We start from the raw sequence: 144,179 nt of genomic DNA, 5'->3' as shown, positions 1-144,179 counted from the left end.
ATCTCTCTAATACCCATCATGAAGGTAATGAATTATTGTCTGAATGCACATTGTACTGAAGTGCAAGATACAGAAGGTAGAAAGTGTCCTTTTGGATTTACAGTTGCATGGCACTTAGCCACATAACTCCCCGTCTTTCGAGGTAGAGGCCTGGGTTTCGCAATGATTTGTAGTTTACATGCTTGGCTGTTTTAATAATTCATTCTTAAAATTATTATGCTTCATCTGTCGCTCATACCTCTGTTTTCACAGCTTTAATACCTTGCAAAAACTATATGAATATGGACGGCTGCCCGTGCACAACGGATTATCTGTATGCATAGTTTGCCACCAGAGAAATGCGCGTGGATAAGTACGAAGCACATTTGCAAAGGCCGGATCATCCTGACCGAAGCATGAGCCAAACAAGAAATTGCTATGAGATTTGACATCTATGCAGGACTGGTGCCATTTTGCAGCCGCTTCTTATTACGGCATGGAAATATCTTGGGAGTCTTCTCCAACATACTTTGGAAGACTCTGTAATAAGTTCCAGTGTTAATTGTAATATATGGTTCTTGGGCCATCTTACAAGCAATTATAAGCTAGGAAATGGAGCCATTAGCACATGCATCGCTGTGGACTAAGGATGTCAGCAAATTCCAGTGGAAATGAAACTAGAGAGGAAATAGCCAATGTTTGCTTATTTGTACCATGTCTGAACTGGAAATCCACCCAGTGAATATGATCAATAGACATGGTTGCTGTTGTTCTCAGTCTGCAAATATATGTCTTTCCCTGCATTTTCAATGTGTTTCATTTGCATTGAAATCTATGATGTTGAATACCTTACAAGCTTACACATTATATGTCATTTCCTTTGATACCTGAGAGAGGGGTTTTGTTTTATTTTAGGATTCACTCAATTCTTTTTATTTTAAATTATAGAATCATAGAATTGTAAAGTTGGAAGGGACCATGAGGGCTATCTAGTCCAACCCCCTGAAATGCAGGAATCTTTGCCCAACATGTGACTCGAACCAAAACCCTCTGATTAAGAGTCCCATGCTCTACCAACTGAGCTATAGACCCACAATAATGGAATTAGTTACACAACTGATTCTGTAAAAATTCTGCCACAGTGGACATCAAGATGAAAAACATAGGTTTTTGTTTTCATTTTGGGGAAAACTGAACTGCAGCAAAAGCACTGGATGCAATGGACATAGGAATTGGTGCCTTCTTAGATCCATGCTATGGTCACAGGAGAAGGCAAAATATCAAGGGGTGGAATACTTAATTTGCATTTCTGAGTGCAGAAAGTATTGATCTGATGTGTAGAGATCTTTCCTATTCTATTTAATTCAAGAGGGTTCTGGAAGCTTCTCTGTGTGAAAGAAACAAGCAGGAGGTTCATGAAGTTTGGGTTATTCCTTCAGAGAAGCTGAGTACAGCTGGCTTAAGCTGGTTTTCTTATCTCTTTCTGTCAAGGTCATGCTGAGTATAAAAGTGGGACCAGAAGGAGCCTAGTTTTCACTTTCTCTTTCTATCTCTCTTTCTTCCTGGTGTGGTGTTCTGTAGGTTTAGACTTATATATAAGTTATTGTAAGTTTAAGTTAAGTCCGCTACAACTGGATTTCTTATGGACAGTGCCAATCCAGAATGTATTGAATTTGTGACCATTATGCTCATTTGCCTCCAGTAGCGGTGAGTAAAGGTCTGCTGGATGAAATATTAATTGCCTCTGGTCTATTTTTGAGGAATCCTGCAACACATTTAAGTTTTTACTCTGCTAAGTATACGTTGGGATTCTACTCTGGATCAATACTGAGTAAAATTCCATGACATACTTGTAGCAAGGCATTCTGGGACTTGAACCAAAGAAACCCAGGTGAATATTCCACACTCAGAAAGCTCACCGAGTAATGTGGAGTAGTCGTTATCTCCTATTAATTTTTCTGCTGTTGGTGGCATGGAAACTTTTTGTCAGGGAAAGCGGTGGAATGAGAATTGGGCGAATCATGTGCATCATCTTGAGAATCTTGGAGAAAGAGTAGGATACAAATGCAGTACAGTGGTACCTCAGGTTACATACACTTCAGGTTACAGACTCCGCTAACTCAGAAATAGTGCTTCAGGTTAAGAACTTTGTTTCAGGATGAGAACAGAAATTGTGCTCCGGCGGCGCGGCAGCAGCAGGAGGCCCCATTAGCTAAAGTGGTGCTTCAGGTTAAGAACAGTTTCAGGTTAAGTACAGACCTCCGGAATGAATTAAGTACTTAACCTGAGGTACTACTGTATTTGTTGACAGCAAAAAGTGGGAAGGCTTCATGCAAGCTGGCCCATTCCTATTGGAACCCTATGTGAAATATCAAGCAACAAAGTCCAGGAGGAGAGCAACGCTTTGCACCAGAAGATCCCAGGTTTAGACCCTAGCATCTCCAGGTAGGGTTAGGAGAGAACCTTCTTTGAAGCCCTGAAGACTGGTAGCCAATCAGTGGGGACAATACTGAGCTAGCTGGACCAATGGTGTGACTCAGTATAAGGCAGCTTCCTTTGTTCCTATAAAAGTGAGCTCTGCTTCGCAAGGATAGTTCGATACACATGTGGGTCGGGCTTCCTACCACCCGACTCCCAGCACATGTGAAACTGTGGGACCACGTGGGAACCAGACTTCAGTATCTCAAAGATCTAACATTTCAAGAATCTTGTCTATTGTACAGTTTTCTGTGTAATGCAGAAAACCACCACTGCAACCCTGTTTTCTGCTGAAAATGGAATCTTTGCCTGTGTCTCTAAGTACAATAAAGAAAAGAAAAGCGATGAATTATGCAGACATCAGATTTATTATTTAACATAAGCCGTATTCACTCGAGATCATAATAAATTCAGTTTATGGGTTCTATAGTCCAGAAAAATCTTCTCTTTTTCCCAGTCATGTGCTGTTGTAGAGTAGACAATGGCAATTTAGCGATCACTCGAATGCTGATAGGCAAGCTGTGTTCAACAGATATCTGACTCCCTTGAGGATACATCAGCCTGTTGCTTTTCCATGGCCTTATTTTAATGAGGAAAGCCTTCGCAATGGTATTTGAAGTAACAGGTGCTTGCAGTTTACATGACATTATAGGGGCGGGCAGGTTCAAATCATTAAATGTAGTCTCCTTCCTGTAGATAACTGGGATGGAGGAAGGGAATGCATTCCTACAAAATTGCAGCCATTCCAAAAAAAGAAGAAAAGAAAAAAGCTCAGCATGATAATAACCAGCAGATATTACAGCTGTTTTGCAGTTTCCATGGAAAATCCACCGCTCAACTCCATGGAAATAAAGTTCCATGTGTGTTCCAATAATTCACTTCTCAGTGCTATCTATCAGCTCGCCCCAGATGGTATCACACAAGTTTGTTTCCCTGGCAGTTGCAAAGCATAATGGATTTTATAGTCTTCATCAATGCCATTTCCTTCTGATGTGTAATATTGCGCTGCACCTTTAAACTGTGCAACAATCATTTATTCGCCAATGTATCTGGCCTTGGCTTGAAAGAGTTTTGCATGGGATAGATACATAGTTTTAAAGGAAAGAGTGGGCATTTGAGCAAACAGAAAAATTAAAGTTCTCCTTGTCTGGGATGAACATAAAAGAGATTCGCTGAGGACGAGGTGGATATTAGTATGACCTACCCAAATGTCGAGAGCGGAACTTGACTTGAAAGGCAATTTTTTCCCTGAATTCTGATTTTATATTTAACATAAATGTTGGTGCCAGGTCTGTACTAGAGTTATCAGCGAGAACTTATTTGAAGCAGTTGTTCAGTTTCTGAGGATGAAAGTGACTCACAATGATCAGAGTAATGGGATTATTTGAAAAGATGAATCTTTATTCTAAATAGCCGACTCTTGAAGTTTTAAAAACACCAGTTCTGGGCAAGCAGTCCTTGACAGTGAAAGGGCAAGAAAGGAACAACGCTTGTACAATATACTTATTCACAAGCCTCTGACATCTGGATATATAGGTTCAAATCAGGTCACAGATGGACTGAATGAATAGGAAGTATTCAGGGTCTCTTTTCTGCTCTCCTATACTTTCAGGATGGCACTAGTGATCTAAAAGGATTTGCATTTCCGACTCATTCACACCCTTCATTTTAAGGGGTACCTAACAGTTACTAGCTCTCTGTCTGCAGAAAGCGTGGTCACAAGCAAAGCTAAAAATAACTTTGAATTATATATATAAATAGATACATATTTTTTTAAAAAAATTAAAAGCTTAAAAAAATTAAGCTTTTAACAGTGATTAAATTCCCACAGTCACATTTGAAATTATGATTTTGATATAAAAATGGCGTTTTAACACAAATTGCGCTTCTTTTGGTAAATAAGCAGAAGGGGCAGCATGAAACTAACAAATAGGAGAAAGAGAATTACAACTGCAGATTCAACACAATGAAAAAAATGCAAGCGTTAAAAAATGCTTATTTATTCAAAATGTTCATAAATCCCATTGCGTTTCAAAGAGGGCCTTCTCAGCAGTGGCACCCACCCTGTGGAACACCCTCTCATCAGATGTCAAGGAGATAAATAACTATACCACTTTTAGAAGACGTCCGAAGGCAGGTCTGTATTGGGAGGTTTTTAATGATTGATGTTTCGTTATGTTGTGTTTTTTTTAATGATATTTATTAAGGTTTCAAAGAAAAGAATTACATGAATTAAAAAAGAAGAAAAAGAAAAACAAAAGAAAAAATAGAAGAAAAAATACAGAATACAAAAAAGATAAAAAACACTTAAAAAAAAAACATCAGTCTTTCCATACCTTACATTCATTTCCTTGTTTCCCTGACCTCCTCACGCCTCCCTTTTTTGTATTCCAATTCAGTTAGTTAATTCAGCAATTTATTTCCCTCTTTGTTTTTATCTTAGTCCTTTAACATAATATATTATAACTTTAGATTCTCACCTGTTAACAATCCATTTTTACATACACCTTTATAACATTGTTGCTTAAACCACTTAAGTTCATTCTGACATCATTCTAACATTCATTAATTTTGCAATATTTCTGTAAATAGTCTTTAAATTTCTTCCAATCTTCTTCCACCGACTCTTCTCCCTGGTCTCAGATTATGCCAGTGATTTCCGCCAATTCCATATAGTCCATCACCTTCATCTGCCATTCTTCCAGAGTGGGTAGATCTTGTGTCTTCCAATACTTTGCAATAAGTATTCTTGCTGCTGTTGTGGCATACATAAAAAAAGTTCTATCCTTCTTTGGCACCATTTGGCCGACCATGCCCAGGAGAAAGGCCTCTGGTTTCTTCAGAAAGGTATATTTAAATACCCTTTTCATTTCATTATAAATCATCTCCCAGAAAGCCTTAATCCTTGGGCACGTCCACCAAAGGTAAAAGAATGTACCTTCAGTCTCTTTACATTTCCAACATTTATTATCAGGCAAATGATAGATTTTTGCAAGCTTGACTGGTGTCATGTACCACCTGTATATCATTTTCATAATATTCTCTCTTAAAGCATTACATGCCGTGAATTTCATACCTGTGGTCCATAACTGTTCCCAGTCAGCCATCATTATGTTATGTCCAACATCTTGTGCCCATTTAATCATAGCAGATTTCACCGTTTCATCCTGTGTATTCCATTTCAACAGCAAGTTAAACATCTTTGACAAAATCTTAGTTTTGGGTTCTAGCAGTTCTGTTTCTAATTTTAATTTTTCCACCTGGAAGCCAATTTTCTTGTCCAAATTGTATGCCTCCATTATCTGATAATAATGAAGCCAATCTCGCACTTTGTTTTTTAATTTCTCAAAACTCTGCAATTTCAGTCTATCTCCCTCTTGTTCCAAAATTTCCCAATATTTCGGCCATTTGACCTCCATATTGAGCTTTTTCTGAACTTTCGCTTCCATCCGTGACAGCCTTTGTTATGTCTTTTATATGTGTTGGAACCCGCCCAGAGTTGGAACCCAGCCAGAAGTGCAGGGAATAAATAATAAAATCATAATAAAATTATTATAAATTCACAAATGAATGTATAGAATAACTCCTATAACATTACAAAACTGCCTATAGTTCAATACAATTAAGATACCGTATTTTTCGCCCTATAGGACGCACCTAGATTTTTTGGGGGGGGGAATAAAGGGGGGGATTATTTCCTCCTCACCCAGGCGTGACCCCATGGATCAGAGCACGCCAGGCACTCCTGTCTTCCACTGCCTCCCGCAGTTTGGTCAAACTCATGCTGATAGCTTTGAGAACACTGTCCAACCATCTTGTCCTCTGTTGTCCCCCTCTCCTAGTGCCCTCCATCTTTCCCAACATCAGGGTCTTTTCCAGGGATCTTCTCTTCTCATGAGGTGGCCAAAGTATTGGAGCCTCAGATTCAGGACCTGTCCTTCCAGGGAGCACTCAGGGCTGATTTCCTTGAGAATGGATAAGTTTGATCTTCTTGCAGTCCATGGGACTCTCAAGAGTCTCCTCCAGCACTATAATTCAAAAGCATCAATTCTTCGGCGATCAGCCTTCTTTATGGTCCAGCTGTAACTTCCATACATCACTACTGGGGAAACCATAGTAGTTAGGATTGCTCTATTAGGCAGCTGTCATTGGTCCTCCTAGATCAGCATTACATACACAAGGAGTAGGGGACCTTTTCCAGGCAGTAGGCTGGATTCTGTTGGCTTTCATACCCCCATGGGCCACTTGGACACTTTGAATTCAAGCTGGGTTGGTGGTTCCCCATACCTGATCTACACTGATGGGTAGCACTTCTCCAGGGATTCAGTCAAGGATCCTTCTCCCAGGATTTCCCAGCCCTACCTGGAGATGCAAAAAAATTGAATGTGGAGCTTTGTTTATGGAAAACTCTGCTTGCAGACCCTCCCAGTGCCCCTATTTTCCATAGACAGTCCTGGATTTAAAGTACCCATCCCGGTTTCTTACTTGATCCTGAAATGTCCCACTTTTCCTCAGAACGTCCTTATTTTCATCGGAGAAATGTTGGAGGGTATGGAATTATGCGACCCCCCCCCCCCAGCTAAGGAGATAAGTAACTATACAAGTTTTAGAAGACACCCTGAAGACAGCCCTATACAGGGATTTTTAAAAAAATATTTAATGTTTTAGTCTGTTTTTATATATGTTGGAAGCTGCCCAGAGTGGCTGGGGCAACCAAGTCACATGGTCGGGGTATAATTGATATTATTATTATTATTATTATTATTATTATTATTATTATTATTATTTAAATAGAATGTCCCTATTTTCTTCAGATAAATGTTGGAGGGTATGTGTTTGCAGCCATTTCCTAGCACTGAATCTGAGAAGGAACCATTGTCACTGAGTTATATGGATTTCTGCCATATAGATTTCCAATGGATGAGCGTATATCACTGTCCCTATCAAGAAATACTTAAGAAGCATAGCAGATACCATCCATGACGTAAGATGCCACAAATAGGAAATCAGTCTGCAATGATGCAGAAGCATCGTGAAGAGAATGAAGCACAGATAACCCACACACAGAACCACCTTACGGAAGGAAAGAAATCGAAGAAATTATCTGGAGCAAAAGGCTTGGCAAAATCACATTTTTACGCACTCAACAGAAAAAAACATTGCAATACGTTCCAATGCCTGGGTGAGGAAGGGAGCGGGGGTGGGGGGGAGCGACCGGAGGGGTTGAGGGAGAGAAGATAGATAATGTTCTCATGAACGACACTTTCCGTGTTTGTTGTGCAGCTGGACAGCACCTGCCTAACATTTACACCGGATAGCTTTTATTCATTTCATGGGATAGTCATCAAAAACATGGTTGAGAGATGGAGAAAATTCCAAGTATGTGTCATCACTTTCCTGGCTTGTGCAGCTGTTTCCTAAGGCACACAATGATGTTGTGTCATTAAGGAAATACACTGTTACTGTGCTGGACAAATAACACATTTGGTTTTATTGAGCTGCTCGGCAATAATGAAGGGAAATAATAGGCCTAAATATACTGTTTATTCAGTGGCAATGAGCTCTAACTTCAGCATCTCAAAAAGCAAACAACAAAAGGTAATAATCCCAAATCACTTTCCTACTGTTAGTCTCTTCTGTGCAGCCTGTTGGCTAAGGCTGTTCTCAAATATTTGCGGATGATTATTCCAAGATCTGCAGCTGACTCCGGCAGCAGAATTCCACAAAGGTGCCAGTGTCTCTCTTAATAGATTCGGATGTGGGGATGAGGCTGGGCCTGCTGCTAGAACTGTAATCGTTGCATTTAGACTGTGATCCAGACTTGCTGGTTTATGTGGGAATCAGTAGGTCTACTCCAAAGTCCTGTTAATTTCAGTGGGGCTTATTCCCAGATAGGTTCATATAGGATTAAACCCACCTGATTAGCCTGTCATACAACCAGCTCGGCAGTAAGTGCATAGCTGCAAGCTGTGATGTATTGCTTACAATTTTCAGTAACTTTGCAGTAATTTCCTTTATCAAGATATATGTCTGTAATAGTCCAGAATAAGCATGACCACTAAGCATGTGCACCACTGTGCTCTTGAAGACTGCTGCCATCTATAATGTCATCTGACTGCACCCATGAAAGACATCCTGGCTGTAGACTCCAAAATCACAATTCTAGGTACTACAGAACCAATGAAATGGTCACATTCCATTTTCATTGAATGGTCACCATTTTTCCAAGATGGCGGGAGTTGCTAAAGTGGAATTGCTTGGGATTTTTAGCATGTTGTTCAGGAAGTCAAACTGCAAAACAGTGGCACCTCAGGTTAAGTACTTAATTCGCTCCGGAGGTCCATTCTTAACCTGAAACTGTTCTTAACCTGAAGCACCACTTTAGCTAATGGGGCCTCCCGCTGCCACTGCGCCTCCGGAACACGATTTCTGTTCTCATCCTGAAGCAAATAGTACCCGAGGTACTATTTCTGGGTTAGCGGAGTCTGTAACCTGAAGCGTATGTAACCCGAGGTACCACTGTATTGTACTTCAACTTTTTTGGAATTCCTTCTATATCTACTACATTTTGTGGGGTTATTGTTCCTGGACTACAGTGGTGTTGGCTTTGTTTAATTTAATTAAGCACTAGGATGTTTTTTCCTGCTGTCCACTGGACAGTGGTGTGATAGGTACACCAACATTGAAGGCAGTGCTATTTTTCTAGAAAAAGAGGTGCCGGAACTCACCATGAACATCTCGCTTGTTCTCTTTGAATGGCAATGGCTCCCACCTGAGATGTGCCGGAACTGAGTTCAGATTCAAAGATAACCTTGCCTTTTCAAACAGGAGTGTGAGCCATCCTGAAAGCTGGGTTGCTGACTCTTAAAACTAAAACTAAATTAAATTTATGTAGGGACCAATTCTGCTGTAGGTAAGTTACCCAGGAGGAGCTGGCAGCAACTTCTAGCAATTTCTGCTCAGTCTGGAAGTGAAAGGCCCATTCAGACCTGAGTTTTAGCGCCAGCTTTATCTGCAATGTGTTCTTGACACAATAATAGTGGATTAGTGGTGGATTTCTTCTGCTTTATCAGTTGTTCTGCGATGCTTCCCAATGATACTACATTATTGAGTATGGAGGGGCTATCGTGCAACAAAAGAAGGACAAAAAATAAACCAGGTAGCTGCCATTTTGTGCCACACAATGCAGTGCCAGAAGCTGGGGGAAATGGTGTAAGTACCACAAGGGGGAGACATGGCAAGAGATAGTTCATATGGAGAGGGAACATTGAAAACACCATGCCAAGCTCTTGTCCAGGTCTGGAGCCAGCCCTGGACTCTTCTTCTTTGGCAATCACTCATAGCCGAGTAAGATTGTCTTCCATAAACACGGTTTTAACAGTGAGTCCGTACGTGACTGTGGAAGCCAATTCTGGATCCACACGTCCTTCCACAGTGGGGACATTGGTTCCCAGGTGGGAGTTGATCACAGTGTGGATTTGCCAAGCGTGCCTTCCTCTTAGCACGTTTCTCCCTTGCGTCCTGAGTTTGAGTGTCTTCAAAGTCTATGACACCTTTGGTAAAGGCTGTTCTCCAACTGGAGCACTTGCAGGCCAGTGTTTCCCAGTGTTTATACTACATTTTTTTTTAGATTTGCCTTGAGACAGTCTTTAAACCTCTTTTGTTAGGAAAGAAGGAGTTGGCAACAGCAACCAGAACGGAGCCCTGGATTAACACCCAGGTAAGTGAGGAAAGGTGAGGCAACACAGTCAAAAGAGAGGTTTGCTAGCGATACTTCTTGCAGCTAGCTGGGACTGATCCCTCACTCCCACAACTCCTCTGAAATTGTGTTAGCATTCCTGCTTGTTACATTTCTCATTAGGATTCCCCAATAGAAGAGATTGCTTTAAAGGCAAGTACCCTTGTCTCGCTCTCCCTCCCTCCCACACACTCGCTGCCATTCCACAAGACACGTTTTCTTTTTAATATTGAAAATGGTTTGCAATTGTCTGTTCTGAAACAAATCCCTGTTAGAAAAAAGCGGGGGCACCTCAACTTCTGTGGGAAATGGAGTCATATAAAGAAGAGGCTGTGCTCATCACAGACCATAATGGACCTTTGTGGCAAAACGGGGAAGGAAAGCCAGATGTCCATAGTCTTGGATTTCCTGTACATCAACAAACACACTGAGGTTTAAAAATAAGGCGAAAGCTGCCATCTCTGGCTCCTTAGGGGAACAGTGAAGTAGGCTTTAATATATTGGATGCTGTTGTTTATGGACAGAAGAGCTATCCCTGTTGTAAACCTGCCTGTCATACATATTGTACGTGGATCATTTCAGAGAAATGAGGGAAGGAGCAGGGGCACACAACAACAATAAATAAAAATCACTTAAATTCACTTCAGTTTACAGGAGAATTCTGGACACCACAATTACAAGCTGCATACAGTGGTACCTTGGGTTACATACGCTTCAGGTTACATACACTTCAGGTTACAGACTCCACTAACCCAGAAATATTACCTCGGGTTAAGAACTTTGCTTCAGGATGAGAACAGAAATTGTGCTCTGGCGGCACGGCAGCAGCAGGAGGCCCCATTAGCTAAAGTGGTGCTTCAGGTTAAGAACAGTTTCAGGTTAAGTACGGACCTCCAGAACGAATTAAGTACTTAACCTGAGGGACCACTGTAATCCCATATCTATATCTATATCTATATCTATATCTATATCTATATCTATATCTATATCTATATCTATATCTATATCTATATCTATATCTATATCTATATCTATCGTGTGTGTGTGTGTGTGTGTGTGTGTGTGTGTGTCAGGGGGGAGGATTTTGTTATGGAGACTGCAGGGGCATTTGTCCTTCAGAAAACATTCAGGAGTCATATTACTGTCACCATAGGAACTTGGAAGCTGCCTTATACTGGGTCAAGTCATTGATCCATCTAGATCAGTATTGTCTACACTTGCTCTCCATAGGTTCAGGTGGACGTCCTTCTCAGCCCTGCCTGGAGATGACAGAGATTGGTGCATGCTTTTATTAAACAAATCTGAGCACCAAAAGAAGTCATAGGATTGGAAGGGAACACAAAAGACATCTAATCCAGTCTTCTTCAACCTGGCACCCTCCAGTTGTTTTCAACTGGCCATCACCCCTGACCATTGGCCATGTTGGCTGGGTCTGATGGGGCTCGTAGTCCAAAACATCCGGAGGGCAGCAGATTGGGAAAGGCTGATCTTGTCTAACCCTGATTGTTGCTGGCATCTTGAGACACAATGGAGTGCACCTCTGGGGCGCAAGCCGGGGAAGAGCATATGGAGGTCCTGCACAGACAACAGAATCCCCTCTCAGCCTCGCTGATGTGGTCCAAAGAAAAGCAGTGCAATATTCTTGGCACCATCTTGGCAGCAGGGACTCCACTCCAGATTTGTGTAAGGTTTATTCCTTTGCTTTTTGTTTTCCCAAAGATATCCCAGAAAGCAGCAGAAGTTTAGGATCAGAGTTTCCCTTCTTCTAGATGGTCTACCTTCCCAGGATGATGAGTCCCATCTGCCCCTCACTTCTCTCCACAAAGCATGCAGAACAGCCTTCTTGACCACCCACTATTGGTCTCATCGGCTCAATTCTCCAGAGCCTGTCTTCACACGCAGGGGAAGTCCCTAACTCACTGAGGGTTTGAGACCCATCAGCTAACCTCACCTGGTTTAGCCAGCCAGTCAAAGCTATTTCCTGGGGTATATCTCTGTCACTTACTAACAGCTTCTATGAGCCACAGGTGAGAGCTGAGTGCAGGTTGGGGATCAAAGGTGGACAACCTACCCCAGAAGGACCACAACGTGTCCCCCACTAGAAGTACTACCTCTCCCCCAAAATCCCTAACACACCAACCCTGGTGATGCAGGAAATTCACTACTATAGCATCCCCGATCATGGCCATCTAGCCTCTACTTAAAAAAACCCCTGTAACAATGTTTTATTCATTGTACAGGTATAATGCAATCAGATGCTGGTGAATGATAGCATGGCTTCACTCTGATCCTCTGTCTTGATCTATTTTTGCTGAGGGAAATGGAGGGACAGACTTATAGTAAACACTGAAAAGTGGGGCGCATGTTGCAGGATGAGGTTAAATGTAGGTCCTGGTTTGAGATGATGGAAGGCTACTAGTATATGTCATTGACAACAGTAAGGGTTTATCAACAGATGGTTAAGGTATTAGCATTTTTCACACTGCAGGTCAGGACTATGTTTTTACTGTAGTAGCACCAGGACAAAGCTACAATGCTAAAATGGGAGTTTTAGCTGAACTTATTGTTAGCATTACTCTGTGTATAAATCCAGAGAGAGGGGGAAAGAGAGTTACACACATCCACTAAAGTTGTTGATGTTGTTGTTTTGCAAAATATTTAGTTTTCACATTCAGATCATTGAAATGCTATGATTTGGATCAAAATTCTATCTTTCCAAAGTATATATTTTAAAGTATAAATAGTGCAATCCACCTAAAATACCTTGCTGTTTCTAATTTTCTTTGGGGCACAATGTAAGAATAATAATTTGCACACCTAAACAAAAATTTTATTACACCTTTTGAAAAACAGTGCAAGCTTTATTTAATGAGTGAATGTTATGCTGGTTTTACATATTGCATGTCATGCTACTATATTTATGCAAGAATTTGATGTTGTTTTAAACTGAAGATGTACTGTTGCATCGTTTTTGTCATATGCTGATATACAAAAATGTTTTATTTAGAGACAGGAATTTAAAACAACTTAACAATGCCCACAAACCATTCATTTAAAATTATTGGGTTTCTTCTGTGAGGTGTCCTTTTGTCTCTCCTTCTGTTAATTCTGCTAGCGACTTTCTCTTCTTCTTTCTTTTTAAAGAAGAGTGCATTGAAAATTAAAACACAGCTGACACTCCCTTTTGGAACCTCAGATTTAAATTAGCAGGGTCCTGTTTCCTTCCTTTGTAAGGAAAACTTTAGGTCCAGCTGGTTCATGAAGCCAGTGCAGCAGGAGTGTGATCAGAGTGGATAAGATTTGCATAAGCATTGTTGCCCTTGGCTACTGGTCCTCAAGAGTCTTCATTGTTCTGTTGTATAATTATCTAGCTCACAGGCAGCTCCAAGGAACCAGGAGAGAATAGAACACACACCTGGAAAACAGTGGCTTGCCAATATACCCATATGGATGCCATCTTCGCTTTGATCTTGTCCCTACCATAAGCAGGGAACGCAATTCATTCTCAGATGAGATTGTCTGAAAGCATCACAGTGTGGCATGATTTTCGAGACTCAACCCCCGCTCGCTTTCCCGAGATGACAAGCAGAATAAAAATCTCCTCCTGCCACAAAATCAGTCAAGTGTTTGACATGCTGATGTTTCCATTCCTGTAACAGAAAAAAATGCCTTAAATCTGGTATCTCAGAAGGCAGCGATTTTTTATGAGCTTACCAGATTAATATACCTGCGCTCAATTCAATTCAAATGTGTTTGTGTCAAATCTAGCATGCCCTGCTGCCTCTTGCAATATGGCACTGCAAGGACACAGTTGGTTTGCTTTATTTCAAATACTGCTGCCTTTCAGTGAAAAATCCCAGGATGTCAACTCAATAAAATAATAATCCTTGATTATTGTTGTATGTTGCTTTGGAAAATAGCAGACAGATGGAAATGTGCATATAGATATGTAATATGCATAATGGAAATATGCATATCTTTGGTCAAAGATTATGTACTTTTGTTATGCATGTTACATATCAATATACAAATTTCCATTTGTGTGCTATTTTCCAAAGTAACATACAACAATAATCGAGGATTGCTATCCATAAAACAATGAAAAAGGCAGCAATAAAACATGCAAAGACACCAGGAGATACTTAAAAGCCTGCCAAGAAAAAATTCTTTTAAAAAAGCAAAAATCTTCCCTTCCAAAATATTCAAGATATATGAATGAGGCGTCAAATTAAAGTATCGGAAATGTATATTTCCTGAAAACTAGTAGCAATTTACCAAAAAATGTCACAGGGACCGTTGAAAACTGAGACAAATGTGAGGTAAACTCAGCTTGCAGTTGCCTCTCAGCTGCAAACTTGAAAGTCAAGAGGTGGCAGAGAGCAATACCTTCAAGTTTATTGGAATGAGCACCAATCCTCAGCCACTGGCTACCTGCTGTGTTGTCACAGAATGTTCATTAATATTTGAGTTAGCCAGGGATATACTTCCAGCACAACATAGCTAGGCACAGAGGGGGCTTCATTATGTTGATGGAAAAGGATAGGGGCACGATGAGGAAAGATTAATGCAAAACCAGCCAATTAGAATAAACTTTTCAGCAAATTTGTCTTTTTCCAGAGGTCAGTTTGCATCCTTACATTTTGTGCTTCACCCACACACCTTCTCACTTGCTGCTGAAGACGATTGACGACTTCAACAATACAGTGGTACCTCGGGTTAAGAACTTAATTTGTTCTGGAGGTCCGTTCTTAACCTGAAACTCTTCTTAACCTGAGGTACCACTTTAGCTAATGGGGCCTCCCACTGCCGCTGTGCCGCTGGAGCACAATTTCTGTTCTCATCCTGAAGCAAAGTTCTTAACCCGAGGTACTCTTTCTGGGTTAGCGGAGTCTGTAACCTGAAGCGTCTGTAACCTGAGGTACCACTGTACAAATTTTCACTAGAGAATTGGGTGAAAAGCAGCCAACACAACTCTTTCATCACGAGAGAAGCATCAGATAGGAGTTTGAGGCACAATTCTGTGGGGCTTCTAAAGCAGCCTAGAAGATTCATATGTAAGACGACTTGTCTAACTTTTCTCGAGTTAAGGAGTTTAGCTATTTGCATCTAGTTCTGCAGCTGCACCGGGACGGAAGGCAAACCAAACCAACCTAGTTACAACTGGAGTTAACACAGAAATAGGAAACTTCACATCATCTCAAAAGACAATTACAGCTTTTTTTCCAGCCAGAGTTCATCGGTGCTCAGCTCTGGCACCTCTCAGGTGGGCGCCATTGCCGTTCTAAGAGAACAAAGGAGAAGTTCATGGTGAGCCCAGGCACCTCTTTCTCTGGAAAATTGCACTGCATAGGACTTATACCTTAATGTCTGCCAGTGTTGTGTACTTAATTACATGCATTAAATGTGCACCAGCAATTGACATTGGGCAAGTGGGCCTAACCTGAAGGCAAAGACTCAAGGACCAAAGTCAGATATAAATACAGAGGGCACTCAAAAGAAAACGAACCCAAGACACAGTGTTGCAGATTTCAGAGCTACTCTTAAGAAGGCAAAAACCATGTGGGCACATGAAATGCAAAAATATGTGGACAGGAGTTCATCCGGAAATGGAACTATATTAATCTGTTGGGTTTAACAGAGATTATGGTTTCTTTCCACACTATAAAGATGTGGCATAATTTGCACTACAGTGGTACCTCTGGTTACGAACTTAATTCGTTCCAGAGGTCCATTCTTAACCTGAAACTGTTCTTAACCTGAGGTACCACCTTAGCTAATGGGGCCTCCCGACGCCACTGCACCACCGCCGCACAATTTCTTTTCTCATCCTGAGGTAAAGGTCTTAACCTGAGGTACTACTTCTGGGTTAGCGGAGTCTGTAACCTGAAGTGTTTGTAACCCAAGGTACCACTGTATTTAGTATTGTCCCTTTAAGAACTTTTGAATGCTTTATCTGGATTTGTTTTTAACTGGCTTTTTTTTTTTTTTTTACTCTCCCCATTTCCAATTCAGCATCTGAAGAAGCAGGTGGTTGCCTGTCATGCCAATTTGTAATAGAAGCATATTAAAAATCGGTCTCAAGGTGCCATCAAACACATTTCTCTTTAAGAGACAATATACTATTAAAGAGTCTTGCGCACATGTCTGTACAGAGATTTCACATTGAATGCATAGAGTATTGCTCACCGCAGATGCAAACAGGCACTTCCTATATAGGAGGAATCCCATGTTTGCGTCTAAGCCTGCAGAGTTTGGATCATGCCCAATTTATGTAGTTATTTTTTTAAAAACCCTATCTATGTTCCTTTCCTTCGGGCTTTTCCTCGATCTCACAACTCCCGCTCTTGAAGAGTTTCTCTAATTAGCAGTTTGCATTTCAGACAAAAAGCAGAAACTTAAATACAAGAATAAACTGAGGTTTTTATCTTGAAATACCTTGGAGAGCAAGTGCTTTACCAAAAATGTGTTAATGCTGACAGCGTGATCATCCCCTCCCTGTACGCTAATAAAATACCAGCTCAGTCTGTGGAAATGTTCAGGAAGAGATAAGTGCCAGCAATAATTCTTACACAGAGACAGCTGAGAGAAAATTATTAGCAGGCACAACTTGAGTACAAGGCCATCATCAAAGCACTCATCCTGATGCTCGAATCGAAGGCATTACTTTACATTTAACGTGATTAATTGCTCTTAAAATAATAAAGATCACCCAGAACCGTAAGAACAAAGGGGTGATTGAGCACTTATAAATATTCAAAGTGCAGACATATGGCTTCTTTTTATGTCTCTGCTACAGGTTGGAAGCCTGGCTTTAACCCACGGACATGAAATATTAGGCGGAATATGTATAAAATGTTATTGATTTGAGTGTCCATGTGCACATTTGGATCTCATCTGTAAATTCTGAGCCTAGAGGAAGAAATGTAGCAAATGTATACCTGATGGGCAATGAGCAAAGAATGAAAGGTGCTTCAGTGTGTTTCGGTAGGAGAAGGCTGGAATTATTCCATTACCACTCCCAATTTTAAAGCAGGCATATTGTTTCTACCATGTTTGTCTTTTCAATTCTGTGCCCAGTTAATAACTTGTTTGGTTCCTGCAGCATACCCAGCCATTTCTTCTTTTCCGTTTGAGGAGAGCAACAAAAACCTCTTAGCATAGACTATGTTTTGAGAACCTGTAGCCCTTCAAATGTTGCTGGACTACAACTCCTATCCCCCCTGACCATTCTGGCTGAAGCTGTCGGGAGTTGGAGTCCCACAACATCAGGAGGGCCACAAGTCTCCATCCCTTCAGGGCCGGCCTGACCATTTGTCTCGCTGAGGCAGTTGCCTCAAACAGCAGGCTTGGGAGGGCTGGGAGAGGCGGCAGATATGGAAAGAGATGGGTGTCCTCACGCATCTCCTTTGGCTGTGGATGCAGCACCACAAAGTCAAATTAATGGATTATTGGGGTTTGGGAATTTGTTACCTGGTGGAAAGTAGTCCTTATAAAAGGGTTCACTGTGGTAACTCCCATTATTGTTATGCTTCATGTTCCAATATTTTACCTCAGAAGGTTGCCATTCTTTATATACTAAAAGTCAAATGTTTTACCTCAGAAAGAAAAACACACACACACACACACATTTTTTGTCCCCTGAATCCGCTTCTGCTGTGGCTGCACATTCCATCTTAAATCTTGTTGCTCCATTATAGTAGTGTTTGTAAAAACCCTGCTCCCAATTTCCCCCACAGTGAATCTATTTTAGACCATCACCACCCAGCCTTATTATAATTAATATTAATTTTATTATTTGTACCCCACTCATCTGATTGGGTTGCCCCTGCTATTCTGGGCAGCTTCCTATATCCAGTAAAACATTAAACATTTTTTAAAAAACACCCTCCCCTGCTGCCTTCAGATGTCTTCTAAAGGTTGTATACTTATCTCCTTCTATTCCAATAAATATTTTCTCATCTTGGGACACTTCCAGCTTAAGCAAAAAGTGCTTGTGTGCTTGACCTCAGTTAAAGTAATATCCCGCTCGCTATCATTTGTGTATTTTTTCCTAAAACAGAGCATGCTAATATGCAACAAAAGACGAATTAACAATATTCTGCAGCGGCCTAAGCATGTGCCTGCCTCATTGTCAGCAAGGATTAAGTGATCACTGACTGATAATGTTTATCACACAAAATAATGTTTAGTGGATCGGCACTACAATAAATTTATTTCTTATGTGATGCATGCTAAATATTTGATCAAGGAAGCTGTTTGACATACTTTCATGTGTGTAAAGACTGCGCCCTGCTGGTTTCCTAGCAAAATAAGTGAAAATATGAGATGCTTAAAAACCCACTTGCTTGTAAAAGAAACGGGCAGAATTGCATCATTAAAGTAACAATCGTTGGGCCTTGAGCCATTCAGTTTTCAGGATGAACAACCAACATTTACTGAAGCATAAAATGTATGCATGGTGGACTTTGCCTGGAAATCTTTATGTTGGTAGCTCACATTTTCTAGCATGGCTAGACAAAGTATTTATTATAATGACAAAAATGACTCTCATGCTAATAACTGCACATTTTTTATTTTTTTTTAACATTTTACTTGCCATGTATTCATTAAAAATCCCCTCATTGTGTATCTATTGCATTTGATTTAACTGAAACCTGTTCAACAGTTACCCAACCAGGCTGAATACAACTCATATAAAAACTGGGGGCTATTAGCGGTTCAATAAACTTGCTTTTAGTGGCTTGCCTGAGATTGCAAAGATTTTTTAAAAAAATGTTTACAGTGTGAATATATGGCTGGTAGGCTTCCGTTTAGAGAGGTGAAAACTAGGCAGGCCTTATTTATCCATAGCTTGAAAACAAAAAGGCTGTTCTTTTCACATCCTTCTTTATTCTTCTTATTTTAAATTAAACTTGATATAGCACTAGAGTGGTCAATTCATCTTCACAAATACGTGTACACAAATAACAGATTCAATCACTTCTCAAAGGTGTTGTTGTGGAAATGATGAATTTCCCTGGGGAAACAAGGAAATCAAAATATTTTTTCTAAGCCAATATAGGGGTTTGGAAATCTATTCTTGCCCATACCAAAAAAAAGTCTCTGCCAGTGCCTTCACCCACAGTCCACCAAAACAAAAGTCCTACTTTTTCTCCTTTCCTCCATAAGTGACCATGACATGGGGTCATAGCAGAGGTGAGGTTCCCATTAAAGTCTTGTTCTTCTTTTCCCTCCCTTTCTCGCTCCTCCGTATACTTAGCAATGACACTTACCCAGCCCTCCTGGGTAAATTTCTGACAGCCACTTGGGCTTTAGATGCTGGCACACTGCTACAAAGGTCAGGGTGATGGAGAAGGGAGGAGGGAAACCTTGTGTACCTGGCCACTATCATTCCTGCTTACCAGATATATGAATGGATGGGGCAAAATGTGTTTTGGGAGAGAGGGCTGGAGGGACAGCCAAGGGAAGCTAGGAATTCTTCCCCGGGTTAGATATCACTCGAAGCGTTTTCCAGAGAGATGTCTGCAAATCTTATGGCTGTTCTGAGCATGCTGGCATTTTGACCTTGTTTCTGTTTACATCTCCAAAGGCACAGGTTGAACTCTTAACTTACTATACAAAAGTTGTTACATGATGCTAAGAGTTCTTCGTTTTAAGTTGCTTTGCCGTGCCTCTTGTGCAGAGATTTGTTAATGGGGGAAAAGCAGTAATGATTGCGTTTTGATTCCAGGAAGAAGAAGAAAAAAGACCGAGTGTGTTCAGATGATAATTTCATCTCGATTTGGCAGTTAAGGCATACTTGTCGTCACTGTGCCCATGCTCATCTTCCTGTCAAAATGTGATCCTGCACACAAATAATCCAGTGCTGCAAGCTTCAAAGATAGATACAACTTATTCCCCAATGGAAAATCAACTGAGTGATTGAGGATTAAACATAGGGATGACCAGCTTTTTTATTTTATTTTATTTTTTACAGCTGGAACTGTTCTGGCTCCTCTCAGATGGGCACCATTGCCATTATAAGAGAACAAGGGAGGCATTCACGGTGAGTTCCGGCACCTCTTTTTCTAAAAATAAATAAATATAGAAGTGGGGACGACACATACAAAATCAGCCTGTATAGAAGGACAGGGAGAAAGCAAGAAAGCATTCCAGGTTGGGGAGGGGGCAGCCAGGCCCTGCTTACAGGCAAGGGGTTAGTTTGGGACAAAATATCATTGGAAACACCCCAGGCTTTTAAGTTTAAACCCGGCCTTTTGACAGCCGCAGGACTGTGAACAGGCTTGGCATCGAAATATTATTATTTCTTCACCATCTTGAGATGGTTGGGTTATGTGGAGCAGAAGTAGCAAGTAGGATGTTAGTGAAACATTGGGCAAGATTGAAATCTTGTCACTGATATGGGTTGACTGGGAACAACAAAAAGGACTTGGAGCCACCAAAATCTCCATCAGCTAAAGTTGCTGATAGAGATTCTGGTGGCTGAATCTCTATCATTGCTCAGTTCCATGGTGGATGGTTCTTTGTACTGTACTTGCAAGCAGCCAGCCAGATGAAGCACATATTGCACGTGATGGAAGAAAATAGTTTAGCTGAAACAAACCAGTAGCCCCTGTGGCTTATTGCTGACCAGGATGCAAATCTTAAATGTGTTTTTTTTTTCCTTGCAGTTGAAAACATCCAATACATAGCCCTGAAAAAATAATCACTTTGTGTTGACTTCTCATTGAGAACAAGCCCATGAGAAGGCTATTATGCTGAGAGGGAAGGGGGGGGGGATAAACAAACAAACTTCTGACAGGAGACAGGTTCATTTAAAATATCTATTGAAATTACAAATAAAACTCTTCAATATGATTCGAAGTACAAAACAACATTCAAAGGCATTCAACAGCTCTTTTATACATCACAGTGTTAGTGGCACGAAATGTAGTTACATTTCAAATACAGAAAACAAAAATTTAATTCTTTTTACACTAGTCAAATACATCATTTATACATATGCATGACTCCTCCGTGCTTCTCTATACAAGGTTAAAAATACATCCATGGTAAAATGAGTACGGGAGGGATTTGTTTATAGGGCACATACCTATACCTGTACCAAAGGTTCCTCATCTTTGTTAAGAAAGATACACACATTAACAAAGCCAGAACCATCATGGGGCTTTAAACACAAATGGCAGGCGTTTACTTTATGGAAGAGTATTAGTAAGTAAGCATGATTACAAGCTGTTTGGAAATCCCTAATGCCATCACCATCAACTAAATCCATTAATGTCCATCTTCAGTAGAGTCCCTGGGAGAAATCTCTTTGTAAAGCTAACCAGGCCAAAGAGCTTTGATAAGGTAAAGGTAAAGGGACCCCTGACCATTAGCTCCAGTCGTGACCGACTTTGGGGTTGCGGCGCTCATCTCGCTTTACTGGCCGAGGGAGCCGGCGTACAGCTTCCGGGTCATGTGACCAGCATGACTAAGCCGCTTCTGGTGAACCAGAGCAGCGCATGGAAACGCCGTTTACCTTCCCGCCGGAGCAGTACCTATTTATCTACTTGCACTTTGACGTGCTTTCGAACTGCTAGGTTGGCAGGAGCAGGGACCGAGCAACGGGAGCTCACCCCATCGCGGGGATTCGAACCACCGACCTTCTAATCGGCAAGTCCTAGGCTCTGTGGTTGAACCCACAGCGCCACCCGCGTCCCTCAAGAGCTTTGATACACACACACAAAACCAGAGATGAGTTCCATGGGTTGGCTCTGTCCTGCATTCCCTCACCCTTTTTTCTTGTTCAACTTAAGACTTTTTTCAACATTATTTTTGGAATTTGCTGCAGTTTTCATTTCACTTTTTTTTCTACCACCCTCTCTCCTACAGGTTACTTAAATTGAAGTATGGATAAAAAAAAGGCCTTCAAAGGATCTTAGTGCAGTCATAGCATTGCCTCAGGTGGACTTAAAAAAAAAAGAGAAATCAACAAGCATGTATATGCACTCACGTTCATTAAAAACAAATGAGCAGGAACTGAAAACTGTGACACATTGTGTGCATGTATAGCAGCATGAACAAAGTCTGAAAATCAAAAATGGAACAATGATGGATTCCTAATGCATTGGTGTGATACTGCAAAGAAGATCAAGTAATTCAGAAACCCAAACCCATAGAGGAAGCAGCTCTAGGAAATAAACTAGTACTTTCTCTCCCAGCCAAATATTTACAATTGCAAACAAGTATTTGTATGTGTATATTTCTTAACATGGTTCATATGTCCAAAATTTCTGTCGCTCTGCCTCAGACAAAAAGATATTGTGCTAACTACACTAGACCATTCATTGCATACGAAGAATTGGTCTAAATAGTTCTGATTTATTTATTTTTTTGCAGCCCAAAGGTACACAGAATAAAACATTATCTAAAACACTGCCATGCCCAACACTAGAAAATAGTGACTTTGTGAGGTACAAGGGTTGAAGGTGAAGACAACTAGAATTGTACCCCAGAGAAGCTTGAAAGACACAAGACTCCTGCAAAATGAGGTTTGTTTATAGGTGGGTGAGGAAAGATGCAGTCAAAATGACTTGCCCCACATGGGTGAAGCTCAATTTGGCATACACTGGAGTTTGGTCTAAAGTTTAGGGACCAGGTGTAGCAAAACATTTTGCTAGTTGCTGCTCTCATTTTAGCGTGTGTAGAAGTATAACCCAGGTCAGCTGGTAGGGGTTGGAATGTCCTAGGTCATGGAATGAGCTTTACATCAGTATTGTCCAAAAGAAAACACATTATGTCCATTAAAAAGGGATTTAAGGCAATGCACTAAAAGCAGCAACAGTACAGAAATAAAATACAAGTGATACCAGGAGATGAGGTCCACCCTTCATTAGAATGAGAATAAAAATGCTAATATCTGATGTTCCTCTACAGAGGCTTGAAATTTAAAGTTTAAATAAGTTCATGTTATATCACTCACACACACCCATTTCAAAGAAATACTGACAGTCAAAATATGTGATTCCCAACAAATGACAACTACTTGATTCTAAGCAAGGACCCAAACTTAAAACACAGTGTGATGTGTCTGATATGCAGGATGCAAAAGCGATTTCAGTGTCTGGTTTAATGTTAAAGGAGGTTTTCCCCCCCTCATCGAAGTATTCTTTGAGGATGTGATATGTTAGGAACAGCATGGCTTCCAAAGACGGAGGCTGCAACCTGAAGGCAAGTAAAGAAGTGTGCCTCTAATGCCATTTTGCTTCTAGTGTGATGCAACTTTAGATTTTTGTTGTTGTCTGACGGCATCAGATGGATGGTTGAACCTCTGGAGGTTCTGTACTCACCCACACACAAAACAAAGACGCAGTCAGCAACCTGAGGTAACCAGAGAAAACAAAAGCGAGTGCTCACCTTAACAGGTCTCTTCCACTTTTCACAGATGCTCACTGCCTCAGCTCCATCCTTATTTGAAAGGGTGAGAAATGGGAGAGCCAGGCAGTGAATTTGTTAACTTCGTAAGCTAAATAGCTGAAAACACAGCAGAGGACTAAGTGTTTCCACACATAACAGCCTGTGCAACTTGACAGGAGCAGGCAAACCATCCTCACTTGATGTCTGAGGGGGTACCTTCACAGCAACGTACGATGCTGTTGGTTGGGCGAATTAGTATATAAAACAAGGTCCAAAGATAGACAGAACAGGTTCCTTTCCCTCCTGCAATCAATGGATCGATTATTTGGCATGTGGGGAACAGCATGAACCAGGTGTACATTAGATTCACAAGCTACCTGCCCAATCCCCACTGCTGTGTACTTAATGCCTGGAAATTTTTGGTTGTCACCTACCTGAGATGTAGGCCTAGCTCCTGTTCACTGTCATTGCACAGGCATCAAAAGATTTCCCATTGTCTTCATTCTTCGGGATCACGTTTCATTTTGATTATATACTACATTTTCAACTTATACTTTTTCCTACTATGGAAACTTATGTGCTTTTAGGAGAGTTTGTTTACAGTTCTCACCCATAGCAGCACGGAAGAATCACATAGAGTAGCCTATCGATATAGTAAGTTGATGTCCACATCATTCTCCTTCAGGATAATGGCAGCACCTCAATTTAGGCAAGACCCGGGACAACAAACAGAGCAGCAAAATGATAAACAAAGAAAAACGAAGGTGGGGAGAGAGGGCTGCTTAAAAACAAACAGAACTAAATGCTTGTTGTCACAGTATCATACAGCACGAGACATAACAGTTTTAAAAATGGACCGGAAAACCTATCAGTCTCAACGGACTCTTTATATTATTACAACTGCGGGCGCTTGCATTAATTAAAGAAAAGTGAAAACAAAGCAAACTCAAGAGAGCCTAAAAATCTGCATACTCTATAGGATGGAAATGATTGTACAAATAAATTTACATCTCATGCACTGAGATGGATGTAAGGCTCAATACTACACTCTTTCCTTCTTCCCTCTTCATTCTATTCAGGAGAAGATCTATTTGGCTTAAAATGACATATAGGTACATAAAAAGATACCTGACCAGAGGTAGCCCTATTTATGCAACACGTAGCCACATAACAGGTGAGAGAGATGTAGAAAAGAATGTCAGACAGACTTTCAAAGAAAAGGAATACCAACATCTTTTTTTTTAAAAAAAGAGCCTAGATAATAATAGCAGGTCTGGGTTGTGTATCTCAGCCTCTATGGTTGGCAATTTCTTTTTCTGTTCCAAAGAACAAATGTGCATCCACACAAATAGTTCATGTTTCCCAAAATGTTAGGAGGCATCCTATTGAAAAGATATAGGCATAGGATGCCGTATGTCAGGGGTGGCTAACCTTTTTTAATAGATGCATTCACACTTTGCTACCCCTCCATGCCAGCGGCGGGTGCAGCTCGCCCCCCCATACTCTCACATGCTCACGGACAACACACATACGCATGCAGATCAGCTGAGAAGCGGGGGCTACAGCTCAATCCTATCCAATTCCCCATTATGGGGAAAAGGGGATCCCTAGCTGGTGCTGGGGTGGGCAGAAAGGTTTCAATCCCCGTCCCCCAGGCTGTGTCTACTTTTTTAGTGTCACTACCAAATTTGGTGGCATGAGGGATGCAGAAACATTGGCTTGGAGGGCTGCATCAGCCCCCACCCTCAAACATTCCTGGCCTATACATACGTGACCAGATTGTTCTTATAATATAGCATGGGAAACAGCTTCAGGGGTGTATGGACGTCCAATATTTTCCCAGGGCAAATATTAACAGAGACTTCAGTTTCATTAGACAAGATATTTAAAGTCACACTTTAAAATGGGCTGATATATATATATTTTTAATGGTAAGCGATTCTTAAAACACACATGTCTAACACCTCAATTTGATGCAAATAGATATGTTGAACGGGCTTCGTTTCGACACCGTAGCGTCTCAGTTCCAAATCGGCCAACGTAGCCTTGCGTTACTGACACATGATGTTTCCGACATCCCAGCTTGCTTCGCGCTGGCCCCCCCTAAAACACACCAGGATATGCCTTGCGCTCTGTAAACCGACTTGCGGGCAAGGTTGCTGGGAATCGTGGCGCCTCCTGTCTCCTGCAACGTTGGGAATCAGGGCGAGTAAGGCCAACGCAATGTCAAGTGCAAGAAGAGGGTGGGCGAGTAGGAAATGCACTGCGATGATGAGCCAGTCCCACTTTCACTCCACCTTAAGTCGGCAGGGGGTCGTCGTCTCCTTTACTACACTTGCACTTGCAGCAAAGCACGAATGGGGTAGCAAGCAGAAGGAAAGGGGAGGCCACTAACAGTAACAGACCAAACCCTGCAAAGATCCCCACGACCTGGATAAAAAAAGAAAAAGAAAGAAGATCACATATGCCAGCAGTTGTTCTCAAATAATCCGCTTGAAGGGGGACTGGGGGAGAGTTCTCCCCGCCCCCTTCCAAACTGTTCAGTGGCAAGGGGTTGCACACCGTTGCAACACACACACACACAAACACACACACACACACAGAATAAAGGGCTGGCAACTGCAATTTCAACTGTTTTGCACCCCTGTCACCTGTCTCATGAAAGGCCCTGAGCTTATCCATGGAATTACGCACTCCCCAGGGTAGCCTATGAGGAGGTATGGGATTCAGAAGGGTATTGTTCAATATGCACCTAAAGATTCAGTTTCATGGAGGATCAAAATCTCCAAATTGCTGACCTGCTTGAAAAGTATGGTTCCAATGATTTATAAAATTGTCCAGCTAAAGAAAAGTACAACAGGTGCAGCCTTTAGCATTTGACATAATACATCCATTAACATAACTGTCTTAAGTTAAACAGGGATGATTTGGGTGGAGGGTTTTTCTTATGGGAAAAAAGCCACTTTATAATAATCTCCCCCCCCCCCCTTTCTGCTTCAGATTCAGATTACTTTACTTTCTCTTTATTGGTCCTGAAAAAGTCAATTTGTTTTTGGCCAGCAGGTGGTACTGTTGAACAACATTCAAAATAAGGAATGGCATGCATTACTTACTGTATTATATAATAGTATATTTGGAGGTTTTCATTTCATTTCCCTTCTCCCCCCCCCCAATAATTCCTCAAATATTTAAATTTTTGTGGAGTGGGGAATTTATTATTGTGCTTAACATGGGATTCCCCCGAATCCCCTGAAAAATATGTCTGCTTCCCTGTCTGCAATCTCCTGCTATACATCATCTCTGAAGAGTAATTTTGGCATGAGCAACACAGCTCCCCATTGCAACAGCATGCCTGCTGTAGTAATAAAAGCTCAGTTGCTCTTTTAATATTATTCTTCCAAGGTTCTTCTATGTCAAAATAAACATGGTAGGTTTTAACGGCTATCAATCTGTCTTGTGGCCCACCTCGATCAAATTATGTCATCTTGGGTTTGTGGACTGATGTCTGTAAACCCTGCAACAGCTCTCGGGGTGTTTTGTTTCTGCAGCAGCTACAGACCCACAGAAACTACAGAGAATAACTGACTGAGACGCAAGTTTACCTTACTCTCCACCTCACTGCAAGTTGGGTAACTGCCTCTATCTTCCTGGAACGTGACTCTGTAGTCTCTCCACCTTGAAGAGGAACTATTGTTTCTGCACCTTAGATCAGCTTTCATCAGCAATACTTGTATGTGAGGCAAGCCAGCTAACATTGCTTTTTAAAACCTTCCCATTTTCCTCATGCCATTTTCCCTCCTCTGACTCCCAATTCCCCACATTCACTTTTTTCATGAATAAGACGAAAATTGGGGGGGACGGGGACCAGCAGATACGCAAAGTCACATTGACACCTACCTGCGTTCTGTGCCAAATAACTGATGCCCTGGAATGACCGAGCTTATTTCGGCAAGGTCCCTTGTCATAATGTATAAGAAGGAAGTCATCCTGTAAAGTGTCAATAAAAGGAGAGGGGGAAATATGCATATATATTATTTCAGCCGTGGTTGAGAACTTCACTCTTGACAAGTAGTCAAAAGGTTACAAAACCTTTCCACTTAGCAGGTACGGTTGCAATTTCAGCTGAATTTTCGGAAACTACTTGAAGCACCCGTTGGGTTGAGCTATTTCAATTGCTTCTTGTTTTCAGCAAACAGCTGAAAGTCTGCAAATTTTGGTAATAAACCTGATTTCTGATGAGGGCTGAATAACTTCGATTGGGAGTCCAATTGTGTACTCAGAAATAAGTCCTACTGGGTTTAGCAAGCAGAGCGTACTCCCAAGTAAATGTGCAGAAGACTGCAGTTCTAGGATACTGCCACAGGCTAGAGAGAGAGAGAGAGAGGAGTGAATGGTACTTCTCCCTGTTTTTCCGCCCCCACTCGCAGAGGTCAATTTTCATTTCTTTCCCTATCTACTTTTGGCACATCAGTCACATTTCACAATGCAATGGCAACGTCACAAGCTATGGATTCCGCTGCTGTGCCAACAGCAATGACATCACTGAGTTGGCTCCTTTGGAACAGGGAGCAGCTAACAGCCAGCATAAATGAGTCAGACCGCTCACCTCTATGGCACGGAGCGCAAAGTCAATATTAACCGCAGAAAGGGCCCCGTGGAACCCAATAACACATATTTCACAGAGATAGGCCGAAGTGGGCCATTGTGCAATCTACAAAATTGGCAGCAGCCCTTTCAGAGATGTGAGTTAATGCCAGGAAGAGTTTAAAAGACAAAAACAAAACAACTTAAAGAAAGACAAGAGAAGAAAAAGGTAATACAGTGGTACCTCGGGTTACAAACACCTCAGGTTACAAATGCTTCAGGTTACAAACTCCGCTAACCTGGAAGAGTTACCTCGAGTTGAGAACTTTGCCCCAGGATGAGAACGGAAATCGTGTGCAGTGGCAGCAAGAGGCCCGATTAGCAAAAGCACGCCTCTAGTTAAGAACAGTTTCAGGTTAAGAATGGACCTCCGGAACGAATTAAGTTCGTAACTAGAGGTAACACTGTATGCCCAAACTGAGATAGTACAAATACGACCCCTTCCCCAGTTCATCCCATTTCAGGGTTTGTTCTTGTGCTCTTTTTCTGCAGTTAAACCATGCCCAAAGTGCCATCATTGGTATAACAGTAAAACAATATTATGTAACAAAAAATGTAACCCTAACTTTTCAAAACAGTTCATTGCTTAAAAACAAAAAAGCACAAAAACTATACCAGCAAAGTTTATAGTAGCAGAGAATCAACATTTAACATCCCGCATCGAAACATTCAGTATGAAAACTTAAGATTAAACAGCCCATCATATTAAGAATTCACAAAACCACCACCACCCAGAAACAGCCCTAAATTTAGCAACAAAAAATGTATCTCTAAAACAAAGCTAAATTTGCTTTCAACAGCAGCTAAGCCAAAGCCTAAACTCTGATATGGCCAAAGTAACTCCAACCTAAATGTCACTTCTGCCCCAGATGATGGGGCTTTTTATGCCATAAATATATACAAACTCTAATTTTTTGTAACAATGTTAGTTCATGCAATGGTATCTTGCTAATTGTTTGCTGCAGTACATCTAAATATATGCCACAGTCTGTATTTATGTCTCTGTATTTATGTCTACAGAGGCAACCTAACTTTCTGGGACTTGTAACATTTCAATGCTTCCCTTTACAGTTTTTGAATATTATATCAATGGACATTTTGAATGCTTTATTAACAGGAATTTATTACAGGGATAGAATCAAGGAATTTCATCTTCCAATCTTAAACTCAACCACGTATACTTACGTCAAGTGATTCCAAACAGTACCAGCAAAAGGCATGTTTACAGTTTTTGCACATCATTTGGGCACAGCCTTCGTCCCGTTCAATGTAAACTTTGCATTTCGGGCAGCGTTTGATGGGTGCATCATCTTCTTCCATTTTATAAGCAGAGCTGGAAGAAATGTTTCGGAAATTTTATGGGAGAAATGTGTCGCGAGTCCAGGTTCCCGGCTTGGTAACACGGTAAGTGTTGTTAATTAAAAAGGAGAATTTATTACAAAAACAAACAGATAGCTCCGGACAGCTCTAACAAAGCATCATCAATCAAGATGACCCTTCTGAAGACTCCTTCCGGTTTCTACAGAAGATATTGAACTTTCATACCTTGTCTCATGTTGTTTCCTGTCTAGCAGCCCTCCCATGTGACGACTTTTAGGAGAGATTGGATCAGCTCCAATCTCTTCCCGTTCTGACAGACTGCTTCCGTCTCTGTTTGCAGCTGTTTGAGCTTTCTGAGAGCTTTGGCTGTGTTCCACCCCGCTCTGTCGTTCCCTTGGCAACCAACATTCCAATGTCCGGAAGAGTTACCCTTGTCTGTTGTGGTTTTTGCCCAGCCTAAGTACAATATGAGCCAGCGGTGGCCAAACTCAGCCCCTCCAGCTGTTTTTGGACTACAACCCCCATCACCCCTAGCTAATAGGACCAGCGGTCAGGGATGATGCGAACTGTATTCCACAAACAGCTGGAGGGCAGTGTTTGGCCACCACTGATCTAAGCCTCTCTGTTCCTGGCTGCTTTCTGCAGTTGGCTGCAAACCTTCGCTTGGAATTGGCTCATTCTTGACAAAATGCTCTTGGTTTTTAAAAACCGCATTTCTTAAAACACTCTGACCCTTCTGCAGACTGAAGCTATTCCTATGTCTGCATGGATTTGTCACACAGCCACAAGACCAAAGGCAGGTTTTCGTTTCTACACATCCTTCATCTTTATCATTCTACAAACCTCAAATAAGTCAGGTTGACTAACAATACATCTGCCAGTATTGCTTGTATAAAATTGATTTGTATAAACCTAGGAATTGGGGGCGGGGAGCTAAGTTGTGCACACAATTATGGGCTCCTTCCAATGTTACTTGAGATGGTGGACAGCTCCATGACTTTTTTTATGCTGATCAGTAGCATTAGAATTCCACAGGGAAACTGAGTAACACAGGTGTGCTGATAAAGCCATGGTATGGAATATTTCCATCAGAACATGGACTTCTTACCAAACAGCAGGGCATAGAGCCACAGTCCAAAAGGTAACCCACATTGACAAGGTGACATCCTAAAACTTCCGGAACCTTGAGGAATTCCTAGCATATACCTGGTTTCAGAAGTAGGGCAATCTATCTGCCAGAGTTGGGCTTTTTCTGCTTCAGTCTTGTGACGGGAGGGAGAAACGGCTTCAAATAACAGGTGAATAAGGAGACACCTAAGGCTATCACAATGAAAATCAGTCTTTTTTAAAACAAAACAAAAAAACCTGCTGAGCGAAGCTGTTAATGTGTTAAGAATTATGCCAACGTCAATTGGTAATGTACAGTTCTATACCTTGTTTCCCCTGGAAGGTAGCTGATTGGCATATTTTCTTGACAGCCTTGTCCCGGATGCCAATTGGATTTGCACGCCGAGCAAAATTCTATGTCGCAAGATTTGCATTGTACCAGCTGTGGGTTCTGGGGGCCTGATTCCTGAAGCTGACAAACCGCTTGGCAGGAAGAGGATGGGCACCAAGTCCGACAAGGATCCAAAAGCACTTCTGTGGGGAAAACAAACTGCAGTTGGGAAAAGGCCACAGCTCAGTGAAGGAGCATGTATATAATATGCTTTTGCATGGGTTCAGTTCCACAGCATCTCAAGGTAGGGCTGGAAAATCCCTGTCCTTGGAAGACAATGGCTTGACTCAAGCATAAGGCAAAAGTTTTTAAGATGCAGAATTCTTCTTGAATCAAGCCACACACAGTGGAATGCCAATTCCTGATCATATCCAATATCTTATTCTTTGGTATGGCTGTGGGATATCAATGGGAAGCAGTAAGTTTAATAAATAAATAAATTTAAATACCATTTGTTTATAAAATGTTCCAAGTGATGTACAACCATATAACGAAGACATAAGAAAAATAAATAAGAACCTTGTTAAATAGTATCTGTAGCCTCATTAAAACAGAGTCTACAATAGGTGGTAATGAATGTAATCAAAATCAATAAATGCCTGGATGAACAGGTAAGTTTTTAACATCTGTTGGAAATACAATATTGACAGCACATTTCAAATTTCCGTGGGGAGCTATCCTGCATGGTTAAAAAAAATAAAAATAAAGAGCCTCTTCCTCATGATTTGGAAATGTATTTTCCACACACGAGATTGAATCCAATGTTAGTCATGCTCAGAGATGACCCTTTGAAGTTAATGAACATGGGCACATTATTTTCAGTGGGTCTACTGTGAGTGGAATTTAGTTGGCTACAACCCCCAGTTTGGGGCCACCTGGGATGTCTGCTGTATACCTCTTTCAAACTGTAGCTTCTTATACTTCTGCATGATTTCTGATGCAACCATACACTCAATCTGTTTTAAAGAGAGAGAGAGAACGAGAGAGAGAGAGAGAGATACAAGCATCCGATTAATGATAGCGATAACTAAAGGGATAACAGGCAAAGATAGACAATGAGCTTGGAGCAGAAGTTACATAACGGCAACACGCACAAATATCTGCAATAACAACTGAGCTGAACTTTTACGTAAGACAAATTCGTGTCAGGAAACGTACTTCATTTTCTTGAAGATGACCTCGCTTCGGGCAGGAGGCATCAGGGCAGCTAATGGCTGTTTCTAAGCCTTCCTTGATCAAAATCTCCACATACTGTTTCAGGCACTGTAAGAAAGTCAGACCCAGTGGCTGTCAATATTATTCACCATTGAAATATATGCTTCAACAATAACAGTTGGTCTGTCATCCAAAAAGTGCAAATCCCGATGGGTCTACTCACGTGAGCAGCGTTATTTCAGATCTTCCTTGAGCGTTTTTCACGCTATTAATCTTCCTTCTCCAATACCAGGCTGCTCACCAAAGAAGACCCCCGCCTCTGCTCCCCAGTTTGAATGTCTATTTGTACTCATCGGACGGCTCCTACAAAATCTGACCTACCCATGGCCCAGTTGAGATGTTATGGCTGACCCCAGTTTCGATGCCAAGCATGCAGTGGGGAAATCATGCGCCTTCCCTCTGCACATGTCCAGGCTGGTAATATATTGGATGTAAACAGTCATGTGGTTGGTTAGACTCCAACTTCCTGGACACCAGCTGGGAAATTATGAATAGTTTATTTACAGCTTGGTTTGCCATGTGAGGATTGGCCAACCCTTCATCTTAAAAGGAAAGCCAACCTTCATTTGGTGAACAAGTCACTAGCCTATTAGAGTAAGCAGTGTTCTGTGTTTAGGGAAGCTTTTAATGTTTGATGTATTACGGTATTTTAATATTTTTCTGGAAGCCCCCCAGAGTGGCTGGGGAAGCCCAGCCAGATGGGCGGGGTATAAATAATAAATTATTGTTGTTGTTGTTAATGCCCTCCTGCACATCCTTGGTTCAGGGTAAACCACAGTTTGCTGTTACCTTCATGACAGACCAGTAACTATGGTTGTAACTGGATATAGTTTGCTTCCAAACCAGAATCAGAACCATGGTTTGAAGTGCTTTCCATTTCTGGTTTTGGGGAAAACAATGATGATTGGTTACCCGATTCAGACCTCATGTCAACCTAAAATTAATTTATGAGGCTAAAAGTGCATGATGGTCTTTCCTCCCCCACCCCCAGCATGCAAGTCTGATGTTCCTGATGACCAAGCTATAGTTTGACAGGAATGACTGAACCAGACTCAGACTTGACCAGACTCGAGAGAAGGTTGATGAGTTACAGAATCAGACACCAGGGATCCAAAGGGCTATTTTGGGATAGCCCAAGGGCTACAGCTCAGCTCTCCCAGTGGGATGTGTTGAACTCTTTCCCTTTCAACAGCAGCCTGCCACATGACCAGAAACAACTGTGGCGTGGGGGCTGCTATGGACTAAGTTCATTCATACAATCCTTGGAACTCTTTGTACACTTCTATGGTCCCTTCCCAACACGCAGGGCCTATTGACAGTTACATTTAAAACCAAGTTTGCGGCAGCTTCCTTTTCTAAGACCGGTAACATGTTTTCATCTTTCGTGGTATGAACTGTGGATTCCCACAGCTCTTTCCACAATGCTCTTAGCAACTACCAAGCTGTTCCCATCTTCAAGGATACAGTACTAGAGCATTTTGCTATAATCGTTTTCTTTATATAGCTGTTTCCACCCACGGTGCTTTACATAAACGAACCCATGCTTTTTAAAACACACACACATATATTCATGCTCAGGCAGCCTCCATTCACACCAGCAGATACCCGCCCACCCCCCAGTTGCCATAGCTTTCTTTCATTTGACTTTTTTTTTAGGTTTTAAGTGAGAATCCAGGTTTTGGGAGATTAATGGTTGCAGAAAAAATGGAAAGCTTTGTGTTCTGCTCACACTCAGCCTCTCTCTCGATGGGAGGGAATGGGTGCACTGAATGGGACTGTAAGCAAAACTTGTACACATTTGTACACATGTGGCAACCTGGTGCTGTGCTCTCTTTTTCCTTTTATAGTACCTTCCTTCTCTTTCTCCCATGTTCCCAATGGCTAAGAACTGCAGACTCTAAAGAGACTGGAGTGGTGGGAATAAGAGGCACAGCTAGGCAGAAGAGGCACAGATAGGCAGGTGGTCATTTCAATTTCACTTTGGCTTCAGGGGAGGGAACTAAGGCAGTGTCTCCCAAACTTGTGCCTCTAGGTGTTTCTGGACTACAGTTCCCAACATCCCTGACCACGGGTTCTATTAGATAGGGATGATGGAATTTGTAGATATATTTCCTCCCAAGACACCCTAAAGCAGAACGGGCCTATTTCATAGTCTGTTCAGGTGACTGGATCTGCTCTGAGGGATTCCAGTCCTATTACAAATTACTAAATGAGACTAGGCTCTCCCATCCGCTTTCACAGAAAGCGCTGCTCATTTGATGGTCCCTCTTCTTCCTCCAATGAGACATACAGTGACCCGGGAAAGGGTATTCTCAGTGTTAAGTTGTGGGTGAACATATCAGACGACACAGCGATTCTCCAAACAGCTCTTGTTTATTCACAGGCCAGAACAGAACTGAACTGAAGGGTTCAGCCAACCTGCTTATATAGAGCTCCAGTACAACGTAACTGTAACAACTTTCTGTAACTATCCAATCACTGAACGTCACTTTCGAACCCTTATTTGCATATGTGGACCTGAACTATCTACAGTATCCCCCTGCTGGCCCAGGGTGAGAACTTCAGTACATAACACTCAGGCACCTCAACTTCCCTCGCAAACCCAAACAATGCCAACTCTTAAGTTGCTGGCATCAATTAAACACTTATTTATTTGCACAGCCCTGTGGGTGATTTAGTGGTCTCTATGCCTGCTGCTGTGTAGTTTATTTATCTTGCTGCTATTTTATATTTTTAGAGTTTGTTGATGTGTTCCCTGCGGGTTGGGTTGTTGGGTTAGGTATTTTACTGGCAACCCACTGTGGGATCATCTTGCATGCTGAACAGCGGGATATAAATATTCGGAACGAACAAAGAAATATATACACACACACAAATTGCCTTGTGTAAGCAGAGCAGCCTTCTGCAGCGAAATAAATATGAGCAGGGGAACTTTGTGCACATCACAGCTCTGTGCGCTCACAGAAGATCACAGAAAGAAGCACATCTTTCTTCAACAGGCGCACCATTAATGATCATCAGCCACACACCACACAGTACTGGGACCCGGCTGGGCAGGGACAGTGAGATTTCCGACACGGCGCTGTAAGTGCGATCGAGAATGCTACCCCACTTGCACATGAGAAATGTGTATTAAAATGAGACTGCGTGCATATCTGATGACAACATTTAGCCCTCAGAGAGCCACATCTAGAGATGAGTATACTCTGTGAATGATTCATTTAAAACAAAAGGGCTTCTTCCCACCAAGGTTAGCTGGAATTTTATTTTATTTTCCGGACATCTTCCAAACAAAAGAGGATACAGAAGATCCCCTTGTGATACATGGCAGGCAGTCCAGTTGTGTTAATACAGGTCTACCCATGCATTATTCTGAGATCTACAAGTAGGTATACAAATTTAACAAATAAATAACAACAACAACTCAGGTTCATTCCCACTATAACAAGGTTTGTTTGTTTTTTTAGTGCAGAGATAAACTGCTAAGTGGGCAAGGATGGCAGATGTGTCACAACGCATAACACAATGAGCTGTTGCTACACCTAAATAGCCAGAGGTTGAATGCTTGTACAGTGGCGTACAACATATCCATGCATCAAAGCTAGCAATATATAGTACAAGAAATGCTAACCCATGCTTTGCACTGATGAAACACACCACTCATGAGCTCTCATAATCAGAATAATTACTTGATAATTCATTTGGGCTAAAGCATTTTTATATAAAGATGATAGATGTCGCTGAGGGCTGTTTTATCTCTGTCACAAATAACATCTCTTTTAGTGTTGTTGCGCAGAATATTGCACAGCAGATGTTCACATTGCTTAGCACCCCTTTACACTTTTTTTTGGAGGGGTATCCACTTAGTGCCAATGTTTTTCCAATCCTCTCTGCTTGGGGCAGGGAAAGAGGGCACCCTTGTCTCTATTGCCAAAATAACTAGGACATCATTTGAGCATGTAACTCCAATCCCAGCGCAACTGCTGATTAGTTTCCGAGCCCACTTCAGAGTGCTGGTGTTGACCTATAAAGCCTTACACAGCTCAGGACCTCAATACCTTAAGAATCACCTCTCCCCATACAAACCCAGCCTGCTTGTCATCTGAGGCCCTTCTCTATGTCCCCCATCCCAGAGAGGTTTGGAGGGTGGCAACAAGAGAGTGGGCCTTTTCTGTGGTGGCTCCCCGATTGTGGAATGCTCTCCCCAGAGAGGCTCGCCTGACGTCATCATTACATGTCTTTAGGTGCCAGGCAAAAACATTCCTCTTTACCCAGGCCTATGGCTATTAAATAATCTATGGCCTGTGAAAGTGGGGGGGGGGGCTGCTATTATGATGACTATTTTATTATTGGGCTGTCTGTCAGTATGCTTTTTATTATGTTTTTATCATCGATGTTCTGCAATGTGTTTTTAATGCTGTAAACTGCCAGGTATCTTTTGATAAAGGGTGGTACATAAACTGCAGCAGCAGCAATAACGATAATAATTCTCTTGCATGAGTACAGAGGAACAACATCCATATATGGGTGTCATTGCTCATACCTCTTCCAAATGCAAGGGAGCAGGGGACCAGTTCATTCATGGAGCCAGTGTGGTGTAGTGGTTAAGAGTGGTGGACTCGTAATCTGGTGAACCGGGTTCGCTTCCCTGCTCCTCCACATGCAACTGCTGGGTGACCTTGGGCTAGTCACACTTCTCTGAAGTCTCTCAGCCTCACTCACCTCACAGAGTGTTTGTTGTGGGGAAGGAAGGGAAAGGAGTTTGTGAGCCGCTTTGAGACTCCTTAGGGTAGTGATAAAGCGGGATATCAAATCCAAACTCTTCTTCTTCTTCTTCATGGGAAGCTGCCTTGTACTAAAGAGACCTTTGTCTCTCTAGCTCCATATTATCTGCAGTGTTCTCTCTAGTGCCATATTGTCTACAATGACTGGCAGTGGTTCTCTAGCCCTTCCTGGAGATGCCAGGGATTGAATCTAGAGCCTTCTGCATGCAAAGCAGGTGTTCTACTGCTGAGCTACAGCCCTTCTGTGAACAGGAGCTCCTGCCCTCTTCTACCTGCCTCTTTGCAAACTCGTTTCAACTGCACTTATTCTACAAGCAAGGCTGGCCAACTATGCCAGGGCCAGCACTATGTGTGTGGTTTTTTTCCTCTGCACCAGAAGATAACAGGCAGCTTGACAACCTTGGAAAGCTCTTCCCGCCCACACAGCGGTGAAACGTGGGCTGAGGAAAGGGTCCGTTTCTGCAACCTTCGTACCGCGCTAATCCTGCTCGGCTGGCAAGTAATTCCCCTGCAAAGCATCAGTGCATTTTTAATCACGGCTGTGGCTTATACAAGGCCTCAGATGGAGCTGAGAGGGATGCTTCCTTAAAAAAGGACACAGGGCTACATGTTTGCTGGAGAACATGTCAAAGGGCACTGGCAGCAGATGCTCTTGCAAAGCTGCTCCGAGAGAGAGCACAGTGCTGGCTAACCGTTAAAAGAAGCTGGGAGAAGCATGACTAGGGGAAGTGACTGGCTGCAGACGGTGAGATTAATAGCCGAGAAACTGGAATATATTCTAGGAAAGCAGTTTCAGAAATTGTCGCCGAAAGGATTAATTAGCAGTACTCTTAGGTGCTTCTCAGCTCGTGAACTGTGTTTTAATTTAAAGATGGTTTGATTCTCCAACAGCCACTCACCCTCACATAATTATCAATCAGGGAGAGGCATGGGTGCGGGACACAACAAGGAAACACAAACCCTGGTTAAGTGCTCAAACACACACACCGGGAATCTCTTGCTATCGCTTAGCGGCGATTGGGTTGGTTTGTAATAGAAACTGTTCCAAAATGTAACATTGTGAATTAAGCTAACCGATCTATCCCCCCCCCCAAAAAAACGAAAACATTATGCTAATGTGTCAAGGAGATTATCCTTTATGAGCTCCTTTCCAGCAACACTTCAGGGGTTGCCAATGTAGTGAGGGCTATTCAGTTATATAATGATCCTTTACTAGTGCAGACTAAAACGTTGGCGTAGGATGTGTACTTCGTTCCGACTATGTAGCTCTGAAAGATCTCTGTGTGGCTCTTTTTCCATTCATTTTTCCACCCACAAAAATGAAAGAGATCTTCCAGCAGTTCCTACCAACGTACTGAACTGTAATAAATGGCAGATCTCTTAACAGCTGCATTTAGTCCTCCCCAGTTTAAGGGAGCTGCTCAGAGCTGCAATTCTATAAAAAAAGTTTGAAGTAAAGCCAAACTCAGTGATTTCAACAACAACAAAGAGTCTAGAACAGTCAAGTTTGTACCTAGGCTCAATCGCTCCTAGGAACCCTGCCTTAAAGGGCCCTTGCCATCATTCCCTTTATTTACAACATTCAGGCTTTCAGTACCATTGTTTACGTAGCCAAAATGCTCCTATGAACACACAACAGGGAGATGTCAGCCAGCTTGGGGGAACCCAGAGGTTTATGGAAGTACAATGCAAGCTTCAGATAAAGTGGGAGGGAAGGGGGAGAGAAGAGAACCTCAAAAACAGCCAAATGTGGAATGAGTGTAGCCGCAGAATTGTTGACTATCCAGATAGTTACAAATCAGGCAATGGGAAACTTGAGCAGGGCACGGAGTTGCTCTTAAGCCTTCCTGTGCTGCGAAGTGCAGCGCCTGAAGGAAATAAGAGAGTCCCCATCACCTGGGCAAGAAGAATGAAGCTGCAGAAGAATGAAGCTGAAAGTCATTTGGGTTGCATTTTTTGTTTAAGCCAAGGGAGGAGTTTTGCACCCTCTACCCACCCCCAGAATCTCCGAAGAATTTTCTGCTTGGCTGTTGCTTAGACTCAGTCCTATTAATTTCTTTTTTAAGGGGAAAAAAACCTGTAGAAGTGGGTGGTGTTCTTTGACTGAAACTAGTCTTCTTCCTTGCTACCCTTCTAGACCCGACCCGGCCAAGTTCTCCCTGTGTAAATACATACTGAAGCTACTTTAGGCTTTTGTTTTTAACTGGAGATGGATGAAGCTCGACGCCCACTCGCTTCCCGCCCATGCCATTCTCAATACACTTATGACCTTAACCAGATGGCTCTTTCTTTTCTGTGGCACGCTGCTTTTCAAAACCCAGACGTCAAAAGCTCCACACAGCCGTTTAGGAGATTGCTCTTTGGCTTCTCTGTTTGAAATGTCGCTGATGTAGCACAAAGACACCCTCCTCACACACACACACACACACACACACACATTCCATCCCCCTCTTTCTTTCAGATGTGCTTTTTTATGAAGAAAGGCACACAACTTAATAAACACAACCTCACAATCCGGTAACAGATCATAACAATATTGGTCTGAATAAGCCCCAGGTGCCCGCTTATCCATATATGGGCACAAAATTATCATTATAATATTTTTAACCCTCTGCAAAAGTGGCACCTATAAGGATTACCTCCATTTTATCCTCTCACAAGCGCTGCAAGTGAGATTAGGCCAAACGCCAGCGACTGAACCAGCAAGGTGCATCTTGGGAGCTTCTGTCCAATAAACCTCACCACTTCCATCTTCCCTGAAGCAGCCCAGAATTTCCCCACAGTTCTGTATGTGTGGTATTAAGCACCAGGGTAATACAACAGGAGGTGTAAAAGCACCACAACAACCCTGGGACTATGCCCGCACTCCTGCATTAACTATGTACGCATGTGCGGCACGTACAACCCACAAATCCTCAAGCATAACTCTCGTTGGCTTTGCACAGATCTTGGCGGGTGTGGTGTGGACAACAGAACCGTTTCCAGCCGAGGCGCATACATTGTTTGAAGCTTACTAACCAAAGTACAGAAGATGCACTGGCATTGTGCGATTGTTGTCATCTGCTCCACTGGAAATTCTCCAAGGCAGAGTTTGCACGACACGAGAGGATCGAGCACCAAGTCCCAAGTAGGTCTGTATCTTGCTGTAGTCATTGCAGAATAATCTGAAATGAGAGAGAAGAGATGCTTCAGTGAAAGAAAGAAAGAAAGAGAACTTTATCAGACACCTGGTCCATCTTCTGCCGCCTGGCCTCGATGCAAAGCTGAGTGTCAGGGAACTGCCATCGGCTCAAGGGCGAGAGGGGAAAAGCCGGATGGATTACAGAGAGCCCCCAAAGATTGTGGGAAGCAGCTCCTCCTCCACCGCGGAGGAGAGTAACCACGCCTCCAGTGGAGAGGAGCTTCAGGGCTCGGAGGAGGCGAGGCGGTGCCAGGACACCTTGCCTGGGCAAAGCGGGGAGGAGAGAGGTCCTTCGTTACCCACACCCTCCCTGCGCAGTAGGCTTCCACGCCGAGAGGGGAGGAGCATATTGGGCATCAAGAAACTACTCTGCTGGGGAAGGTTTAAGGACCGCCCACTCACAGATTCTGCCAGTGAATGAGCCAGCCATGGGGGAGTGGCGCTCTGCACAGAGAAAGTTTATTTTGGCATCAAAAGCAAGGCTTCACAGCCGAGCAGGGAGGCATTTGCCTACTTGCTCTCGAGCAACCCCTTGGTACCCTAACACTGAGCATAGCCTTATTTTCCCCTCCCAAATGGGAAATGTGCATAGAAAGGGGACAGGCATGGCCACCCTACTTGACTGGGTGTTCTGCCCACAGTGTTTGCGCCACAGGTCAGTTTATCGCATCAGGCTATTCGTCACTTCCATCACAGCGCTAATGGGCTCAATCACTATTCCCGTTTCAAACTGCAGAGTGTAATGATGCATAGAGTGGACACTTAAGACATAATCTTGTTGAGGAGAAATGGTTTTATATTATCACATAACTCATATGAACAGGCCAAAGAGGATGTTTATATTCAGCAATGGCCAGCCTTGCTGGCAAACGTACTGTAAACTGAGTCCAAGCTTCGGACTGTGCCATGCTAGTGAATCCTGACCCTTGGTGTGTTTTTAGTTCTGTTCTTCTGAGGTGGGGAGCAGAGCAACACAGCCTGAGCTTTCTGCCACAGGCTACATAATCCATAACATACAGCTCCCCCATTCTTTTAAATGCCCAAACACACACCTGACCTTAATACTAAAAGGGATAAAAGCCCATGCACTCCCACCAGTCTAACGAACAATGTACAGTGGTACCTCAGGTTACATACGCTTCAGGTTACAGACTCCGCTAACCTAGAAACAGTGCTTCAGGTTAAGAACTTTGCTTCAGGGTGAGAACAGAAATCATGCTGCGGTGGTGCGGCAGCAGCAGGAGGCCCCATTAGCTAAAGTGGTGCTTCAGGTTAAGAACAGTTTCAGGTTAAGAACGGACCTCTGGAACGAATTAAATACTTAACCCGAGGTAACACTGTAATTACATAGATTCATCCCTATACTGAGCTACAGTTTTAGCTTTTTTCGTAATTCATATCTCAGCTCAAAAGGATGCATTTTCCTGTAACTATCGATTTGCGGACTTGAAGCCCTCCAACTGTTCTGAAAAATTGCTTTATAGTTTGGCCTTCAGGTCTCCAAGGAAACAAACAAACAAAATATTTCAGTTCTTTGCCACAAAGCAGTATCGGGCAAAGCTAACACTGAACTGGCAAGAATTGGATGAGAGAGAGAAAAGCAAGAAAAGATCAAGCAATCATATATGGGGGTGGGCGTCCCAGATCATTTCTTCTGAAAATCCACGGCATGAACTTTGCTCGTGGCGAGGGGACAGAAAAAGGTACTGAACAGGATATTAGCTCTAAATCATGTTGTTACAGAGATATAGCGGAACTCAGAGCAAACTATTTTCCTTGTGTGAAGTTCTAAGGGTGTGCAAGAGTGTGTGAACCAGGCAGGAGGAGGAGGGTAGAGATATTTGTGTGTATATTAAACCACACTTTTTGTTGGTTTTGGTTTACTGGGGTTCACTCCTCTCCCCCCCCCCCATCAACCCAGGCCTGGTTTTAAAAAACGTTCATACAAATGTGTCTCTTAGAGATTTCCTGGAATATGTAGAAACCACTTTATTTTTAGATGGTTCCATGTTTTGCTTTCAAACTGAGAGACACTGAACTACCTGAGTTTATGCGGGAATGAAATTTGCTTACCAGTACATTTTTAAGCATTGTGATGCATTGGGTGTACCACTTACTGCTGCATTACAAAATCAACACCGAAAGTGGGAACATCAAGAGGTGCCATTTCATCTATGACTACTGAAGGCGCTGCTCTGTTTTCAATATGCCAGGGTGGCTCAACTGTACTATTTTCCTCTCAAGATAGCAGAGAAGAGCCTTCCCCAGTCGCCAAGTCTGTGGATTTTAAAGGAGAAAGTGGTTGTTTATACATATGTGCACTCTCACAAGTGATGTGGAGGCAAGTGCGTTTTCTACTTGCTCTGCTCCCTATCCAATTACAAAACACAACACAACAAGCTGCCCTTAGAGAGGAAGTCTGTTGTCTGTGGGTGAGGAAAAACGCAGGCACTTGGTTGGTGCGAAGCAGAGAACAAAGAGGACTGTTTACTTGTCGGGAGCCAAGTGGGAGTAGAACACTTAATATTTTGAAATCCAGGGTTGTGTTATTTCCTGTTGGGAAGTGCTATAGGGCCAGGCTGTGTGCAGGCCACAGAACCGTTAAAGGCGCAGAGTCCGTCCAGGGAAGAAAAGGGTGTCCATCTCTTCTATTATTGTCAGGGATGGTACACAAGAGAGACATCATCTCTGAGAGAAGCTTTCGAAGAGGCTGGGCCTCATGCAGAAGCAAGCAAGACAACATTGATTTGTACCATTAATTAATTGTATTTTAAAAAACAGCAACACAAAAAACCATCAGTATAATATCCACCATCCCATAATATCTATTCTCTCTCTGCTGACCTCATCCCTCTTGCAGCTTCATCCTCCAACTCTGCCCTCGCTAACTGCCCTCTTGGTACACTGGCCAATCTACTCTGATGTCACCTGCGGCTGCAAAGCAGCATGACATCACAGGCACTCTGGCTGCCATTAGCTCAGCTGCAAATAACTCACACGCTGAGCAAAACTACACATCATGAGTAATGCCAGTCCAGTAAATGTTTCTCCCTTGTAAAGGAACTCTCGTTAAATATGAGTCAGGAACCCTGCAGGGCGGGGAGTGGGGAGACGGTGTCAAGAGAAAATAGTCCACTAATGAAAGACCCTAGCCTCTTCCCATTCTGCCCCCCTTTTTTGCTACAAGCTTCCCCTTCCCAAAGATGTTTCAAAAGGGGCAAGGAGCATAGCTCCATTGTAATGATTTTTTTTAACTGGACCTGAGTGCCCTAGAACAGCCCTCCTCAATCTGGTGCCCTCTAGATGTTTTGGACTATACAACTATGAAGTCTCACTGGATAGCTCAGTTAGGAGAGCATAAGATTCTTAATCTCAGGGTTGTGGGTACGAACCCCACGTGGGGCAAAAGATTCCTACACTGCAGGGTGTTGGACCAGATGACCCTAGTCCAACTAGGGTCCAGTTCTATTCTTCTAACTCCCATTGGCTATGCTGGCTAAGCCAATAGGAGTTGGAGACCAAAACATCTGGAGGGGCACCGGATTGCCTTTGAGCGAGTGTGGGGAAGCGCTGGCCCTTCGGATGTGGTTGTAATAACACTCCCAGCATCCCTGGCCACTGGCTACGTCTGCTGTGGCTAATGGGAGCTGTAGTTCAGTAACATCTGGAAGGCCAAAGGGTTCTTGGACCTGCCTTAGAAGTGTCCTAGGTCCAAAAGCAATGGACTACCCTTCCCCAGACATGATGCTGTTTGGTAACACCGTGCAAATTGGCCAAGTAGTTTCAGAGCCTTATGATGTTGAAGAGTCCCATCATATGCAGCTGCCGCTTGTAGTATGTAATTAATCCCCAAGCCAGGTGATCAACAGAGGCCTGCATATATATTATTTGGGAGGTTGAATGAGGAAACGTTGTTCCTAAGGGGAAAGATTATGAAGTGTGTGTGTATGTGTTGAATCAAGTCAACCTAGGCTGCAACGATGAGGGTGCATATGGGAGAGCTGGGCAAACTTAACTGGGAGCGAGTCCCATTCAGCAAAGTGTTAACCTGTGTTAAGAACAGGGGCACCGTCCCAGAGAAACGATGAAAATAATATCATGAGGCACAGCTTACAAAAGATGGAAGCAACATAAACATCCCACAAGCTTCCTGAGGGCTATTTCACTGTGGTAAATTATTGTCCCCAGTATATACAAGTTCACCCATAACAGCAATGAAACGTGGCAGAGCCTTAGATGCTACATTTTACAGTGTAATGTTACAGAGAATGTGAGGGAGCCACTGAAAAAAAATAATAATACTCCCAGCGTAAGAGTCTTCCTTCTTTGGGACAAAAGGCATGTGAGTCGGACCTTCCTTCCAGGTGGAAGGTTGTTGGTACCACAGGTGAGAATTGCAAGGCAAACTCTAATTTTGGCCAGGCAATTTCTGCCCCCTTTGGCAATTAATCGAAAAATACGAAAATGCATCTGTTACTAATATACCAATGAAAATTACAACATAATTGAGGAAGCATTTTGTGAATTTTTTATGGTCTGCTTATTTAAAACTAAATGTTAAAAAACAAGGGGGGTGTGAGGGAAGCATCTTAACTAGAAGATAGTTATTGCTGCCATGTCCGTCTCAAGCAGAAACCGAAAATTAACTTCTGAGTTAGTAAACTGATTAATTCCCTCCATGTTTCAGCTGCTTCTCTGAATGTGGTTTAGCAATTCTAGCGAGCTAAGCAAATTAAGGAAGAGGAATGCCAGATTTAGAAATTAACTTTCCGTTTCAGTTGGAGCTAGAACAAATTCATGTTCCCCTTACAGATCGTTCCGTGCTTCTTAAGCAAGCAACACTAGTTAAAAGTGTTGCTTAAAAGCAATTCTCTCTGATCACCACCCACCTACCTTCAGAGGGCAACAGGATACAGAACAGGGCCTCTGATGACAATTATACCACCTGGAGACAGTTCTTTAAGTACCAGGGTCCAAAGCCATTAAGAATTTTCAAAGGTAATGTGTGGCACTTTTTACATAAATCAGATCCAAGTGTCCCTATTTTCCAGAGACAGTCCCAGATTTACAGAAGCTGTCCCGATTTCTGATGTGATCCCGCTTTTCCTATTTCCATCGCAGAAATGTTCGAGGGTGTGGTAGGATGTCCCAATGTTCATCAGAGAAGTGTTGGCAGGTATGGAATAGGACACCCCTATTTTGATCAGAGAAATGTTGGATGGTGTGCATAAACATGTACTATAACTCATAGCCTTGATAGCTTGGACATATAAACTGAATGAAGAATTGAATGTATCTCAAGATACTAGAGCCAGCAATACTTTCCACGCTTCCCATCATAAGCCACTGCTCCCAGTGAAGTTGCACAAATTGAAGAGGGGTGATTTATGGGCAGCCTGCTTGTCTATGCAACCGTGTACCATATGGCCATTGCATAAACCAACTAAGTAGATACTACAATGCCACATCAAGCTGGGCACGCAGGGATCCATGACGGTCTGGCTCTCCCAACTTGTCAAGTACCTGATGGCTGGCATGGACAGCAATGGGGCCACAAATAACTTGTGTGGCAGAACACAGCACAGAGAAGCAAAGAAGCTAAGTGCACTGTAAGGGTCAGGACAAGCTTCCTTCCTCCTATCAGATTTCAGAAAGAGAAATAATAATACACTTCTCTTATACTATGCTAAACATTCTTCTGAAAACACCAGTCCTATTGATTTTGATGGAATTGATTTTCAAGTAAGCATGCTCAGAGCTGCAAGTTTTATTTTTAACTTCTAGATTGCGACTAAGTTATAAGGTGCATGTGGGGGGGGGTGTTGGGTTGTCTCCAAGTAAACACAGGCATCCAACCATAGGAGGTTGAGGGGGAATAGGGGGCACCTCTCTCTTGGTGGGGAAGAGTTACTGTTAGAGCCTGTGGTCTAAACCACTGAGCCTCTTGGGCTTGCCGATCAGTAGGTCGGCGGTTCGAATCCCCGCAACGGAGTGAGCGCCTGTTGCTCTGCCCCAGCTCCTGCCAACCTAACAGTTTGAAAGCATGCCAGTGCAAGTAGATAAACAGGTACTGCTGTGGCAGGAAGGTAAATGGTGTTTCCGTGCACTTTGGTTTCTTTCACGGTGTTCTGTTGCGCCAGAAGCGGTTTAGTCATGCTGGCCACATGACCCGGAAAGCTGTTTGTGGAGAAACACCAGCTCCCTCGACCTGAAAGTGAGATGAGCACCGCAACTCCATAGTTGCCTTTGACTGGACTTAACTGTCCAGGTGTCCTTTACCTTTTACCTTACCTACAGGTGAATGGGCAGAAGCTGTGAAAATGCTATTACAGACTTTCACTTTACCCAGAAATAATGCCTGCCATCTTTTTGCCCACCGTGAAATCTTGCACAGCTTCCATTTACTACAATGGGGCTTTTACTGGAAAACCTCCCAATGGATTGTGTGCCCGCTGGCATCTGTGACTGCAAGCACCAGGCAGTAGACAACACACGCCATATTGTGCTGACCATACTCCACGAAGGAGTACGGGTTGTCCTGCCAGGAAACTATTCTGGGAGGAATTTTCCTTTTGGGCTATTTTACCTTTGCGAACCTACCTATGTCCGTGTTAATAATATTCAGGGCTCTGTGAAGGGCTCAAACATAGAGACGTCTTGAATAAATCCTAGTGCTCATTACAAAGCATTTGCTTGTGCGTCTCAGAACTGCACATTCCAAGCAGTGAAGTGGTTTTGGTAGAACATCAAACAAAATCCTCCTTCAGCCATGTCCTGATGTGACACCCAACATGTCCCTGCTTGAGGAGAAGCTGCTAGCTGTGAATGGTTATCAGAAGAGAGAAACTGCTTTATTACTTTTACCTTGTGAGGATTCCATCATGCAAGAAAGAAACAAGGAATTAAGGGCTGGGGGGAAAAGCCAGACCAAAAACAAACCTCCGGTTTGCTTGCAAACTTTAAAAGCTGAGGATTTCAGTGCTTTTTCCTGCTCTGTAAAAAGCTTAGTGCCTACAAATTCCAGCCAATTCTGTCCACATTCACATAGCACTAAGTCCCGTTCAGCTCAACAGGGGGCTGTTCAGCTCAACACGCCTTTCCTCTGATCTTTCCTGGCACAGTTGCCGATTTAAAGCTCTCGTGTCTGAGTGCCTGTGGTTGTTGTTTTGCGTTTCCTGCAAAAACCTGCTCTTTAAAGCTCAATTGGAGCAAACATCAATCCACGGAGAAACTCGAACCGACATTTGCACCAATTTAGCTTTAAAGAGCAGGTTTTTGCGAGGAAAGCTTGAGGCAAAAAAAGAACAGGGCGGGGCAAAAATTAAGTGTGGATAAGTTTTACCTGTGAGTAACCATGCATGGGACTCCTCCATAAGACTGCAATCCTCCTAAACACACTTATCAAGGTGCAAGCTGCACTAAAGACTTATTTAAAGCTTTTTAAAAGAAATCTCAACCTTCAGCTAAAGAGAGCTTCTGGAGCAGCTTACAAACGTAGTTCCTGCCCTTATGCTTACAATCTAAAAGACACGACACAAAAGGGATTGTAGGGGAGGAGGTACAGTACTACAGAGTCGACCTGCGCAAAACCACACAATGCAACCGGGAAGGAAAGGCTTTAGCTTCCTCGCAGGATTTAGGGACCCGTTCTAACAAATCCGTCTGTGCTCAACAGCCGCACTGTTCATTCTGCTTGGATTGGCTTTGCCTGCACAGAGCAGGGTTGTGTGAATATGTCCTATGAGTCTAGCTGTGCAACTTCAGTGTGTGGCAGTTGCATGACCCTTCTGGCATAGAGCAGTGTGGATTGAAATTAACTTGAATTGGCCAAAAGGAAGGAAGGAAGGAAGGAAGGAAGGAAGGAAGGAAGGAAATGACAACCACCAGCACATGCCATGTGCACAAAGGCTCATGTGATTTGGCTCTGAAACTGGCAAGGAAAGGAGAAGAAAGTAAGAGAAAGGCACATCACTGCTACTGAAGTACAGTGCTACCTCGGGTTACATACACTTCAGGTTACATACGCTTCAGGTTACAGACTCTGCTAACCCAGAAATAGTGCTTCAGGTTAAGAACTTTGCTTCAGGATGAAAACAGAAATCGTGCTCCGGCGGCGCGGTAGCAGCAGGAGGCCCCATTAGCTAAAGTGGTGCTTCAGGTTAAGAACAGTTTCAGGTTAAGTACGGACCTCCGGAACGAATTAAGTACTTAACCCGAGGTACCACTGTATACCCAAAGCAGGACTTGGGTAAAATTTGGGGGATTTGCCAATTCAGAATACTGCCCTGCAGAATACTAAAAAAATCTAATGCGTACTCATTTATCAATTGAAAAGCTGCCTTGTGCACAGTGATGATGAAAAACAGTATATAAATTTAAAATTAAATGAAAAGTGCAGACACCCCCTTTCCCTTGACACCATTTTTATAAATAAGCATTTTGTATTCTTGCAATAATCTTTATCCTTGCAGTATCACGATCCATTTAACTATGGTGGTTAAAAACAGCAAAAGAAATGCTTGAATCGGGCTTTGCTCTGCAAACTGTTCTCTCAAAGAGTTCTTGGGATACGCTTAGAAGACATGCTTTTTCCTCATGCCCAAAAAGTAAACACTTCAAATAAATTCTTATAAAAAGCTTCGCTGGAAAAATCAAGTTATTATTAAAGAGACTGTGATTAAAGAGGAAGAAGCCTGTTCTAAAGTTTCCAAAAGAGAGTGTTTGCTGAATATTTTAGAAGGTAGGAATCTCAAAACTGAACTTCTGCTGACAGAGATCAAACCAGTCCAAAACCCACAGGGCCCTGCCCTCTGTTCAAGCTTCTGGGACGATCATAGATGAAGATCCCTCCACAGTAGCCCAGTTGAGTCATGTGGTAAAAGAAAATCAGCTCCTGGGACATACGTGTCTATTTAAAGCAATACCACTGTTCCAACAGTGAATCTTTTTCTGGGTCAGTCTCTTTCATTATTGTCCTTTCCTATTTACTTTAATGACCGCTCTTTCCTTAAGGACAGCCTTATAGTCCAGAATTACCATCTCAGATACAAAAATAGGATCTGGGTTCTAAGAGGGCACTACCTCGGGTTTTCCTATTTTAAAACTGTACACCCTAAATTACATCAGAATGCTTAAATTAGGACTTCCAAGCTGTTTTTGGACATTTCCAGTAACAGATTAAATCTTAATAAGTCATAAACTTTCTCCTTTTTCCAGGGGAGGTTGTTTTTGTTGTTGTTTCACATGCTACTGCAAATGTGTACCAAAGAGGTCTGCGCTTGAGCAGAATGTATATTTCCAGAGCTTGGATAGCTCAGTTGGTAAGAGCTTGGTGCCGATAACACCAAGGTTGCAGGTTCAATCCCCTACATTGCAGGAGCCTGGACTGGTTAGATGATCCTCCCAACTCTACAGTCCTATGATTCTATGACAACACTTGTACTAACCAGATGGTAGGAAAATGAAAGCAGAAAATACTTAAGAGGGCAATCCATGCCTTTGGTGGAGGTCGAGGTGGGGAGAATAGGAATACAGTGGTACCTCAGGTTACATACGCTTCAGGTTACATACGCCGCTAACCCAGAAATATTACCTCGGGGTAAGAACTTTGCTTCAGGATGAAAACAGAAATCGTGCTAAAGCGGCAGCAGGAGGCCCCATTAGCTAAAGTGGTACCTCAGGTTAAGTACAGACCTCTGGAACGAATTAAGTACTTAACCCGAGGTACTACTGTAACCGCAAATAGTGAACTGAAATGTAGGCCTCCGAAGGAACAGCCCCACACCCTTGGTCTGTTATACCAGGGGTAGGCAACCTAAGGCCCGTGGGCCGGATGCGGCCCAATTGCCTTCTAAATCCGGCTCACGAATGGTCCGGGAATCAGCGTGTTTTTACATGAGTAGAATGTGTCATTTTATTTAAAATGCATCTCTGGGTTATTTGTGGGGCATAGGAATTTGTTCATTTTTATTATTATTTTCAAATTATAGTCCGGCCCACCACATGGTCTGAGGGACGGTGGACCGGCCCACGGCTGGAAAAGGTTGCTGACCCCTGTGTTATATTATCTAGCTGGGCTGGGCTGGTTGCTCGCTGGGATCAAACATTTTGGAATAGTACATCTCAGCCTTGAAAAGGAGCCTTGTAGAAAAATGCTCTTCAAAGTGGTTCTGGGTGGAATTCAACATTGCGCTTTTCCAACGGTTCTACTTGTGCAAGCATTCCAGCTTGTCAGATGTAAATAATAATAATAATAATAATAATAATAATAATAATAATAATAATACCCCCTCCCCCTGCTGTTCTGGGGTTCTCCTGACAGCCCCTTGAGCCAATATGGAGGGGGGGGGGTCCTTGCTGTGCAGGCAGAAGTACTTGCACAGGGTTTCTTGATGCAAAAACATTAGTGTGAGTCACCAACACATCAAAAGTCGTCAGTCATGACTAAGGCTGCAGTTCTAACCCTACTGACCTGGGAGTAAGTCCAAATGAATTCAATAGGACTTATGTCCACTGTGCAAACATGGCTGACACTGAGCTATAAAGTCTCACCAAAATCAATGGAACCAATCTCAGTTGCAAGTTGGCTTAAGTCCCATTGGTGAGATTCAGATGTCCTGGTTTGGGCGATCTGGAACAAGCCCTGCGTCTCCACATTCCCTCTCTGCTTTCAGCTTTGTATACTGTGTTATGCATTGTAAGTATTTCTGTTACCATCCTTCAATTGTATTCCCAGGACAGTTTACACAAAAAATAAAACAATGGAAACGCCTTTACGTCTAAACCTGTGAACCGTGACTTGACGAAACCTTCCAAACGAGGATCAAATCAGCAATGTGATCTATTCTTCTCAATGCATCTGGCAATTTTTAGGGTTTTACAGGTCAGGACTTTCAAAGCCATGAGTAGCAACGTCCCATGTTAGTATTTGCTTGACACCCAAACGGAATTAATTACTAGAAATTAAGTCCATACTACTCCTGCCAACCTAACAGTTCGAAAGCATGTCAAAGTGCAAGTAGATAAATAGGTACCGCTCCAGCGGGAAGGTAAACGGCGTTTCCGTGCGCTGCTCTGGTTCGCCAGAAGCGGCTTAGTTATGCTGGCCACATGACCCAGAAGCTGTATGCCGGTTCCCTCGGCCAATAAAGCGAGATGAGCGCCACAACCCCAGAGTCGGTCACGACTGGACCTAATGGTCAGGGGTCCCTTTACCTTTACTTTTAAGTCCATACTATTTCAATACAACTTTCAGGAAGTGGCTGCAGCACCATGCCGCCATGATTAGTCAAGCTTCCTAACAAACAAAAACAAAGGACTGATGGTTCTCAAAAGACCTTGCATAATCGGAAATGAAGTTAGCTGTGCATTGTTCCGATACCACCCATCCAAGTCCCGGGGTTTTTTTATCAGTGGGAGACCTGCTGCGTACAGTTCTAAATTTGCCCATTCCCGACCACAGAACACAATTAAAATGTACTTTAGCTTTCACCACATTCCTATGATAGAGCTCTTCCTTCCCTTTAGAGGCAGTTTAAAGAAAACAAACAACCGCTTGACCTGTGTAGGCAAGGTTACGCTTGCCCTCATAGAAAACTATTGTTATAGCGGCCCTCTCTGCGTTAAAAGAAATGGCTCCGTCTAACTACGACAAAATAGCAACAAGTGGCACATTCATCACAATTGCACCAGAAATGTGAGCGGAAAAGGGAGAGCACGTGACACGGCCAGGATCCAAGAAGCTACTGTTCAGTTGTCAGTCATACTTAGAGCAACCTCCGTCTGGGCTATATCATAAATTGCTTTTGAAGCTTCGCTCATTTTTAAAAGCCATTTGGCACAGTCATGGGATCTGCGGTTTTGGAAGCGCGAGTCCATTTGGGTGGAAGGAATGACTTATGCAGTTGCTTCCGACACTGGCCAAATCTAACTATGAAGGAAAGCTCAAAAGGTGAAACAAGAGGGAGTTGTGGCCAATTCCTGTGACCCTAAGTGGCGTTGGTCACAAGTGTTTAGGTCAAGGGCATCTGAGTTTTGGCACCGGGCGATTTGATTAGGCCTCCACAGGCGTTACAGCCCACTACACAAGTACCATCTTGAGAGTGAGAACGTTCCCCTCTGCCACTACCCTGCTCCGCAAACTGGGTGGTGACCTTCTGAAGTTAGGAGCACCCTGTACTCACAGAGTCTCCTTTTGTGATTCAGAATCCAGGAAATTAGCTTTCTAAGCTGATCTAATGGATTATAACACTTGGCTACTGATTTAGCACATGCCCCTTAATAACTCAACCTGTGTTTATCTGCCCATGTTCATAGATTTGATCCAAGGTGGGAAGAGTGCACCCAACTATTCTCTCCACAGTCTTTACAACCCTGGACAGCATTGTTTCTTCCCTTAACAGACCTAAAACATACTGTGGCTAAATATGAAGCTCCCAGAAAGGACATTTACTTATCTCTGGCACAGCAGCACAACTAAGGTCTACTTTGTATGTAGAACGAAGGAGCACACTAGTTGACCCTACAGATTTATTCTCTTGCTCAAAGTATACAGTACAGCTGAATTGGAGTGCTGAAGGAGTTGAGTTTTAATCTGGAAGCGGTTTAGGAATCATCCCAAGTGGTGGCCATACCGCCAGAAAAAAACAGCAGTTCACAAAAGCCATGTTGCTTTAAGTCATAAGCATACCAGCGGTGGTTCCCTACTGGTGGTCCACAGACCAGAGAAGCTCCATTTAACCCACCCAGGGGGTCTGTGGCACCATTCAAATAACAAAAATTACCATAGAGATATCAAAATTTTCCAAAGTAGGAGGTCCATGCTTTGGGTTTTGGAAAACAGGGGGGGGGGGGGTCTGCCTTCCTCAGCTAACGGAATCACTGCAATATAGGATTCTCTTTTAATGATATAATGCACAGAGCTTCTCCAGTATGAAAGGAAATTTGGCAATTTGCTTCACTAATTCATTATTTGGATAGCAGCCATTCTAGCTGTATTTAAAACTGAAAATGCATTTCTCATGCAACACTAAAATAATATATTAAACTGATAAAGTACACCAAGCTAAGTATTTTACACAGGGGAGGGGAGGGATTCCAGCTAAAATGACAAAATGCCACCCAAAATCACTTTAAAAAGCAATTTACCCTGGTCCTGTTTAGCACACTGCCAAAAATCTTGTCAGCTCTGTCCTTTCCTTTGCGCTGAAATTTGTTGCCAAGAGTTTAGTAATGAGTACTCATTTTATCACATACATCTTTCCGGTTCTTTTTTTTAAAAAAGCAATTGAATTTTCATGGTTGGTATGAGGGGAATATATAAATAGAAAGTTGTACTGGATCTCAGATTCGTTTAAAGGAACTTGCCATAATATTTTTTTATTTTTAAGCAAAGTAAAATCCATGTTCTTCTTGGCACCGGACTACAATAAAAGGATAAAAAGTGAAAACTGTGTGCAGAGGCCAACTGTTGTCAAGACAGCTAATGCAAAGTCCAGCACAACAATGTCTCTTTTGTCTGCACTGCCTATCCCACGAGAAGGGCAGCAGGGGGAACATTAGAATACTGTGAGCCAAATATCTAACAGAGGAACTAGTTGGAGGACCAAACCTTATCTAGATTACTAAGGTAAAACAGAGGCACAAAAAGCGCCGAGTCATGGAACCACCATTATTCGTGTCTGAAGGGTCACTCTTTTATACCTCGGGCTTTATGAGGCTGGTAACTAAAGAGCTAAATGAGCTGTCGCAGGTTTTCTGAATAGCGAGCCGCTTTTGAATGGGAAGAAAGGGCAACTGTCCGCTGCCACTGAATACATTAGGTGGAAATGGAACTAGGCTGTGCACGCTGCTTTCAGGAAAGACCCAAATTTAACTCTTAACGCTGAAACCTCAAGGCTCTGGATCTGTCCCCCTGGGCATAATCTGAATTTCAGAAGCAATCGCTGTTCTCTGCCCACCTCAGCCCTCAATTCATACCTTTGAGGATTGAGGAAATAGCTCGGCTGGTTAGAGTGTGGTACTCATAATGCGAAGGTCGCAGGTTCAATCCCTGTATGGGACAGCTGCATATTCTTGCATTGAAGGGTTGGACTAAATCAGGGCTTCCAAAAATTGGTCCTCCAGCTGTTTCTGGACTACAATTCCCATCATCCCTAGCTAGTGATGGTCAAGGGTGATGGGAATTGAACCAGATGATTCTCATGGTCTATGATTCAATTACTTGTTCATATTGCTGGTGTTGGCAAACGGTGCAACATTTTTCCGTGTTGCTGGTTACGTACACCGTCTCTGTTGCCATAGGTCATAGGCAGGCAAACTAAGGCCTGGAGGCTGGATCCAGCCTAATCGCCTTCTAAATCCAGCCTGCGGACAGTCCGGGAATCAGCGTGTTTTTACATGAGTAGAATGTGTGCTTTTATTTAAAATGCATCTCTGGGTTAGTTGTGGGGCATAGGAATTCGTTTATTATTATTTTTTTCAAAATATAGTCCGGCCCCCCGCAAGGTCTGAGGGACAATGGACCGGCCCCCTGCTGAAAAGGCTTGCTGACCCCTGCTTTCTTGCTGCTCCCCACTACTGTTCTTAGACGCATTTGCCCAAGAGCTTTCCGTTGCACAGCTCAAGTAAAGGAGGGGGGGAACTGAATGCGGGAAGATGCACTGCCACCTTCAGTGGTCTCTGCCTACATAACACTTTTGCTTTTAAAAACCATATTCCCTCCACCCCTTTATATGCAGTTTGGGCAAATCCAGGCTTTAAAACATCTGGATTTGCTGCAGCTACATCTCGGTTTGGCCCTAACGGGCGAACACAGTGCTGATGACAGGTCACGTGGGCAAAGAGCAAATCACATGAGCAGCACCTTCTCCACAGATAACAGAATCATAAGAGTTAGAAGGGACTACGAGGGTCATATTGTCCAACCCCCTAGAATTCACTCTGACACGCTATTCCTCCCCCCAAAAAAACATTCAAACATGCAAATCCTCTTCTGCTAGTCCAAATAACAGAGCCAGGAACAGCTTTTATCACATGATCTGAGGCTTGTCGAAACCAGGCCGAAGTTATCAGATGCCCCTGTGGACAAAATGTGGCTTACTGTGTTGTTATCTCCATTTTCTTAACGTACCACCACTTTTTTCCCATTGGGGGAAAAGCTTCATTTCTTAAAGAGCTGAATTTTTACATCACTTTGCAAGTACAGTGGTACCTCGGGTTAAGTACTTAATTCATTCCGGAGGTCCGTACTTAACCTGAAACTGTTCTTAACCTGAAGCACCACTTTAGCCTATGGGGCTGCCGCCATAGCACGATTTCTGTTCTCATCCTGAACCAAAGTTCTTAACCCGAGGTAATATTTCTGGGTTAGCGGAGTCTGTAACCTGAAGCGTATGTAACCTGAAGCGTATGTAACCCGAGGTACTACTGTATACTTACAAAAGAGACACACACACTTCCCTTCTCCCCATAACGGAGCAACGTACCACCATTTAACTATTATGAATATACTTTTAATATTTAAATTTTTAAAAATGCAGGTATTTTGTATTACCGAAAAAATTCAAGAAATAAATGCTTTCACCAGGAATGCTAGTAGTGTCCATTCAAGCTGATATGGTTGAATACATTGATGTCTTCTCCCACATACCTCCTGGATTTGCCAAAGCAGGTTATGCTGAGTCTTGCACATAAACAAAGCATCTAAAAGCAATTTTGTAGGAATCGGTTCTCACCATAAGCAATGCTGGACGCCCTCTGGTGCCATGCATTGAGAGAGAGAAAGATTACCCATCAAAAGTCACAGCCTGCCTGTCATTCAGCATTTTTTGCTTTCTGCAAGTCTTTTTTTTTTTAAGGGGGTTTCTATTTATATGTCTGTCAAATCCTTGTGACTTTGATAAGGAACATGGCTTCTCTGCATGCATGGCTTGCCATCATTCCTCTGTGCCTTGAGAGAGATTACCCTGAAGCCGTTCCTTTTCGCATTTATGCCCCCTGCATATGTGATGCATTTTTAGAAGAGACAAACTCTGCTACATCACAAGTTCTGGCTGAGCTGACCTAAGCCTGGCAGAGGGGAGGAAAGCCTTTAAAATAGAGTTTGGCTTGGCACATTACCACTAAATATGAGTCTATTTGACAACATTCGTGAATATTTGGGAAGCGGGTGGCGCTGTGGGTAAAACCTCAGCGCCTAGGACTTGCCGATCGCATGGTCGGCGGTTCGAATCCCCGTGGTGGGGTGAGCTCCCGTCGTTCGGTCCCAGCTTCTGCCCACCTAGCAGTTCGAAAGCACCCCTAAGTGCAAGTAGATAAATAGGTACCGCTTTATAGCGGGAAGATAAACGGCGTTTCCGTGTGCTTGCGCTGGTGCAGGCTGCCCAGAGCAGCTTCGTCACGCTGGCCACGTGACCCGGAAGTGTCTGCGGACAGCGCTGGCTCCTGGCCTCTAGAGTGAGATGAGCGCACAACCCTAGAGTCTGTCAAGACTGGCCCGTACGGGCAGGGGTACCTTTGCCTATGAGTCTATTTGACAACATTCATGAATGTTTGGTACAAATATAAACTGTGTACAGTGGTACCTCAGGTTACATGCACTTCAGGTTACATACGCTTCAGGTTACAGACTCTGCTAACCCAGAAATAGTGCTTCAGGTTAAGAACTTTGCTTCAGGATGAGAACAGAAATCATGCTCCGGCAGTGCGGCAGCAGCAGGAGGCCCTATTAGCTAAAATGGTGCTTCAGGTTAAGAACAGTTTCAGGTTAAGTACGGACCTCCGGAACGAATTAAGTACTTACGGTAACCTGAGGTACCACTGTATTTCAATATGGAATATATTTTACGCCACTCATTCTTTTTAAAACTTTCTATGATTATTCATTTATTATCTTGTAATTGTATTCTTCCTTTGGAATTTGCTGGATCCAGAGGTTAGAAGGATCTCCAATACAGCTTGCTTCCTCCCCACTCTCAAACTCATGACAATCCTTAGGGTTATCTCTCAGCAATAATAGGAGCTAAAACATATTGGAACACTTTGCAAAATCGAAGTGAATTGTTCAGCACAAACAGCCTTAGCAAAGAACAGGGCAGATGATTGGAAGGAAGAGCAGCCTGTGCTATTTCAAAAGAGCAACTGTCTGGTAGTTAGAGAGACAGGCAATTAAAAAACAACAGCAACACCGGGTGAAAACTTTGCGTGACAATACAACCAGGGCTAATACATGATCAAAAGTAAGGAACAAGAGGGAAGTGTTAGGCTTTATGTACAACTGTGAACTGGAGCTGTTTGATGATTTAAATGAAATGTGAAATGGCTGGTGAAAATATTTTAGCACCAGCTGACAGTCTGCAAAGAGACATCCAAGTGCTTTGATTCTGCAAGTCTTTGAGGTATTTTGTCAAAGCCTCGTTTCAAGATAAACCTCTAACACAAACTGCAGTTAAAATTAATTTTCCTCTTCCCTGTGAAATCTGTCTTCCACATTGGGAGTTCTAAAATGGAGCTCCCATCTTGAAACAAAAGACGGAGGTTAAACGGGAAGAAACTGCGCCAAGCGGCCTGATTTTGCTGACAGACTCTCTGAGAGGGAGAACTGCTCAGCGCCCCTTCAGCAAAGCTGGAGAAGGAACAGAAGGAGACCCTTCTGTTCCTCCTCCAGCTTCGCAGGACAGGCGCTGCGCAGAGAGGGAGAGCTGCGCAGCACCCCTTCAGTGAAACGGGAGGAGGAACCGAAGGGGCTCCGTTCCTCCTCCCGCTTCGCTGAAGGGGCACTGCGCAGCTCTCCCTTTGTGCGCTGCACCATTCGCTCCATAAGACGCACTCACAATCCCCCTTACTTTTTAGGAGGAAAAAAGTGCATCTTATGGAGCGAAAAATACGGTAGCAACTACTGTGGTTTTTCCCTTTGTTATTGTTGAATTCTAAATAAAGTATTGTTCTGTTGTTGTTTTTTTAAAAAAAGACACCTGCAAGGAAAAGAAGGCAATTGTAGGAATAAATCTATGGCATTTGTTTGGGCAGGAAAGAGGGAGGGAGCACCGAGTTCTACATGGGTGGCAGTGATCCTCTGCCTTTAAGGGAGAATTGCCTGATGTGCAGCATTTCCGCAGAGGAAACTTTTCTAGGCCTGGAGAAGAAGTCATGGGAAAAAGCTTCCCCTGCTTAATTTCTAAAAGCCCAAGAGCTATTTAAAGGCATGGAATGTCTGCCAGGGAAAGGACTGGCAACTCTAGCAGAGGAGTGTGTCTGTGTGTGGGTGTGTAAAAACAGCGAAGATTCCTTGGTTTTAAGGAACAATTAGCAGTGCATAAAAATAACCAACAAAAATGACAAAGGACACTGTTTGTGCAACCTGGTGCATGTAGTTAAAAATTAGATCAAACAAGTTGAAGTAACATAAAGGCAAGAGAGGGAACACCTAATACAGCCCCATCCTAAGACTGCAAGTCATTCTCTTCTCCTGTCCTTCCCTGCCCAACATCCATGTTCTAGATCCCTGGAATAATAATAATAATAACCTCAGCAAACCTCAGTATCCTGCTTCTCAATGGCAAAAAAATAAAAAAAATCCTAACCCAGCAAAGGGCAGCAATTATGAGCCCGTTATAAACCTGGATAAATAAAAAGCCTCAATTTTTATAAAGTAGCTGCAAATCATCACTTACAGTTATGAAACCCAACTGTGGGGTTGCCAGATTCTTGTCTGTCTAAGGCTGCCAACTTTGCAACTAGCACCTGTAACGATGTCTTTAAAAAACAAAACACAAACAGTGTGATCTATTGCAATTTGCATGTGATGATGTTCATCTCTGTACAGGAGAAAAGTTTTGCTGGCTAATTCTTGCCTTTTGTGCAGCTATTAAAAGGCATAGCTGCAGGGGCAGGCTGAAAAGCTGGTTCTTGATGACAGTCCCCTTTTGCTTGTTGAAGCAGGCAGGACTCTGGCTTTTACCCCATAGCAGCCAGGGTATGAGGGACCTGTTGGAGAAAAGTTGGAGGGGGCACAAAAATATCTGCCAGGAATATAAGCTGCAAATGTATACCTATAGGCCTGAAAGTATGGAGTTGATTTCTGAGTAAGGTAAAGGTAAAGGGATCCCTGACCGTTAGGTCCAGTCACGGACAACTCTGGGGTTGCGGTGCTCATCTTGCATTACTGGCCAAGGGAGCCAGCGTACAGCTTCCGGGTCATGTGGCCAGCATGATTAAGCCACTTCTGGTGAACCAGAGCAGCGCACAAAAACGCCGTTTACCTTTCCACTGGAGCGGTACCTATTTATCTACTTGCACTTTGACGTGCTTTCGAACTGCTAGGTTGGCAGGGGCAGGGACCGCGCAACGGGAGCTCACCCCGTCGTAGGGATTCGAACCGCCAACCTTCCGATCGGCAAGCCCAAGGCTCAGTGGTTTAGACCACAGCACCACCCATGTCCCTGATTTCTGAGTAGGGACTGGCAATTTGGTCAAACTCAGTTTCTCATTTTTCTAATGTTTAGTTCAGTTCTCCACAATCCCACATAAATTTGTGATTATTATTTTTAAGTCCTCATCAAAATTCATCAGCAAATTTATACTACTACATAGGCTTTTTATGCAATTTTGCATAATCTACACATTTTTGTAAAGCAATTTTCCCTAATTCAATGCCTTTCCAATGTTGCTTCCACTAATAAATACATTTGTATGAGCACTTGGACCTAGCATACGTATGTTACTACACACTGCTTGGCTGGAGAACTGCAAAGAAAATTCTGAAGTGTGAATTCAAACGATGCCTGAATTTCAGTTTGTGTAATGTTTAGTAGTTAGGTAGGCTTGCCTTTCAATGTGAATTAAATCTAATTTGTCCGCCATCCCTACCTCTGAGTAGACACAGTTTTACAAATCTTTATCTGTTGTATTTTATCAGCTAGGCTGTTGTCTTATTGAACTTGAGATGATAACAACAACATCAATAAACAACAACAACGTTATTATTTGTACCTATTTGTACTTAATTTATTTGTAACTCTATTCTCTCAACCCAGAAGCACTTGTGCGTTGCAGGTGCAAGGTTAAAATAAATTACAAAAATACCAAGCTCTATCGTTACATTACTGCTGAATGAACTTCTGCATATATAGCTTTTCTTTCCAAACTTGGCAAACAGCTGGCGTCAACTTGCCAGCTAGCACTTTTTAAGTTGTTAGCAATTTATGTATTTTTAGCCATTTATTTTTCTTAAAGCCATTTGAACTTCAAAAAATACACATCAGAAGAATTTATATGAAATGAAGACTTTTGAGGCATGAGGTCCATACACTAACACAGTGTTTCCCAACCTTTTTTGGGCAAAGGCACACTTGTTTCATGAAAAAAATCTCGAGGCACACCACCATTACAGCCCCGTGACGTCAGCGCGCAGCGTCACGCCGGGAGGGACATGAATTGCTAGCAAATTACATAATCACCTCCTTGAGGGCTGGCTCATCTTCTCCGAAGGCAGAACCCCATTAATTAACAGCACAGACTCACACCATAGCCAAGACGAGGGGGGAAAACCTCAGTCATGCACTGTCATGCACATGTGGGGGCTAAATGAGGACGAAGACCGGGCAGAGAGCAGGGTTCAAATCACCCCACCTGGCCAGGACAATCCCTGGGTGCTCCCTTGGGCCACTCGCCTGACCCACCTTGCAGGGCTGTTGTTGCGAGGATAACACGGGGAGAACCACGTGCGCCCCCGGGAGCTCCTTGGAGGAGAAAGCGGGCGATGAATGCAATGCACGAAATATATGAGCGGCGACCAGGTTTTGCAGGTGAGGGGCCCCCGCCAGCCTCCGCTTCCAACACCCGGCGCAACGACGCCGAAGTTTCCCCCCGGGCTTGGTTCGGGGAGCAGCGCTGCTCCCCCCCGGCTCCCCTTCGCCCTCCCGGCTCTCTCTGCCACCCACTGGGGACCCCCCCTCACCTGCCAAGTCCGGAGCGCCGGTGGAAGTTGCATGCATGCATGCAGGGCGCCGCGTTGCCATTGCATTGCACTGCACTCCATGCAACGCCTGCACGCATGCATTGCCTTGCACGCCCGCCAAGGGGTCTCCCCGCGGTCCGATGCGTCCCCTCCGGCGCGGATGCAGCATTGCAAAAATAACCCCCCCCCGACGCAGCCCTACCTGGGGGGCAGCCTCCGCCTCCCCGCCTCCGCGGGGATCCCCGGGCTCCATCCTGCCGCCCGATCTCCGCGGGGGCGCAGGCAGGCTGCGCGGGGTCTGCGCGGAAGAGCCCCTGCCCGCCCGGCCGCCGCCGCTGCGCTCATTCCATGGCCGGGAGAAGAGCTCTTCAAACAAAACGCCCGGCCTGCCAGGCCACGCTGGGAAACATAGTTCGCGCACCCCGCGCGGGCGCGGAGCCCAAGGGCGAGGGGACTACGGATCCCGGCAGCCCCCGCGCCGGGGACGGAGGGGGAGAGGCCGGGTGCAGGGATGGAGGGACGGGTGGGCGAGCGAGTGAGTGGCAGCCGCCAAGCCTTGGCCGAGAGCCAGGAAGGGCCTCCCTGGAGGAGGAGGAGGAGGGAGGCGCAGAGCGGGAGGGAGGGAGGGAACCCCAGGGGTCATCTAGTGACGGCGCCCCAATCGAAAATTTGACTTTAAAAAGAAAAAAAAATCTTTCGAATTTTTTAATTTTTCCCGCGGCACACCAGGCAACATCTCGCGGCACACTAGTGTGCCGCGGAACAGTGGTTGGGAAACACTGCACTAACAACACAATCCCATGTCTACTCAGAAGTAAGTCACACTTGAGTTCAAGGTGAATTCCAGGTAAAGGTGTGCAGGATTCAGCCTAAGCCTGTGAAGGAGTGTTGCTAGATCCTGTTCTACAGCCGTATGGTTGTCTTTAAAACTAAAACTAAGTGGGTTCTGGTACCTTTAACAGTTGCATTCTCATTTTTAAAAAAATCATTGCAATGTGGAGTTTCTCTATCACTGTACAGTGGTACCTCGGGTTAAGAACTTAATTCGTTCTGGAGGTCCGTTCTTAACCTGAAACTGTTCTTAACCTGAAGCACCACTTTAGCTAATGGGGCCTCCCGCTGCCGCCTCACCGCTGCTGTGCGATTTCTGTTCTCACCCTGAAGCAAAGTTATTAACCCGAAATACTATTTCTGGGTTAGAGGAATCTGTAACCTGAAGTGTCTGTAACCTGAAGCGTCTGTAACCTGAAGCGTCTGTAACCCGAGGTACCACTGTACTGTACAGTCGTACCTTGGTTGTCAAACGCCTTGGTACTTGGGACGTTTGGGTTCCTGAACGCTGCAAACCCGGAAGTGAGTGTTCTGGTTTGCGGAAAGTTTTCAGAAGCCGAATGTCCGACGAGGCTTCTGCAGCTTCCGATTGAGCGCAGGAAGCTCCTGCATCCAAATGGAAGCGGCAGCTTGGTTTTCAAACTGTTTCGGGAGTCGAACGGATTAAGTTTGACAACCAAGGTACGACTGTATGTGTGTCTGTTGGATTTCAGACTGTTACACCGAAATTAAAAGCACAAGAACCACGCTGGAACAAAACGTGGCAGTCCTAAGAACATCCCCATTGTTACTAAGAATAAGGAGAACCTTTACAAAAATGTAGCTAGTTGCAATAAAGAATTGTATAAAGTTTATGGAATAAATTAACAAATAAATAACTTCAAAAACAACAAAAATGTAGCTAGTCTTCAAAAATGTAGCTAATCAACAAAAATGTAGCAACAAAAATGTAGCTGCCTTCTATTTCACCCTAGTCTAGTCAATATGTTTTGGCCATTGCTTCCCCTCTGCTATGGGGCACGGGTGGCACTGTGGGTTAAACCACAGAGCCTAGGACTTGCCGATCAGAAGGTCGGTGGTTCGAATCCCCACGACGGGGTGAGCTCCCATTGCTCGGTCCCTGCTCCTGCCAACCTAACAGTTTGAAAGCACATCAAAGTGCAAGTAGATAAATAGGTACCGCTCCAGCAGGAAGGTAAACGGCGTTTCCGTGAGCTGCTCTGGTTCGCCAGAAGCGGCTTAGTCATGCGGGACACCTGACCCGGAAGCTGTCTGTGGTCAAACGCTGGCTCCCTCGGCCAATAAAGCAAGATGAGCGCCGCAACCCCAGAGTTGGTCACGACTGGACCTAATGGTCAGGGGTCCCTTTACCTTTACCTTCCCCTCTGCAAAAAGGGCTTAATTTGCATTGGGGGGGAGCAATAAGTGGGAGAAATATTTAACTCTTCTCCTGCTCACTGGTTTTCTTCCAAGGGGGCCCCTTCACCATTTTTCCTTCCAAAATTAAAACTGCCCTGGGGAAGGGGCAGTTGGGAAGTTGGGAAGGGCCATGAAGGCACATTTATGTCTTCCACACTCAGCTCCCATTCTCATCTGAAAGTAGGAGTGGGGTGCGGGGGAATTCAGAAGGTGTGATACGTCTTCCTAGAGGAGGTGGGCAGGCAAGCAAAGAGAGTTTAATCCTGCCGCAACTTGCCTTTGACACAGAAACATGGGCCTGTAATCTGGGCTGCAGAAGGAAGCTGCTGGGGGTGGGTAGGTGGGTTAAGCCCCCTTTGCCCACTTCTCCGCCACCTCAATAAATGTATCAACACCTTCTGGCACCACCACCCCAACTTGCAGAGGAGAAAGGGTAGCAGGGTGTTGAAGACATGAGGCTGAGGCAGGTCCATTCCCAAGATGGCAGTTTTAGTTTTGGCAAGAAAGATGTAGTGACTCAGGCAAGTAAACTATATCCCAAGATTATTATTTTTTTAAAAAAATGCAGAATCTCTTGCCAAAACCTATCTACAGAAGGCAGAAACCCTGCTGATGACTTAATATGGTGAGAAGTTAAAAATGTGAGAGAAAGGCTTTGAAGACTGGTAGTTTCCTTATCCAACTGACAGCTACCTTGGGAAAATGCAATACATGCCAGAAAGAAAGATAGAAAGAACAAAAGTCTATTTTAGAGGCTAAGAAGGGAAATGCACCTACTGTGAAAGTTTAAAGCAGATTAGAACTGATCAGTTTGCAAATGTGTTGTTATTAGGCAGCTCACCAGACTGGATGTCACTGAGAAAACACAGACCTTAAGCCAAACAGATCACCACCTCGAGATACCACTGCCCTAAACTTGGCCTGGCTGGTTTTAGATTTGTCAACTTCTGAGATCGGAAACTACCTCACTTGATAGCCATTTGTTATCACAGTAATGGCAAAACAACAACTAAACAAACCCCCTGCCAGGAAACAACATCTCCTGGACAAATGGACCCCATCATGGGGTGTTGAGGCTTTAAAATTCCTTGCCTCTTTTCTGCAATAGTATTCTATATCAAAATCCACTTCTCTCTTCAGGCTTATTAAGAGCTACTATTCTGGTTGAATGTGATGAGTAAAAACAGTTTCCCCTCCCTTTCAAGTCATCAATATGCCACAGGTAATTAGCTAACATAAATGGGCGAGGATATGCTCACCGGGTGACCCTGGGCAAGTCACCATCTCTCAGCCTCATAGGGGCTGCTCTGAACGATGTACAGTGGTACCTCAGGTTAAGTACTTAATTTGTTCCGGAGGTCTGTACTTAACCTGAAACTGTTCTTAACCTGAAGCACCACTTTAGCTAATGGGGCCTCCTGATGCTGCCGTGCCGCTGGAGCACGATTTCTGTTCTCATCCTGAAACAAAGTTCTTAACCTGAAGCACTATTTCTGGGTTAGCGGAGTCTATAACCTGAAGCATATGTAACCTGAAGCGTATGTAACCTGAGGTAGCACTGTACCTGATCTTAACCTCCTCAGAGGAAAAGTAAAGTATAACTCTATTGTAAATGTATTGTGGGCCTGTAAAAACATACCTGCAAACCTGTCTCACCTTTAAATGCTGGGAAATTGTCAGACTGGAGGGAGCATAACAAGATGGAAGGCCTAACACTCCAATGTTCAGCAGTGCAGCATGTTCATTATTCCTCAGTTAACAAAGATACAAGGACATTCCAGACTAGGTAGCGGACTCAACCATTCTTCCTACTATCTCTACTGAAAACTAAGCAGATCCTATACCACCGTACTATTCTGCTGCGCAGCTTTAGTTATAATCAATCAAAGGTTTGCTAGAAACCAGAGAGGGAAGCTGAGGTTCTGTTGCAGCAGGATTAATCTGAGGAAATAGACCCTATGATTCAAGAGTGCATGCCTCGTGCACTGCTGGTGGGGATGGAGGAATTGTGCCAAATTTAAGCCAGTTGTTTTCCTTAGGATTAAAAAAAATAAAAAAAATGATTCCGGGGAACAGCAGGACAGAGAAGATTAGCTGGCTGTAGCAAATGCTGGTTTCCTTGAGCTGCTGAGGCAACAGTTGCATGTATATTATTCTAACCTCAATTCAAGGCTTCAGATTCAAGATCTGATTTAAAGTGCTAGTGACGGATACAAGTCCTAAACAGCTTGGGACCCAAATCTCTGCAACATCAGACAACTAAATCTGCTTGCAGACCCTGCCAAGATTCAGGGTGAGGGGATACACAGGGCAGCCTTCTCTGTGGTGTGGCCTTGACTCAGGTGTGTCTGTCTCCCACATGGTTAAGTTTCAGGCACCAATTGAAAACCTTTTTATTTTCCTAGTGTTTTACAGTTTGCCAAATAGCAGCTCCTCTCCTTATCAGCAACGTATGTATTTCTGCTTTCATGATTTGCTACTCATTTTTTCGTACATGCATGCTCTTAGCTCTTCTACTAAAATTAGAGGATGAAATCAGGAGAGGATCAACAACCCCTGGAAGAATGATGGACTCTTCATTTTTCTCAAAGGTCTTAAAACACCGCCCAGTTCCACCCATTGTTTTTGATACAGAAAGGTCAACATACATCAATTTTACCATATTTGGGGTTATTTTGTTTGTATGCCCTGTTCGTTGGCAAAGGTTGGCACTTACCTATCAGGGCAAATTCATTTTTGTTGCACTCCCCCCCCCCACATGGTGCAAATATCTGCTCTGGATCATAAACGGGCATATTAAAATGAAATATTCACCCCATGAGAAGTAACTTTGTGATGATTCTTCCAATAACAGGACAGTTACTATATGCAGAAGTGAGCTGACTTCAACCTGCATGTGAATGACGCCCCAAAATGTTCAGCTATGGGGTGTGGCTCTGACAGTCTGGAATTCCACCTTTCTTTGTCTCGGAATAGATTTATTTCGAAATCCACTATGTGTTGTCTAAGTGGGGCTGGCCACACTGATTCCCAGAAGCCACCAGCATATGTGTGCATGTGGGGTAGGGAAGTTGTGGCCCTCTTATGTTAATGTATTCCAGTTCCCATCAGCCTCAAGCAGCATGGTCAATGTCAGAGCTGATGATGAGTTGTAGCTCATCAAAATCCATAGCGCTCCAGATGTTGCTGAACTACAGCTTCCATCAGCCCCAGCAAGCATAGCCAATGGCCACGGATGAGGCAAGTTGTAGTTTAGCAACATCTGCAAGCTAACAAAGGTTAACAAAGGTTCTTCATGAAATCTGGGTGTCCAACCATTTCAAGAAGCCAATGTATGTACAGCTGTATACACACAGAAAAAACCCTTTCCATGTCTGCACTGAACACAAAAAGTTTGGAAGACAGAGCTATTGGGCATGATCCGTCCTCCTCAAATGTATCCAGCATACATGGAAATGGGGAGAGAAATCAAATGACTGAATTGGGCTATGGATTTCAAACAGAATGAAATGAGATAAACTGAAATTATACTGGAATGGATGAAGTAAATAATTATATATATAGTTGTCAGATGAAGAATCAAAAGTTCTTTAGCTTCTTTACTTCTCTCTATGAAATCTTTTTCTATTCCCTTTTCTCTATCTCTTCCTCTTTCTTTCTTTTTTCCTTTACCCTCTTTCCTTTCTCTCTTTCCCCCCGCCCCCTTTAGATTATTGTTTTAGTTTGGACAAAAAAAAAGCTATTTGATAATAATCTTTGTATTTTTCTTTATAAATCCTAATTAAAAATATATTTAAAGAAATCACCTTTAGATAACACAAAGATTGAGGGTGATCAATCTCCCCACAGAATAAAAAGGCATCTTCTTGAGCATCTTAGTGTGGGGAAAGATGCAAAAGTTCCACTTTGGATGCACTGAGGAAATGCAGGAACAGAAAGTGCAAGTCACGTTTGTACCATTTCTCAGCATCTCCAAACATCTCAAGTCCCTCTAAATAATAAACGATGCTTTCTTTTTCTATGTTGATGTGTTTGTTTCCTTTGCCTCCCGCTCCCTCCCCTACCGAATCACTGGAGGAGACGGTGACTAGTTCACACCATCCCAATGGGATTGTTGTTTTGCTCTCAGCTTGAAGAACATTCAGTTGTCAGCAGCACTGGGAGTACCCAAAGTGGGCCCTTATGGCTAGGATTAGGTCCCATGAACAAAGGTTTAGAGATCCAGGGGTAAGGATCACCCTGCCATCACATTTCAGGGTGCTTCGGAGGGCACAGATGCAGTCTAGTAGCAGCTACCAGGAGCCACAGTTCTCTCCAGACGGGAAGAAGCTTTTTGGTGGTACTTCACCTCTGCTCCTTCCAAGGCAGCTACTTTGGCTTGGATGTACCTCTCACAAGTGCTTCTTGGGTGGGGAGTTCCATGGCTTCGCTGGGAGGCTGGCACCTCAAATGGGCTACAAATAACTTCCTGCCTGTCCAGCCCAGGGAAGAAGAAGAGTTTGGATTTGATATCCTGCTTTATCACTACCCGAAGGAGTCTAAAAGTGGCTAACATTCTCCTTTCCCTTCCTCCCCCACAACAAACACTCTGTGAGGTGAGTGGGGCTGAGAGACTTCAAAGAAGTGTGACTAGCCCAAGGTCACCCAGCAGCTGCTTGTGGAGGAGCGAAGACACGAACCCAGTTCCCCAGATTACGAGTCTACCGCTCTTAACCACTACACCACACTGGCTCTCCACACTGGAAAGCCTTTAATGGTAGGAAAAGCACATGCCAGGACACCTGCACATCACTTGCAAGCTGCTGTACACAGCTTACGCAAGAGCCCCTTGCTATGTGGTACCCAATTCAATGTTCATCTGTGCTGCCAGCTTATCCAAGGTCAAGTATTGCTCTGGAAATACTCAGTTCTCAGAGTGTGTGTTAGGAACCACCACACTCTAACCAGCTCTGTATCAGAGCTAAGCCACAACCAGCTGTCAGAGGGAAATCAGGAGATGGGAACCAGAGGTCAGTAGTTGGGTCATGGAGTGAGACAGTGGTCAGCTGGGGGGTGTTTTTTAGTGGGGTGAGGGAGACACTTAAGCCAGAAGTCAAAGCCAGGAGTCCGAACCTACGAGCAAACAAAAATGTGCTAGAGCAGTACAATCACGGCTGTGGGAAGATACTCCAAGCCACGGTTCGAGTAGCTTCTGACACAAAGTCACTGCGCACAGAGAACCAGATTGAGTCTAACCCATAGACATATGTGACAGCCAGGAGCTAAGTAGCTGAGATGGAAGTATTTTCTAAAAGTTGGATATCTAGCTGGAGTCACACCTATCTCCAGGCTGATCCATCCATCCATCCATCCATCCATGCATGCTCTTCCCTACTTCATGACTGTCAGACTTCATAATGGACCATCACCACAGGCAGCAAAGAGTTGCCATCACAAACAGAGGGCTTTTTAGTAGCTGACACATTTAACAGTCAATCAAATAAGAGCTGACAGAAAGATCAAGGGATGCATGTGACTCATGCGTGAAACAGGCCTCAGGTGAGAGTTTTGCACCTCAGGTTCAAAGAATTCCCACATGAGCGGTGGTCACAAAGCCATCTAGAAATTGGAGCAGAATTTAAAGGATATTATTTTGAGTGCAGTTTTCTGTTGAAAGCTCATACCTTTCAAAATATTAGCTAAATGTCTACCTGGGCTGGAGTTCCTATTTCTCAAAAGTCTGGACCCAAAAAGACCTGGTGTTCTGCTTTAGTGTACTGGAGCTTGGAGATATCCTGCTAATATGCTGCTTTATTTCTTCTTCTTTCACATCCTTCTGGAGAAGACAGCAAGAATGGATTACATGGGCAGCTCCTGAATGAGACATTATCTAGAGGCTTTTGAGGGAGCAACTGAGCCATTTATGGTTACAATTGTTTTTTAAATGTCTGGAACATAATGCGCCAAAAGACCTAAATAGATAAAAAGAACTCTGACTGCTGCTTCTTTTTACCTCCCTATAAAAATCTAGGAATGATACTGTACTGTAAGTTCTAGTAAACAGATAGAATTTTCAAACCAGTTAATTTTGGAAAATCCAAGAATAGTCCTATTTAATTGGTGGCACTTGAGCATTTTCCCCCAAAGTACTGCAAAGCAAAAATGCCACATACCTTCCATAAAAAGCAGTTTACTTCAGCTCATACAAAAAAGCAGCATTTCTGAAACACTACTCAGGTGTTCTCAGAGGCATAGGTCAGTCTTTTTACTGAACCAAACTATGCTGGAGAAGCTGGCCTCTGCATTTAACGGGCAGTCCAGAAGTACGAGCAGCCAAAACAAAGATGGATGGATGTTCTATATTACACAGGATGGCAATCAGTTCATAAAATAACCTGAGGCGTGTCGGCAAGTGACGGCATCAAAGGACAACTCAGTTAGGCTGAAACAACTTTCCACCTTCCTTAAATTAAGGGTGGGGGCACAGGCCATTGGTGCTGAGTGGAACTCTGAACAAACAGCCTTTTAAACGCACTGCCGAAACATTTCCACAAACTATGCCTCAGAGCTATGCGGGGAAAAATGAATTGCACTGAGAGTTCAACACATTCTGTCAGCCTGCCCAAGCAACACCAACAGACACCAACAGCAAGAAGTCATAATCTGCACCAACTGGGAAAAGCTGTCAGATGACGGTTCCTTAAAATATTTGGAGGGATAGCCACACGTCCGATATCATCCGCTGACACCTCTGCTGTTGGAGTTACCCTAGACAGAAACATGTGGCCAAGCATTCTCAAAACATTTAACTTCCAGGCATTTTTAAGAATGGATAGATCCCTGAGGCCCAGATCTCCTTAGTTCAAAAGCTTACAAATTTAGTGCCAAGCAACCTAAAAAATCTAAGATTATTTAGTTTTCACTAGCTACTGTTGTTGTGAATCCCTCCCTTAACTTACTCTACATAATTAAATTGCCTTTCACTATCCATTCTGCTGCCATCTGGCCCCCACTGTTTCTTCCACACACGTATAAATGCACCTCTTAAGATAACCCTTTCACCTATCTGGAAGTAGACTTCAGCCTATGAAAGCTAATGCCACAGTAAACTTGCTATTTGTTAAAATGTCACATAGATTCTTTGCTTTCTTTAATCCGTTCCGGAACCACGCGAGAATCCACCCTCCCCGTCCCCAGTCTGCCAAATTTACCCAAGAGCTAATGAAGAGAAATGTTGAAACCTTTTTGGAAATCCAGTGGGTGACTTCCTCCATGTTTGCTGACAGTGCCAAAGAATTCTGAAAAATTGGTGAGGCAGGGATACCAGCAGCCTTTTCTATAGAGCCATGCCCATGATGTGCTTTATGCTAGCTGCTTATCTGCATGGCGGGTGGTGTTGAAGGTAGATAACATGACCCTTAAAACAGAACAAAGTAACTACTGCTCAACAGATGCACACTTGGGTGTTGGAGGGCCTTCCCAACCAGTGTTCAAAATCAGCCAGGTGCCAGGCGCTTTTTGCACCTGGCTATTGGCCACATAAGGGACGCGGGTGACGCTGTGGGTTAAACCATAGAGCCTAGGACTTGCCGATCAGAAGGTCGGCAGTTCGAATCCCTGTGATGAGGTGAGCTCCCGTTGCTCGGTCCCTGCTCCTGCCAACCTAGCAGTTCAAAAGCACGTCAAAGTGCAAGTAGATAAATAGGTATGGCTCCAGCGGGAAGGTAAACAGCATTTCCATGTGCTGCTCTGGTTCACCAGAAGCGGCTTAGTCATACTGGCCATATGACCCGGAAGCTGTACGCCGGCTCCCTCGGCCAATAAAGCGAGATGAGCGCCGCAACCCCAGAGTTGGCCACGACTTGACCTAACAGTCAGGGGTTCCTTTACCTTTACCTTTATTGGCCACTTGCGACCAAGTGAAGATTCCTGGGTGCCAAGATGGCGCCTGACATCTCCACCATCTGGAGGTGAATGCCTGGGGATCATTGGTTCTTGACTGTTTCCACACACTAATTTCACATCCTGCAGAATTCTATCAGTTAGATTTTATCTACACAATCGGAACAAATTTCAGGAATCAAACTTGGCTTTTTCTGTGCAGTGAACGTTACAGTTAATTGTTGTAGCTTGTCTCCACTTACCCCACCCCACTGCCCTGCTCACAGTTTGTGAAGAATATTCTTATGTTATGTATGGTCCGTGTCACCATGAAGAAAAAGAGGTAGGAATAGGCCAATATCTATGTGGACTGTCCCAGGGACGCGGACGTATAAAAAATATTGGGGGGGGGGGGGCGGGAAAGCTCATGAATAATAAATAAGCTCATGAATATGCAAATAAAGTGGTGCCGCCTCCTCGTGAGCGAATAGGGGGGAGTGTGCTGCGCCTATTAATCAGCTCCGAAGGAAATTGGGTGGAGCTTTTGCTCGGGAGGGAGGGCAGGAGGCATGCAGCCCGACCCTGTGCATTTTGGGCTGGGGGAGGGGCGGCGATGGCGCTCTGCTGGAGGGGCGCCGGAGATTATTGGGGGGGGCAGAGCCCCCCCAAACGAATTTTTGAGGGGGCTCGGGCCCCCTCAAGCCCCATGGAGTCGGCGCCTATGGACTGTCCCTGGATCAAGTGACTTTCCTTCTCAAAGTTCTTAACCAAGATCAAGGTTGTCTGCTGCACTAGCCCAATGTTTAACTGATAATCAATCAGAGTCAGTACATCATTTGAAAAAGAAGACTTTAGAGCTGTCTTGCCCCAAAATGGCAAATGGACATTCTGTTTTGGCAACTGCAACCCTGGTTTAAGGAGCCATTTGGTGCCTAGCTTATATATCTGAGTTTCTAACACTGTTCCCAACCCCCTCAAAATAGCCAGTTTCTCCTTTGTGATTCAGAAGTACAGTGTGCAGTTGAGGGCTGCTGATGAAATGGACACTATAGGTAGGCAAACTAAGGCCCGGGGGCCAGATCTGGCCCAATCGCCTTCTAAATCTGGCCCGCAGATGGTCTGAGAATCAGTGTGTTTTTACATGAGTAGAATGTGTCCTCACTCAATTCTCCCCCCCCCCTTCTGTTTCTGGGGAAACCCAGCCAGATAGGTGGGGTATAAATAATAATAATAATAATTATTATTATTATTATTATTATTATTATTATTATTTCCCCTCTTATAGATAAGAAGGAAACCCTCAGTAGATATTCATGTTTAAACTGACAAGCAAAAAAGGGAAGAGGATGGAGAGATCTCTTGAAGAGAAACCACAGGATCCTCATAACTCCCCATAAAGGCTTGGTGTGCTGCTACAGAGAAGAAATGGCCGGGGAGCAGAAGAGAACAAGAATTCTGAAGGATGTGAAGAGGTCAAAGGTCAGCGAGGGAGGCTCATATAATTAGACCGGAAGATCTGCTGGAATAAAATAAGATTCCTATGATGTAACTAGATTTGAAATAGCCTGGGGTGACTCATGACATTAATGAAATCTGCCCCAAAATATAAGCCAAGATGGAAAGGACGCAGAGAACTCCAATGAATTATGGAAAAATGCAGGCGAAACAGCAACAACTGAGAAGTTTTCATGCTGTCAGTGTTTAGTTAGCAAAGGATGGAATCCCTCGTGATAAGCCATCCAGTTAATTCATCCGTTACACTTACTCAAAAATTAAAATTCCACATTTCATCACCAACTGCAGGTGGCTTCAACTTTGCAAATTTTAAAATCTGCAGGCTTAAAAAACAACAACCAGTTTTTAAATTTAGGCCTTAATTTTAGGAGCTAAAATTAAATAGCTGTTTTGGAATGCATAGCTTTTTTAGCTTCTGGAATTCATGCTGCTGTTCCATTTATTTTTAACTGGTCTATGTTTCGGGTAATTTTGTGCTGCTAGCATTTAAAACGGTCTAGTTTGCCTTTAAATGGTATTGTCTTTTTATGATAGGTAAGCCGCCTTGTAAGGACTATGCCCATAAAGGCAGCCTATAAATAAGTTTATAAGTAAATAAGTACAGCCCAGACATGATGCAACACATGCACATATATTCCTAAATTTTGATTTACGCAGGGAAGAAACCTGCGCCACCTGAAAGCTTGCATACAGCAATTCTGAACGACGAATCGGCCAAACAATACTTATTGCCTTCCTTTCTCCGTGTTTTATTTCTTACACTTCGATCTCACTCTTAGCCTCTTTACGTGAAGCAAGGTTATGGATAAATGCCCAGCGACGCTGCGTTGACAGCATACTTGAAGGTACTATTCCCCCTCCCTGCCCCCATCTATCTCCTTTATGTTTCCCTGCAGCAAATGATGAGTATCCTGAGTCAATTTGTGTGGGTTTCCTGCCAGCGGCTTCAGCAAGGCTCGCTTCAAAAAACATACCAAGAATAGCACATGAGCCTCTCCAGGCAGCAGAGTTGGAGGGAGTGGAATATTCGCCAGGCCAGCCTATGGATGAGATGACCGGAGCTCCTTTAGAGAACATGTAAGGGGGCCTCTGTGCAGTTCTGCGGTCTCAAAGTGCAACATATAGTTCCTCCTACACTTGGTATTTTTAAGATTAAGATTGCCGGAAGAAATATCAACAACCTCAGATATGCAGATGACACAACACTGATGGCAGAAAGTGAGGAGGAATTAAAGAACCTCCTAATGAGGGTGAAAGAGGAGAGCGCAAAATATGGTTTGAAACTCGACATCAAAAAAACGAAGATCATGGCCACTGGTCCCATCACCTCCTGGCAAATAGAAGGGGAAGAAATGGAGGCAATGAGAGATTTTACTTTCTTGGGTTCCATGATCACTGCAGATGGTGACAGCAGCCACGAAATTAAAAGACACCTGCTTCTTGGGAGAAAAGCAATGACAAACCTAGACAGCATCTTAAAAAGCAGAGACATCACCTTGCCAACAAAGGTCCGTATAGTTAAAGCTATGGTTTTCCCAGTAGTGATGTATGGAAGTGAGAGCTGGACCATAAAGAAGGCTGATTGCTGAAGAATTGGTGCTTTTGAATTATGGTGCCGGAGGAGACTTGAGAGTCCCATGGACTGCAAGAAGATCAAACCTATCTATTCTGAAGGAAATCAGCCCTGAATGCTCACTGGAAGGACAGATCCTGAAGCTGAGGCTCCAATACTTTGGCCACCTCATGATGAGAAGACTCCCTGGAAAAGACCCTAATGTTGGGAAAGATGGAGGGCGCAAGGAGAAGGGGACGACAGAGGACAAGATGGTTGGACAGTGTTATCGAAGCTACCAGCATGAGTTTGACCAAACTGTGGGAGGCAGTGGAAGACAGGAGTGCCTGGCGTGCTCTGGTCCATGGGGTCACGAAGAGTCGGACACGACTAAATGACTAAACAACAACAACCACACTTGGTATTTGCACAATTCTGCTGCTTCTTCTGAGGCTAATTTTAGGCACCCGCCATCTTTCAGCCATTTTAGCAGATCTGAACTTCCAAGAGAAGGCATCTGCCAGTAGCAACGCAAGAGAAAGATAGGTAGCCGTGTTGGTCTGCCATAGTCAAAATAAAAAAATTCCTTCCAGTAGCACCTTAAAGACCAACTAAGTTAGTTCTTGGTATGAGCTTTCGTGTGCATGCACACTTCTTCAGATACACTGAAACAGAAGTTGCCAGATCCTTCTATATAGTGAGAAGGTGGGGAGGGGTATTACTCAGAAGGGTGGTGGGAATGGGAGATTGGCAGATAGCTGAGATGAGCCTGTTGACGACTCTTAATGAATGTAATAGGTCTTACAGGAAAAGGCAAGGGGTGAGAAGGTGAGAAATGGCTTAGTCATGTATAATGAGACAAGAATCCAATGTCTTTGTTCAGACCAGGTCTCTCCATGGTTTTAAGTTTGGTAATGAGTTGCAATTCAGCAGCTTCTCTGACTGGAAAGAGAAGACCTTCTGTTTCAGTGTATCTGAAGAAGTGTGCATGCACACAAAAGCTCATACCAAGAACTAACTTAGTTGGTCTTTAAGGTGCTACTGGAAGAATTTTTTTTATTTTGACAAGAGAAAGAGACAGACTTGACATTCACGCAACTCTGGCTCCTCCAGCCGACAGAGGGAATGGGAGAAAGGGGCTTGCACTCTAAGCCTCAACACTTCCACACTTGCATTTTAAAAATCCCACTTGTGAAGTGCCCAAAGAATGTGTTGCAAAAGAATTTATTATTATTATTATTATCATCATCATCATCATCATCATCATCATCATTATTATTATATTAGGACGTTTGCTAAACATGTGAACAGGAGGTACAAAGCGTTCCCAGATTGTGAACCATAAACCAGATTGGCCCCTTATGTAGTCCATTAATTGCTCCAGGCAAGCTCCACCATCTGGTTCCTTATGATCACAAGGAATTGGTTCACACATGCGAGCCGGCCACTTTCTCTCCCCCACTCATCTCTCAAGCAGCCTCGCCCAAGGCCTCCCTGGTTATAGGGTTGCACAGACAACCACAGACAACCACAATGATTTCAGGCAGCAATAGCCAGCAGCAATGCCAGTGCTTTTCTAGCCGGAGTGATTGCAGGGATTTCACACAGAAGATCTCCATAACAAGAAGTGGTGAGCCCAATGGGTTCAGGAAAGGGGTGGAAGCACCTTACCAGAGTGTGCAAACCAGTGCTTCCCAAACTTGGGTGTCTCCAGCTGCTTTTGGACTACCACTCCCATCATCCCTAACTAGCAGGACCTGGACAGGAAGAATGGGGAAAGCAGCTGGAGAGCCAAGTGTGGGAAACCCTGCTCTAATGGAAGCCTCCACTGGATCAAATGGCTTTCCAACAAGGGATGGACATGGCTGGATAGTACTCTTGCAACACAAGGCAGAACCAATAAGTGTGAGATGGATGAAATGACTACAGGTGCAGCTGCTCCCAACAATGTATTCTGAAGAGACAGCTCATCTGAAAATGTCCACAGGTATAAGAATAAAGTCAATTACCCAACAGCAGGGATGGGGAACCTACCGCCTTCCAGTTGCTGTTGAAATCCAACTCATCAGCCCCAGGCAGAATGGCCAATGCTCTCGAATGATGGGAATTAGGAGTCCTAAAAAAACCCATCTGGGGGGCCACAGGTTCCCCATCGCAGCCTTGCAGCCTTGACCTTCCCGGGGGACATAATAGGTAAAGGTAAAGGGACCCCTGACCATTAGGTCCAGTTGTGACCAACTCTGGGGTTGCGGCGCTCATCTCACTTTATTGGCTGAGGGAGCTGGCGTACAGCTTCCGGGTCATGTGGCCAGCATAACTAAGCCGCTTCTGGTGAACCAGAGCAGCACATGCAAACACCGTTTACCTTCCCACTGGAGCAGTGCCTATTTATCTACTTGCACTTTGACGTGCTTTAGAACTGCTAGGTTGGCAGGAGCTGGGTCTGAGCAACGGGAGCTCACACCATTGCGGGGATTCGAACTGCTGACCTTCTGATCGGCAAGTCCTAGGCTCTGTGGTTTAACCCACAGCGCCAGCCGTGTCCCTTCGGGGGATATAATATGTCTCAACAAATCAGAGAACCAGCAAAGGGGAATCTCTGGGCGTTATAATTACATCCATCCATCCATACACACATAGCACCATCCCAGGCCTAAATCCTCTGAAAGCTTCTTAAATACTCTCCCAACGCTTTCCCCTCTGTTCTGGCAGCCCTCCCCACATACTCAGACCTTCAAGTGCGGCCAAAGGTTGTCAGATCTCACCCTTTTTTCCCCTGCAGAAAATCTGCCAGTGGAAAGGATTAAGTTGGGAGATTGCTCTCCCTGCTGCTGCTTCTCCATCTGAAGGGATTCCAAGGCTGCCTGCGTATTAATGTCAGTGGAGGCTGTGGATGCTGGCTGCATCCCCCTGCTTTTTTGTACTGTCTCTACAAACCTGCTTCTACCTTGGCTGGGGAGGGGGAGGGAATTAAGCGGGGGAGGTGTCCCATGGGCGCAGAGGGTTTTATAAATGGAGGGTCATGTCAGGATGGATGCCAAATGCGGCAGGACGACAGCAGGAGAGAAGCCCATGATTACATTAAATTGTGTGTGTACAAAGAATTGTAGAGTTGGAAGGGACCCCAAGGGTCATCTAGTCCAACCCCCTGCAATCCTGCCCACAGCTGTGCCTTGGTGGGCTCGGACCACCAGGCTTTGGGGTCAACAGCCAGATGCAATGACCCATTGTGCCACAAGATGCCACATAGCTATCCAATAAAGTACTTCCACAGCCATCTGTACCTGCCTGCCACGGGTGCCAATCAAGCAGGTCTTCCCCCATACACCCTCATTTATTGGCCAGCGTGCAGACCAGCTAAGGTAAATAAATAACCAACGTGAAAACCAATTCCGAGAGATAAATAACCAACACAAAATCAATTTGCGCCTCTTGGCGATCAACGACTTGCATGGATATTTTTTTTCAGGGAGATGCTATCTATATAGCACTTTATAAATCAAGAAGCGTTAAGAGGCGGCCGGATCCAACTTCCTACGCTCATTTGCCTGGCGGAGAAGAATGAGGAGAATAGCCAAGGATGCCCGCACCCAAGAGGCACACCCACCCACCCAGCCAGAGGAACAGGCGAGAACCTGGAATCCGCATTCCCAGCCGCCCTGGGGGGCAAAGTGAACTTCTTCAAGGCGCCACCTCAGCCTCTTGGGGCTAAAATCTAACCCTGCACAGGGGTACCAACATGAACAAAATATTGGGGATGGGGGACCAGGTAAGCTCCGCCCCGCGTAATCCATCACAAGACGTGGCGGTGCGCACAAGCCATTTGAACGGCAATGTCCATAAACTGTGGGGGGGGAGGGGGAGCCCCCTCCGTTATTTTATTGGGGGAGGGGGGCGAAGGGAGACCTCGGCCCTAGGAAGGGGTTCCTATGCCCGCATCTTCGTCACCGGGAAGGAAACACAAAGGCGCGCGTCGGTGCGGACGCCTCGGAGAAGGAGCCGCCTCGCCAATCCCCGAGCGAGCGGCCTAGCGAGCGCGCCATCCCCGTCGGATGCAAGCAGACACAAAGCAGAGCGCGCCGCGCCGCCTTACCCTCCTGCTGCCGCCGCCGCCGCACGGGAAGAAGTGGGGACTGGGGCCGCCGCTGCCTCTTCCCTCCTGCTCTGCTGCTGCTGCTTCTCCTCCTCCTCCCGCTCGCCTGGACCGCCGCGCCTCAGTCTCCCGCGCTGCCTTGCCCGGGTGTTGCCTCTTGGCGCATTGTGCGCGGCTGCCTTCCCGGCGAAGTCTTGCCCGCGCGCCTGGGCGCTTCTGCCTCTCCCTCTCCCGCCGCTCCTTTTCTTCTTCTCCTCCTGCCCGCTGCCCGCCTCCCCGAAGGAAGGGGAGGAGGGGGAGGAGGAGGAGGAAGGAAGGAAGGAAAAGGGAGCAGCTAATCTGAGCGCAAGGACGCCATTAAGCTCCGGCGGCTTTGCAGCCGCGGCGGCTGGGCTTTGAAGCGCGCCGCTCAAGTCGGGGCGCGGCGCGCGCGCGGGGAGGACGCGCCCCCTGCCGGACTCCCCAGTTCGCGCCTAGCTCAGACGGGGCGGAGGCTTGGCGTGGTGGGGGTCTCCTTTCTCCAGCTCGAGAAGGAGAAGCGCCTATGGAGAAAGAGGGCTGGCGAGGGGGTAGCTGCCCCTCACAGCGCCCCGTCGTCGAGATGCGCCTCCGGATGGCGCTCCGGGAGCTGGAGGGCGGTTTCTTCACCCGTTGCGAAAAAGCGCCTCTGGGTGGGTTGTGCGGCTGTGCGAATGCCTGCCGTCGACCCGTGACAGAAAGCGAGGAGGGAATTGTGTCCTTCCTGGCCACTATAGGTAGGATGAGTGTGAGTAGAAACTAGCCTACTAGAAGTACACAGGTGGGGTTGGACTACAACTCCCCTCATCTCTGACTACTGGTCCCTGCTGGCTAGGGATGGTTGGGGTTTGTAGTACAACAACATCTGGGAATCCGCGATGGAGAAAGGTAATACAGTGGTACCTCGGGTTACATACGCTTCAGGTTACATACGCTTCAGGTTACAGACTCTGCTAACCCAGAAATAGTGCTTCAGGTTAAGAACTTTGCTTCAGGATGAGAACAGAAATCGTGCTCCGGCGGCACAGCGGGAGGCCCCATTAGCTAAAGTGGTGCTTCAGGTTAAGAACAGTTTCAGGTTAAGTACGGACCTCCGGAACGAATTAAGTACTTAACCCAAGGTACCACTGTAGGCACATTCATTGCTTCACCTGGGCAGTGTGTATGGAGTGCCTGGGCTGCCCAGATGACAAGCCTCGCTGATGTGGTCCGAAGGAAAGCAGAGCAATACGTTTGGCACCGGTTTGGCTGCAGGAGTTGCTGGAAGGTGCCATCCAACAGCCTTAGGGTTTGTGTAGCCTTTTCTTCTCCTGAAGATATCCCACAAGGCAGTTCCGGTTTACAGTCATTTCTCCTAGATGGGCTACCTTCCCGAGTTGATGACCCATGTCTGCTCCTCGCTTCCTTCTACAGCAGGCATCCCCAACCTTTGGCCCTCTGGATGTTTTGTACTACAATTCCCATCAACCTGATCATGGGAGTTGTAGACCAAAACATCTGGAGGGCCGCAGGTTGGGGATGCCAGCTCTACAGCATGTGCAGAAACTGCCTTCTCGGCTGTTGGACCCGCTATTGGTCTGTCTGCTCAATCCTCCAGAGCCTGCCTTCACTCATTAAGGATTTGATACCTATCAGCTGCCCTCGCTTGGTTTAGCCAGCCAATTTAAGCCATTCACCTGGTATAGCTGCTGTCACATTCTGACAGCTTATAGGAGCCACAGGTGACAGCTGAATGCGGGGGGGGGGGGGGAGTGGACAAACTACTCCAGGAGGACCACAACATGTCTCCCCCACCAGAGGTACTACCTGTCCCCTCACACTCCCATCAAGCACAATCAAGTGGGCATTTTTGAACTGTCTGGTGATGACCTGAATAGCTAGTCTGTTTATAACAAAAAAAAAACTTTTTTACTAATTATGAGCAAGATCAACACACTAATTAGATCATTCTCTGGGGCATCAGGAAGAATCTGTGCAGAATTGCCCAGGAAAACTACATTGCTGGCTAACTGAGCTAGGAGATTCGGTTCTACAGGCTGTAATACATTCAGCTGCTAAGTAGCTGATATTCTGGATGGACAGCAGACAGCGGTTGTAATGGTAGAGTAGCAATGCTAGTAAGGCTGGAACAGACGCCATCATGCTTCTTGCAACATGTGTGCTGGTGGCTTTGAGGTTTTAAGGCTTGATGCAATCCATAATGAAATATATGTGGTTTGGGTGTAGACTTGCAAACTTTATTTAGGCAAGATTCCATCTGAAGAGAGGGCAGATTTGGCTAAACTGCTGTGGAATCAAGCCCCATAATTTCTTCTTACATATTTTGAAGGCGGGGAGGGGGAAAACTAATGTCAAAGGCCTACATAAAAGAAATAATAAGGATGGGAGAATTTCTGGACACCCTTTGTTGTATATGATTATGGTTATGGCAATAAAAATAGTGATTCAGAGAATTACCATTCAAGAAGTTCTTTTTTTACATATTTATTTTGTCCCGGCAGCAAACGATACATCTTTATATAGAGCCTGTGGCTTTGGTCTAAATTGGTGTCTTGCCGATTTAACGCGGGTCATCGTAACCAGCTTAAAATTCATCTTTCAAAATATTACTAGGCTGTGTGGTTAAAGGGACAACATAAAATCCCTCTCAAATGGAAGGGATTGTAGCATAATGGTGCATTACAGTACCTGCCCAGGTTCATTGTCATTCGGAATATTTATTAAATTTTAAATTGCTGTTATTTTTTACCTATGTCATTTTAATCTGTGATATTAATGCTGTATTCTTAGTTTTAGATTTTGATTTATGTGGAAATTGTTTTCCATTTGGTTGTGTATTTTTTGAGGTGGTTTATTTATTGTTTATGACTTTTGTAATTATGTAAATCTTGTCATGTTGTAAGCCGCCTTGAGTATTTTTTTTTAACCGTGGAAAAGTGGCATACAAATAAAAAATGATGATTTTTTTGAGGATTTTAGGCTTGTCTTTGAAATGCAGTTATTCTCAGGCCAGCTTACAAGTTGTTGACAGCAGCAGTAACAAGCTCAAAACTCACATGCAGGCCAACAGTCCTGTTGATGGTCAGAGCATGCTCCGTGCTTGGGGCCTGCAATCTCACGGTCTCTGGCAGTTGCTATCCATAGAATCATAGACTTGTAGAGTGGGAGGGGACCTCTGAGGGTCATCTAGTCCAGCCCCCTGCAACGCAGGAATCTCCAGGAAGGAGAGTCCAGTGTTCTTTCTGGTGGTGGGAGAGGAGGGGAGCAAGCTCCCTACAGCGGCTCCTTCACTGACTAATGGATGAGGGCCAAGCTGGTCTCCCCCTTGTCATGATGTTTGTCCTGGATACGACTGGGCGCTGTATCGATATATCGTTCAAAGTAATCAATTTGAAGTCCATATTGTGATATCCGTTTCATAGTTTTTGACCCGGCAATATACCTTGAATCAGGATATGCGCTAGGGCAGGGCAATATATCATCCAAAACTGGTTTGAAGTCCATATCATGATGTTGCTTGCATAATTTTTGACCTGGCAATATATTACATTCAGTGTGTGTGTGTGTGTGTGTGCTATGCAAAAAGAACTATGTGGGGAAAACTGTGAAGCCAGTAGATGCTGCTCCATAGCTTCATCCTTGTTTCAGACATTGTGATAAATCAGTATATTGTGATGTTTGGCTGGCGATACATCACAATGTTGAAAATCAGCTCCATCCTTATTTTGGACATTGTGTTATCTCGGCTATATTGCAATGTTTAACTGGTGATACATATTGCGATGTTGAAAACCAGGTATCGCCCAGCCCTAGTTTTTGGGTGGAAATAGTGCAGGGGTACATCAGCCTCCCAGTGTCCCTCGAGTCCCTGGTCTTGTAGGCATCCACTTTTCCCACCCAGATGAACTGGGACTACCATCTGCTTCATCATTTTGGCAAAGTCCTGTTTCCAAGCTAGTTCGCCAAGGGTTATGGAAGTAGAGGGACATGGGGCATTGGCGGGGAGGAGAGAACGGCTGTAGCTCAATGGTACAGCATCTGCTTTGCATGCAGAAGGTCCCAGGTTCAGTCCCCGACATCTCCAGGTAGGGATGGGAGATGTCCCTACCTGGAACCCTGGAGAGCCACTGCTATCCAATGTAAGGAATACTGAACTAGGTGGACCAATGGTTTGTCTTGGCATAAGGAACCTTCCTGCATCCCATGTTTCTAGGCATGAGTGTGGAGGTGCTTGGCATCTGTTCTGTGGTGGACTCTCCTTCCTTGGTTTAGGGGCGGTGGGGTGAGAGGGAGAGAATATTATGTTGCGCAAGGAGACTTACGTTTCGCAAGGCACATGGCGCCACATTCTCTTTTACCAGCCATTTTTATTTATTGCTTTTACTTCCATCCCTCACACAAAAACACAAGCGCATGTAATCCCCCATCTTATTAAGAAAAACAACACTAATGTTTGTTTGTTTGTTATTTATTAAATTTGTATACTTCCCTATACCCACAGTTCTCAGGGTGGCTTCAACATAAAATCACAATATAAAAACACAAAAAAATACATAATCACTAGAAACAAGCAATGGTTTTTCCAGTTTTATGACCGTTCACCTGTATTAGTTTACAAAAGTATTTATATGTCACATCAGAAACATCAAGGTGGTGTACGGCAATATATACAGAACAAAACAATACAAAATAATCTTCAAGATGCCTGCCTAATCTTAATGAAACTTAAACCAAATAGGCACGTCTTTTCCATAGCATTATTTATTGAATTTATATACCGCCCTATACCCAGGGGTCTCAGAATAAAATCAAGATATAAAACCACAAAAGACATAATAAAAATAAAAACAACCCAATAGCCCCCCCCCCAAAAAACACACCACACATTTAGCATCACTAACACCTGGCTTCTAGCCCAGGCCAGTTGGACCTCTGAAACACGGGGGACAAATCCTGCTCCTCCACATGATCTCAGTGATGGAGCTGGGATATAAGGACTCAGGTAGCCCTTAAGGTATCCTGGACACAAGTAGTTCAAAGGCTTTGTATATTAATACAAGAGATTTGAACCTGGGCAGCCAGTGCAGGTGATCTAGCAGAGTGGTCACACACTGCCAGCCCTCTCTGCCCCCATCAGTAGTCTAGCTGCTGCACTCTCAACAGCTGAAGCAACTGGATCAGGTGCAACACAGCACAGTATCTAGAAGTTACCAGATAGCTCAGTAGGGCGGTTATAACACCAACGCGGCAGGTTCGATCCCTGCATGGGACAGCTGCCTATTCCTGCAATTGCAGAGGGTTGAACTAGATAATCCTCAAAGTCCTTTCCAACTCTGCAATTCTATGAATTATAGTTTCCTTTTACAAAATAATAATGCTACGTGTGTCCAGCCAGAGTTAACGGATCATTGCTGGTGTATGGAATAAATGGCCATCACACCTATATATATTTTCTTAAAAGCTTGTGCCATTTTATTTGTTCTGTTGTGTTCCAATGCCACATTAGCCACTGCTGGGCCATTAGTCTGTTTGAGAGTTCCCCTGTTTTTTTGGCGGTAGCATATTTAGTTTTCTATGTATTGCTAAAGTCTTTGCCAAAGACAATCTTTTCACTCTTGGTAATTTAGTAATGCTCCAGTGATGTCTGTGTCTGCTTGATGCCCGGCTATATCTTCGACTTAAACAGCATTTATCTGAAAGTGTTGATGACAGCTGCCTCCGTGCATACAAATAAGTATCTGAGAGCTTGTGTCCTTGACACCATGGGCCTTCCCCTTTATACATTTACGCCTCACTGACGTTAGGTATTGCTGGTTAATATGTAGTCTTCCTTTACAAACCCAAAGTCTTGGGAAGACTTGGTGTGGCAGTTCAGATCTTCTTCTGTGTTTGAGTCTTTGGGGAGATGTTTTATCCAAGCCTATGTATACACAGTGCTGCTTTTGTTGCTGGTGCAAGCCATTATTTAAATATACAGTGACTGAAAGCTAATTCCCACTTGTGGGGAAATGTACACATATTTTGCTTGCAACAGTCCACAGTCATTAAAACCCTGCCACACACCCAAAGAAGCTAAAATACATATCGTTCTCTCTCCAGGGTGGAAGAAATGGATACTGTTCATGGTTTCAGTGCACATGTGGTAAACAGACAGGTTTGGTCACCATTCTAGTGCCATATCTGCTTTGCTCCAGACATATTTTCCTCCTCGCTTGAAAAACATATTTTCATCAAATCCACTGAATTTTATTGCGTCTTCTACACCTACATCCAGGATAGATCGGGAAGGTTCTTTCCGGCCATTTGCACAGTTTAGAAAACGCATCTGGGGTGAGGGGTGGACAGAGAGGAGAATTAATAACATATATAGCAGATCCCACAAAACAAATACCCACATCCCAATCACTTGAGATTAAAGTTGCTGGAACACCCCTGGTGCCTAACTCCAAATGTATGTAAAGTATGCAGTGAAGATCCACAGAGGAACATTTTAAATAAAAGCATTTCCTACTCTTAAACCACAGAGCCTAGGACTTGCCGATCAGAAGGTTGGCGGTTCAAATCCCCGCGACGGGTTGAGCTCCTGTTGCTCGGTCCCTGCTCCTGCCAACCTAGCAGTTCAAAAGCACGTCAAAGTGCAAGTAGATAAATAGGTACCACTCCAGCGGGAAGGTAAACGGCGTTTCCGTGCCCTGCTCTGGTTTGCCAGAAGCGGCTTAGCCATGCCGGCCACATGGCCGGCTCCCTCAGCCAATAAAGCGAGATGAGCGCTGCAACCCCAGAGTTGGCCACGACTGGACCTAATGGTCAGGGGTCCCTTTACCTTTACCCTGCCACACTGTATTTTTACACAACCCTTTGAGATCGCCTTGCAGTACTTGTGTATGCAGATGAAATAGAACAGGTAATAGAAATGTACATTCCAGCCAATAACAGAATTTGCTGTCACATTACAACCATGTGCAACTGTCCCCCCCCCAAAAAAAACACACTTTCAGATAGCATGTATGGTTGAGCAATTTGGGCTGTAGGTTTCCTAGGTAGGGTAAATAATAATAATAATAATAATAATAATAATAATAATAATAATGAAGAAGAAGAATTGATACATTGGTGTGGTCAGGAATTAAAATCTCAGGATGCTGACAGCACAAATCTTAACCACTAGACTAAGGTTACCAGATGTCCCCGTTTCCCAGGGACAGTCCCCAGATTTACAAATCAGTCCCCATACAAAATCCATTGAAGCTGAAAAGTGTCCCTGGATTCATTGAAAAAAAATCTGATAACCTTATACTAGACACACACCGGGAAATGTTCAGGGACAGGGGTTCTACCCATCCTCTCAGGTACAGGTATTGTATTTCATCAAAATACAGAAAGGCTCAAGCTCAATCAATTTATATTCCAGAGCTGCACAGCCAAGCACAGTCATCTGTTCACGAACCCCATCTAAAAGCTGGTGGTGCAGTGGTTAGAATGTTGGACTAGGAGCTGGGAGACTCCAGGGTTTGATTCCCAACCATGAAGCTCGCTGTGTGACCTTGGGCCAGTCACTCCCTCTAAGCCTAACCTACCTCACAGGGTTCTTGTGGGGATTAAATGAGGAGTGGAGGAACTATATAAGCCATCTTGAACTCCACAGAGAAAAAGGTGGGATATAAATTCAATAAATGAATAAAGACTTCCGGTATCCAAGTGTGAAAAAAACATGGCAGGTATCTGTGCAGTATCCCAATATTGTTTTGTTTTGTTGCACTGGGGCGCAGCACTTCCTTGGGTTTCTCCACAGGGTGTACCATTCCCTCTTTTTACTTAAATTTTATCATAATGAAATATAAACTAGAATTGTAAATATTGCATCGTGCCATTCACACATTACAGGGATAAGCTTCAGTAGATCTCCACCAGCACAGTCACAAGAAGATCAAAAACTATCACTTCTGTTTTGGATTAACCACAGTTTACTGTGGCTTACCAGATTTTTTTTCAATGAATCCGGGGACATACCCTTTTTTTTATTATTATTTTTGAAGCTGAGTAGGGAGTAGGGAGTTAGTAGTGGGGATGCTGAGGCAAAAGACCCTAGATCCAAGCATACACACAAAGCCCTTCTTTTGCACCCTGTGAAACATAAATGCACTGAGTTTTTTTAAAAAAACTGGGCAACAGCCACCTGCCCGCGACTCCCGAGCTTCCCCCGATCAGTCAAAACAAAGGGGGAAGGGGGCAGGAGATTGCACAAGACACATCATATGGGGACTTCCGGTGAAGAAAAATGGCGGGCACCATGGCAGCGAGAAGCTCCTGAAGCCAGCCAGAGCCAACTGTGCTACCAGGCTGGCTCTGGGCTGCTGAGGCTGCCGCTGCCATGTTTCCCCAGATCACGTCTACCACTCTTAACCACTACACCACACTGGTTTAAGTAAGACTTGTCCAACCAAGTAAGTATAGGGCAAAGGCTGATATTTTGCCCCATAGATGGAATGAACATTTCAAGTTGTGGTTGTGTGGGGCGGGGTAAATAAAACAACAAAAGAAAACAACTTACATATTCATCCAGAATTAGGTATGAATCTCTCATCTGTTAAATAAAAAGGGGGATGGAGAAAAAAATAATAATATTAAAATATATCTGTAGGTTTGAAGATTGGTGAACAGTAATAATGACAGATTTTACCTAAGCTTCAGGATTGTTGTTTTTCTAATAACATAAACCTGTATATAAATTACATGGAACTGATCCATGCTTTAAGACAAAAACAACTTCATTGGGTATAAGAGGACAGCTCTCTGTATTAAAGTGCTTTCAATCAAAAATTCAACAGAGAGGAAACATAAAGGGGATGGTTTATCTTCAAACATTAAGTGAGGGGGGGAACCCCCTAAGATTTTCAGAATGCTGAATTCTATACCCAATCCCAGTTACTTCTCTTACACCTCACAGTTATAAAATAATACATGGCCCTGGTGAAAGCATTCATCAGCAACAGCTCTATTACTACCGCAATTTTGTCTTCTTAACTATTTTGAACAAAATGAGCTAACGTTTAGGAAGTGAGTAAACCATCAAAGCTACCCTCTCTCCCAACCCAGCGCAAGCACACCAGCGCAAGTAGAAAAATAGGTACCGCTGCAGCAGGAAGTTAAATGGTGTTTCCGTGTGCTCTGGCACTCGTCACAGGGCTCCGTGCGCCACAAGCGGTTTAGTCATGCTGGCCATATGACCTGAAAAAGCTATCTGCAGACAAATGCCAGCTCCCTGAAAGCCAAGATGAGCACCGCTCCCCATAGTCGAATTCAACTGGACTTAACTGCCCAGGGTTCCTTTAGTTTTTACCCTCCCTGATGAAACAGACTGTATCAGAAGCTGCTTTAACACTGCTGCAATGCCTGCATATTGTTAAGGCTTAATGTTTTCCACAATAGACCTATCCGTCCAAGCCCTACCCATCTGGAGTGCTTATCATACAGCGCTGCAAGCTTACAAGAATTCTAGCTGACGTGGCCCCCATTTCTAACTGGGGAAAGCAAGAAACTTTGTGCCTGCATTTTTCTGCTAGCAAGCTCCTTTCAAAATACAAAACCAAACCATTAGCATTTCTAGTTTTCAAGATAAAAAAGTCTTTTCTCAGAGATGATGAATAGTCCGCATTAGAAGAACTTTACCTTTTGATTAGATTCAGGCACCAAGCACGAGACATCTTTATGACGATACAGGAATCGTTCAAAATCTTCGTCGCTGATGACAAATCTCTCCGCTTCTCTCAGAGCCTCTTCCCCTGTATTTTCTCCTTCGATGAGCAGGCACTGAAATACCTGTGAGACAGCCGAGTGTATGATTAAGAGAGGATGTTTGTCGGTCATACAAACACTGCGGCAAAACAATGATCCAATGGAGAGACTCTCGGTAGTCTCTTTTTACACAGTAATAGACCACGGGTAAACTATACGATAAGGGATGCGGGTGGTGCTGTGGGTTAAACCACAGAGCCTAGGGCTTGCTGATCAGAAGGTTGGCAGTTCAAATCCCCGCAATGGGGTGAGCTCCTGTTGCTCAGTCCCTGCTCCTGCCAACCTAGCAGTTCAAAAGCACATCAAAGTGCAAGTAGATAAATAGGTACTGCTCCGGCGGGAAGGTAAACGGCGTTTCCGTGTGCTGCTCTGGTTCGCCAGAAGCGGCTTAGTCATGCTGGCCACATGACCCGGAAGCTGTACGCCGGCTCCCTCGACCAATAAAGCGAGATGAGCGCCGCAACCCCAGAGTCGGTCACGACTGGACCTAATGGTCAGGGGTCCCTTTACCTTTAAACTATACGATAGTGACTGGAGGCTCACTTACTGTCACCTATGAGAAAACACACCCACACCATTTTGCCACCCACACCAGCCAGTAGGTCCATTATCTTCCTAGAGCAGCAACAGAATCACCAGTCTCTTCAGGCGTTACGCGTGTGAAGAGGATGAACGTGATGAAAGGGGCTGTGCAGCTGTATGTCTAGCCTCATCCTCACCACTGTGTAAATTCTGAAGCAACGAGTCTGCTTTATGAATGGAAGCTCCTGGTCCAATTGAGAACTGGGAGGAGCCACACAACCAGTTCTATTTTACTAGGGCCAAACTTTCATTTAGTCCAGAACTCTGTTCTCAGTCGTCAACCAGATGCTCATAAGAAGCTTGTAAGCAGAACCTGAGTGCATTGCAGCAATCCTCTGTCAGGGATGGAGTTTTATTGGTGCAGAATCTTCCTGGATTCACGAGAACATTATTGTACTTTCTAGTCAAACATGACCGCAGCTGGTGTTTTTCTCCTGTGAGCCATGTGAGAACTCAAGATTGGTGCTCAGAGACAGGGAGATATATACCTGCCGCTGAGCACATTATCCTTTCTTCTTACTTTACTTTTGGTCTGTATATACCATGTATTTTTTGCTTCTGCTGAATCGATTCACAGCAGCTGGTATTTAGGAATATGCTGCCTCAAACAGTGGAGGTAGAACACAGCCGTTATGTTCTAATGTGTCCTGGGACCTCACGGTGAAGGGCAAGTAAGAAATCTTATAACGAAATGAAAGCATTTTGGTGAAAAGAAGAGGTTCTTACCTTCCAACGGACAGGGTTTAGAGCTTTAATGTGCTTGTTCATATCCTCTTCCATGTTGAATCTGTTAATCACAGAGTTTATTTTGAAAGCCACACCATAATCTTGGCACCACTTCTTCAATTTTTGGAGATTCTCAACATGGCTTTTCCTCCCTTGCCCACGGCCAATCAAAACATTGACTTCCTCGCAGAAGCTGTCACACGACACTGCAAGTATGTCTAGGTATTTCCCTGAAAGAGACAACGTTCACCCATGAACACCATGAGGCAAGGTGAGGCAAGAGCCCCAGGTAGAAAGAGCCCCAGGAGCAGCAGATCCTAATGCAGATCTTTCTTCAGGGCCGGCCCACCCATGAGGCAAGGTGAGGTGATGCCTCAGGCAGCAGGATACACCAGGGCAGCAGTTCCTGATGTTGATCTTTCTTCACTCCTTGTTCATGATGTAGATCTTTCCTCACCCCTTGTTTCTTGGGGCTACTTTGGGGTCTGCCTCAGGTGGCAAAATGTCTTGGGCCAGCCTTGATCCACACTATGGGCCAATGATTCATATCCTATTCAATCCCAAGTTATATTCACAGGCTGGACCAGAAAATAACACACAATGTGCTTTTGGATTGTAATTAACTGTTCTTCCATTTATCTATAAATTCCTTACCAAAGCGTCAATCGAGCTCAACATTATTTTGACAACCATGAATTAATTCATTCAACAAATCTAATGCATTACTGCCCCCTCTTGCTGGTTGCCCTGGAAGAGGCAAACTTATGGGAGTTTTACTAAAATAGTAATAAACCTAGATGCTTTTAATTAATTAATTGAACAGGTATCCAATCGCCCAAACAGAGCAACTTATAGCTGAGGCCAAAAACAAGCAGAAATAAATTAGGGCTCATCCATACTGCTGGGTAATGCAGACAACAAGCTTTGGTGCCTCCATTAATTCTCCACAGTTCACACATCCTCCTCATACTTCCCCATCCCTCGATCCAGATTTTCTCATCCCTAACCCTTTTCAGAGCATCCCTGGTGTGAGAGAAAACCCTGGAAATCTCACCGGAGCAGAAAAACACCCCCCAAATCAACAATGTGATCTTTTTTTTTTTGCCCCCAGCCACTAGATGAAGGTTAAGCAGGATAAAGGACTAATAACACATTTTCGAACAGATGAAAAAGAATGGGCCTTGAAACAAAACGTCATGTATCTCTGCTACCCTAGAGAATGATTCCTGTTCAAGGTTTCAGAATGTCTGGAGAGGCAGCCTTGAGCTGTTCACGCCTCTAAAGCAACGGCTGTCCTGATCCACCAGCTCATTGGAGTGTTTTGGTGCAGAGATACCAAAGGAGTATGTCAAAAATGCCAGTGTGGTCAATTCTAGTGCTTTATTATAGGAAAGAGTGAACTTACAGCCCACTGCCTTTGGAGAAACGGGACAAACACCACAAATGTGGGAGGTCACCGTAACTTGTCCGCACCCAAGCAAACTTTAACACATTCCTTATACACAAAGCAGCATGCCAGACCCTCCCACCCATTCACCTGCCTAGTGAGGCCATAGGTGGCAACTATCCAGAGCTTACAGATAAGTTTCCCTCTCTGGGCCAAGAGCCCAGCAACCCAAGGTCCACAGATAAGCACAGCATCAAAGCAAGTGAATAAACAAGCTCATTTTTCCAGGAACTACCAATTAATGTATTGACTACCAAAATGCACACAAAAAACCAAAATGCGCACAAAAAGGCTGTGCTGAAAATTCAATTTATGTGAGTAGTCGTGCATTCAGCATCAAATGCTATTGATCAAAAGCAAAGAGTAAAAGGTAAAGGGACCCCTGACCATTAGGTCCAGTCGTGGCCAACTCTGGGGTTGCGGCGCTCATCTCTCTTTATTGGCCGAGGGAGCCGGCATACAGCTTCCGGGTCATGTGGCCAGCATGACTAAGCCGCTTCTGGAGAACCAGAGCAGCGCACGGAAAGGCTGTTTACCTTCCCGCCAGAGTGGTAGCTATTTATCTACTTGCACTTTGACATGCCTTTTAACTGCTAGGTTGGCAGGAGCAGGGACCGAGCAACGGGAGCTCACCCCGTCTCAGGGATTCGAACCACCAACCTTCTGATCAGCAAGTCCTAGGCTCTGTAGTTTAACCCACAGCACCACCCACGTCCCAAAGCTGTTGTAGGGATATAGGTCATTGTCCTGTTGTGCATGGATAGACTGTCTCCGTTGGCTCCATTTACATTCAGAGAACAGGGTCCCTATTAGTACAGTGGTACCTCGGGTTAAGAACTAAATTCGTTCCAGAGGTCCATTCTTAACCTGAAACCGTTCTTAACCTGAAGCACCACTTTAGCTAATGCTGCTGTTGCGCTGCCGGAGCACAATTTCTGTTCTCCTCCTGAAGCAAAGTACTTAACCCGAGGTACTATTTCTGGGTTAGCGGAGTCTGTACCCTGAAGCATCTGTAACCTGAAGCGTCTGTAACCTGAAGCGTCTGTAACCCGAGGTACTACTGTATTATTGTTTATCCTTCTGTGGTAAATGGGAGATTATTTACTTGTAAAGTAAAGCATCTATGGCCAGCTAGCTCAGTAGGTACAGCACGAGATGCTTGATCTCAGGGTCGTGGGTTTGAGCCCTACATTAGGAGGAAGCTTCCTGCCCAGCAGAGAGGGTTGGTCTAGATGACCCTCACGGCCCCTTCCAACTCAATGATTCTCCTGCGCTCTCTCTTACCATAGCATCTGAACCATCTTTCCTTGATCATACTTCCGTTGCTCACGATGCTAACGCTCGGCAGCTGAAGGTCTTCCTTGCAGAACTGGACCAGCTTCCCAACAAATTCTCCTCTCTCGTGCAGAAACGGCTCCCCTCCTGAAAAGTTTATTTTCTCCATGCCTAGGATGCAGAAGTAGGTGTGTGGGGGAGAGTAAGTCGAAAGCACATTCTGACAATTGCACATGCAGCGTGTATGTGTTTGTGCATACTGTGTTGTCACGAGGGCTGACAGGAAGTGCCGGGCCCCTGCAGGTCAAGAAGAGGCCAGAGTCGTGCTTATGCACAGCTCACAAACTTAACATACAGAATAAGAGAACAAGAACATATGTTTAAAGTTTATTGAATATATGGAAATATTTGTGTACAGCTGACCATGCTGGCAGCATTAAGACAAATTCATCAGTATAAAATGGTTTTGATGGATGCAATAATGGAAGACTGTACTCAATGGTACAGTTTTTTTGTGTAAAATATTAAGGGATTTATGATATGCAAAGGATGCGGGTGGCTCTGTGGGTTAAACCACAGAGCCTAGGACTTGCCGATCAGAAGGTCGGCGGTTCAAATCCCCATGATGGGGTGAGCTCCCGTTGCTCAGTCCCTGCTCCTGCCAACCTAGCAGTTCGAAAGCACATAAAAATGCAAGTAGATAAATAGGTACTGCTCCGGTGGGAAGGTAAACAGCATTTCTGTGCACTGCTCTGGTTTGCCAGAAGCGGCTTAGTCATGCTGGCCACATGACCCGGAAGCTGTACGCCGGCTCCCTCGGCCAATAAAGCGAGATGAGCGCTGCAACCCTAGAGTCGTTCGCAACTGGACCTAATGGTCAGGGGTCCCTTTACCTTTACTTTATGATATGTAAAATGAACCATGGAAAGAGAAGAATGGAAGTCAGTGATATCTTGAGGATGTAAAATGAGTATTTTAAATTTTAAAACAGCTTAATAAAATTATATACAAAAGAAGACTTTGGAGTCTTGGAGTACAATCGTATTGTCTTAATTATTGCAAACAAAAGGCCATGTGCAATTAATCTAGGCTGCAATCTTATACATATTCACACCGGGACAAATCCACTTGAACTTGCGATGGAGACAAACATCAAGAGGTCCCGCCGCCACCACCCCTTTACAGGGTTGAACTACTGTCTGCCTAAACAACAAACAGCAGGACTCCGTCCTGGAGGAAAAGCACCAGCTATCTAGCTAGTACAGGAGCCAACTCCTAGGGGCTGAGGTCCCTTCCAGTCCCCCATAAAATATTTGAGATGTCGGCTCACCCACCCACCCTGCCCACTATTATTCAAATAGTGGGCGCGCCCAGCATCTTGTGATCGATTATGCGGGGCGGCGCTTACTTGGGTACCCCCGATGTTTTATTCAGGTGGGTAGCTAGCCAGACAGCCCCGGGTCACCCACTCACTCACTCACCCGCCTGCTTGAGCAAGCTGAGCCCTCTCTTGGCTTCCTGCAGGGGCAACACGAAGGAGGTCTTGGCTGTGTGGAAGCAGAAGCCGCACTTGTAGTTGCACTGCCGAGTGAAGTGGTAGTTGACGCTGAGCGGCACCGGCGTCCCGGAGGGGCTCCCTTTCTCCGGGGCGGGCAGGCGGCGCCCGGGAGCCCCCCAGAGCCAGAGGGGCGCCAGGCTGCTCCAGAGCGCGGCCAGAGCGCGGAGCAGGAGGCCGAGCAGGTGGCGGGGAGGCGAGAGCATCATCCTGGTTACGCACACAGACGCTCCTCTCCGAGGCTTCAGTGCGCGGCGGGGAGCGAGCCGGCGGCTTTTTAGCGAGCAGATAACGGGACGGCGGGGCTGCGAGGAGGAGGAGAGTTTCGGTTTCCATTTCCCGAGAAACTAAAATTGGCCCGGGGTTGCCAAGGGCGCGAGGACTCGCTCGGTTGCCTATGCAAAGGCACACCCACTAGCAGCCCCCACGCGCACACAACACACACAGAGAACACACCTAGCAGGAGTCTTTCGTTTTTAGTTAGTATACAGCCGTGATTCATTCATGACTCTACTTCTGTGCAAAAGGGAGCCCAACTTTTCATGAGGAATCTTACCTGTCCTGACTGCGAAAGTGAAGCTGGTGCTTCATATGATTTGGAAGTCTAGAAATGGAGCACATCCCACCCTCAAATAAATTGCGCCTCTGCTGATACTGCCTGTCATTTGAATGCTCAACCCCCCCCCCATTTTTAGAACTGCGCATTACAGTATCCTCTTTCCAAGCGCACATTCCCCCACACCAAGTCCATGTTTTGTGTGCACACTTAAAAAAACAACAACTTGGATCAAGTCATGATATTAGAGTAAACATCGTGAGTAAACATCATTAACCAACGCAGGGAACGGCCGCTCCGTTCATAGTGTGCACGTTTGAGCTTTACTGTATACAGTGGTACCTCGGGTTAAGAACTTAATTCGTTCCGGAGGTCTGTTCTTAACCTGAAACTGTTCTTAACTTGAGGCCCCACTTTAGCTAATGGGGCCTCCTGCTGCCGCTGCACGATTTCTGTTCTTATCCTGAAGCAAAGTTCTTAACCTGAATGAAGCATTGTTTCTGGGTTAGCGGAGTCTGTAACCTGAAGCGTATGTAACCTGAAGCGTATGTAACCTGAGGTACCACTGTATTTGAAACGTCCCACGCTTCTCTCCTAGTTTTGGGGGGTCTTTGTGGGGTCCTCGTTTCCGTTTTCCCTATACCCGCGAATGTGAGCTGATGAAAGTTTATTCCAAAACAGATCTGCGAAAACGCTGTGGTTTTCGTTACGAGACCAATGCGGCTGTCCCTTCATTATTACTATTATTATTAGCCCTCTAGCTGCGTCGCCCCAGCAATCGAGAATGCCCAGGGGAAGGGTCAGCTTCACTTTCCCTTCGCGTCAGTTTCCATTCCGTTTTCTGGATCCGATTCTTGCTCCGCTTGGCAAAGAAGCGCCTGCACACACCCGCCCCCTTTCCTCAGCTCCCGCCTAATCAGGACATGCGAAACGCTCCCTGCCAAAGCTCAGGTTCGTTTCTCCCTCTGCAGGAGCGGCTGGTGATGAAGCGAACCTGCTTTTAAAAAGAAGCCCAATGAAAAGTTGCAGAAAGCAACTCGTCCCCTCGGAGCAAAGGCACGAGAGAGAGCGAGAGAGAGAGCGCATGCGCCGCCTGGCGGCAACCGCCCCCACTCCTCCTCGATCACTTTCGCGTCCCTGCCTGTTGCGCGCCCCGCTCGGTAAGTTTCGATTCTCTGCGGCGAAGCGATGCTGCGACGGGGCGCCCTCGCTCTGCTGGTGCCGCTCAGATGCCGCTCCGCTATGGCGACGCCTCCGGATCGCCGCTTCGTGGTGGAACTCGCGGGCTCGGAGCTGGTCCATTTCTCCCTGAGCGACGACGACAACAACCACCATGCGCCTCCCCGGTGCTTCCTGCCCCGTCCGGGGAGATGCTACTCCTTCTGCCTCCCGGCGGCGGGGAGCCTCCGGGAGCGGGTCCGGGCTGCCCGGCTGCACCGTCTTCTGCAGCGGAGGCTGAGCAAGGAGCAGCCTTTCGGGGCCGGGAGCGCAGCGCTGGCGCTCCTCTCCTACAGCCCCAGCCGCGAGGCTGCGCTGGAGAGAGGCTTCCTGGTGCAGGACGAGCGGCGGGCGCCCGAGATCGAGCGCTCCCTCGAAGAGCTGCTTCGCCACCTGCTGCCGGCGCCGGTCCACCTTGCGGTATACGAGGTGGCGGAAGGCGGCGAGGTGCGCTGCGCAGTGTGGCGCCTTGACGGGGCGGCGCAGGGCAGACAGCTGGTGCGCAGGGCGCGCGTGGTCGCCGAGGAGGAGCCGGCGCTGCATCCTGCCGGCGCGCACCTCCTGGACGACGCCGTGTTCCGCTCTCGGGGAGCTGCCCGGAGGGTCCTGGAGGAGGTGAGTGTTGCTTCTCATGTGCATCTCTTGCTTGTTGCTGTTGTTTAGTCGTGTCTGACTCTGCGTGACCCCATGGACCAGAGCACGCCAGGCACTCCTGTCTTACACTGCCTCCTGCAGTTTGGTCAAACTCATGCTGGTAGCTTCGAGAATACTGTCCAACCATCTTGCCCTCTGTCGTCCCCTTCTCCTTGTGCCCTCCATCTTCCCCAGCATCAGGGTCTTTTCCAGGGAGTCTTCTCTTCTCATGAGGCAGCCAAAGTATTGGAGCCTCAGCTTCAGGATCTGTCCTTCTAGTGAGCACTCAGGGCTGATTTCCTTCAGAATGGAGAGGTTTGATCTTCTTGCAGTCCATGGGACTCTCAAGAGTCTCCTCCAGCACCATAATTCAAAAGCATCAATTCTTCGGTGACCAGTCTTCTTTATGGTCTCTTGCTTAGGCGAATGAAATAACTCCCAGGATTGGCAGAATGGGCAGCCTTCAGGTGCCGGTACTCACCATCAAGCTGTTACAATAAATGCCACAATTTTTAACAACAAAAAAGAGGTTCCTGTTATTTCCCCCCATGAAAGGGGTACAAGGCAGCTTACAGCTAAAAACAGCTGAAAAGCGTAAAAAGAAACCAATCATATTTTTTTTAAAAAATGATTTAATAAAATTGAACCCCCCTCTCTTTCTCTATTGAAAACGTACAATCACAACAAAAGCAGCATGGCCCCACCTCCCTTGTTAAAAGCAGTCAGTTCCAAAATGCCTGTTGGAACAAGGTCTTCTTCACTTGCTGGAAAAGTATAGAATCAAAGAGGCACCCCGAGGGTCATCTAGTCCAACCCCCTGCAATGGAGGAATACTTTTGCCCAACATGAGGCTCAAACCCACAACGCTGAGATTATTAAGAGTCTCATGCTTTACTGAGGGAGCTATCCAGCAGCTGCTACAGTAGCATTTTTTCTTCCCTCTCTGTTTCCTTTAATGCCCAAATGAATCTCTCTCTGCACTGTCCCTGTTTCAGGGAATTCAAACATATCTTGGCCTCCCAGCAAGGGGACTGGGCAGGCTGTCATTGGGACATTCCAAAGAACCCCAGGAAACAAACGCTGTTGAGTCGCCCCATCGCTATCTCTCAGAGCTCTCACAAGCTTTTGTGACAGACCTTTAAATGCTCCCCCATAGACATTGCTGAGGCTTCAGTCCCCGAGTTATTGATAAGCAACTGCTTCTTTAGTAAATACATGCTTTCCTTACAGTGCACTTCTCTCATTCCTGAGGCCAAAGCAGTCCTTGATCTGGTGGATCAGTGCCCTCAGCATCCAAAGAAGGGCGATTTCCCGGTGATAGTTATCGAGGGTCTGGATGCAACAGGTAAGAGTTTAAGGCAAAACTCAAAAGGCGTGAATAAACCTGTGAGCTCTGCAACAGAAGGGATTCAGGGCTTCAGCTGCTCCACCCAGGTCTCTGTCCATACCCAGTAGTCAACTTTCAGTGGCCACTGAGCACATTTGGTCTTCACTGGACGGTTCTTGGGGCTCCCCCTTGATAGGGCTGCTCCAAGAAGGTTGGGTCTCTCTGTTGATGATGCTAAACCTGCAATCCTATTCACACACTCAGGATGGCCCTAATTCGTCAGGCATGGGAGAAGAACAGCAAGAGCACAGGCCACCAAACATGTCTCGAGGGTGAAGGAAGGAATCAAAGTAGGGTGGAAGACAACTGGTGTCTCCATATCACCAAAAGAACCATCAGTGTCAGGAAGGAGGGAAAAACAGGCTGTTAAATTCACTCAGGCACATTTACATTTACATTGTGTGCCTCTTGCACGAGAAGTTCTGGAGGGTGGTAACACAAGAATGGGCCTTTTCTGCAGTGGTTCCCCATCTGTAGAGGTAAAAAGGTCAAGTCCAGTCAAAGGCGGTCCAGACGGTTAAGTCCAGTCAAAGGCGAGTGTGGGGTTGTGGCACTCATCTCGCTTTCAGGCTGAGAGAGCCGGTGTTTGTCCACAGATAGCTTTCTGGGTCATGTGGCCAGCATGACTAAACTGTTTCTGGTACAACAGAACATTGTGACAAGTGCCAGAGTGCATGGAAACACATTTAACCTTCCCGCTTCAGTGGTACCTATTTATCTACTTGAACTGGCATGCTTTCAAACTGCTAGGTTGACAGGAGCTGGGACAGAGCAACGGGAGCTCACTCCGTCGCAGGGATTCGAATCGCCAACCTTTTGATCAGCAAGCCCAAGAGGCTCAGTGGTTTAGGCCACAGCACCACCCACGTCCCTTTGCCATCTGTGGAATGCAAATCCCCAGGGAAGCTCACCTGGCATCTTCTTTACATATTCTTAGGCACCACGCAAAAACGTTTCTCTCCAACCAGGCAATCTGTGGGTTTTTAAATGTGTCTGTGGGAGGGGACTTATCGGTTGGTTTTGTTTTATTATGTATTTTGTGTCCCCATTTTGTATTTTTCTGTTGTGAACCACCCTGGTATCTTTGGATAAAGGGTGGTATACAAATTTAATCAATCAATCAGATAAATAAATAAATAAATAAATAAATAAATAAATAAAACATTACACCCTGCAATTTCTGGTTGTATTTCTGGTTGAACAGTATGCATTTTTTTTAAAGTACTTATACAGATGCTACAAAATTCAAGAGGCTTTCAGAGGATGCTTTTGTCTCTGTTGAACTTCTTAGATCAGCTCTTGCTCTGTGCCGTGAATAAAGGACACTGTCTTCCTTGTATTATATATAGGCAAAACAACATTGACTCAAGCTGTGAAGGATTCGCTGAATGCTGTTCTCTTGAGGTCTCCTCCGCCTAGCGTCAGCCAGTGGAGAAAGATATTTGATGATGAACCAACACTCATACGGAGGGCATTTTATGCTCTGACCAATTACATCCTTGCTTCCGAAATAGCGAAAGCATCCTCTAAGTTACCAGTGATCGTAGACAGGTTGGTAACAAAGAAATATCCTCTTCATTGCACTTTATCGAAAAGAAGCCCTTTTTCTGTCTGTACAGTGGTACCTTGGGTTAAGAACTTAATTCATTCTGGAGGTCTGTTCTTAACCTGAAACTGTTCTTAACCTTAAGCACTACTTTAGCTAATGGGGCTTCCTGCTGCTGCTGTGCCGGCGCTGCATGATTTTGTTCTCATCCTGAAGCAAAGTTCTTAACCCGAGGTACTATTTCTGGGTTAGCGGAGGCTGTAACCTGAAGCATATGTAACCTGAAGCGTATGTAACCCCGAGGTACCACTGTATATAATTACATTACCTGTTTCCATTGGCATTACTTTTGCCCTACTTGCCATTGTTCTGCTTTAGAGTCTTAGAAAGCAAAAGCATGTATAATATAACCAGCCAACCACCCCTTGTTTTGATTGGCTGGATCTTACTCTTACCTGAAGTTAACAGGCCTGAATCCAGAGAACTTGTTGCTTGCACTCAAGGAAGATTGAACATGTGTTTCTCGCAGCAGCTACCCTTTCCAGGATTCTCTGGAGGAAGCCATGACTGTCAAAGTGGTACAGACATATTTTAAATGTGCATGGCATAGATGTGACCAACGTCACCATCCCTTAAACCAGGGGTGGCCAACTCACAAAAGACTGCGATCTATTTTCAGAATTAAAATCTGACAATGATCTACCCCTGCTTTTTGGGGTTCAGGGCAAAGTTGTTGAGCTTTCTTAAGGGAGGATGAAAGCCCCATTTCTTAGGAGAAAAGTTCTGTTTTTTTGGGGGGGGGTTAAAGGGGCAAGGGTCTAAGGAAAAAAGCTGCTCACAATAATATCGCTTTTAATGAAAACAGCCACAGGGAAAAAGCTCCGTCTTCCCTTCCACTGATCAGACAACAATGGAGGGCAGGGTGAGAAGGCGGGGCAGGAGTCACTTTCAACGCCGCTGAGGAAAGGGAGCCACAGATCGACCCGCGATCTACCAAAACCTCGCAGGGATCTACCAGTAGATCGCGATCGACTTGTTGGACATCTCTACAGGCTTAAACTAACCTACCTCACACATGGTTCTTGTGAGGCTAGCCCTTCGTATAGACTGCTTTAAATGCCTCTTGGGAAGAGATGTAGTCCAAAATGAGAATGAAGGCCACATAACGGATTTTAGTTAGATGCAGAGTTGCCTATTTGCACAGCTCATTCTATGCACCTAGTGTTGAATTTTCTCGAAACCTTCAAATGCCTCGAGTTTCGCTCACACCCGTAATTTGATAGGTATTGGCACAGCACTGCCGCGTATGCAGTTGCCACCGAAATAAGCGGGAAAGTGCAGAATCTCCCTCCTCTGCATCACGAAGTATACCACTGGCCCGAAGACCTCCTAAAACCAGATGTTGTTCTACTGCTAACTGTTAGTCCTGAGGAAAGAATCCGGAGACTGAAGGGACGAGGGATGGAGAAAACAGAGGAGGAGACTGAGCTAGAAGCTAATACTTGCTTCCGTCAAAAGTATGTATTAAACCCATAATATTGTTGTAAGCTTGGGCGGAGAATTGGAGCAGATGAACTCAAGGGCCCCTTTCAACTCTTGATTCTATGATTGTAAGGTACTGTTAAAATGGATAAACCAATCGGTCAGCTCTATCCCGGCATATTGCTTTGTTAGGTCAACAACCTGATGATGTGTTGCCTGGGAACCAAGATGGCCGAAGAAGGTTTAGGTGTTGGTTGAGGAGGAATGCCTGTATAGAGAAAGCAGAGCTGTCAGAGGGGAGCCACACCTTGTACAGAGAAGGCAAAAGAGAATAATTGAGCTGGACATTTTTTTAAAGAGTTGTTTTAACTGTGGCTCTCCAGAAGTTGTTGGGCTGCAATTCCCATCAGCCCCAGCCAGTGCGGCAAATATTCAGGGATGATGGGAGTTGTAGTCCAACAACATCTGGAGGGTCATAGGTTCCCACTTCATGGCTTACACCAGGGGTCAGCAAGCTTTTTAAGTAGGGGGCCGGTCCACTGTCCCTCAGACCTTGTGGGGGGGCGGACTATATTTTTTGGGGGGGAATGAATGAATTCCTAAGCCACACAAATAACCCAGAGATGCATTTTAAATAAAAGGAAACATTCTACTCATGTAAAAACACGCTGATTCCCGGACCGTCTGCGGGCCAGATTTAGAAGGCGATTGGGCCAGATCTGGCCCCTGGGCCTTAGGTTGCCTACCCATGGCTTACACCATGTGGCATTTTTAAAGACTTGGATAAGACCACCTGCTCCAAGCGAGATAGCCTTGAGAAGGAGGCAGCCGGGCAAAGATCCTGCTACCCACTTGCTCCTGAACCAGATCACTTGACCCCTCCATCAACACAGCAGTGACACCCCCTGCCCATTTTCTGAGCTGTTTTTCATCCTGCTCCCCTCTTTCCACCCTGCCACGCTGTCCCTTAGTTCTCCATAGGAATCCATTTCTTTCAATGTTTTAATTATGGCTGTACTTCAGATGTGTCGTGAAGTCTTTTGACTCCAGTTGGAAAGTGGGATATGCATCTAAAACAGCTCAATTAAGGCTACAATCCTAAACAAACATTCTAGTGTGAAAGGCCTGTTCAGCTTGGTGTGATTCATGTTGGGTAAACACAGGTGGGGTGGCGCCATGGAGCCACCCATTTGACGTCAACACTGTTGCTGGTTACTGGGATGGTATGAGAGTGGCACGGTGTGGTTGGTGAGGTTGGAGCTGAAGAAGCACAGTGGCAGAGCCAATCAGGCATTCGTATGGTGCACTTACATGGCTCTGACCGTGCCACCACTCTGGGAGGATAGTACTACAGTGGTGCCCCGCAAGACGAAATTAATTCGTTCCGCAATTTTTGTCGTCTAGCGAATTTTTCGTCTTGCGAATCACGAAATCCCATAGGAATGCATTGAAAATCAATTAATGCGTTCCTATGGTCAAAAAAAGTCCAAACAAAGCCAAATTTGGTACAACAACAGTTTATTAACTGCTCTTTAAAGTCACACATACTGTAAAGAGCAGTTCAAAAATTTAAGGGAAAATAAATTAACTTTATAAACAAAACATGTCTTTGTTTTTAGACAAAGAAAAAAAAGTCGCAAGACGTTTTCGTCTTGCGAAGCAAGGCCATAGGGAAATTCGTCTTGCGAGGCAAATCGAAAACGGAAAAACCTTTCGTCTAGCGAGTTTTTTGTCTTGCGAGGCATTCGTCTTGCGAGGTACCACTGTATAAACAATCAGTGGATAGCTGAAATCTGTTACAGGAGTAAACCCAAAATACATCATCTTGGGAGTAAGTTCCTAAGGAGTGAACTGAGTAGCATTGCAATGGAAACATTGTGACTGACTTCTATGTGTGGGTTAAATTTGTACTCTTCCTTACTCTTTTCTGACAGAGTTGAAGAATCTTACAGAAGGATGGAGACTCCGACGTGTCAACCAGTTGACGCTAGTCCCTCTAGAGAAGAGGTTCTCAAAGCTGTTCTGCACCTAGTTAAAAACCAGTGTCATTTACCATAATTGGTTGCGAATGTAGTGGTGCCAGGCTGCTTTGGCATAAAAGGGGTTGCCCCCAAACTTCCCAGCAGATAAGTGTTGAGTAGGAGTGTTAACAACTTCATTTTCTCAAAGAGTGAGAAGCATATTGGATTATACGGGACGGATGCCACATTGTCATGGGTTAGCCAAAAATCCTATCAATTATAGTTTGCTGATGAGCACCAAGGATTTGTAACAGAAATCTCAGTACAACCAGAGGCAAATCAGGGGTATATGTTTTTTGGGGAGGGATTTGTTGTCCTTCCTCTCATTTTCACCTGTATTTTAAATTGGTTTCTTTTCTTTTCCCCTATTATGTTTTTACTGTGGTTTTATTGGTGTTAGCCACCCTGAGCCTGGCTCTGGCTGGGGAGGGCGGGGTATAAATAAATTTATTATTAGTATTATTGTTGTTGTTATTGTTATTGTTATTATTTCCCCAGTTTTTCAGGGGACTACAAGGTAAGAGTGAGGGCAATGCTTCCTGCTCTTGCTCTGACTTGGCTTTGTGACAATATCACATGGCCAAACCTGATGGATTACTTAATTTAGCGAACTCATTATGCTGCCTACATGATTCCGCTTTTGCTAGCCCATTTAATAAAAAAATACGGAGCTGGAACTGTGGGTAGGGAAGACAGCAGCTCTGAAAAGTTGCAAAGCGGTACACCAACAAGGTAAAAAGGTGGTGATCATGAATTCCACACACACACAACCTTCCACTTGGAAAATGTTCACAGGCAGCAATTTGGCACGATCCTAATTCCCAACTCTCACCAAACTTCAGTTACAATTCTTTGCAGGGAGCCTATGACAATTAAGCAATTATAACACTAATGCTTTTTTGTAGAGTCGATCTGCCCAGTGAGTCATAGGCCATAAAAACGTAAAATGATGTCCTGAGAGCTGATTACTCTGATAATTAGAGATATAATTCTTCACTGGGGGGCAGCACGGAATGGTGGATGTGCAAGTCCTTTCGTGCCACACTGCTGCTTTTCTGTGGCTTACGAAGTAACTTTGCTCAACTTCATTTTTCCTTCCTTCCCTTTTTTTTTGGCACACTCAAGTGGCAGCAAAGAGAGGTGCAGCTCACTGTTTCAAAAAGAGAAATTGGGGAAACAGGAGTATTTATGTATAGCCTGCTGGGCTGGATTTTGGCTTCAGCAAAAGATTGTAAGGAATATTGCTTAGATCTAAACTTTTAGTCTCAGCCTATATTACCAATGAGGGACACAGGTGGCGCTGTGGGTTAAACCACAGAGCCTAGGACTTGCGATCAGAAGGTCGGTGGTTCGAGTCCCCGCGATGGGGTGAGCTCCTGTATCTTGGTCCTTGCTCCTGCCAACCTAGCAGTTTGAAAGCACGTCAAAGTGCAAGTAGATAAAGAGGTACCGCTCTGGCGGGAAGGTAAACGGCGTTTCCGTGCACTGCTCTGGTTCGCCAGAAGCGGCTTAGTCATGCTGGCCACATGACCCGGAAGTTGTACGCCGGCTCCCTCGGCCAATAAAGCGAGATGAGCGCCGCAACCCCAGAGGCGGTCATGACTGGACCTAACGGTCAGGAGTCTCTTTACCTTTATATTACCAACAATCATTTGGAGTAGCTGATACCTGAACAATTGCAAATGAAGAAGATTCATGTCTCTTCAAGCAAGCTCTATGTAGGAAAGTAATCCAAAACTTTGACTTGTAGTGGGTAGAGCCGAAGGGTCTCTAGTTTTTACTTAAATGCGCCAGTTTACTCTCCCACTTCTCGTGTTTTAATCAGCTGAATTTGTCACTGTCCTGCATTTCAACAGGAGAAGTAATGTATTTTGCATGGATTAAAATGCTCATTTCTCTTGCAAAACTTTGGCTGTGCACCTGTTATCTATGTGGTTATGTGTGTGCATATAAAATAAAGCAGACTACTCATTCAGGGCAGACAGCCTGAGAACCTAAGAAGAATTATGTGTAGTTGCCATCATGACTATTAGTAGTCATTAATAGATGCTTGACGATGCATTTCCATGAAGAGGAATATTCATATTTCAAATTGCTTGTGCTATAAATTGAAAGATAGCCTCAAAATGTTAACCAGTGGATTTTTGCGATTTTAATGCATATTTCAATTCACTAAAATTGAAGAGGAAAAAAAAGATTAATACTCTAAGGAGTCCCCCCCCCCCATTTATCACTGACCTCTGTGGCCGCCTATCCTCATGCTGTGGCCCCCCATTTATGCATTTTCACCTGTGGCCCCTTGGAATATCCTGGGGCCCACCATGGGGCATTTTGGCTAAAGCATCACTAACTTGTGCATCTAGAGCAGGGGTCAGCAAACCTTTTCAGCAAGGGGCCGGTTCACTCTCCCTCAAACCTTGTGGGGGGCCGGACTATATTTTGGGAAAAAAATAATGAACGAATTCCTATGCCCCACAAACAACCCAGAGATGCATTTTAAATAAAAGCACACATTCTACTCATGTAAAAACACCAGGCAGGCCCCCCAAATAACCCAGAGATGCGTTTTAAATAAAAAGACACATTCTTCTCATGTAAAAACACTCTGATTCCCGGACCATCCACCAGCTGGATTTAGAAGGCGATTGGGCCGGATCCAGCCCCCAGGCCTTAGTTTGCCTACTCATGATCTAGAGCTAACATGATATTTTACTTGACCAAAATCCTATTAACATAGTGCTGTGTCGCCTTCTCAACCAATATTTACAATGGCTCTTTTTAAACTGAAGAACTTGGTTCTGGTCTATGGAAATTAGTTTCTTCACTGTACCGCACTTGCCTTTTAATATTGGCAAACGGTTTTTTGGGGTGTGTGTGTGTTTCATTTTGTTGTTGTTTTTAACCAGATGAGCAGGTATTGCCACTAGAGGGCAGAAAAGAGCTAGGCACAGCATGTCTCTAAAGTCAGGCAACAACAAATACCTTCTGTCAAGGCAATCATTTCCAGCTTTGCAGGGATAGCGAGCAGAGATAAAGAGTGCTGAAACAGCAGAACGCATTACGCTCAGTCTAGAGCTTCGGGCCATGCTGGAGCTCTCTGGTGGAGCTGCTGTTGATAGATCGTGGTCTGGCAGGATTTTGTGAACAAGGGGGAGGGCTTCCCTGGGCGAAATGCTGTAAAACAGCCTTCGGCAACCTGCTGCCCTCCGGATTTTGCTAGCACCCATCGTCCCTGGCTAATGGGTGCTGGAATGACTTCATCTGAATGGCACCAGGATGATGAGAAAGGCTGTTTTGACTTGAAAACATATTGGCATTCCCAATGAAAAGGTGCCTGCTGCAAGTGATTATTATTAATAATAATAATAATAATAAATTTTATTTATATCCCGCCCTCCCCAGCTGAAGCCGGGCTCAGGGCGGCTAACATCACTAAAATAATGCAACATTATAAAAACATCATAAGAATTAATTAAAATCAGAATTGATGGCAACCATAAACTAAAGTATTGTAAAGATTGCCAGAGGAGGGAGTCAGGCTGTGCCCTAACCAAAGGCCTGGTGGAACAGCTCTGTCTTGCAGGCCCTGCGGAAAGATGTCAAGTCCTGCAGGGCCCTTGTCTCTTGTGACAGAGCGTTCCACCAGGTTGGAGCCGCAGCCGAAAAAGCCCTGGCTCTAGTTGAGGCCAACCTAACCTCTCTGAGGCCTGGGACCTTCAAGATGTTTTTATTTGAGGACCGTAAGTTCCTCTGTGGGGCATACCAGGAGAGGCGGTCCCGTAGATACGAGGGTCCTAGGCCGTATAGGGCTTTGAAGGTTAAAACCAGCACCTTAAACCTGATCCTGTACTCCACCGGGAGCCAGTGCAGCTGGTATAGCACCGGATGAATGTGATCTCGCAGCGAGGACCCCGTAAGGAGTCTCGCTGCGGCATTCTGCACCCGCTGGAGTTTCTGGGTCAGTCTCAAGGGCAGCCCCACGTAGAGCGAGTTACAATAATCCAGTCTGGAGGTGACCGTCGCGTGGATCACAGTGGCTAGGTCAGGGCGAGAGAGATAAGGAGCCAACTGCTTAGCTTGGCGGAGATGAAAAAATGCCGCCTTTGTTATAGCTGTAATCTGCGCCTCCATAGAGAGGGAGGTATCGAAGATTACACCCAAACTCTTGACGGACGGTGCTGGCACTAATTGCACCCCCGCAAGAGATGGGAGTTGCCCCCTCAATCCCATATCGTCCCGTCCCAGCCAGAGGACCTCTGTCTTCGAAGGATTTAACTTCAACCGGCTCCCACGTAACCATCCAGCCACAGCTTCCAAGCATCTGATCAGTGTGTCTGGGGCCGAGTCAGGATGGCCATCCATCAACAGATAGAGTTGGGTGTCATCAGCATACTGATGGCAGCCCAGCCCAAAACTCCGGACAAGCTGGGCGAGGGGGCGCATAAAGATGTTAAAAAGCATCGGGGAGAGAATCGCACCCTGAGGCACTCCACACACCAAGGAGTGGCGGGATGACAGTTCCCCCCCAAGCGCCACCCTCTGTCCCCGACCAGAGAGAAACGAGCGCAGCCATTGAAGGACTGTGCCCTGGATCCCCACGTCGGCGAGGCGGTGGTCCAGAAGTTCGTGATCGACCATGTCGAAAGCTGCTGACAGATCTAGAAGAATCAGCAGCCCCGACCCGCCTCGATCCAGCTGTCTACGAAGATCATCTGTTAGGGCGACCAGGGCCGTCTCGGTCCCATGACCAGCGCGGAAGCCGGACTGGTATGGATCCAGAGCCGATGTTTCATCCAGAAACCTACCAAGCTGTTCAGCAACCGCTCTCTCAATCACCTTACCCAGGAATGGAAGATTCGAAACTGGGCGGTAATTGGATAGATCTAAGGGATCTAATGATGTTTTCTTTAAGAGCGGACGCACCACTGCCTCCTTCAGTTCCCCTGGGAATGTCCCGGTGCCAAGGGACAAATTGATGATATCCCCCAGGGGGGCCCGCACCTCGTCTGGACATGCTCTAATCAGCCAAGACGGGCACGGGTCGAGAGGACAAGTGGTGGGCTTTCCAGCTCGGAGGAGTCTGTCCACATCGGCTGGGGATATCCGGTCAAAGTGGTCCAGTACTGGACCCGAGGACAGTCGAGGGGCCTCCAGTTCCTTTATTGTATCCAAATTGGCAGGGAGGTCATGGCGGAGCGACAGGACCTTCTCCGCAAAAAAGCTCGCAAATGCCTCACAGCTGTGTGTCGAATTGTTATTTAAATTTGGCTGTCCTTCGAGGGACGTTAAAGACCGAATTATACTAAATAATTGTGCCGGGCGAGAGCTAGCGGATGCAATGGAGGCCGAGAAGTAGGACTTCTTAGCGGCCTTCACTGCCATCTCGTAGGTTTTCATAAAAACCCTATAAGATGTTCTTGAGGCTCCGTCACGGGCACCCCGCCATACTCGCTCTAGCCGTCTGAGGTCCCGCTTCATTTTCCGGAGCTCCTCAGTAAACCAGGGAGCCCGGTTTCTGCGGGGTCGCAGAGGGCGCTTAGGTGCGATCTCATTGATGGCTGCCAGGAGCTGGGTATTCCAGCCCTCAACAAGCTCAGTCAATGAGTCGCCAGGGGGAGAAAGGTCCCGCAAGGCTTGGCGGAATCTATCAGGGTCCATCAGCCTCCGCGGGCGAGCCCAAATCGGCTCACCACCTAAGCAGGGTGGGGGTGGAACATCAATCCTGGCTTTCATAGCATAGTGATCAGACCATGGCACCTTCATTGAAGGAAACATGATCACATCTATACCAACGCCAAAGATCAGATCCAGCGTGTGGCCTGCTTGATGTGTGGGGCCCGAAACAAACTGGGAGAGCCCTAGTGTCGCCATGGAAGACACCAGGTCCAGAGCCTGTGAGGAGGGAGTGGCATCGGCATGGATGTTGAAGTCCCCCAATACCAATAGGTTAGGGAACTCCAAGGCCCAGCCGGCCACCGCCTCCAGCAGGCCTGACAGGGTGGCTGCTGGTGCGCTAGGTGGCCGGTACACCAGCCAGACAGCCAAGCTCACCTCGGAGCCCCACACTAGGCCAACACATTCAATGCCGGGGATCGATGGCGGTGGTAGAGCCCTGAAAGAACAATCTTCCCGGATTAATAATGCCACCCCTCCCCCCCGGCCCACAGTCCGTGACTGGTGGAGGACGGAGAAACCCGGGGGCGCCATCTCTCGTAAGGTAACAGTTACCCCTTCGCGCACCCAGGTCTCCGTCACACAAGCCAGGTCGACCCCCTGTGAGATGATGAAATCTCGCAGGGTGGCGGTTTTGTTGCCTATAGACCTGGCATTGCACAACACCAGTGACGGAGGTGAGTAATCCTTTCTCACCCTACCCTCGTCTCTCGGGATGGGGCGCAGATTGGAAGGGGTACGAGCATATCCGTATCTCGATCCCCTTCGCCTATGCCATCTGCCCCCACCGCCATACCTCCCTCGCCCCTCCACGGTAGGAATCCCTAACATGGAAACCTTTCTTTAGCATCTCAGTTTTGCTGCGGTTTCCGTGTTCTGAAATGAAAACATTTTTCCAAAGCAGGCAAATATGTTAAATCGTGTGAAAACTAGAAAGTAGCGCTTTTGGAAGGCCAACATATCTCTCGACCCCCTGCTAGGAGCTCATCTCTTTTGCTCTTGTTCTTGTTCAAGAAAGCCGGTATCGACAACATAAAACACAGACTATTGTTGTAAACAAAATCTTCCCTTCTTCCATTATGGGGTATCCAAGAGCCCGTATAGAGTCCTTAAGTGGGTTCCCTATCGGTAGGAGAAAATAACAGAGGCCAACCAGAGAATATTGAGAAGCAAAGCAGCTAGTAAGCCTGATTTATTAAAGCTGTTGCAACAGGGTGCTCCCCTCACACGCAGGAGAGCGGAGGAGGACCCAGAACAAAGGTGTGCCTGCCCTTATATAGACATTTTAAATTCCCTGCCCTGGAGCTCAAGACCACCCCTCCATACATCATACATACATCACAGAAAGGGTGTAACCCAACACTCACACCCCGCATCTTACCTACTTCACAGAAAAGGCAGTCTACAACAGAAATTTGAATGTTGTTGTTTTTCCTGTCTGCCAGGTTATCTGATAATGCCTTCTCTGATTGCCTTTCCTGGTAGTCTGCCCATTCCTTTGAGATGGTGATTACCCAATTCCCATAGCTGTCAACGTTTGCCCTTTTTTAAGGGAAATTCCCTTATTCCGAATAGGATTCCTCGCAAGAAAAGGGAAAAGTTGACAGCTATGCCAATTCATGAGACAATGGAAAGGTTCCCTCACCCCCTCCCTCCTTGCAGAGAAAACATTTGGTCAATTTGGGAGTCAAAATGGTTTCAGGGAGGTCTTCCTGTGCTGCTCCAGACATGTGATCCACATATCTATATACGTGCTTGGTTGGTACATTTATGAACATTTATTATATATATAAGACCTTAATTTTTTTATTACACTATAAAGGAAGGCAGCAAAACTGTTGTCTACTGATATTGACCTTAATGGAGGTGACTTTAACAGGACTACTCTTAAGCAAATGGGATAAAGAGTACAAGCAGTGAGTTGGTGGTAGTAAGTATTCAGGATTGCTCACATGGGCGTAGCTAGGATTTATGTTAGGGGAGGCAGAACCGAGTTGTCTGTGATGCAATTGGTCAGTTAAGTATTTTTATTTACTTGATGCAGGGGGGGAGGGCAGCTGGCTGCACGAATGGTTGCATTTTCTTCGGCACTGTGATTGAACAACAGTTCTTCCCATTTTACCAGACTTGTGTGTTTGCATATATCAGGGGTGTACATTGGCTCTGAATGGGATGCCAAGGAACAAAGCAAAGAGGGGTACTTTGAGGGTACCCTTCCCCTAAGTTGAAGGGAGACATCAGTAGCTCCTCTCGCCTGAGTTAGATTTTTTAAGAGTTTGTTTTTAAATCCTGTGTTGCTCTGCTATACCACACATGCGTGCGTCTGCACAAACACACAGACACACACGCCACAGCTTTTCAGAACTCTGCAGGCGGTGATCTGATCTAGAAAGCCTCACATAATAAGACTTATTAGAGATCCCTGCCATAAGGGATGTAGAAGAAAGTGAATCTATTTTACTTCCCTCACAAAAAAGCCCCTGGACCTATTTGCCTGCAATTTCCCAAGCTTCATTCATTCTAGAGCAGGGGTCAGCAAACTTTTTCAGCAGGGGGCTGGTTCACTGTCCCTCAGACCATGTGGTGGGCCAGACAATATTTTGAAAAGAAGAAAAAAGAATGAATTCCTATGCCCCACAAATAACCCAGAGATGCATTTTAAATAAAAGCACACATTCTACTCATGTAAAAACACCAGGCAGGCCCCACAAATAACCCAGAGATGCATTTTAAATAAAAGGACCCATTGTACTCATGTAAAAACACGCTGATTCCGATTTAGAAGGCGATTGGGCCGGATACCCGGGCCTTAGTTTGCCTACCCATGTTCTAGAGGCTTAATCTGAGCCCGGCCTTGGCTGAGGAGGGCGGGGTATAAATAAATATTATTATTATTATTCCACACAGCCATGTGCGTAAAATTCATCTATTTTGGCAAAAAGAAAGAAAGCATTCCAACAATTCTTTTTAGATTTCCCATTGTCGTGAATCAGGGGACTCAGAGCTTCATTTTCTACACAGAGCATCTTGGGAGCTGATTGCAGAGCAAAGCAGAGAGTGCACAGAACACCTCAGAAACAGGCTGGAATGTTTTTAAAGCACCAAAATGCAAGGTGAAACTTGAACCCTGCACATATCATTGGAATGTATGTATGTGTAGCCTTTAAATTGCTGCGGAACGTGATGGTGCACTGATCATTATAGAATTGCCCATCTCATCAGCTCCTATGAGCAAAACCTCCACTTTCAGCTGCATCACTCTTTAATTTTTGAAGTCTTCCTTAGCGGACCTGCTCTGCAACGTTGCCGTTCTCAACTTGCGCTATTTCCGTTATCATTGCATCATTCAGCCTGGGGGAAATGTTGGTTCCTGGAACTCTGAAACCATGTACCAATGGCATTGATCTGACACCACATTGTAGAGAGCCCTTCTGCGCCTCTGATGTATTATATTTTAATAGGTTCGCTCATGCTGTTATAATTAAGGGTGTGTCAGACTTTCCATAATAGGGATCTGATTTTTTCAAGGGGTCTATAAAATTTCACTCTTGGCTGCATCTTGGGATATATACAAGAGGTCCCGCTGCTTTTAAAGCTTTTCTGGATGCCTTAAAACATTCTTTTTTACCAAATTGGCTCATTAAGAAAAGGAAAGGGGAGTGGACACAATAATACATTAGCTCCTGAAGTCTCCCTTCCCCTCCAACTGGGTTACGCAGCCCCCACCTCCAATTTTGTTCTGGTGCAAAGAAATATAGCCGTAATGTGAATTTGCTATTAAAAGAAATCACGAAAAAATAATTACGAAAGGATGCGCTGAAACACCATCTTGCAGTTGGCAGTTATGGGAATGTGGTTCAAGTGGGGAAATGAAGTTTCATGTGTGTTTTGTGCCTCTCTTAATCAGTCCAACCCTTGACATGAACAAGTTGCAATCCACAAGCTTCGTGATCCCTTTATGTCGGGCAAACACAATAGTTTAGCTAGCTAAATTCACTAAATTAAGTAAAGAACTATTAACAAAGAGCTTAGTTAATTAATCTTCGGATCGCATTGTTTTATAATACGGCTTTAGTTTAAGTCTTCTCAGGTCTTAGATAAAGGAGATCTTTGATGAGGATGTCTCAAGCCTCTTTGGGCGATCCAAACTAAAGGAAGCAAGTGCGATTTACACAAGGGTAAATTATGCTGGTGTAACTTGCTTATTCACAGTTCCTCTTGTCTCACGGCTTTCCCCCAGGGAAAACCACTCTTTTTTGGCTCAATCAGAGCAAACGGCAATTTGGGTTTCCCCCCCCGGATTGCCACATGCTCCAATCTATCGCTAAAGAGCTTGGCAAGGAGCATGGCAAGAGGAAAACAGCTTGGACTCCTTGGATTCCTGCATTGCAGAGGATTGGACAAGATGACCCTTTCTATGATTCTATGGTCTCGTGCTTTCTAGGGCCCAACACAAGCAGAAATGTGGGCAAGCCCCTTTTCCAAACACTGTTCAGGAGCCTGCCAGAGCCTGGGAGAGGGAAAACAAGCCTTTAAAGAAAAGGTTGACTTACACCACTGAGTTGCTAGGTCACATAACTGACGTTTGCATTTCTTAGTGCAGAAAGTATTGATCTGATGGGTAGAGATCTTTCCTATTCTAATTACCATATTTTTCACTCTATAAGATGCACTTTCCCCCTCCTTAAACGTAAGGGAAAATGTGTGCCCGTCTTATGAAGCGAATGCAGGCTGCGCGGCTAAGCCAGAACAGCGAGAGCGCTGCGCAGTGCTCCGTCTTGCTGTTCTAGCTTCGGGCTTAGCTGTGCAAAGCCTCTGCAGGGCAGCAGGATGAAGTCTCCCCGTGCCCTGCGGAGGCTTCGTGCAAAGCTAGACCAGCGCTCCCTCTACCTATTCTGGATTTTGGATAGCCCCCACAAAGCCTCTGTAGGGCAGCAGGACGAAGGCTCCTCACTGCCCTGCGGAGGCTTCGTGCGACTCTTGTGGGAAGTGGGGGGAAGGGACAGAGGGCAGCTTACCTGTGCACAGCCTCTTCCGGGCAGGAGGAGCCTTCATCCCGCTGCCCGGGAGAGGCTTCAGCAGCTATCTCAGAAGCCAGAACAGCAAGAGGCTATCCCAGAAGCCAGATCCCTCTTGCTGTTCTGGCTTCTGGGATTCAGAATTTTTTTTCTTGTTTCCTCCCCCCCAAACTAGGTGCGTCTTATCGTCTGGTGCGTCCTATAGAGCGAAAAATATGGTAATTCAAGAGGGTTCTGGAAAGCTTCTCTGTGTGAAAGAAACAAGCAGGAGGTTCATGATGTTTGGGTTATTCCTTCAGAGAAGCTGAGTACAGCTGGCTTAAACTGGTTCTCTTATCTCTTCTGTCAAGGTCATGCTGAGTATAAAAGTAGGAGCAGAAGAAGCCTAGCTTTCACTTTCTCTTTCTATCTCTCTTTCTTCCTGGTGTGGTGTCCTGTACATAGTATGCTTAGTGTTAAGGTTATTATAAGTTATGTGACTTATTATAAGTTACAGTAAATTTAAGTATGCTGCAACTGGATTTCTTATGGACAATTCCAATCCTGGGTGTATTGGATTTGTGACCCTTATGCTCATTTGCCTTCAGTAGCAGTAAAGCAGTAAATGACAGAACAGAGTTTGGAATAAGGGTATGTCGCCCACTGCCCTGTTCTGCCCCCGCCACACCCATTCCACCCTCCCAGGGTGCCCCCTTTCCAGGACTCTCTCCAGCTTTGGCTCAGCTGGCTTCCACCAAGCGCCAGGTGAACTCGGAGACTTTCTGATGGCATATACCTTTCTGAGCTGGAATGAGGGCCTTCAGGTGGTTCAGCCAGAAACCAATCTATTCTATTCTGGATTGGATTTGGATTACTCCCTCAGCATATGAATTAGCATTGCCCTGTGGTGGCTGCTTTGAAGACTGGAGGGGAGTAATAATAATAATAATAATAATAATAATAATAATAATAATAATGTATTATTTATACCCCGCCCATCTGGCTGGGTTTCCCCAGCCACTCTGGGCGGCTTCCAACAGAATATTAAAATACAATAATCTATTAAACATTAAAAGCTTCCCTAAACAGGGCTGCTTTCAGATGTCTTCTAAAAGTCTTGTAGTTGTTTTTCTCTTTGACATCTGGTGGGAGGGCGTTCCACAGGGCAGGTGCCACTACCGAGAAGGCAGAATTGGGATGGGATGGGGAAGGAGAGGAAATGACATCACACATAGCCCTCTCTATCAATTGTATTTCTATGGTCTGAGTGTCTTTCCTATCAGCAATACAGCTCTGTGGGCTCGGCCCCTTCTCATGCTAACTAGCAAGAATATACACATGCTAGGTTTGGCTGCTTCCACATGGGAAACATTTAAGTGGCTATCCGCTCTGGTTCTCCAATTATCTGTTTCCATCCAGAGAAGCGGCAGGTTATATCTTTGAAAAGAAAGCAGAGGAAAGAAGTGGACCGCATTCCTTTCTCCCAAAGTGTCGACGACTCGTGGTTTAATTTAAAAGCTGCATTAATGAAGTGACAAATTAAATCTAAGTTTAAAACTTACTTTAAATAAGAGTACAAATCAGTCCCAGCGTTATTCAAACAGGAAACACATAATTTACAGCACATTTAATTTCAATCAGTGCTTTCAAATGGTTCACAGAGAGTTCAGTCGCTCTCTAGTACAAGAGCGCAAGGCTGACTGTGGAAGGGAGTGTGAAAATGTAGCCAGTTATGCACAGGCAGTGGTTTGGGTGGTGTGTTATTCTTCAGCTGTCTTGCTCTTGGCAGAGGCTGTATTTTTATTCTGCAGAGGAAATTTGCTCTAAAAGAGTGTCTTTCATTCAAGGCAAATCTGACAAAAGCCCTTTTGGGGGAATATATCTTATATTTGGCTTACTGACCATTAGTCAGGGCTCAGATGGGGGCATTATCTAAAGTGCAATCAAATACCATGCTACAGAGGGAAGCACTAAAACCTTTTTAATTAAAAATGTCATAAAAGCTTAAATAAAATAATAACCTCCAGTTAACAGCAATTGCTTAAAGGCTGTGCATGTCTGCGTGTGGGCGCGCGCGCACACACACACGTGTGTTTGCAGCAAGAACAAGAGCATGGTCACCTGGTAATCGAGTATATTGTCTACCAGCAGAATAACCCGAAAAGCAGATTTCAACATGCTGATTCCACATTATGGTCACTTTTCAGTAACCTTCCAACCACAAAAGCACAAAATACACAGGAAAGCAAATGCAGAGTCTGAGCGCTCAAATCTTGTTAAAAGGCATTTGCTGTCACAAAAGTGGAAAGAAGTGGTAAGCCAGGATTTGCTGGTAGGTTGCTGTAGATGGCCATTTTTATTTTTACTTCCAACTGTTTAGCAATAGCAAGAAGGAGTATCCATGCTCTGTAGCAGTTTAGATGAAGATATAATTTTACACACACTCTGCCCATCTGGCTGAGTTACACCCAGATATGTCCATGTCCATTCAGGTTGTCCCAATGTATAACTTCTGAGGTTTAGGAGATAATTGGCTCTACCTGCTGAGCCACCATTTTGTATCTGGCTATACCACTTCACCTGGAGAGTGAAGTCAAATGGGCCTTAGAAAGCACTGCAAATAACAAGGCCAGTGGTAGTGATGGTATTCCAGTTGAACTATTTAAAATTTTAAAAGATGATGCTGTTAAGGTGCTACATTCAATATGCCAGCAAGTTTGGAAAACTCAGCAGTGGCCAGAGGATTGGAGAAGATCAGTCTACATCCCAATCCCAAAGAAAGGCAGTGCCAAAGAATGCTCCAACTACCGCACAATTGCACTCATTTCACACGCTAGCAAGGTTATGCTTAAAATTCTACAAGGCAGGCTTAAGCAGTATGTGGACCGAGAACTCCCAGAAGTGCAAGCCGGATTTAGAAGAGGCAGAGGAACCAGAGACCAAATTGCAAACATGCGCTGGATTATGGAGAAAGCTAGAGAGTTCCAGAAAGACATCTACTTCTGCTTCATTGACTGTGCAAAAGCCTTTGACTGTGTTGACCACAGCAAACTATGGCAAGTTCTTAAAGAAATGGGAGTGCCTGATCACCTCATCTGTCTCCTGAGAAATCTCTATGTGGGACAAGAAGCTACAGTTAGAACTGGATATGGAACAACTGATTGGTTCAAAATTGGGAAAGGAGTACGGCAAGGCTGTACACTGTCTCCCTGCTTATTTAACTTATATGCAGAATTCATCATGCGAAAGGCTGGGCTGGATGAATCCGAAGCCGGAATTAAGATTGCCGGAAGAAATATCAACAACCTCAGATATGCAGATGACACAACCTTGATGGCAGAAAGTGAGGAGGAATTAAAGAACCTTTTATTGAGGGTGAAAGAGGAGAGCGCAAAATATAGTCTGAAGCTCAACATCAAAAAAACGAAGATCATGGCCACTGGTCCCATCACTTCCTGGCAAATAGAAGGGGAAGAAATGGAGGCAGTAAGAGATTTTACTTTCTTGGGCTCCATGATCACTGCAGATGGTGACAGCAGTCACGAAATTAAAAGACGCCTGCTTCTTGGGAGAAAAGCAATGACAAACCTAGACAGCATCTTAAAAAGTAGAGACATCACCTTGCCAACAAAGGTCCGTATAGTAAAAGCTATGGTTTTCCCAGTGGTGATGTATGGAAGTGAGAGCTGGACCATAAAGAAGGCTGATCGCAGAAGAATTGATGCTTTTGAATTATGGTGCTGGAGGAGACTCTTGAGAGTCCCATGGACTGCAAGAAGATCAAACGTATCCATCCTTAAGGAAATCAGCCCTGAATGCTCACTGGAAGGACAGATCATGAAGCTGAGGCTCCAATACTTTGGCCACTTCATGAGAAGAGAAGACTCCCTGGAAAAGACCCTGATGTTGGGAAAGATGGAGGGCACAAGGAGAAGGGGACGACAGAGGATGAGATGGTTGGATGGTGTTCTTGAAGCTAAAAGCATGAGTTTGATCAAACTGCGGGAGGCAGTGGAGGACAGAAGTGCCTGGCATGCTCTGGTCCATGGGGTCACGAAGAGTCGGACACGACTAAACGACTAAACAACAACAACAACAACAACAACATACCACTTCTCACCACGATTGCACATGGGGGTTGCGGTCCTAGTTAAAAAAAGAGAGAGACCACAGTAGTTCCCACTAGCCTGAAGTCTTTCCACAACGTCTTTCTCCTGACGGCTTTCCAGCTGTGATTTGGGGCGCCAAATGTTTCTCAACGAAGAGATTAGTAATGGTAGACCTTCCCTGAAGGGTCTTCTCTGAAGAACAGCTTTTCTGCAGTTACAGCTCTCTTCCCCTAAAATGGGGAAGCTGTGGCCCTCCAGATGTTGCTGAATTCCAGTTCTTGTCAGCTTCAGCCCGTGTCACAGACGATGGGAATTGTAGTCTAGAAATATCTGTGGGAGCCACAGAGAGTGTACTGCCAAATCACGTGAGGTAATGTTGAAGCCTAACAGGCATCTCTGAGGGAACTGAGACAGTGTGTCTACCCTTTTCAGCCTGAGGCCTGCATCCCAGTGGTGGGTGAGGCCAGAGGCCAAAATGAGCCAAAGTACAAGTGTAAATTTCACCTTCGTACAGTAGTCTAGCACACACACACACACATTCAGACATCCCTCTCTATCCTTCGTCTCTATCCTATACCAGCACTCAAGCACAAATTCCAGCCAGGCAAGAACACTCAAAGAGGAAGGTGAAGGGTGCTTGTTGTAGAGAGGGTGTGTGGCTTAGAGGGAATTCTAGGAGCTAGATACAGTGAAACCAAGGGCCACTTTTGGCCCGTAGGTTTAAGGTTTCCCAATTCTGCCCGAAAAAGGTGCCTCAGAATCTTCTGCAGACAACCAGAGTTTTATTGAAGACAAATACCCAGGAGCTCCTCAGAAGACGAATAAATGATGTTGTGGCATCGGCAGGAGGATTCGAAACCGCTGCTTTATCATGTGGATTTCATTTTAAAACGTTCATCTCAGCACGCAGGAGTCACCACACTGGTTAATTCTTTAAGCCACAATGTTTTATTTCCAAGACCTTGAATCGATTTGACTCCATCAACAGTAACTGTTGATGGGGTAAAGAGGCTTGTTTTCTCTCTCTCTCTCTCTTTTTATAGGCCTGTTCATGAACCCATTGAACCATGTTGGCTCCGTTGCAACTAAATGTTCCCTGAAAGTATTTGATCCAAGCCAGTTTTTCTTTCCAGGATTAATATGTGAGTACTTTTTTTTTTTTTTTTGCTAAATGCCCTAGCTAGCCTCCATCTGCTTGCTTCAAAGAGATTCCCCACAATCACCCATTACTCTCTGGGCTGTGTGCATGTACCCAAGCAATGGAAATCTGAAATATTTTTTCCCTGCTCTGCATACATTTACCCTCCATAATTCATTTTGGATTTTGCAAATCATGAGGTGGAGTGATGACCTGACCAGGGCACTGAAGCTACTCTTCTCCTCCCAATCGTCTGGATATCTTACTCAGCAAGCCTTCTGACTTCTTAGATTTCAGCAGACATTGCAACGTGGAAGCATATATTCACAAAAGGGCTAGAAACCTGCTATGTTAAAATAAATAAATAAATAAGGTGGAGCCTGTCGAGAACCTGCATCCAGTATAATAACATCCTACGTTTTTTTCCCCTGCAAGCTTGCAAAATTGTGGCTTACACATGGGCCTGATTATTCTACCCTGTGGATAATCCTCAACTTTGAGAGGAGCCCTCAACATCTTTTGTGTGTGTGTGTGTGTGTGCCTGTGCATGCATCACCATAATTAATAACATCTTCTGAGCATCCCAGTTGGCACGCTCTACACTGGAAGGGAATTAACTCATGTACTAATATCTCTGGGGGGGTCACTCCACCGGCTGTTCCTTCAGCAGGCCTGGGGCAGCAGGGAAGCACACACCTGCTCTAGATTAGATATGGCTTCAGAATCTGACCCGCTTCCAAAAACCTTTGGGCCTGGGAATCCTGCGTAAGGCGGCCTACTCCAACCAGCCACTCGGTGCTACATCGGCTAGTGAGGTGTGCATTTAAAAGTTACCTCTCGCTGTAGATCGGGCTCTGTGTCTCTCTGCCACATAGCCGGTGGCAGCCCCAGAATTGGCAGGGCTTGGTGGTGGTGGAGCACTGTCAAAAGACCTCATTAAGCTGAAAGTTAGTGCTTGGCTACACAGGTTGAAAAATCCCCCACACATTGTCTTCAGCCTTCTTGAATGCTCCCTGCAAGGAGAGTAAGTCTCAAGGCCTTGGCAAATGCTCAGCTGTGCCGCTCTCCAAAGACATCCGTGTTGTTCAGCTGCCTCAGCATAGCCAAAGAAAATACCGTTCTATTTCACCGCTGCAGTTCGGAACGGCAACGGTGCAGATGCGACAGAGGAGATGTTTCACGGGTGAGGACAGGTTGGTGCATAACAGCGATCCATTATCTCTCTGCTGCAGCTTTAGGAGTGTGGCAACAGAAGCGCTGAGCAGATGGCACCTTGGCAGACTCGGGCCGCCTGCATTTGGCAGTCCTTCCTGTTTCAGGGCTTCAGCAGCTATTTTGAACATGTGTGACAATATTGGCTGCTTCTATTCCACAGGAAGGTAAGGTAGACCAGCTCTTTCTCCTTATGAAACTATCAATCACATTTATGCTCCACTCTTCCACCAAAGATCTCAAAGTAAACACACACACTTTCTCTTTCTCTTCTTGTGTGTGCTTCCCATCCTGGTAATTTAAATGGCCAGACCCACTTAAGTCTCCTTCAGATGACCTCTTTTTATTTTTATTCTTTAGCATTCATCCTGATTTACTTGCACAAAGCTTACGTGGAGGCCAGATTGGATCCAGGTCTAATTAAGTATCCACTGTGATTTATTTATTGGGAGGTTATGTAACAATGATTATCCTGCATTTATCTCCGTTTGCTTGCGGTCTTTGCACATTGTCTTGTTAATTGTTGATTCGTTCCAAACTATTCAATACATTTCCTTGTCACTTTCGAAACTGCAAAAGTTCTTCTTCTTTTAAGGATTTGCATTCCAAGATGACATGGCCTTTAACTCATGTTAGTTGCAGAAACCTAAATCGTCTTTACATTCGCGAATCCCTCCTGTGAAATACCAACAGTCTCCGGAGGCACCCTTAGTTTCAGCAATGCTGGTGCGCCGTGCTCCTTCGCTGGGCTCTGACTGGTCACATGTGTGAGAAATCGGTGTCGGAGAACAGAGGTTGCTTTGAGCAGAAATCAGAATATTCTCACATGCTTAACGCACTAAGCTGTGTTGTAGCTTGGAATGTGGATCACGAGGGGTGGGTAACCCGAAAAACAGCATATATAATGAGGCTGGGTTATTGATAGGTCAGCTGGAGGCAACATTATTTGGGAGGACTTGTCTTTCTCTCTAACCTTAAGAGAACCCAGGACAGAGAGTGGCCTTGCAAGAGCATGTTTATGGGTTCAAAATCCAGCAGTTGTTGTTGTTATTATTACTATTATTATTTATTAGATTTATATACCACCCTGCATCATAAGATATTAGGGCAGTTCACAGAATAAAATACTGGAAAGTTGTTGTTAACAACAACAACAAAGGCATTTATTTATTTATTCTTCTTCTTCTTTGGCGATCACTCATAGCCAAGATTGTCTTCCATAAACATGGTCTTAACAGTGAGTCCATAAGTGACCAATTCTGGATCCACACGTCCTTCCACAGTGGGGACATAGGTTTCTGGGTGGGAGTGATCATGGTGAGGGTTTGCCAAGTGTGCCTTTCTCTTAGCATGTTTCTCCCTTTCATCCTGAGTTCAAGCATCTTCAAAGCCCATGACACCTTCGGTAAAGGCTGTTCTCCAACTGGAGCGCTCACAGGCCAGTGTTTCCCAGTTGTCGGTGTTTATACTACATTTTTAAAGATTTGCCTTGAGAGAGTCTTTAAACCTCTGTCGTTGACCATCAGCATTAGGCTTTTCATTTTTTAGTTCATAATAGAGTAGTTGCTTTGGAAGACGATCATCAGGCATCCACACAACACAACCAGTCCAACGAAGTTGATGTTGAGGAATCATTGCTTTGGCACTGGTGATCTTTGCTTCTTCCAGAACACAACTGTATTTATATTCCACCTTTCTCCCAAGAAGCTCAAGGTAGGGTCACACATGGTTCCCTTCCCTATTTTATCCTCACAACAACCCTGTGAGGTAGGTGAGAGACTGTGACTGGCCCAAGGTCACTCTGGGAGATTCATGGCTGAGTGGGGGATTTGAACCCTAGTCTCCCAGGTCCTAGGCTTTCACTCTAACCTCTGCACCACACCAGCTCTCACCATGGGGTGATGATGATGATTCCTGTGCCCATGAGCTTAATACTTATGCACAGTGTTATTTTTCTAGAAAAGGAGGTGCCGGAACTCACCATGAATACCTCCTTTGTTCTCTTAGAAAGGCTATGGCGCCCACCTGAGAGGTGCTGGAACTGAGTTCCAGTGAGTTCTGGCCACAAGAATACACACTCATACCCCATTCACACACAATTCTCATTACAAGTCACCCAAAACAACCAACCACACCCTAAGCCACCCCCCAACCTCTCTCACCACCAAGGAAATACAGTGGTAGCTCGGGTTACAGACGCTTCAGGTTACAGGCGCTTCAGGTTACAAACTCTGCTAACCCAGAAATAGTACCTCGGGTTAAGAACTTTGATTCAGGATGAGAACAGAAATCGTGCAGTGGCAGCGGGAGGCCCCATTAGCTAAAGTGGTGCTTCAGGTTAAGAACAGTTTCAGGTTAAGAACGGACCTCCAGAACGAATTAAGTTCTTAACCCGAGGCACCACTGTACAACAAGTGAATAGTAAGAGAACCCATACAAGTAACGTTGACACAACCCCTCCCACACACTAAGTAGAAAAATAGAAGCATAACCACCTGACCCCACCCTAGTCACCATTCCTCCTCCCCCGCTCTCCTCCTCTTTTCTTCTTAATGGTTTAAACCAATTCATGAACCAAGAATTTATACATTGACCACTAATAATGAAACATACATTGTAGATATTTTACCACATTTATTGTGCTATTTTTGTGATAGACAAATGACATGAGAAAACTTGGTGTACTTATTTGTATAACATTATTCTTGTTCATAAAACCCAAAAAGAAAGAAGAAAGAAGGAAGGAAGGAAGGAAGGAAGGAAGGAAGGAAGGAAGGAAGGAAGCGCTACTTGTGCATGCCACTTTCAAGTTGTGATCACCACTCGCTTGAGATAATACAACCCGTCTTTTTGAAAATCAAGTTGGTGGTTTGGAGACTAGCAGTAGAAAGGTGCTCTCATGCTTCTTACAGCTGCAAACATGTATAAAAGGACTGTGAAAGATACAGCCAAATACTGCATTTACGTTGCAGTTAAAAAGAGGCAACGAGGAAGGCTGCCTGCACTGTGAAACGGAAATCTGGCATTTAAAGGGTGGCGCGGAGCCGGTTCCTGCTGTAATGCAGAATGCTCCATATAAATAGTGAAGCAAAAGACCCCTGTGGCGGATTGTAAGGCAGTAAACCAGGAAACAAATTACTGCTGCTGTAAAAAAATAAAACACAAATGAAAGAATACAAACACAGGAGAATGGCAAGGCCCTCCTAAGATAATGTGGATGGCAGCAGGAGTGGTGCAATGCAAAATCCCTGTAAATAAGGTTGCCAGTTGGCCTGGATTTCAGCCTCTTGGAGAGGAGCCAAGACAGGAGGGTGTACAGTGGGGGAAGAGGGGAGGCAAATGTGTGTTTGTGCATGTGAGAGGTTGCTTTTAAACAGGTATTTCTTTCTTTTCTGTACAGTGCGATTTTTGAAACTAAAAAAAAAGCAGTACTTTTCACACACCCAAAAGCACTTCCCCTCCCCTTTACAAGGTGGAAATCGCTCTGAATATGTTGAGGGGATGCAGTGCCCTTAAATGCAACCCAAGGAATGGCTCCCAGCTGTGACAAAAGCAAAGGGACTCTGCTCCTGTCCAGAGGCATTCAGACCAGGGTACCAGAATTGCTTTAGAGCACCAGACTCCCCTTTGAAATGCTTGCCGCACCCCAGATCCCAGGGACAAAGTGGGCACCAGCAAAAGGGCAGTGGGCTCAGCGTTGTGCTCCGTGTTGAGGCCCTTGAGAAAGAAAAGGGGGCCAACTTCCCTGGAAGTAACAGGGCCCTCCGTAAGAAGGCAGGAGGTCTCTGGCGTCACCACCACCCCTTATTAGAGAGGCTCCTCTTGTCAGCCGTCAGATGCAACCAGCAAACATAAGGTTCCAAATATAATTTCCATTTTGAATGTATGTATGTGCCTCTGGTTAAAAGGATTAGCTGGTGGTAATCTAGTTCTGGAGGACATTATCTTAACAAAAAAAGAGGGGGCGGGTAAATATAATTTTTTTAAAAAAGAAAACTCTTCAGCTGGACATATTTTTGGCTCCAGTTCATTAGGCGGGCTGCTATTTGTGCGTGTGCATGTGTGCAAATAGGGAGAAGCTAGCCTCTTCCATCCATCTATCTCCCCTCGGGAGGCCGCCACATAACTGTCAAAAAATAAGCTTTTATTGTCAGCATCTTCTTAGGCTTCCCCGATTGACAAAAGGCAGGGGCAAGTTGTTGCAAGATTCCGTGGGCTGCGAAGGAATTAAAGACTGTCCAATTATAGCGTTCCAAGACCCCATAAAACCCTCCCCTTCTTGCCCAGAGCTACTCCTAATTGGGTTTAATTATGAGCCAGTGGTTTCCCTAGAATTAATTGTACAATATTTGTAGTCTGATCCTAATAACGAAGCCAGGTTCATACAGACGCAGCTCTTGATTTATGTTTACAAGCGCGTAAAACATAGAACAGAGGGAGCCCCAGTTTGGGACTTCAAACATTAAATCAGGCCCTTTTTTATGCAGAATTCCTACAGGAAGTTCCTAAACCAGTTTTAAATGCCAGGCCCTCAGCCCTTGGACACATGGATGAATAACAAGCAAATATACCTGAGCATGTGCAGAATGCCTTTTTGTCATTCTTAAGTGAACACAGCGAGCTCTCCCCTCCCTGTTGCAGACCAATACATAGAAGAAAAGGCTATCAATAGCCTTTTAGGAATGTTAGCTAAAATGGAACATCCTTGTTCAAACTAGAGATGGATGGCTCTCTACGTTTTGAGTTCTTTCAGTTTCTCATTTCCCCAAACATAAATTCAGCTTTCCACATTTTTGCAGCAATTTGCAATTTTTTTAAAAGTGTGAAAATTCTTCATGCAAATAAACACATTTGGTTACACAGTTTTGACAGATATATGCTTTGCATGCAATTAGTCATAACATAATGCATTTTTGTATGTCTTATTCATAAATACACACATTTTTATGCATACCATATCCGAATACATACTTTCTTGTATGCATTGCTAGGCTGCAGAACTGCACTGCAAAATTCAAAGAAGTGCAGATTTCAAAGAATGGCTTCATTTTGTTTCACATACCGTTTCAGAAAGTGTGCATTTGCTATGTTTGCTTTTAAATGCAACCAATATTGGATTTTCCACCCATCCCCAATCGTAGGAAAGGATTCCCCTGTTTCTTCCTCTTTCTCTTCTTGGATTTATGCTTAAAAGATGGACCAGGTTTAATTAGCAGAATGACATAATCCTCTGTCAGCCCGTAAGCTCTGGGAAAGGAATGGCGCTAGGGATTTAGCAGGCTTAGGTGAAGGAGCCAAACCACCGTGCGTCTCTTGCTTGTCTCAAATGCACAGCACAGAAGCTTCAAAAGAATGACTCTCAGAGGCCCTTTAAAACTCCTAGGAAAATTTACTGCCTTGGCATTGGGCTGGCCCCAGTGTTTACTGTTTGCTTTGCAATCTCCCTCTTCAGAAGAATGCAAGAGGTTGTGTTATAATGGCAAAGAGGGGAATGAGTTATGGGACTGGGGAACTCCTTGGTTTGATTGCTCAGACCCTTATCTTTGTCATATGAGGGCAGTCAGGACCAGTTCAGTAGTTGCCTTCCTATGTGGAGGCCACATCATGCAACTCCACACAATTCCACGTCAAATCTCCATGGTATGTTTGCCCTGGACCAGGAATGAAGAAGCCTGGCTTTGTGGAGTTGCTGTTCTGAAGCAACTCCTACACACCTCCATGCCTACTTTTGGCACACAGTGTCTTTGTGAGTCAGCGGAAAACAAAGTTATCACTTTGCTTCAAGGTAGACCTGCCAAGGATAGGTGAGTAGAGGGCTGCTCACTCCTAGAATTGACCTCAAATGCATGAAGGCCCACAAGGGGAGGGTTTTGGAGCATTCAAAGTGTCCTGCTCAGAGGCTCCAATTGCCTGTCTCTGTCAGGGACTGCCTGGATGAGGAAGAGTGGCGGGTGCCGCCTGGCCTAGAGACCCTCCAGAAGACATAGAAGATGACTTAGACCCTAGATCATGGTGATGGGACACTGGGGAGCTGTCTGGGGGAAAGGATGAGCTGGGAGGTGCTAGTAGCAAGAGGTTTGAGTGATCAAGGTGGGTCAGAAGCAGTGCCGGATTTATGTATAGGCTAAGTAGGCTGAAGCCTAGGGCCTCTAAATCTAGGGGTCCTCGTCAGCCAGCCTGCTCCCCAGCAGGCAGTCATCCCTCTCCCAAAATTGAAAACCCAAGACTTCATGCAAGGGCAGGGCAACGTGGGCCTCTAAATCTAGGGGGCCTCCCCAGCCTATCTGCTCCCCAGTGCTGCAGAGACTCTCCTCCCTGGAAGAGAGGGGAGTGGTTGTGGGCGGGAGACCGAGCCCCGCCCCTGGTAGGGGGCATTAGCCCCCTCCCCTCCTACCTGGCTGGCGCCCACGCCCACCGGAGGTGGCCAACCAGGTGCCTCCGGGGGGCGTGTGTAGCAGCTTAATGCTGTGGTGCTAGCTCCGCCTCCTCCTCATTCGTCGTCGTCCCTCAGAGAGTCACAGGGAAGAGCCACGAGCTGTTTCCGGGGGCACCGTGTGGATTTGCGGCCACAGTATTGTTCATTGGGCCCACGTTCGGGCTGTCAGCAGCGGCCTTACCCATCATCTTGGTTTGCCTCCTGGGATACAAGTTGCCTGGTTGTCGCGACGCGGCATGCGATGGGAAGAGCTTATGCCATTGCTGATTGACAGAGTTGCCATGTTTGGCCCTCCTGACATCCTTATCATTCACTTGGGAGAGAATGACCTGGCCAATAGGTGAAGCGGGGGTTTGTTGGGGTGCATAAAAAGAGACTGGGAGTCGATTGCGGCCTTGTGCCCTGGAACAATGGTGTTCTGGTCCTCCTTCTTGAAAAGAATTGTCTGGCGCGGTGCGCAGAACTGTATGGCCATTGAAAAAACCAGGAAACTTCTGAACCGGGCGGTAGCCCGTTGGGTGCGCTTTATGAATGGCCGAGTCATTTGTTGTGGCGCAAAAAAAGAGACTGGGAGTCGATTGCGGCCTTGTGCCCTGGAACAATGGTGTTCTGGTCCTCCTTCTTGAAAAGAATTGCCTGGCGCGGTGCGCAGAACTGTATGGCCATTGAAAAAACCAGGAAACTCCTGAACCGGGCGGTAGCCCGTTGTGTGCGCTTTGTTTATGGCCGAGTCATTTATCATGACCGTATCCGGATCGGCGACCAAGCCATGTACCGGAATGACGGAGTTCATCTAACGGACATTGGGAATGATATTTGGTTGGACAGTGTCATTAGCAGCATTAGGGATTGGTTGCAGCTGTGAGGGTATTGGCGGCGAGCCCCTTTGTGGCTCGGGTGGCGGTTAGGCATTGGATTCATGTGTTGTGCTGTGTCAAGGGCTAGGTGTGGCCATCGCCTATGCTATCTACCGTGGGTTATTCCGTTAAAGGAATCTGGCGGTCGTGTATTCCGTCCGATGCCTGCTTGGCGGGAGGCCATGGCACGACCCTCGGTGACATCAGGGGGTGAGCCTATAGTTGGATGAGCATCAACAGGCTCCACCTACTGTTGAATAAACCCACCACCTATAGTCATCCAATGCCTAAGCCAATACCTTTTCACTGCTGTAATCAATAAAGTTGTGGCCTTTTCTTGCCCATTAACCTTATATCACGTGTCCTTGTGTATTTATTTCACATAGCGGGGTCGGGCCCTTGATCCACAAAGACTCTCCTCCCTGGAAGAGAGGGGAGTGGTTGTGGGCGGGAGACCGAGCCCCGCCCCTGGTAGGGGGCATTAGCCCCCTCCCCTCCTACCTGGCTGGCGCCCACGCCCACCGGAGGTGGCCAACCAGGTGCCTCCGGGGGGCGTGTGTAGCAGCTTAATGCTGTGGTGCTAGCTCCGCCTCCTCCTCATTCGTCGTCGTCCCTCAGAGAGTCACCCACCCTCCACTCCCATTTAGCTCAGGGTATAGGTTTTTGGCCTTGCTATGGACCTTAGGTTGGTCGCCCTGGTTGGCTGGGGGGCCTGGTAGGAATTTTTCCATTTGGCATTAGGCCTTTTGGTTTTTTCGCCTACCTCGTAGCAATCGTCACAACTTTTGTGGTATTGGTGGGTAGGTTAGGCATTGGATTCATGTGTTGTGCTGTGTCAAGGGCTAGGTGTGGCCATCGCCTATGCTATCTACCGTGGGTTATTCCGTTAAAGGAATCTGGCGGTCGTGTATTCCGTCCGATGCCTGCTTGGCGGGAGGCCATGGCACGACCCTCGGTGACATCAGGGGGTGAGCCTATAGTTGGATGAGCATCAACAGGCTCCACCTACTGTTGAATAAACCCACCACCTATAGTCATCCAATGCCTAAGCCAATACCTTTTCACTGCTGTAATCAATAAAGTTGTGGCCTTTTCTTGCCCATTAACCTTATATCATGTGTCCTTGTGTATTTATTTCACATAGCGGGGTCGGGCCCTTGATCCACAATTTCCCCTCTCCCAAAATTGCAAACCCAAGACTTCATGCAAGGCCATGCAAGGACAAATCAGGCCCAGCAACTATGAGACTCAGGGCTAGCCAGTGGGGCCCAATTTGAAGCATTGGGGCCCAACTTGATTTTTTTTTTGTAGGGCCCCAGTTCACAGCCAACGTCTGCAAAATCTTAGAGATATAAATAAAATCTATCTAGATTGCCCTGGTGCACAGGGCCCCTTAGGAGCAGCCTGTAGGGCCCAATAGGCCAAATTGCTCCAATTGCCTTAAGGCCAGCCCTGATGAGACTGTGCAGGGGTTGGACTGACAAGCCCTGCCCCTTCTAGGTCCCTGGTGTCACTATTCAGAGTACAGACTCAAGGACTTGTTATGGAAATAAAGGGAAGCACTTATCGGAAATCAGTTTTGTCACCTCTCTCACCCCCCCCAAACCCCAGGACGATGAGCCCAGCCACCTTTTATTCACAGTCGCATAAGAACTACACTACAGCATGGCCATAAACCTGTACGTATACACCTAATATGGACCAATGGAGATTTATGTTACTGCTTTATGAATGAACACTGTGTTTTATGAATGGACGCTGTATTTTGTGAATTACCTAAGAGCCACCAATAGGGAGCTCTATAATCTGACAGCTAACCAATCGGGTACTCCCAAACAGTGACCCCTATTGCTGAAATCAGGTAACCAGCAGCAAATGTTTCAGCTCAGCCTTTGCACTGTTGACTGAACACCCCCTGCTGTGCAGATAATGGAGAAAGCTCATAAATTGTATAAAATGTTATGAAAACGATGTAAAGTGGTATTTAACACCAACAAAATTGGCCAAAATGTATAAATTTAAAAAATAAGGAATGTTGGAAATGTAATGAAAAGGAAGGGAATTTTTATCATATGTGGTGGACTTGTGGTAAAGTGAAAGCTTACTGGGATATGATATATAATGAGTTAAAGAAAATGTACAAAAGTACATTTGTTAAAAAACCAGAAGCATAGGTGAAGAAATTCCAAAAAAAGATCAAAGATTGTTCAGATATGCAACAAATGCAGCAAGAATTTTATTAGCTCAAAAATGGAAACAACAGGATATACCAATGATATGACAATTGCAAGCAATTAACAACACTGGCAGGAATTAATTAAGAAGACTTATAATGTTGACTATATATACCTTTATACATATTGGTTAAATTTTTTGATAAATGAAGGGACATCATGTAAAGAGGAAGAAGTATAAATGCTATGATATAAAAAAGAATTAAGGTAACCATGAGATGGGAGGGAGATCAACAGTTTATTTGAACAAACAATGTGGAAAATATGAATGTATTTCAGAAGTCAACTTAGGAACAAAGAAGTCAAATTCTGAAGGGTTTTGGGAGCCACAAACACACACACGCTAGTTGGCCCAAAACTTGACTGTTGACGTGCCGTACGTCCAGAACTTCTCAGACAAAGCTCAACAACTTTTGTGTCTGGATTTTCACTTTTTGAAATATGGCAACCCTCGCCCATGAATGAATCTGCCTGTCCTTTTCTCTCTCTGCTGATCTTGAGCAGCCGAAGTTCATGCACTGAAACAGAAGGGAACTTCCACTTCTGCTTTGCTGCTACAGCCATATTAATGCTGGCCATTTGAAAGCACTACCCTAGAAGCACCCAGAAGCACCATGGAACAATGTTAGTCCTGGTTCTTTCTGCCTTCCACGCTGAAACAAATTCTCTCTTTCTGTGTCTCTCTCCCTCCCTCCTTTGTTTTTCAGAAGAGAATCACTAGGCTTGTGCTTCAGAAGTGCTCAAATAAACAGACATATGGGCTGCACATGGCCAGTGCTTGCGGTGCCCTTGGAGTCCTGCATGCTCTTGCTGGGGCTCGCAGAAGCCTGGGGAAACCAAGCTCTGTTTATATATTCCCAAAGGCTGTATAAACAGTGAGCTCTCCTCCTTTCCAGCAGTTCGAGGCTGAATATATACACAGGCAGGTACATGGGCTGGGCCTTTCCTCCCATTATTTTGGAGGAGCGTTAGATTGCGTTAGATTGTCATGGCTGCTGCCACCTCCTTCACTACTTTTCAAACTGCCAGTCCGATTGGCAAGAGATCTTCTCATACATGCTTTGGGTTAGGGCAGCCTTTCTCAAACGTGGGTCCCCAGATGTTGTTGGACTACAACTCCCATCATCCCTGACTGCTGGTCCTGCTAGCTAGGGATGATGGGAACTGTAGTCCAATGGGGACTGAAGTTTGGGAAAAGGCTGGCTTAGGAGAATATGGCTTAGGGCGTACACACATGGACCTTTCCAGGCACAGGTCTGAGCCTAAAAGCTGTGTATCCATGAGATTTCATTTCATTTCACTTTTATTTTGCATACTGCCTTTCTTTATTGCTATGTGCAAGGTGGCTTACAGCAACAGAACATAAGACAAAGAACACACACCTTAAATTAATCTGATCCCATACCAAAAGTCACAATAAAACGTAACTTTGAAATGGGTAGGCTTATAGCAAATAAAGTAACAACCAATAATGTATTGGAATATAACAGCACACCATGAAACTGCCTCTCACAATATCAGCAAATAATAATCAGAAGTTCATCCTTAACAACTGCAATAAATAATTACTAAGCTGTGATCAATAAAAATAACTGCAAGTAGTCACAATGCGTAAAATACCACAATACATACCAAACCATGTAAGAGGATCAAACTGAGAAACATAAGGCACACAACTTATAAAACTATTCTTTTAAAAAATCACTGAACTGCATGAAAACCCACTCTTTAGTTCTCAATCAGAACAAACATCCATTCAGGTCTTCTGTGGATTGTCATTTGCTCCAACTGAGCTTTAGAAAGTGGGTTTTCATGGGGGAAATTCCAGGCCACGAAAAGGGTGATTGGACATGGAGCTTTAAAGCATAGACTGTACCTGGAAAGAGCAGAAGAAATGTAAGTGTGGATAAGTCTTTAGTTTCTCTTTTTCCCCACCCAGTGCGGTGTAGTGGTTAAGAGCGGTAGACTTGTAATCTGGTGAACCGGGTCCGTGTCTCCGCTCCTCCACATGCAGCTGCTGGGTGACCTTGGGCTAGTCACACTTCTCTGAAGTCTCTCAGCCTCACTCACCTCACAGAGTGTTTGTTGTGGGGGAGGAAGGGAAAGGAGAATGTTAGCCGCTTTGAGACTCCTTAAAGGGAGTGAAAGGCGGGATATCAAATCCAAACTCCTCCTCCTCCTCCTCCTCCTCCTCTTCTTCTTCTTCTTCTTCTTCTTCTTCTTCTTCTTCTTCTTCTTCTTCTTCTTCTTCTTCTTCAGTTTGGTTCTCTACATTTCCACATACGTTTGCTCTTTTTTTTTTGGTGGGGGAAAGTCCTCATGAAAACTCATTAGCATTTTGGTGCAAATTTCTCTGAATATATACATTTTTGAAAAGCAATTTTCCCTAATATTATGCCTTTCTGTATGCTACTGTCACTAATAAATCTGTTCATTTGCACATTTCACCACAGCATATGCATTTTTGTACCCATTACTTGGCTGGGAAAGCGCATTGCAAAATTCAAAGAATTGTGGATTTCAAAGGATGGCTTTGTTGGAGTTCACGTATTGTTTAGTAAAATGGGAATTCAGTAAGTTCACCTTTAAATGTGAACCAGATCAAGTTTCTCCGCCATCCTGTGTTTTCATACTGTTGTCCTTCTGTGCTTAGAGCTATGCTTCTAATTTCTCAACTAAAAACACAGACCCAGTGTAGTTGAGTGGCAAGAGTGTCAGACCTGAACCTGCCCATCCAGGCTTCAAATCCCCACGTGGTCAGGAAGCTCCCTGGCATAGCTGTCAACTTTTCCCTTTTCTTGCGAGGTATCCTATTCGGAATAAGGGAATTTCGCTTAAAAACGGGAAACGTTGACAGCTTGGGCCTGCAAGGGTGACCTTGGGCCAGTCACTGACTCTCAGTCCAACCCACTGCACAGGGTTCTTGTGAGGATAATGTTAAGAAAACAAACTTGCACTGGCAATTAAGATAATATCCTTCTGTAATAGCTGGTCTCTGATTTTAAAATTGTATACAGTTTTATGTACAATTATTGTAAACCGCTCTGATTTTTTTAAAAATGAAAAGTGGCATATAAATATTTCTATAAACTAATAAATAAAGTGGAGATGGGCAGAGAACACCAATGTACGCCAAACCTGAGCAGAGCTGTAAGTGCAATAAGGAGTAAAAGGATCATAAGTCTTCAGCACAAACCGCAACTCTGATGAGAATGATGAACAGATGGCTTTATCTTGCATCGTTGTTTTCCTTTCGGCCAAGTTCAAGCTGAAAATCCTTCCTAAGGACCCCATCCTTTTTATCTGCAATTGCTTAATAGGATGGTTTTATGAACTCTGCTGGAGAAAGGCCAATCTAGTCTAGGGAGATGTACGCAACCTCTTTGACGGAGCCTTCACTTCTCACGAGGATGTTATGTTTCCAGCGGCCATTTTGCTCCATTCGTCTCAACGTTCTGCTGCTCATGCTGTGAGCTCTTCAGGAAAAAACCAAGAACCAGGTCTTTGTGTCTCCTCTACCTGTATCCTTTGCATGTGAGCAGCTTTGCAAAAAAAAGAGCAAAGTTGAGGGAAGGCAATTTACAATTTATACGTTTGCAATACAAAAATCTATCTAATTTTATTAAGGTTAATTTGACCCTGCAATTGACACAAGACCAACGAAGGAGACACATTTATGGGGATCATTCTTTTCAGATGCATGCAGAAATCCTACTGTACAGCTGAAGTCCCGTGGTGCTTTTGAGAAACACAATACACGTGCGCAGGTGGGCTTCTGACATTTTCCGTTGTTTTGCTCAGTATGTACCAATAGGTGGCAGTGTTTTCCCTGCTGTTTAAAGCCTTGCTTTTTGGAGAGAAACTTTCTAGCATACTTGCAGCAGATGCTACTGTGTGACCATTGAAGGCCCTGTTTGACCCTTTGACATTTTTGGTCACCGTGACTCATAAAGCTGTGATCTATAAAGCTTTGCTTCAGGTGTTACACTGAAGAAGCAAACACACAGTCAATTCCACCTTTGACTGCTGCAGGTGCTGATTGTAATATTCGCTGGCAAAACTTATGCAAAAACCTTGTTTCCAAAATGGAAGGTTTTCCACTATTATATTTTTCTGTGGGAAATCTTCCAGTTTTGGAAATGCATTGTATCATAAAACCCCTCAGCAGCACAAGAAATGAACACAACACAAATCAGATCGGGCTACTGGAACGGATAAAAAGCTACTCAAATCTAAAATATTTTGCCCCAACGAGACATGTACATTTATGTGCACAGCTCTTTAGTATGTTAATAGTTTTCTGCCTTTTCTTCTTGAAATCGAAATAACATAATGGAAGTATATGCTACTGAGACTTAAAATATTTGCTCATATTGTAATGAAAATAATTCAGCTACAAATTTAAATGTAATATTTAAAGTGCACTTTATTGGGTTTTGAATAAACATACAGAAACCTTTTATTGGTAATATATAGATAGATAAATTAAGGATATTTACAATTTTATAACATGCAGAGAATAACATGTGCTGAAAAACCAGAGAAAGGAGCTGAGGGAAGTCCGGTGTGTGTGTGTTCCTTTTTGGGGAGGGGGAGGGAAAAATGGGGGGGGGGGATGAGGAAGATGTGTTTTTGATAAATTGTTATGTTGAAACTCCTAATTAAAAATATTCAAAAAATAAAAATAAATAAAGTGCAGTTTATTGAATTCCTCTCTCCCCACTCAAAGATCTTAGGTTGTTACTTTTGGCTGTTAGGAAACCAAAATGTTTTAGATGATCTTGAGATAATTTTTAAAAGGTGTTTTTTTTAATGTAAGAAAAGCAAACATACCCAATCAGATCCACATCAACAATGTTGTCCTATTATTGCACACGATCCTCCTTGTGCAGGTAGCACATAATGCAAAGCCGCTCAGTTTTATAGCTGAGTTATGGAGGAATGTGACAAAATACACACAGACCTTGATGTTAAAATGTGTGCATGTTGTATCAGGGTATGCATGCAAAAACCTAAGTGAGGGGGAAAAGGCATCTGAGATGTATCCTCACACTTGGAATCACTCATAAATAGGTAAGGTAAAGGTAAAGGACCCCTGGATGGTTAAGTCCAGTCAAAGGCGACTATGGGGTTGTGGTGCTCATCTCACTTTCAGACCAAGGGAGCCAGTGCTTGTCCACAGACAGCTTTCTGGGTCATGTGGCCAACATGACTAAACAGCTTCTGGTGCAACGGGACACCGTGATGGAAGCCAGAGTGCATGGAAACACCGTTTACCTTCCCACCACAGCGGTGCCTATTTATCTACTCACACTGGTGTGCTTTTGAACTGCTAGGTTGGCAGGAGCTGGGGCAGAACAACGGGAGCTCACCCTGTCGCAGGGATTCGAACCGCCGACCTGATTGGCAGGCCCAAGAGGCTCAGTGGTTTAGACCACAGTGCCACCCGCGTCCCCACTCATAAATAAGCATGCACTAAACAACTTCATGTTTTCCCCTCTCAGTTCCACAGCAAATGAAACATGGTCTCATTTTGCAATTCTTGCATGTGAACTTTTCCTGCAAGAATGTCATGCCAGCTGATTTTCAAGCTGTCATTCCTCAAGAACCACAGCCACACAGGAAGCCTTTCTTTCGACATCTTCATAGGGCTTTCGGAAGTGTGCGGCTATTTGGATCACCACTGGATGACACTGTTGCTCTGTAGAGCAAAACCAAGGGGCTCGCTTTGCTAATGAAACTTGGGGAAAGAACAGCAAAAAGCAAAAAGGGGAAGAAGATGTGAGAGGTTTTTCTTCCAAATGCTTATTAGATTGTCTGTCTTGCGCTCTCCAGTTATTCTTTCCAGTTGCATCCGAAGGCATCTTTGCTAGTTAAAAGCTGTTCTCTTTTTGTATGGCTCTTGGGTCTGCCTTCAGATATGGCTGGGATTCTAGTGACTGGGTTTTCCAGAACAAGAGCAATGAAGGAGGAGGGGAGGAGGGGAAAAGAAAAAAAGCCCAACCATATATAGTAACTTCATATGTCGCACAGGGCGGCTTTCCTTACAACATCACTTAGAAGATTAAAAATAAATTGAAGCATATGTCACTTCAAAGAGGGCAGAAAAAGGACATCTGCATGATTTGGGTGCATTAATAAGAAAGATCTGCTGTGCCTTGATTTGAACTGCATGGGCAAAGATGAGATTGGTGAGTTTGTGAACGTAGTGTTTTTAAAAAGATTTCTTTCTTTCTTTTTAACAAAAAGGAGTCTCAGGCCGGGTTGGATGAAGCAGGAAGGAGGGGAGAGCTGACTTGGACTTCTGACATATTGTTGGTAAATTGAGCTTTCACCCTTTTAACTTGAAGAGTTTACAATGGGGGGGGGGGAATAAAAGCAATTGAGCTCCAAATATCTAAGGCTGCATTTCAGTGGTGTAAGCAAGAACAGCTCCTCAGCCTCAGGCAAGCTTTATCAACCATGACCATCTGGGCTGCTACCTTTGGCTCAGTGTGATTATGGAGGTAGCGGCCTATAGACTCTGAAATGAAATGAACAACCATTTATTTGTCTTTCTTTCTTTCTTTCTTTCTTTCTTTCTTTCTTTCTTTCTTTCTTTCTTTCTTTCTTTCTTTCTTCCCTTCCTTCTCCTCAGGCTTTGCCTCAAAAACCACTCCTTTCCTTTTCATCTCACATCAAACACAATGGCATCTCCATCATCATATCAAAATGCACCCTTAAGACAAAAAATAAAGGGGGGCAGGATTTTGAAAGAAGAACATTTACAAATACTCCACTGACACTGTACAACTTTGCACTAGTCCAGCCTCACTTGCTATCTCTGGCTGAGAGCCAAAGAAGTACTTTAGGGGCACCCAGGGGAATGGGGCATTCCCAGTGACTCCCCTTGCCTGCCCTCCCTTCACTTTGAACGGCAGGACTTCATGCTATTACATAAGATTTAAAAGCTTCATTTTAAAAGCCCCCTCAGTTTCAAAAGTGATTTTCTCTATTGGACGAGGGGGCTGTTGTTTTTCGAACATCAAGCTCAGGAGTCGCATTGTGCATGTGGTTCATTAGATCCTGACCAGTATCTACGCACACAAATACGCACACACATACAAAAATAATATACCAGAAGTCAGTGTTTTTTCCTTGGGGACGCAGGGGTACGCATACCCCTAAACAATGTAACGGGAGAAGAAACTTTTTTTTAAAAAAAAATAGTTTCTTTTCTAGCACGGTGAATCGTCACTTCCGTTGCTACCCCCAATGGAGGCCTCATTTCCTCTCACGCTGTTTCCTGAGTCTCAGACAGAAGCGAGCGTTTAATGTGTGAAGTAGGAGTTGGAATCTAGCATGGTGATTGGTCAGTTTCGTTGTTATTTACTATATTTATTTTTCCTGATTTGAACTATAAAATGGTGATTTCTTGAGTCAAAATGAGAGTACCCCTAAACATTTTTTTTTTAGGAAAAAAAAGCACTGCCAGAAGTACAGACAGACATTATTGTTAATATTTATTTGTATATGTGTTTTAGGCAAAATGCATATACAATGTACATTTTAGCAGAAAATGGGCACATAAATGCTTCTTTAGGGGGGAAAGCATACATTTGAAATTGATTTTTTGTTTGCTGACTTCTTTAAAACTGATTTTTTTGCAGCTTCATGATTGAACACTCAAGAAACTGGCATGGACTTAGGATTGAAATATGGGTGGGGTATAAATATTTTATTATAATTATTATTATTAAACACATGCAAAATGGATATAGACCAGAAATAGGTTGACCTGTCTATTTCTGAAAAAGGGCTTTTCATGTTGCTATTCAGCTGACAGGCCCCCAAATGAACATTCAGCCTTCGATCTTTCAAGATAGTGATTTACCTTGCAAGGTTGCTAGATGGTGCTAAAGACTGCTGAATATTTTACTTGTTTGCTTATTTATTTGGAAGGATACTATGCTTGTCTGTGATTAGAATGAGCTGACGTTATTTACACCTTTATTTCAGTTACTTATTTATTAAATTTCTAAACTGCTCTTCAAGGATGACGGGGTGGTTTACAATAGAAAAACGCAAAAATACACAACTAGGCAACAAACAAAAACAATGCTACCCACAGTTTAAGGTTGTTTAATAGCCAAAGGCCTGGGAGAAAAGAAAAGTTTTTGCCTGGTACCTAAAGATATGCAATGAAGGTGCCAGGCGAGCCTCCCTGGGGAGAGCATCCCACAAACATGGAGCTACTGCAGGAAAGGCCTGTTCTTGGGTTGCCACCCTCTGGACCTCTTGTGGAAGAAGCACACAGAGAAGGGCCTCAGATGATGATCACAGGGTCCAGGTAGGTTCATATGTGGAGAGGCAGTCTTTGAGGTATTGTGGTCCTGAGCTCTTTAAGGCTTTATAGGTCAAAACCAGCACTTTGAATTGGGCCCAGAAACTAGTTGGCAGCCAGTGTGGTCAGGTCAGAATTGGCATATGCTCAAAACGTCTTGCCCCAGTGAGCAACCTGGCTGGTGAAGTTCCTGAACCATCTTCAGAGGCAGCCCCATGTATCACACACTGCAGTAATCTAACCTACATGGTACTGTTCAGAACTCCTGATACTACAGAATTTACAAGGTTGCATCATGGATACATTGCTGAATGGCTTTAGGAATGGAGAGTCATGGAAAATTTGCAGCTCACAGCTTCCTTGGGTTTGGTTAAAAGGAGAGCTATACCTGGTTTCAACAACATATTCTTCTGAGAATGCCCTTAAGAGGAACACCTCTGCTAGTGTTAGTAGATGGATAGATGAAACAACTGCCTTAAAAAATGCCCCTGCTAATTTACACTGCTTCAAACCAATTACTGGGTGGAATCCAGACTAAGTCAACAGGTCTTTGCTGACACTGAAATCAATGGAACTTAGTAATAATGAATTTATTCCAGGGCTTTGCCCCTGTATGTCCCTCATTCCAGCTCAAGGAATCTCAGCTAGGAGAACCTAAATCAATGTAACTTACGCTGGTATAACACCCCCCAAAGGGGCATTCTGTGGGTGAGGGGGCCGGGCAGGTCAAGGAGAGACTCAAACCCTCTTTCAGCTTGGTTATATGAGCTGGCAACCCAGTGGAACTTATCCAGCAAAAAGAATGGTTTAAGTCAAATCCAGGCTTCCTCAACCTCAACCCTCCAGATGTTTTGAGACTACAATTCCCATCATCCCTGACCACTGGTCCTGCTAGCTAGGGATCATGGGAGTTGTAGGCCAAAAACATCTGGAGGGCCGAGGTTGAGGAAGCCTGGTCAAATCCCTCCTTAACAGAGTTTGGAATAGGGGTAACTATAGTTGGGATTGCTCTGTTGGTCTAGATCCAACTCAACAATGGATTCTTGCTCAATACAACTCACAGTTGTGAATGACAAATAGAAAAGCCAATGATATGACCCATCATACAGAGTCACCCATACTATGAGTCAGTATTAAAATTCCCATAATCCACATGGGCTCCTCTACCAATGTGCCATATAGGATTGTTGTTGTTTAGTCGTTTAGTCATGTCCGACACTTCGTGACCCCATGGACCAGAGCACGCCAGGCACTCCTGTCTTCCACTGCCTCCCGCAGTTTGGTCAGACTCATGTTTGTAGCTTCGAGAACACTGTCTAACCATCTCGTCCTATGTCGTCCCCTTCTTCTTGTGCCCTCAATCTTTCCCAACATCAGGGTCTTTTCCAGGGAGTCTTCTCTTCTCATGAAGTGGCCAAAGTATTGGAGCCTCAGCTTCACGATCTGTCCTTCCAGTGAGCACTCAGGGCTGATTTCCTTCAGAATGGAGAGGTTTGATCTTCTTGCAGTCCATGGGGCTCTCAAGAGTCTCCTCCAGCACCACAGTTCAAAAGCATCAATTCTTCGGCGATCAGCCTTCTTTATGGTCCAGCTCCATATAAGATTAAGATGGCTCAATAGATAGGTAGATGATGCTTGTATCATATGGGATATTGCCAAATATTTTTCAACATAGACAATTGCTAGCTGCTTTCAGCTGCTGCCTCTGGGTCTCTTTGGCATTCCTCCAGCATACACAATTGCCAGAGTATATGGCTTTGTTGAGTTTGCAAGCTTCATTGCTGCTAATGCTACTCGTGATGGTTGGCTTTCAGTGGTGAAGCTAATTGCTTAGAAAGTGACAGCGCTGATTTGTTTTTCTTTTGCTGGACAGTTCGTTGCTGACAGGAGCTCACTGTGATGCGCTGTCATCTCAGCTATGACAGTCCTATCATGTTAACTGCTAGTCACCCTTGTGAAATTAAACCTTTAGCGAAGGAAACAAAAGGGAGGGGGCATACTCCTCTGAGCATCCATTGACAGAATCTTAAATTTATGCACAGTAAATAGGGAGTTGTGCTCGAAGATTTATGGAGAGAATTGAATGGCAAACTTGGCATAATTGTGAGCAATTCAAAAATATCACAAGGCAAAATCCACACATATGTATATTACTTAATGCTACAAATGCTTTGCACTTGGATCCAGTGTAGAGACCCACTGGACTCTCTTTTTTTGATGTTTGTGTCCTGGATTATATATTACTGAACCACGTAATACCCTAATCCATTAAAAGATGAGGTGGTGGCTCCTGCGAAGAAGAGGAGGAGGAGGAGGAGGAGGAGGAGGAGGAGGAGGAGGAGGAGAATTTGGACTTGATATCCCGCCTTTCACTCTGCTTAAGGAGTCTCAAAGCGGCTAACATTCTCCTTTCCCTTCCTCCCCCACAACAAACACTCTGTGAGGTGAGTGGGGCTGAGAGACTTCAAAGAAGTGTGACTAGCCCAAGGTCACCCAGCAGTTGCATGTGGGGGGAAGTGAACCTGGTTCACCAGATTACGAGTCCACCACTCTTTTTTTAAATATACATTTTTATTAGTTTTTACATATATTTTCCAAACAGAACATATCATCTCATCTCATCTTATGCAACATTTTGGCTATTTTAGCCTGAGACTTCCATCAACCATGTCTAATGGTTTTCAGACCTCATCTCATTTGTTATCCTAACTATTACTTTTAATAACCCACAACTTAAAATCCATTCTCATAATTCTTTTCTGCAATATTTCATATAGTTCTCCTTACAAAACTTCTTGTAGTCCTACAAGTGTAGTCAGTTGGTTACAATTGTCTTTCAGATAACTTGTATATTTACTCCAATCTTTCAAGAATTTCTGGTCCCGCTGATTTCAAATTCTCCCTGTTGTCTTATCCAATTCTGCGTAGTCCATCAATTTCATCTGCTATTCCTCTTCTTCCTGCTTCCATTTCTGTGCCAATAACGCTCTTGCTGCAGTTGTCACATAGAAAAATAGTTTTTTATCTTGTCTTTAATATCCGTGCCTACAATACCAAGAAAAAATGCTTCTGGGGTTGGTTTTTTAAATAAATGTATATTTCAACATTTTTTTCATCCCATTATAAATAATTTCCTAGAAGCCTTTCACTTTCTTACATTCACGAGTCCACCACTCTTAACCACTACACCATGCTGCGAGAAGGAGGTGCTTCAATCATGGTCTTCAAAGAACACTTGAGTTAGGTGTCCAACATTGGCACTCAGTTGCAAGGAGGCCCTGGCTGTTCATATGCTTTTACCTCCCACGATAATAAGGCCCTCATGTGAGGAGGCATCTGAGCAGAGTGGAGATCATCTCTTCTTCAAGGTTTGTGGAGGAAGAGACTGGAAGCTGTCTTCTCCACCACACAATGCCTTCTGGAGGGGCTAGGACTGTGTGAAGCAGGGATGGGGAATCAATGTCCCTCCCAGACCACTGGCCTGTTGGTTCAAGCTGATGAGAGTTGGGAGTCTAGTCACATCATGTTCTCAATCCCTAGTGTAATGTTAAGTCAAAGGTTAGGGTTAGGAATACTATGTTTGAAGTAAGTCAATATTCCCTGCTTATCTCTAACTCCACAAGAACCACTTATGCATTAATCTTAACTTTGCTCCATCCATCCTTCTGTCGCTTGCCTTTCTCTTTCTTTCTCAGTCTTTTTATCCCTGAATTGTCTGTCTGTCTGAAAGACTGAGCTCACTGCAGCTCAGGGTGCAATCTACCAGCTGAAAACTACTCAGTACAGACCAGTGTTTTTCACTGTGTTTGATTCATGTTTAGGTCAGAGAAGTCGAAGGGGACTCAGATTTTCAAAGCATTTTATATCATTTCCTAGCATTCCTCACCGATTAGATTAAAGAGCAGAGAGGCTTTAGACCAAAATGTATTGTTTGTCCTTAAGTAACAGATGCTAAGGACAGCAGGTTTTCCTACTGTGTCCTGCTAATGACCTCAGCCCTGACCTTGAATTCAGCCAATGAATGGAAGAGGCATTTAACCCAAGTCTATTCTTGGTCACATTCCACATGCCAGTTACTGAAAGTATTAGAGTCTAAACTCCTGGGAACTGAGACATCCTTACATTCTTCATATTTGACACCTTGGATGAAAAACAACAACCCTGAAATATAAAGGTCAACATCTAATCCTTGCATTGCCTGCCTGCTTTATTTTGTCTGAATAATAACAAAGGGGAAATGCAGCCTGCATTAGCTGGAAAGAAATGCGCAGTCACTAATGTACAGCATTCCATTTCCTTCACTGTTGCATTCTGCTTACTGGCACCTAAAGGATATTTTCGTGAAATTATGAGGCTGCATTTCACAGACACGAAAGCAGGTCAGTTTCAACTGCACCAAGACTTAATCTCCAGCTGGAATTATTATCGCATTGAGAGAGGTGGGCAGGTTTCCTTATCTATAATGTGTTTACTACAGGGGTTCTCAGCTGTTTTGGGTCCTGGGATTGGGAACACACAAAAAAAGGTCACACAACAGCCAGGACACCTTAATGGCAAAGAGGTCTACATAGTTCCTAAACGAGGCTCCTGCCTGGAAGCGTAAACCAAAAGCCACAGTTTAGTTTTTAGGTATAAAATTGTGATTTCCATACGGCAGAAAGATTCATTCTTGCAATGTGAACATTTCACAACGTCAGGGCACAGGAGCCTCCCGAAAGATGATTGTTCTCTGCACTTTTCACAAAAGCCTCACTTGCTCCCCCTTATCGCAGCATCTGTTTCACGTTTGGAAGAGGAGTGTGGGGGGGTAGCAGGAAGCCTGCAAAGTGAAACAGCAAACACTTGCTGATTCACTGGGCAGTAAAGGGATGGAAGGTGGAGGAAAGGCTTGTTCATTTCATTTCCTCATGCAGGGAGCACTGATTCTGCAAATTTGGGTTTTGGTGGGTCATGCCGATGGATTGAAAACAGGAAAAGTCACTAAGGTTCAACGGCTGATGCCTCAAGTTGCATTTTTATTCAGGAAAGTTGAGAGGAGCAACAGCAGTTCCGAAGAGTGAAAACTATGATGATGATGAAGATGACAAAGATGATGATGATAATGGTTTTTAATGGCTTTCATAAAAAAGACCTAAAATAATAGCTTCTACTCCTTTCAGAATGGCACTTAAAAATTTCCAGGTGGATCATGACCTTTGAATACAGGACCCCACAGGTAGTGGCTCCGCTCAAACTTATTTAAAAGCAACGCCTATGAGGGCTATGGGAAGGGTAGTTTGTTAAGGGTGCTGGGAACTAGCTCAGTGAAGGGCTGCCAACTCTAAGCATTGTTAATGGACTACATTTCCCAAGATAACTGTTAAAGTGGCATCATAGAGTGCTTTCAGTGATAGAGACTGTGGATGTAACCTGGAACAAATTGGAGTCTACAGAGCTGAATGACACCATGTTTGGTGAAGACTGCCTAGAAGCATAGGGCTTGGATTGCTGGCTAACTTGATTGTGCCAGAAAACGTTAAAAGAGGGGGCAGGCAGCACCAGAACGCGAAAATGCAAGGTGGGGCAGTGGAAACCCTCACATCCTCCCCAAATGAATTTCTTTTTCAATAGCAGGATCTGTGATAATGTCTCCCTCATCCTTTGTATTTCATTTTGTGAGGGTCCCCCCCCCCCCATTCAAGGAAAGGATATCTCTCTGGTTCAAATTAGCTAGAGCTTACCCCCTGCCCCCAGGAAGAGTTTGTGCATATCAGGGCTAGCAAACCTCATGCCCTTCAGGTGTTATGAACTTCAGCTCCCATCATCCCTGGCCATTGGCCATGCTTGCTGGGGCTGATGGGAATTGTAGTCCAAAACCTTTGGAGGGCACCCCTTGGCTAGCCCTGGTGTATGCCATCTTGCTTAGCTTGCTTGAGCCAGAGCCTGCCGCTGTTGTTAATATTTTTGTTTATGAATGGCTCCCTGTGCTCTCAGCCCTTCGTGGCTGTTTGATTCAATGACTCTTATCCAGGCCTAGAAATTCTGCCATTTTAAATTCCTCCTCTATGAAACATGCAGAAATCAAGACTCTAGAACTCTCCACATGCTCATCACTTCAGACTCCCTTGCCTGAGAGGCCCCTTGAGATTAATGCTAATAATCATAGTTCCATTCAGTAGGGAAAGTATAAATCACATCACCCATTGCAGATGTGTTGTACATGCATTGCCCTTGTCATTTTTATCACTTACAATCTGACAAAAAGAGATAAATTTTTGGAGGCATACATTTCTTTCTTCAAAGGTATAAATTCCAATTTTGGACAAGCATACACTCCAGGGGAGATTAATTTACTCCTGCCATAGACCTCACAGGTCGTCTGCCTAGGGAGCAACCCTGAAGAATTATAATGCAGCCCCTCTCTCACTGAAACTGCCGTCTCCTCTTACCTTTCCAAACCTTCTTATATATCACATCCTCTTCCGCCACGAACAAGCCAATGGGAAGTTCCAGAGAATA

General features: G+C 44.6%; 3 protein-coding genes across 3 annotated transcripts; 1 reads left to right on the top strand and 2 right to left on the bottom strand.

The window, feature by feature from the left end:
- Positions 1-25,515: 25,515 nt before the first annotated feature.
- RNF144A (ring finger protein 144A) lies at positions 25,516-78,888 on the bottom strand. Its single transcript, XM_083495726.1, has 8 exons — positions 78,462-78,888; positions 40,073-40,218; positions 32,214-32,318; positions 31,951-32,011; positions 30,991-31,198; positions 29,423-29,570; positions 27,491-27,580; positions 25,516-26,023 (listed from the first exon to the last, which is right to left on the bottom strand). The coding sequence occupies exons 2-8, from the start codon at positions 40,205-40,207 to the stop codon at positions 25,892-25,894; spliced, it is 879 nt and encodes a 292-aa protein (XP_083351852.1). The 5' UTR covers positions 40,208-40,218; positions 78,462-78,888; the 3' UTR covers positions 25,516-25,891.
- Positions 78,889-82,931: 4,043 nt separating this feature from the next.
- Positions 82,932-94,528, bottom strand: RSAD2 (radical S-adenosyl methionine domain containing 2). The gene is made up of 6 exons (XM_083495708.1): positions 93,786-94,528; positions 92,314-92,475; positions 89,583-89,812; positions 88,149-88,298; positions 87,031-87,063; positions 82,932-84,804 (listed from the first exon to the last, which is right to left on the bottom strand). The coding sequence occupies exons 1-6, from the start codon at positions 94,066-94,068 to the stop codon at positions 84,640-84,642; spliced, it is 1,023 nt and encodes a 340-aa protein (XP_083351834.1). The 5' UTR covers positions 94,069-94,528; the 3' UTR covers positions 82,932-84,639.
- Positions 94,529-94,698: 170 nt separating this feature from the next.
- CMPK2 (cytidine/uridine monophosphate kinase 2) lies at positions 94,699-103,169 on the top strand. Its single transcript, XM_083495664.1, has 5 exons — positions 94,699-96,248; positions 97,497-97,611; positions 99,003-99,204; positions 100,483-100,716; positions 102,616-103,169. The coding sequence occupies exons 1-5, from the start codon at positions 95,604-95,606 to the stop codon at positions 102,737-102,739; spliced, it is 1,320 nt and encodes a 439-aa protein (XP_083351790.1). The 5' UTR covers positions 94,699-95,603; the 3' UTR covers positions 102,740-103,169.
- The last annotated feature ends 41,010 nt before the right edge of the window (positions 103,170-144,179 follow it).

Source organism: Podarcis liolepis (assembly GCF_965112155.1).
Source record: "Podarcis liolepis genome assembly, chromosome: 3".
In the NCBI taxonomy this organism is placed as follows: domain Eukaryota; kingdom Metazoa; phylum Chordata; class Lepidosauria; order Squamata; family Lacertidae; genus Podarcis; species Podarcis liolepis.
The sequence above is the reverse complement of the archived record's forward strand: the minus strand, read 5'-3'. Positions and strand labels throughout refer to the sequence as shown.

Excerpts from the sequence above, each read along its gene's own strand:
- RSAD2 (XM_083495708.1), bottom strand. The coding sequence starts at position 94,068 with ATGATGCTCTCGCCTCCCCGCCACCTGCTCGGCCTCCTGCTCCGCGCT. Across the intron at positions 89,813-92,313 it reads AAGATGGTTCAGATGCTATG|GGAAATACCTAGACATACTT; the intron begins GTAAGAGAGAGC and ends TGTCTCTTTCAG. Across the intron at positions 88,299-89,582 it reads TAAACCCTGTCCGTTGGAAG|GTATTTCAGTGCCTGCTCAT; the intron begins GTAAGAACCTCT and ends GCTGTCTCACAG.
- CMPK2 (XM_083495664.1), top strand. The coding sequence starts at position 95,604 with ATGCTGCGACGGGGCGCCCTCGCTCTGCTGGTGCCGCTCAGATGCCGC. Across the intron at positions 97,612-99,002 it reads CGAGGGTCTGGATGCAACAG|GCAAAACAACATTGACTCAA; the intron begins GTAAGAGTTTAA and ends TATTATATATAG. Across the intron at positions 99,205-100,482 it reads TTACCAGTGATCGTAGACAG|GTATTGGCACAGCACTGCCG; the intron begins GTTGGTAACAAA and ends GTAATTTGATAG.
- RNF144A (XM_083495726.1), bottom strand. The coding sequence starts at position 40,207 with ATGACTACAGCAAGATACAGACCTACTTGGGACTTGGTGCTCGATCCT. Across the intron at positions 32,319-40,072 it reads AGTGCATCTTCTGTACTTTG|TGCCTGAAACAGTATGTGGA; the intron begins GTTAGTAAGCTT and ends ACTTTCTTACAG. Across the intron at positions 26,024-27,490 it reads TTATTTGGCACAGAACGCAG|GTCGTGGGGATCTTTGCAGG; the intron begins GTAGGTGTCAAT and ends TTTTTTATCCAG.